The following is a 144179-nucleotide window of genomic DNA, read 5'->3' as shown; positions in this document are numbered from 1 at the left end:
GTATAGAGACATCCCCAGCTTCCTCACTTAGGCAAGGAGAAGTCAATGAAATCAGTAGCTTCTTTTGAGCTACACCTATAAAACCCCCATATGTAACCATAAATGCTACAGAATATTGAGCAAAACAACCTTCTTTCTGTGTTTGTGTGTGATACCAGTACAGTCACAGATTTTGTAACAGGGAGTGCAGCAAGCAAGAGACCCATAATTCAATTAAAGCAGGTATTATACAAAAGATCTGCTATCTAATGGAAAGACAAGATAGCTACTGCTTAGGCACAACCCTGAGCAGAGGTCTAATCTGTGCTGTCACCTCTCCAAATTACAATTCCTTTCATGCTCCATGCTTCCTCCTGGCTCTTGTGCATAGCAATATGGCTCTGGCACTTACCAGCAGCACAGGGCAGCATCCTCCTGAATTGACTCACCTGGGGGTCTCAGGAAGGAGGGACAGGAGCCTCATCAAGCCCTGCTGCTGAGCAGTGTCCCAAGGGAGCTGCATTGCCCACCACCCCCAGACTGCGGAAGGTGGAGGGGTAGCATGAAGTGAGTGGCTTCACCTGGACACAAGTTTGTAATTAAGCTGCATGAAACAAAGAGCAGGCACTGCAAAGAATAGTTAAACTGGTGGTAATTCAATGGGAAAACACAAACCAGATTAAACCTTCTGCAGCTCTGCTCTCTTCTCCAAAATCTGCAAATTTGGCAGACTGAGGAACTCATGAAAAACATCTGAGTAGAATCTTGATTAGAGCAGATGAAAAAGACAAACTGTCTTTCTTCCACTTCTTGTCATAACTCTATTCTCTATAAATTTTCAAGGAATTTCTCAGCAACAGACATGTAACTGAGTTTTCAGAAAGTTTTGTCTGCTTTTAAAAAATTAGAATTTTTTAATCAAAAGCCCTAAAAGTTCTTGTTAGAAAAATATGTTACATTAACACTTCAGTTTGTTTAAAAGGGTGGGTTTGAGGAAAAAAAAAATTAGCTGTCACTCAGCTAACCATTAATATTTATCGGGAGGTAAAAATAATAATAATTTTAAAAAATCTAGCTTGTTGTAAAGTATGATCGCCAGAGGAGGAAGCACCTCGTAACCCTCAACTCCTACAGACTCTATCTGAAGTCTGTTTCAGACACATGGTCCAGAAAATCCAGAGTGAACCTCACAACTGAAGAAACTTACCTATCTCTAGGATTCCAGTCTCTCCTATGTACATGAAGAGATGAGACTATCTGGTCCAAGACTTATGGAGGCTTCAGATTCCTACAGAATTTTCCACCCCAGAATCTTACTGAACTTAAATTTTCAAAAATTAAGCTTACTATGGTCCTATGAGCTCTCCATTTAGCATAGAAAGAAACCATGTGCAACAAACATTAAGAGATGCAGTCTGGAACCTTTCTGTTCCCTTTTGATTCAGCTGGAACTTCAACTGTTCAGTACTTGTTGTTTGGTTTGGTTTTGGTTTGTTTTGGTTTGGTTTTTTTCCATAAATTGTGTTTATTACATACTTTATTCAGAAGCAGCCCCCACTCCCTACTTGCCAGAATCACTAGGCATGAGCTGCTGCAGACATGTTCATGGATAGAAGGGTGTTCATGGGATGTGCAGGACACTGATAGGGATGCAGGTCACATACTGAGCCACACATCAGGGCATTAGTCCTCTGCAAGAGCCACCCAGATGAACATTTCAGTCTTACCCAGCTACATCAAAAGCAGCTGAGACTCATGTCTTCCCACTTCAGCTTATAGGAGTAGTCAGAAGAAATCTGAGGTGAGAGGAAGAAATCTGATATTTGAGGCTGGGAATAGAATATAAAACTTCTGGCCCCCCTGACTCTTCTTGTTCCATTCACTTATGCCTGACGTGGCTGAAGATTCACTACGAGGGCCAGTGTTTACAGAGGCTGGATGTGGTTGCAGATACTGGAAAACACTTAGCAAGCCACAGGAAATTCTTTCCCACTATTAACTCTCTCTGCTGAAGCTTTTAAGCACCATTATCCATCCTGTGCACAGACTGTAGGTACAGCTGACCTTTCATTGAAAAAGGAAATATTCACATCTCAAAGATGTTTGCTGCTTATGAACTGCTCTGAGGACTTAAAAAAATTTTAAGGCACACTCTCATTTCAAAGACATTTACATAGAAACTTTAACACTCTTGTAAATGAAGAATTACATCATCTGTAATTCAGAGAGTCTTACTGAGCACCTATGCAACCCAAGGAGAGCATTAAGGTACCTACTTGATGCTGAGAAAAATCAGATTGTGAACACAACTTGGCTCTCCAGGCACTGCCCTTTATGTTCTTAAATTATTTACATTGACAAATATTTAAAATTTAAGCTAGATTTAATGCAGGAGAGATTGAGGGTTTAAAGAACAGGAATGAAGCCTTAATTCTGGTCACATCAGTGTGAGTTTTGTTCTTTGCTCCACTCCATTGCAGAGGAAAATTAAAAACAATGCCCTCCAAATAGTTTGGTAAGTTTCTAAAAGCTTTTCAGATACAGAAGAGCTATTTGGATCCTATGGACTGCAATAGGGCATAGCTAGGCAACTCATTTCTGAGTATTCGAGTAGGAGATTCGCTACACTGACGGTGCAAATCCCAAACAGATGGTCACACTGCAAATGGAAGCCTTCACACTGCACATTCTCCAGCATAGAGGCCAAGTTTTGCTGTACGCTCGTTATGGTCTCCCTTAATCTCTATGTACCTGTCTTGTATTGCACAAGGAGTGGTTTTCTCCACATTGGGAGACACCAAGATCACCCAACAAAGGCAATACCAGCTCCAAGTGGAGACTCAGGACCAGCAGGTGCTTGGACAAGTGTTTGTTCCCAGGACACACAGCGAGGGAGTTTGCTGAGGGCAGCAGTTTCCTGTCTAACACCTAATGCCCTAGAGAAAGGCAGCTCAGGACTCCAATGGGAGCCAAAGCAGCTCATCACCTTGTGAAAAATCCCCTGATTTGATCTGACTGCTCAGAGCACAGGTCATGGTTTCCTGCTGCTTCCCTTTTGGCTCAGGACACATCAGTGATGGACATAAGAGAATAAATGTACTGGTAACAGGACTTTAGTGAGTCACTCACAGGGGAGGATTTCCACCTTCCTAAGCAAAATCCACAAAAGGGGCAGGTGTACTTTGTTAAAAAACATTCCAACTAATTGACACGGAGTATAATAATTCTCCTCTGTGTTGCACTTTCAGGCAGACAAAAATCTGGGCTGAACTTTCTACTACAAAAAGTTGAAGAAAAAGCAGCTTTTGAAAGAAATGTCCAATTAGCTTCCTTTTCTGATTTTTATTTGTCCTGAAATTAGATTTTATTGGAATTGTATTTACAAAACTTGTGCTGTGGAATATCTTTCCTCCACGGTCTGTCATTGCTAATGAGTAAAGGACATGTAGAAAGTTCTTACGGTTCTTTTTTCCCCTAATGTTCCTCAAGGTGAACTATGATTTCTTTCAAGAGCTTTGCTTGCAGAAAAGTAAGGATTTTGTGAAAGACAGAGGCAAAAATATTAATTGCTTTTTCCCAACTTTACTGACAGTTCCTATAGCAGCAAATGTTATTGCAAAGTAGGAAAAAAACCTCCCACCGTCAACTGCAAGATCACATCAGTCCTGAAGTCAGTTCAACCTTTGCTGTTCCTCCCACCTTCATTCCCCAGTAATGTCTTGGGAGGGTGCTGAGGCATCCTCTCCGGTAGAACAATTATGGAAAAAGTCACAGAACATTACAATCACTAGGCAAATTGAGTGAAATAGTAAAAGCAATTCCTATAGGAGTGGAATCTTTCAGATCCTGGAAGGGAAGGGGGAGGGCAATAATAGAAAACTAGAAATGACATTTTCTCCCCTCACAAGAGATGAACTTTCTTCAAAAATTTATGATTTCAATACAAAGGTTGTGCTGTCAGATGCTGATTTCATGCCTTACAAATAACAGATAAGGCAAAACCACATATTTACCGCAAAGAATAGAATATTTTTTCCCTACTAGCCTGCCAAACAAAGTCCAAGTTAAAGCAGACTCTGTGGCAACTTGAGGTCACCATAATTCTCTTTAGTTCCTCTCCTTGTCAAAAGCTATGATATCAAAGCTGCCCTTTTGTTCCCCTTAATTCTATCAAATGCACTCCCCATCTTCAAGCTTCCTTGCTTTCTCAAGCTAAGATAAGGAATAACTCAGACTTAGAATAACTCAAGAGACTTGGACTCAGACATACCTATAATCACGATCTGAACTGTAAGAGCCAACAAGGTCTCTTTGCACTACTCCAGCCCTACAGACAGCCTGTGTTTTTGTGGGAGATGGAGGGATGTAACATGAATGAGAGTCAGGCTCTGCAGCATAATTGATAACGACAACTAAAAATGTGTCAGATTCCACTGAACTTTTTCACATAGTATAACAATTTTGATGATTTCCTGAACCAGCTCCTGCATAAACCTGTAAATATCAAAGGCCATTGGTAGTTATATGCTTTTGCATTTGCTGTCTCCAGGCACATACCCAGAAAACCCTCAGACTGGAAATGAGCTGAGTAGCTCACACCTTCACTCTGTTTTGAAGGCCTCCACAAAATAAGAGGTGCCCCGGCTCTGTCCCCTGAGGCCCAGGAACTGCCAAGGCTTACTGTGTGCCTGTTCTCTTGGGCTTGGCAAAAAATAGACCTAACAATTCTTCTAGAATATACAGCCAGCTGCAGGGAAAACACTGCCTCCATCACAGACTGTGCAGAATGGCTGAAGTGCATCCCATGGGTACTTCAGCTCCATTCCCTCATTGGTCTGAGAGGGATTTAAAACTTCCCCTCTCCCTCGGGGGTGGATTTTTCTCATTGTTTTGGGGTGAAAGCAGCCTATTTTCCCCATGGTCATCACTCACCTATGTATTCGGGATGTTCTCCTGGGAGAGAAACAGAGCTAAATATCAGTCATTGTTAGAAAAGCACAAGGTAGATGTACAGCTGATAGGTTGGTATTCGTTTGTTTATTTCTGTTTTGTTTTGTCTCTAACTATATAATTTCTACCTAGATTTATGATACATTATTTCCTCATGGGTCATTTCTTTCATTACAGACAGTATAACTATGATGCCAACAGCTACTTCACCCATAATTTAGTTAGGGAGCACCTGTCCATCGTGCTACACGCATCAGGAATTCCTAATATGATGCAAATGAGCATAAAGAGAAAGTGGCAAGTGTCTCAAATGTCACTATAGGCTTTACTAACAGTTTAGAATAAGCTTACGAGGAAAAATTTTTGTCCAGAAAAGCCAGAAGTCACTCTGGTTATTGGGGACTTGTTTCTGGAAGGTATATACAGTACAGAGGGCAGTGGTGAGTCACATTCCCATAAGGATTTCCAGTATAATCATATTATAAAACATACTTTCATTTGTTGCTTTACTGTTCTTTGTCCACCAGTCATGACCATGTTTTTCCCTTCAAATCAGAGCTCCATAAATAGAGACACTGGTCACACCATGGAAGTGACCATTGTGTTTTGTAATCTGGAGAACAGAAACACTGATTTCTTGTAGTTCTTACTGGGAAACTGGTAGCAGAGATTGACCTTGAGATCTTTCTCTGTGGTCTTGGATAAAACAACGAAAGTTTTCAAATCTCTGAAGAAGGAAAAGGAGAATGAAGGCAGCATCTAGAAGCAAGTTTCCTCTAAGGAGCATCAGCACTGTCAGCATGAAGACTGCTATCATTACTAAAGCTTTAATATTCAGAATATTGCCAGGAGTCTGCAAGAGAAAACTTCCTAAAGCGGAGGAAGATAAAACCAAACACTGCTTGGAGTTTAGTTAGTACAGAAAGATCTGAGTATAAACCAGAATCCAGATTTTGACAGCATGCAGTAGTCATGCTTGGATCTGGTATTGGTTTTGGACTTAGAAACAAAAATTTTGATATTTTTAAATAACCTTTAAAGAAATAGCATTTTCATAAGTTACCTTTTCTGACTCTTTCCAGCAAGCTGAATAGAAATTGGCTTGTTTCTTTATTCTCCTCTTGTTAACAATGGCAAGCTGAGATACCCTGTAAAGCGACCGTAGGAATCAGTGCTTTCAGAATAAAACATGAAACATCATGAGCCTTGTCAACAAGGCACTCTGTGTCTTCAGCAAATAACAAATCAGTGGTAGAGCAGAGAATAAAACCCACAAGCCCCAACTCCCACTACTCTTTTGAACATCAGATGAACTGATTCTCAAACACTAAAGTTGCTTGCTTGTGGATGTCATCATCAAAACCCTCTTGAATGACAAGTTCCCAACATTTCAGAAACATTTGACAGTAAGTGGTCCCACAGAAGAACATACAGGTGGAGTCAAACTATCAGGCAATCCAGAGTTTAGCATAAAATTTAATGTTTTTATCACTAAAATGTTAAAAGGCAGCCAGATTTTACAGCAGGAGGAATACCACTGGAGTTGGACGGTTTCAGAGAAGTGACCAGCTGGAAAATAGATGAGGGTTCTGGCTGCTATATCTTTAACAGTTAACCTGTCTGAAAGAACCAACTGATCACTCCCCTCATTCTTGAGGACTCAGGAATGCAGTAAAATCTTGGATCAGGAGTTTTTAAAGAGTGTGGTTTTAACCCTGAACAGCAAACAGATGAAAACATATTCAAGAAAATGTTTTCCTAGCGACTAGTAAAGTGTGAATAAGTGGATCTGGATGATCATTTATAGTAGTTATCAACCTTTTCAGCCTTTTTTAAAAGACTAGAGTGACTTGTGTGTCTTCAGCTATATTGTAATTCAGAAACAATTTAGAAAAATGGCAAGACCCTTCTTCGTTTCAGATCTTAAAATATATAAACACAAATATTTCTTATTCTAAATATATAAAGTGGTTAATTTGTTGCAAGCTATACCATTCAAAGTTCTTTGTTTTCAAAATAAGAGCTTCTGCCCTGCGGAGTTACATAAAGAAGGTGTGTTTTTATTGTCTTAGTATATCTTAACTACATAACTGATTAAATGTTTCATTCTCAATATTTAATGCTCCTTTACCCAGAAAACCATATTTAACCAGAACAAGTGCAAAGTATGCATCAAGAAAAGGCAGGAGCAGGAAAATGTAGTGGCTTAAGAAAAAGAAAGTTAGCAGCCCCCACCTTGACTTGAAAGCATAGACACAATGTTTAGACAGTCGTTAGTATAAAAACTATGTTTCCCAGAGTGGAATTCTATGCCACAACCCCCAAAGTCAGTCACAGCTCTCCTCTGACTGCAGTAGGGCCAGCATTTCATTTCCCATGGCTTTCAGTGAGGAAAGGCTCAGAGCACAGCACAGATAAAACAGATTATTAAAATCGGCTGTTTCTGGTGTCCACCTTCTTAGATCTCCACAAACATTTCTAATCAACCGTGTTGCAATTAATTGCAGAAATATCCCATTAAATACAGACAAATCTTTCCAGATGTATCCATTTAAGAGGAAAATTTAGGAACTGGCATAAATGCACCTCTCTCGACATGCCTTCTCTTTTTTGATTTATTTTTAATCTTGCACTTCTCCATTTTCCAATATCCTTCATCCCTCGTTCCATACTCCTCCCTCTCAGGGAAAATGCAGGGTGACGGTACAGACTGCACAGCAGCAGGAGGAATGAAAGGTTTATTTCAAAGTTGCTCTGTTCTTTTTTCTGTGTGTGGCTTTGTTAAGTACATACCGCATTTTTGAAATCCAGCTAGGAAAACCTAGAAAAGTCTTCCAATTATAATCCTTGATATTTCCCCTGAAGCTAAACCAAAGCCCCTTTGAACTAGAAAAGTGTCTTTCAAAAATGAGAAGGGCAAGACCTGAACTTTTCTACCTGTAGTCTTCTAGTCCAAGATTAGAGTTGTGGGTTCATTTTTTTTCTCCCTTCTCCTCGAGGAAGAAAATACACTGATTTTTAATACAACTATTTTTAGCTAATCCAGCTCTCCTTTTTATCCTCTGTAGCCAATGCCTGCACCAATCATTTGAGCATTTTTTAAGTTATATGTCTACATCAAAAGTAACAGTTTTTCTGATGTATATTTGCTGGCTGTGCAGAGGGGGTAAATAAGATTTTGCAGTGCTTCTTGTCAAAAATCCCATTGTCACACGCATGTTTATTGATTGATTTTCCCAAGTATGTAAGTTATGGATTAGCCTTTGCTCGTGTTAAAAACCAGTTTCCACTAGGAAGTCAGAGCCTCATAAGGTGCAGATGCATTTAGAGTGTGTGTATGCATGTGGTGCTCTCTCAAATGGCTCCATGGTGGGGGTGCAGGGTGATCTCGGGAGAGAGGCCATTCATCATTCTTGCTTAGGTAGTGGCTAATAGGCTTCTCCCTGACACCCTGGGTGTTGCTCATAAGACCACAAAAATTGAGGCCATGTGTATGTTGGTTAGCACAACTACTTTAATGCAGGTGGTTTAGAAAACTTATAGGTCACATAAATGTGAGTCTTCTAGCATGCAGTATCATAACAAGGTGCAGCAAGGGTTTAATGCACAAACAGAAAATGATTTCAGTTTTTCCGATGGGTTTTCATAGCCATATGAAGAAAAGCAGTTCAGCTTCCTATGTCTTTTAAAAACAGCACGCTTCACATAAAAACTATCGCCTTTCTGCTTGATCTATGTTTTTAAACATAATATTATTCACGGAATCTGAACTAAAAAGGTAATAAAGATACTGTCTTCTGGGACCAGGACAGCAATGAAACTTCCATTTTCATAACTCACCAAGCCTGAGTACAGCTTATCAAATTTATTCTCATGGAATGTTTAACAAATAAATCGAGGGAAACACGTTCAAGTGAAATAATGTTCAGTATTTTAACTTGAATCTCTGCGAGGACAAGTAATCATTCATTTTGCTTAATTCCTTACATTTATTCCTTGTTTTCAGTACTCCTCCAGCAAATTAGACTAGAATCTTCAATGTGTTACTGGAGCTGTATCAGTGATCATGTTACCTGCTTTGTATGCTTGCAGCAAAAGTCCAAAAGGTACACAGAAGACAGACTGGACCAGAGTGAGGGGAAAAACTTGTGGAAGGAAATCTCATGGTACATTACCAAAGTTAAGAATGGATATTCCTACCACAGAATCACTCAAAGACCCTAACCAGAGTAAGTTCCTTGCTATATCCAGGAGAGGCTGGATGGTCTCTGGTGAAAGCACAAGTATAAATCTTTATATTTCAATGCCTCAGGCATTGAAGAGCTACAAGGTTACCAGGAAAGCCTTCATCCAACTGCTAAAGTGTTTTGGTATTATTTAAGCCATAATTTTAGCATAAGGACTCCTTGCTGATTGAATGCTTTTCCAGTACACCAGTATTGCTGTGTGAAAGACTGTGAACACCAATTCTTTAGGCATTAAAACCCTGAGTGTCATGGTTTAGACTCTTCTGGTGGAGCTAGCACTTTGCCTCCCAGATGCATTGCAAAGATGCCTACATCCAACACTGAAGGGCAATCAGGTACTGTGGTTTCCAACAGCCACTTGCTGGAAAAGCAAGAAGCTAAAATGGGAGAATTCAAGAGAAGAATGAGAGTATTCATTGGCTGACAGGACACTGCCCGACTCAAAGAATTCTCATATTTCTTCCTTTAAGTCCCAGAAGACAGATCTGGGAGCTGGGTAGAAGCTTTTCAATGAGCACAAGGATGCTGGTGGGTGCTGGGTTTTCTCCTTTGCTCTTTTTGAGAGGTAAGAACCTTTGAATCACAGCCTAGCACTGCTTTTGCAATGGTCACCCCAGAAGATCTGAGGATGACTCATGTTGGCCTAATCGGCATGGAAAAGCCACCAATATGTTCTCTTTTGGATAAAGGATAAAGAGCCACAGTGCAGTAGTCAAAGGCTCTTTTCTAGGCATGGTGAATTTGATGCGGAATAGCTCAAACATTTTAAGGTCACTACCCAAGGGAGACAAGAGTCTCACTCTGGACTTAAATTACTTACATTGCCTTATTAGCTTGGCATTGACAAGCTGGACAATTTCCTCTGCTTAGCAGGTAGCATCTCAGAGAGAGGTAAGCCTGGTGGCAGCTTTCAAGCTGCCTATTGTAAGGTATGCTCTTCAAAAGAATATGTATTTTATCAAATACAAATTAAAAACACAGGCAAAAATATCATACAGAAAACACCACCCCTGTGGCAGTAAAAAAAAAGATGGTTAGCATTCAGAAGCACAGCTCTTTAAGCTGGTATTGATTGACTGATTCATTAGATGTACAGAAGTGTTATTCAGAGGGCAAGGGCTCCTATCCAGAAGGACAGGCACACTCAACACAACTTCACAGTGCTTCTCAAAAGCAACCATACAAATCAAAGACATCTCATCACAAGCAAACCAATCACATCAGCTCTATACCTCTTCAATTGTCATTTCCACACTGTCCCACTAATTTCAGGATCTGCTTTGGGGGAAAAGACTGAATCCATCATGTGCCTTGGCTTCACAATGTGCCCTGACTCAGAGGCTGTTCTGCTCAGACTGAGAAGATAGGAAGCACTTTCAGACGAGCTGTCAAGAGCTTTTGAAATATGTTAATGCTTGGCCCATCTTTCCTCACTCATTTTAATCAAGAAGGCACCAATTCAGATAACCCCTGCTGATCACAGCTCAGACTAACATTGTAAGAAAACCAGGAGAATGTTAGAACTGAGATGTGTATAGGCATACTACTCATATGTGCTAATGTATGCACATCTCCTGAAACAGCCTGAAATTGCTTTGAGTCCATGTTTTTTTGCCAGCCCAGGCAAAGCTTCCACTGAACATTACCAGGAACATTATTTGACTTGAAAGAGCAAGCGTGAATTTTGTACATCCGCCCAGCAATGTGAAATCAACTCCGATAATGCCACCGAGTGTAACTTATCTGAAAATTACTTTCTCGTGCTGTGGTTTTCCCCATGAAACCCTGCAATGCTTGAACTGATAATGCTGGTTTCGAAGTCTCATGACTATTATGCAGTATTACTCTCCAGCTGGGAGACTTGGCAAGGCAACACATTGACATCTTCATGAACTTAGCACTTCACATCAAGGAGAGGATGTGAGCTTGTCAACTTGACACTCGTAGTGCAATCTCTTTCAAATTGGCCCTTAGAAATCTTTACACTATGACTGGAAGCTCTTCACAGTCATATAAATAGGATACATTAGATTCATCTGCTATAAAAAAAAGTCAAAGGGTACTAATCATGTCCTTTCACCCAAATTAATATTGTCACATTTACTTGCTAGTACTTAGAAGATGTTAGTGAAATGTCTCTTCCATCTGTTTTGGTTCATATATACATCATTAGGAGGATTCTTTCATTTTATCTTTGCTGAAGCTGTCCTTCAATTAACATAGAATTTCTTTCTAGCTTGCCAGATATTTTTAAAGTTACAAATATATATATCACATTAGTGTCTAATCCTTAAGAAATGGCTTCACCTCATTAAATGAAGGGAATACACATCTTAGGTTCATTACAATGGCAGGATTAAGAGAAATGATCAGAAGTATTTAAAAAATATTTGACAGGGTTTTAAAGATTAATAGAAATTCTGAGTGCTTCCTCCTATTTACCTAGTCTACATGGCTGTAAAAGTGATTAAACCAAGAACAACAAGAATTTGACACTTAAAAAGCAAAATCCCATTTACAGTCTCATAGTCCTATATATTGAACTCATATATTTTACCTATTGATAAACTACAATTTAGCTCAGGTAGAGGAAAAGAAATTTTATGTTACTCTCATGATACATATCATAGAAAATCTCAGAGAAAATATGAAAATCTAGGCATCAAGAGGATGTGCCCTACAGATAACACAAACTATCCGCCAGATATTCCCTGCACCATCATCTTCTGTTAACACCATGATTTTAATTCCAGTACTTCATAAAAGTGTTGCACGAGGAGATAAACATCTTTTGGTATTTTAGCACTGCTCAGATCCTCTATGATTTTATACCTTCATACCCATGCCAGCAACGTAAGTCAAACTTCTGTTTGCATAACAGGTAGGTTTTCTTACACTTGAGATATGAATGCACAACAGCATATGGACTAACTGCAATTACCAAACTGCACAAGGACCACTTCTGTGTACAATGCAGTAGCAAAAACCTACAGGATCAAAAATGGATCGTGATCTTCATGCAAAATAAAAACTTTGACAGCATCTCTGGCCACCTGAGACAGTTCCCAGGGGTTTCAGGTGTAAAACAGAAAGTTGACATCAAACACCCAACCATCCTTTCATCTAATTAGATGGGAAGCTCTCATTTTATTAGCTCTCTGTTAGCTGAGTTGCATAAGCCATTCTACTGCATGAGGAGGATCTGTAGCCATGGAAATATTTTTTCTCTGAAAGGATACTTGCTCACTTTGTGAAAAATGTATAATCCTCCCTGGCAAAGCAGTGAGGATATTGGATGTTTGAAGTAAGCAGATTGAGCCCTGGGTATAGCTTTTACATTGCAGCCCACAGTGTGGGATGAAAGAAAAAAAAAGCACTTTGGTCCTGGGGGAGTCCTGGTGCAACTCCTGTCTGGAGGCAGCCCTGCCAGCCAGGTCTGCCTGGAGAGAAGTGAGAGCATTCAGCTCCTTCCTCTGTGCATGGCAAGCATTGGGAGCCAAGATAAAGAATGTGGGGTGGTCCCAATGCTGCTTTTCTACCTCTTCTGTTTTGGAGGATCTGGCACCTGAAGGCAGATGAAGAGGAATACCTTGTTTCACTCATCCAAAATCCAAGGAGTGGCATCTCCAGGGGAGTACATGGAAATGGCACCTTCTGTCTTCCTGTGAGGAAGAACCCAGTCCAGGGTCTGTGTCACTTAGTTCTGTGAATTTGAGTACAAGTTTTAGATATCAGTCAATTCTTTTTTCTCTCCATTTTGCTAACAGAAGAAAGAGCTAATAATGCTAACCCTTATTTCAACTATTTTCAAGAAGCAGCAAAACACACACTACATTTGCTAATCTTACTGTTTGTGCTTGTAGATTGACTGGCAGAAGATCCCACAACATGAATTAAATGGCAAAAAAAAATGCAAGGTCCCACGAGACCTAGTTCTGCTCTTGAAATTAGAAGGTATAAGCCTTTTTGTAGCACCTTGGGGAAAAAGAAACAACAGTGACTATTCATCAGAACTCAGCCAAAACAACTGCACGTATCCCAGAGACAATTTTTTTCTTTCCTTATGCAAATCACATTCAACTGCACTTGGCTGCTGATACTGGGAATGGGACACTTATCGCAAAGAAGCAACAACTCTGTGGATCCCAGTTGATCACACAGATTCTAGACAACCAAAACCACTTCTGTTTTGTTTCCATCACTTCAGGTCTCACACAAATTTAGTGAGGAATTTATAGAATGAGGCATCTGTGACTTGTCAAAGTTTACTTTTACATGGCAGGCAACACAGACAAAATTCTTTCTTTGCTATCATGATTGGATTGCAGTGAAGTGCCATGTCAGGTTTAGCTCAGCTAAATTCAAGTGTCCATTGAAAAGATACAGTATTTCACATTCAAGAGCAATTTCTAAATTCTGGGCTTTTTGTAAGCTCTAAGGAAGCAAGTACTGCAGTTGATCGGGAGTCAAACTGGCATCCTGGTTATTAATTATCCTCCAGGGTGACCAGCAGGAACAACTGTCGGTATCCAACCATCTTCATCACACATACCAGTGAGAGAAGAAGGGATGAGTATCTACCTGCTTCCTACATCTGCCCAAATACCTATCTGAGGATAGAAGTGAGGAATTACAAGTATTGATAGCCAGTCTCTATCAACCAAGGGCTGTCAACAGCCACTCCTAAACTGTGAGGAGATCTTCTGGACCTGCAGAGTGCACTACAACTCCCTGCACTTGTGCATAGGCTTTTTCCCCCTTGGGAGTCATTGTGGGGAAGGGATATTGCATAGCCAGGTCTTGCCCCAGCAGGAAGTCAAGCAACATCCGGGGTGGGTGACTGGATTCTGGTTCACATATACCTGACACAGGGTGCAAGCGAGATCCTGTGACTTCCCCAAGGTCCATGACTTCCCCTGGATCAGAGTCCTGCAGTGATGGAGAACTTATCATATACTCATTTAGGGTACAGTGGAAGGGGAAAGGTCTGTGTCCACTTGAATGCTAAGATAACACAATTGCTATTTCAGTTTAGCTGCTCTGAGGGAAAAGCAGGTCATGGCTTCACCTGCACAGGTAAGGGTACCTAGGGAACTAAGGGCATTTGGGGTTCAGACCAGAAATAACCTGTGATTTTGCTCAAAGGCCTCAGGCTAGTGCTAGGGTGGGACTAGACCTTCCTTCTGACAAACAGGAACCAACCATGCTGGGGAACAGAAGAGACAGGACATCAGCTGAGATGTGGGGAGCATATTTTTGTGAACTCTTTTAACTTGTAAATTCCTATCCAAGCAAGTTCACAAGGCTTCTGAGGAAGTTGCTGATGGTGAGCTGTGATTTCTCCTCTACTAGATAAACAAGTATTCAATTAAACATAACTGCAGTCAAAATTGATTGAACACAGGTAAGATCATGTTAAACATATTACCAATATGACACTGGGGTTTTTTTAATCTTTCAAAAGAGCTACAAAAACATTCCAGAGGCAACATGCATTTTCCTTCAGCATAATTTTCTTCCACTATGCCTCAGCCTTTGTCCTGCTAATGTGAATGCCATCACATGGTGCAACAGAGCTCCTTCTTTCCCCTACCTATAACTCCTGAAAGGCTGTAGTTTCTCCTGCAAAGTAACGGTAAGTTTAGATAGGACTTGATAAATCCTCAGTTGAAACAACAAACACTCCTTTGCCACACGCAGAGTTTGTGAAAGTGGTAAGGGCTGATGTCCATTCAAACCCAGCTCTGAATGGCTTGCTTTGCATTCTGCAATCTAGCAAGCGTGCAGAGGATGTTGTGTTTGGGAAGAGCAAAACCTCTCAGCAGTCTTTATCTTTTTAACTACTGAGTTGGCAATTTATTGACTACTGAGCTGGCAATTTACTGCAAAAACCTCACAGGAGCAACAGCGGAGAAGGGAAAAGAGGTGCAAGACAGAACTGAATGTGATGACATGGGTGGTACTTTTCTAAACCACTCCTGCCCCTGCAAGACACTTAGGCTAAGTGTACACTGTTTCTTCCTCAGTAGTATTTTTTCTGTATTCTTTTGTCCTGCTGCATAATATCTAAGTATCTGACTCTCCTGTGATAAGCACTACACGCTTAGTACTAATCATGGTGGATTTTATTCCTGTGTTCTTTCTTCAACATCTCCTAATTTCTCTACTTGTTTCTGATTGGATCAGCTGTAATTGTTATATTGATTTTATATTTTTTCTATCTGCAATTTATCAGCAGTATCTTTTCTATTTGCTACTGCCTTTGACTACAGGAACAGTCTGAATGAATCAGAATTAGGTCTAGTCACAGCTGAGCTGTGGAAGCCTGCTGAGCCATTATAGCTAGAGCCCTGGATCCCAGAAACTGTCATAAATAAAAGCCATTATGAATAGTACCTCATGCCATTTCTGACTGTGAGCATATGGCAGCATACTCTGTATGGCCAGGAAAACAATAACTACTTTATGCACCTATTTGAATGTTAATACGAGGAGCTTTTCTCTGATGTTACACAAAACCATCAGAGTTCCAAGTTATTGAATAGTATGATTTCTAAATTCTGCTTCAAACTGTCAGTGCTTCTCTCTCCTCCTGTCCATGAACTGAAAAGCCAGTGTGAAGGAGAATTTCTTTCCTATTAAAAAAGCAGGCGAAATGGTGAGTACAGCTCTTGCACGTGACTCTACAGGGCTGAGCGAAGTGCAGGAATTTTTGTCCCCTTTCTAAAGCAAGTTTATCTCAGAAAAAAACCAGTCAAATCATGTGCATTGCAGGATAAGCGATGCAAATAAAATAAATAAAATATATTTACGCAGTTCTGGAGATTGGAGCACGCAGAGAGGAAGTGAAAAAACAGGGAGAAGTGGGGGGAATGGGGATTTCCACAGTGAAGCTTGAAGCACAGGAGTGAGAGGGACATCTGCAATCTCCTACCTACAGCCCCACGTTGTACTAGGTAACACGGTTTAATAAACTCTTCGTTAAAACACATCAGTTCCTATCCTAAAAACGAGTTGCAGGAATCATGCTATCTGTACTACAGGAAATCTCTCATAACTGCTTTGCCCCCTTTTTCCATATGAAAATGCTGTTGTGTCAGTGCTACCATTTCTGCTCAAAGAGCTCTTTCCCCTCTTCCTCCCTTCTTTAGAGTCTCCTCCACTGCTAAATCTATAGATGCCCATCATATCCTTCTCAACCTTTGCTTTTTCTCACCTGAAGAAGCCACACTTTTGATTTCCTTTCATAAGATGGGCTGCTAAAAGCATCATACCCTTCTCTCTCATTCCATCTTGAAGTAATTTTTGTGAGATTATACACAGAGATGCAGTATTTCAGATACAGTCATACCAGAGCCTTTTACACAGCACAGAAGTCACTATATCCAAAAAAGAATTTAATAACTTATGACCCCAATGAGCTCTTGAATAGCTACGTTACAGCTGACTAAAACACATGACCTGGTTTCTTCTCTGCTCACAGCTCAAACACTAGTTAGTGCCTGAAATTCTTGTTCATGGTCCCAAAATGCATATTTTTTAATTTTATATTATGACATTCCATCACATTTATATGGTTCCTGATCCCAAGGTCATCTAATTATTTCTATATAACATGGTAATTCACATTTTTATTACTAATTTGTCCCACATTTACACAACCAGAAAAAAAGTCATTAATTCACCCCTACTTTTTGGTATTGAGATTGTTGATGAAAATATTAAATCAGACTATGATCCAAACCAACAACTGGACTTTGACAGACACTTTCTAACAGTTTCCTTTTCAGCATAGCCCTTTGCCAGCTTCCTCTGGACAACCTTTCACAGTCACTTTATAATTTTAATTTACCGATCTCCCTCCTAACTTAATAAAGTTACTATAAGTTTAATTTACATTTTCCCATCTGGCACAACAGTAGATATTTTACAGAAGCCTAGAATACTGCTTACACATGAACTTTTTTTTCCTTCCTCAGCTATTCCATGTTTTAGAAACAGGGAGGACTGAGCAAGGTCCTCAGTAGCCTATAATCCTATAGATTGATGTGTTGGAGCTACACTACAAGGAAGATGCAGGAGCTCAGGGGCAGGAGGATAAGAAGACCGAAACATCGTTGCTCTCTGAGCAACCAGAGCTGCCTCTCAGCAGACTCAGGGCATCAACCAGGTTTGGAATTCAGCCTTCTCAGCATCCTACATCATGAGGCTGTCAGGAAAATCTTGTCCTTTCTTCTCATCCCTGATGGGATGACAACAGACATCACCACAGGAAGATGCCTTTGAATATTTCTTCCCTGAAGTCCATTTGTCCAGTAAGGGCAAGAGATTGAGGAGTTCAGTTGGAACAGGATTTCTTCCCACACATACACATATATGTGTTTTTAAAGCATCTTTGTTATTGTGCACAATAATAATTCCAGAAATATTCCTCTTGAAAATTATTGGTTCAGCACAAATGCACTAAAGAAAGTCCCAAGTGCTACATTTCTGTCAATTCCCTCAATGTTTGCAGCTTTCTTGCAGCCTCCTAAGAAGTCCAAACTCCTTCAGGAGCTATTCAAGATGATAAAGTCATATTAAAGGCCTTTGCAGAATTTTTATTTTCTTTTTTTTTTAAGAAATGTCAGAGCTAATACTTGCTGTTTTCCTTTGGTATTACAGAAATCCTATGGGATTTTCCCATTTGACTTGATGACCAGATACCCTTGGCAATAAAAGGCATATCCATGCGTGACTCAGAAATGTAACTATTGCATTTTTTGACCTTTCTGTCAATGATAGAATTCACACTCATTTAGGTTTTTTTATCAAAATCTGTACTGGGAGCCTGCTGTGGATGTTAAAGGGAAAACAATGTGTTTGGTGTATGCAAGTGCATCAGAATAATCCTCTGTTTTACACTGCAGTGAACTACACAGTTTGTAACTGCTGATTTTGATTTGCCAAAACATTTAAAATTTATGGAGTCTTGTTTTATACTTCTATCATACTCCTATCTATGACTCACCTTACTGATATTCTTTATTGCAGCTAATGTTCTCTTATGTCAGAGCATGAAAAACCTTCAAAAAGATAGCATAAAAAAAAATTACTTTTTTGTTCAAGGTAGACTATCAGGTCCTTTAGAGCCATTTGCAGTTGAGGCTTTGGAGCCTGGTGCCAATCTCACGTTACCTGGAGCTTTGGGGACACCACTGACACTTTGCCAGTAAACATCCCCGTATTCCCCTTTTACCCTTCCTGTCTCAAGTGACTCAAAATAATACAAAGTCCTTGAACACATTCCAGCTATACTTGTTATGCCCCCAGTAAAATTTGATCCAAACTGATAGGATGGGTTTTTAAGTGCCAGGGCTTCAGAGAGTCTGGAAAGTTTCTGAGGTCCTTTATTCCTCTGTTTTATGGCTAATGCAGTTGTTAGCATAAGATAGGCTCTAATACAAGAAGTAACAGAGAAAGCTGAGATGGTGAACTTAATCTCAACATCAATGCCTTTTCATTTCATTCTTTATTAAAAAGGTCAGCTGTAATTAAGGTGCTTACTTATTTAAACACCTATAGATAAGGACTAATGATCTCTCAGAGCAGTGCCATGAATTCTTAGATAAAGATAAACTAGATGTTTTCCAAGTGGCTGGGTCTGATTAAATTTCTCGTAAAATACTTTTGTAGGACTGGCTGAAGAAGTCTCAGATTTCCTAGTGGTTATCTTTGAGAATTTCTGAAAATTAACTGGAGACCCAAAAGACTGAAAAAGGATAAAGGCAATGCTCCTCTACCATAAATTAGAAAAAAGAATATTATAGACCACACAATTTCAGCTCTTGGAGAACTAGTGAAAAAAAAAAAGAAAAAAAAGAAAAAAAAAAGAGTCAAGAAAGTATAAGCAATTAAAAGAAAAATAAAGAAGACTAGAAACAGTCAACAAGCAGTCACTAGGAAAAAAGACCAATCCAGTTTCTTTCCTTGGTAGGGTAAGTGGCTTGCATTTAGTCAGAAACTACAGTAGATACCATATATCTTGACTTTGGTAAGATTCTGACCTTATCTCCTATAACATCCTCATAAGCAACCTAAGAAGCAGTATAAATGAAACTAGAGGATAGAAACCAAAGTGTCCTGTAAAATATTCAGAGAGTCTATACATCCAGAGAGTGCACACTGTCAGAGTGCAATTCCATGCAATACCTCTCTGTGGAGGGATGTATCCTCTCCATGATTCATTTACAACCAGATGATAAAATATAAAACGTGTGTTAAACTGACAGGTCTGCAAACATATTAGGTAAGAGACCAATGCAAAGTTTTACATTAGTAAAGTAATTACATGAAGTAATCCTTCCCTTCTCCTTGGGACTCACAAGGCCCCTGTGGGAACAGGCGTTCAGTTTTGGTCATTATGCTTCTCAGCACATATGGAACACTTGGGGATAAGTAGTGAGTGACAAAAAGATCTGTTTTCTTAAAAAAATGGGCTAGTTTGGTTTGGAAAAATGCTAAGAGGTAGCATATAACAGTGTTCATCTATGCAAAAGAACACTGTAAAAAGCTCTTACCCGTGTCAAAGGAAGATTGTAAAAAGCTAATGAACTTCAACTACAGCAAGAGTAGATATTAGGAAAAGCTTTCAGCAGTAAAGATACTTAATTATCTATGAAATTTTTAGAAATTCCATCTCAAGATCTTTAGTAACAGATTCAGATAAGTAGTCCATTAAAAACTCCAATTTACCCATAGAAGTTAAAAACCACTTTTCTTCTCCTTATACTTTCTTACTTCAGACTCCTTTCCTCAGTGCTCATTAGGTTCCCTATGTCTGCAGTTCCTCTCCCCTGATGGAAGTTCTGCCATGCTTTTATAACATACAGCAATTCCCACCAGCATCCCTTTATTGACCTATTTGTTGTAACCCCTTCATCAGATTTTTAGTACACCACATTTTTCCTTTTGCTATGTTAACCCCCTTGCTTTACCAGAGCTCTACATCTTCTTTCAACTCTATACAAGCTTGTCATCTAGTTGGCAAGGGATGATACAGTCCCTGGGACATGTGTGACTGACTAGAACATGCATTCCTCCTGTCAGTTGCAGCTATGGCACACATAGCTGGATGCATTTTCTCCACATCTCTCTGATGGGAGGGAAGCACATACATATTCCTCTGCAAGCCAAGCAACATGTGGCATCTCTGAATTATCAGCAGTCCTCCAAAATTCTCACACACATTGGGTTGAAAACGTACTCTGAGCCATGGGGGTGTGATTGGACCTGGCTGGTAGGGAGATGGATCACTTGACTTCCTGAGCTTTCACTCACTACTCCATAGAAAGATGGAATCGTTTAGGTTGGGAAAAAAAACTTTAAGATCATCAGGTCCACCTGTAAACCTAACACTGACAAGTCCACCACTAAACCCTGTCCATCAGTGTCTCAGCTACACAAAGATATGGCCCTCTCATGCAGATGAAGTTCTATTCCAACTCCGCTTCAGAATCATAGAATTAACTGGGTTGGAAAAGACCTCCAAGATCATCAATCCAACCCTTGATCCAACATTGCCGTGGTCCTAGACAATGGCACTAAGTGCCACATCCAGTCTCATCTTAAAAACCTCCAGGGGTGGAGAATACACCACCTCCCTGGGCAGCCCGTTCCAATGTCTGATTACTCTCTCCGTAAAAAATTTCTTCCTAATATCCAACCTAAACTTCCTCTGGCAGAGCTTAAGATCATGCCCTCTTGTCCTTTCTTTGCCTACTGACTATGTTTGCAAGAGGAAGAGGTGATGGTGAGGCAGCAGATAAATGAGATCTTAGAGTTAGATCCCAGAAGGTTTCCCTAAGTAAGTCATGGAGAAATGCTTTGAAAAGCTTAGTCCACTGCTATCCATAAAAGGGGTAGCAAAAGCCTTTAACTCCACAGCACTGGATGAAGCTGTTGTGGATCAGCCTGATAAATACAGTCCTCCAGTGAGCAGACAGTCAGACCTACTCATGATACTCAAATGTAGGTTATCCCGTCCTCATTGCTGCAAAGAACAGGACAGACTCCACACACTTCCTTTATCAAGGAAATTTACTCAGGTAATGTGTTGCAGGCCTTTTGTCCAGGTTTTATTGCAGCTAAAACACTACTAGTTGAATAGAGATTACTACATTGGATTTCAGGACCAACATTTCCATACAGAGTTTTCACTCATTGATTTCAGATGCCTGCACTGAGATTTCCAGGCCTGAATGCTTAGAAGCGCTGAATTTTATTAATTAGCAGCTATTTTCAATGAAATCTATCCCAAACATGCCTGAAACATCAGTGCCAAGTCGATCACTTCTGATTTAAGCAAAATATTTTAAATGTGCATGCTTTTCTGTCCATGCTGCCTCACATCCAATACATGTCTCCAATTGCTTACGGATACAAGGCACATCCTGGAAAATCCAGTGAACATTTCACTAAAGCTGCACATTTTGATTAAATAAAATGTGATTGCTGGTTTTTGTTTTTTCTTGTTGTTTGTTTTTTTTTTATGAAACAAATAAGACTTATTTGAACCTCAAAATTACAGGCACAGGTCTTGAACATATCATCATTTACTTTAGTACTTTTGACTGTGGCATATTTCATTTTGACATGTCCATCATTTTTCAAATGGATGTATGCTGCTATCCAAAATCCATAACTTGTGCCATGAATTGAATAACACTCTATTATTTACTTCTGGCATGGTTTAATCAGACACATGCATCTTTGTTGGCTTTGTTACTGGCTTTCACTTTCCAATAAAGGAACTTGAACATATTAGCTTAACATTTTAAAGAATTGGTAACAGCAATGGGTGCTTAGAGTATAGATTGCTTTTGTAAAGTGCTACTGTATTGAGAAGTGCACTGAAGTGTTGTCCAATCTTTACCAAGCAGTTAAGAAAGCGTGATTTATTTTGGACTAGTTTTATTAGGCAGTTATTGATAGCTATATAATGAACGATCAGTATGCAAGGAAAAGCATTCGATTGCTTCTTGCAAACCATTCTTGTCATGTAGCGTAACCAAAATAAACAATCTCCTTTTAGTGATTGCTTAAATCACAGAAATCCCTACCAGCACTCAATGAAGGACCCTTTTTTTCCGCTCTTGAGGCAATTATTGTTCAAGTATATTACAAAATACTGGGTGTTTTTCACTCAAATGTCTGTGACTCAAAATTTTTCTGCACACGTTATGAAGGTGGTAGCATCTCTTCCTCTTTATTCTTTTGAGCGCAACACAATGTAGCAAGACAAAAACCACCCATACACTCTTGATAAAAAGAGTGCAGTGGTTCAAGCTGCGATGAAGCTACACTTTAGTTTCTACCAGTGATAATCCTCCATCACGTTTCTACGCTGTTCAAAGCCATAGTAAAACCAAAAAAAAGTAAAAATAAGCCTCTGATATCTGACTACCTGCTCTCACACCAATAGCTGCTGTCACCAGCTACAAAATTATTAATCGCAGATTTATTCAAATTCATATTTTGAACAACATCTAAGCATGTTTGCGAAATGCATCACCAAGAAGCCATCTGTGCATTTTTAATGATACCATTTATATTTTATAAAACCAAGCAGCTGTTTTGCTGTGATTTTTCTGAGCCTTTAAAATTGGCTTTCAAGACCCAAAGCCATTGAGGTTATAGAACATAAACCACAAAGCATCTATTTCTAAGTGTGCCTGGAAGGGTGATGATGAGAAAAACTTACAAGATGCATAGGGAAATTCTTAGTGCCGAGTTACGTCTTTACAATCTCGATTAGAATGAAAAGTAATCGTCAGGATTATTTCAACCCTCCAGCCTAATTGCCCGAAGCCTCATCTTCTATTAGAAAGGGTTTGATACTAAAGGTGGGAATGCAAACCTGAACTACCGATAAGGAAAGCAATCAGACAATATGTTAAAAGTGATTATTACATGTAATTCCATCAGAGTGAAAAGCTTAAGTTAATACTGAGCCTGTAAAATATGGAAAAAATAATTGGAAGAAATGGCATTTTATCTGCCAAGTACTGCATTTCTAAGCACAGATCAGTTACATTTACTGAAGAACAATTAATATTTATGTTGGAGGCAGAAAATAACAGTGAGTCACTGTTCTTTATCTGAGAATTTGTTCACTGTTTCTACCTGAACCAATGTAGTCATGTTGATTAAAATAGTAACGCATACCTCAGTACAGGCAAGTAAAACATACACTTTAAGTTAAATACTGTATTCTGTGATTAGCCACTTTTCAACTAAGTATGATATATTCTCCTTTGTTATAGAAAAGAAACTCTCCAGTTTCTTTGTTGTTGTTGCTTCACAAGACACCATAGGGATGCGGCTTTAAGAGATTAGATATAGGTAGGAAGATTAGGAGGAATAAAGAGGAATTGTATCTTCTGGTAAAAGTACAAAGTCACAGAATAACTCCAGTTGGAAAAGAGTTGGGAATATCTCTAGCCTAACCTCTTGCTCAAAGCAGGATCAGCACTGAATTCAGAACAAGTTGTCAGTGCTTTGTCCAGTCAGGGCTTGAAAGCCTCCAAGGATGGAGCAACTGTGACCTCTCTGTGCAGCCTCTTGCAGTGTTTGTCCACCTTTACAGGGCAAATGACCCTGCCCCAAACAACTCAGTTGCCTCCCCTAAGCTCTCTCCAGTTCACTGATGCCTTTCTTGTACCAGGGGTCTTCAATCTGGATGCAGTAATCTAGATGGGGTCTAATGAGTGGTACTTCCAACTTCTTTTTCCTTCACATGTCCAAAAATATATTCTGAGAGTATTCATCTGTACAAACAAAGCAGGCCCAATTGACCCGTACTTTTCCTGAGCATCATTCTTTCTGTTTATAAACAAGACTGGTGAGACACAGCTGTCTCCCATAGGATCTTACCAACAGGTTTCCTAAATACATCAAACCCTTCTCCCCCTAGTTCCAGGATCTACACTGCTACTTGTCTTCTTCACTGCTGTCAGCGTCTTGATCTCCACCATTTCATGACCACCACACTCAAGGCTGCCACAGTTTGTCTCATCCTCAACCAAATCTTCCTTGTTTGCAAGTAGATCCAGAAGAACATCACAACTAGTTAACTTATGCAGTGTTTGCATTAAGAAATTACCGTACACACTTCAGACACTCCTTGCCATTTTTGCCTCCCAGTGCGCTTCCAGGCAGGGAAATTAAAGTAGTCTCTTAAGGACCAGGGTCCATGATCTGCAGATTTCCTGACTGACCAAAGAGGACTTCATCCTGCCATCCCAACCTGTATCCTCATTAAATTGCCACCTGGTATCACCCGCCCTCATGTTTTTAGTTTAAAACCCTGCTCACTAGATTGCCAGGCTTGATGGGAAAGATGCCTTTACTCACCTTCTCAGCTAACTACATAATCATTTGTCACCTTGCAGGATGTGTCCACACTTATGCAAACTTCTCCTTCGTCTACTGGATCAAGAAGGGCTAACAAGGTCCTTCACCTTTGCCTCTAAAGCTCTACATTCCTTCTTTATGTGATCCATGCCAACTGCAGAAGCAGCATTGCTGTCCGTGGTCAAATGTGCAATACTAATAGCCCAGGGATCAGGGAATAAAATGAAGGGATACTTGCAGTCTTTAATTTCCAAGCAAAACAAAAGCAGAACACACAGAGTTAAACATGGGTCTATTGACTCTATAGCAAAAGTTGCACTGACTAGAGCAAGGGAAAACTTCACTCTGGCTTTTTGTAATTTTGGATCTAATTCTAGTGGGATTAGACTGTGTCAAGTGTAGCTGGAGGTTATGCTGTTCCCAAAAAAGTCTGAGGCAGAGCCAGCACTGCTGGAAATAGGCAAGCAAGCTGGAGATCCCTAGGGCAGGGCTCAGGGCACTTTTGTCACCAGCCTTCAAAGCTCCCACCACAATCACATTTTGGCAAGGTATATGATTAACCCTGAAGTGAGATAATGCTCAGCTAAAATTTATTAGAAGTACTTTGTAATTTCCTTAGTCTCATACAATGCCTAGAATGGGAGCAATACCCAGGGGCTGTACAATAATATTAAGCAATCGGGTTTATTATCTGCTTGTTTTAATTAAATGCTGCTATTTTTTCCCCAGAGGAAAAAAGTTTTTTATATTAAATACTTTAATTTGAAGTAAATGGGCCTCTAAAAGATATATCATTTACTCTGATTTGATTTACTCTGCACAGAAAATTCCTGTTCATAACTATTAATACGACTTAGCCCAATCAGATATGTTTCATTTGTGTCCTACTTCGAATCTTTAGTTTCTCCCATATGTCAAAAATATTGGGGCTGCTGAATGATAAAGCCTTGTTGCTATGGCAATTAGTTCCATTACCTAGGTGACAGTGCTGGCATGATGTCACCACTAAAGTGATCTAACTCCTGGAATATTTTTAGTGTCTGTTGCAGATGAACGACGGTAAAAACACTATTTATCAATGATCCAAAATACCCACAGGTGATGAAAAGGAAGGTGCAGCTTGACCACCGTCTGTACTACCTGGAGAAGCGCAGGTAGAGAGCAGACTAGACAAGTGGACCACCTCCACTCAGCAATGCTATGAGAGAATATCAAGGAATAACAATAAACCCCATAAAGAATAATAATAAAGAGTATACAGAAAATCTGCAGCTTCCTGGTTTGGTTAACAGCTGAATGAACTGAGCCTCTCTGCTCCCACCACATTGCCCTCTTCTAACTCACTGGGGTAATATGAAGGCATCAGCTGTAGCTGCGTGCATTTGCATATTTTAAACCTTGATATTTATTACTATAAAGTATTTAGTTGCAGTTTGAAACCTCAATCAGGAATCAAAGTCCCATTGTATCAGGAACTGTATAGATAAAAGTGATGCTCGATAACCTCTGCCCTCCCAGAGCTTACAGGCTTGTAGAAGGTTTCAGGTGATGATGAGGTATGAAGCAGTTACTGCCATTTTCCTGGTTACCTAAAATTTATGAAAGCTTTTATCTTTTAGTCACACCAATTCACATAGCCCACAGTACAACTGAAGGCCACAGGTAGCAAATCTGGCAGTGATTAAAAGGACAATGATGGTAGCATCTGTTATGTTTTGGGTTTTTTCTCCTCCCTCAGCTTTGCTCCAGATTTCTGGGGCACACTGAAGTGCGCTGGTACAGGGTGTGCAGTCAGCATCCAATTACACCTGCTTTGACTAGGAAATCTGCATAAGATGTGATGGGATTTTTCTTCTTTCTCAGACTAAAGTCCATGTTTTGGGAAAGAGCCGGGAAACCAGTAGTTACAGGAACACCCATAGCCATGGAGGACTTTGTTAATCTTTAAGCATTCAGACACAATAACAAAAATGTTATTTTCACTATGGCATACACTAGGTTCTTCTCTCCCTTGCCAGGCCAGTGTATAAGCAACTAAATACATCCAACTGAAGAGTATGCAACAAATAACCAACAAGAAGAATTCTCTTCCCTTTTTCTGATGAAGAACTGCTCCCAAAACGAATAAATTATTACTTTATTTATTATTTAGAATTATGAGACTATGCTTAGAGCAAGTCGTCCTTGATCCATAAATCATTGGCACACATTAATTATACAAACTCACCGCTTGCTGACTTGGGTAGTCATATTAATCATGCGGCATCCTGAAAAGGCGAGTGATAGTTTCTAAACATTGCAGTTTCTTGCTTTTATGTCATTTTCCCCACCTGCTCCTCTATTGGACTTTGTCAGGAGCACTGTATCCTGCTTGCATATCAGCAGCCTCTCTTTGTTTATCCTTTCTCTCCAAATATTCATTGATACAAATCACATTTGCAGCAAACATCTGAACTTGCCTAGTTCAAGATGTAGCCCATGGTCTCCCTCGTGCTTTCTGCCTGACCAGCTGCCATTGTGAAGCTGAAAAAATCTGTAGCAATAATGCCATTGTGGGAGACAAAAAGAGGAAAGACCTTCTCTGATGAAGATGCAGAGTGACTTCACAGCTGTAGGGATTGTACTGCCTGTACTCCAAATTGTCAACAAACCAGTAGAGGAATCCTACATGCAGACACACTTCTGACATGGTCAAAGGTCACATCAGTAATTTCCCCCTCACAAGGATTAATATTTCATATTGGTCTTCTGCTGGGACATTCGAGTAAATTAATACTGGTGATGTGCCCTTTATTTGTTGACCTGTGGACTTCATTAGAGCTGGAGAAGAACATTGTTTTCTATCAGAAGTCACAGCAAGCATCTCTTTTACAAATCTGCCCCTGCATTATTTCTTGCATTTGATCCCACAGTGTCACTCAGATCTCTGAACATTCATTACCCTCTTACTTTCTACTCCTCTGTTCCCTGACAATGAACACAGATGGCAGCATCGGAAGCCCACGTGGCTGTGGATCCAGGTCTGCAGCACAGTTCAAGAGGTCAGAGAGGTCCCACACAATGCTAACCCTCTGCATATGTTGAGAGGTTACATAGTTTTGGCTTTCTAGGAATTACGGAGAAATAGAACAAGGAATGTCACTTGCAGTTGATAAAGGGGGAATATTAAAGCTCATTTATGAACAGTCACGGTATCCAGCTGGAGCTATAGCAAACATAAAAGACACTTAGCTAATCTACCTGCTCAGTTGACAATTTTCTTGCAAACACCCTCCAAGACATCTTACTTTCTTGCACTTTGGGAACGTCAGTGCTCACACAGGGAGTGACAGATTTCTTATTCGTGTACCCCAATATGTGTGATCTTCCAATTCATTCTGTGTAAAATGCCCTCTTTTGGACTCATGACAGCCTTTACCAGATTGCATTTTGGCAGACAGAGTCAAATGCTCAGGTTAGAGTTTTATACATCGTGTAGAGAAGGACTTTTGCTTTCTTATCAGCATCTTTCTTCTGTTCCAAGGAGGTATCTTTGGCCTGGGTGCTTTATTATGATACTCAGCTCCAACAGTGCAACCTTGAGATAGATACTGAGTGACTGCATATATGGAAAATAAAGTGAATGTCTCAGGAGGTGGTAAATAAATGCAACTCTTTTTCACTATGAAGTAAAGCACACAGAAACATCCAGTAGGAACTGCTAAGTGAAGAATAAGGGATAAGGCTCTTCTAAGACACACCAAATTACAACCTCTGCTCCTATCCCAGTGCTTAGTCCCAAGGGAGTTGAGCAGCCTTCTCTGCTAACATATCCAGTCAAGAAAGTGCCTGTGTGCTCTGTAAATCAGAAGCTTTCCAAAGAAAATGCTCAGACTCCACCTAAGGACCATTTAACAAATGAATAACATTCAGCTACCCAAGGTGAAGCCAACAGGAGCATGTTATGTTGTGCAGCAGTTTAGTTTATGAACTGAAAATTACAACTGATAATACTGTCTAGCTCCTGTCATGAGAAAGGCATTGAAATGGCTGACCTTCCACAGGAGATAATTCATTCAAAATAGTAACATGCCATAAAGTGACCGCGTGCAGAAGTGGTACCTACGTTACAGAAATAAGTACAACAAGTTTTGTACGCTGTAATTTATACATAATAACCATAATATACCATCTATACAAAAATTCAGCCTGAGTGTGCCAAAATGGGAATGAAGATACTACCCTGTACTGGGGTAAAGACAGTTCTCAATACAAAGCTTTAAAAACATTACTGACTTATTTTCAGCAATTTCTTAGCTTGCCCTTAGAGACATCTTTATTCAAGCTCTGCAGTCATCGTATTAACACAGGTACAAGCATATCAGAAGCTATCAGCTATAATATAAGCTTTCTTTATTTATTTTAAACTTGTGTTAGCACTGGAACGAGACCCTGGGAAATGTGGTGGTATAAATTTCTTATGAGCTGTTCCCAATGTTCAAAGATGCCCAATTAACTACTTAATTCTTCCTTTAAAGAGAGAGTCTCAAAAAGTGAGTGCAAACATTATGTCATCTACTATCAACCTAGAGAAAATGTAAAATGTTTGCAATACCCAGAGAAATGTCTTTAAACCCACACTTCACGTTACCCTTGGTAACCAGTAACAGTCATGCTGTGACATACCACTGTTGTAGGTTCTTCAGAAAACTACAGCTCTGGCTATTCATCAGGACATACACACATGGACACAAACCCATTATCCTAAAAAGTACATTCTTGCAAATAGCACTTACGTTTTCAACTATAGCTATTTTATTTCCTACTTAACTGAGGAAAAAGATTTTCCTTTCGTTAACAGTACTACAGGTCAGTTTATGACAAGCATCTAGAAACAAACAGATATCTTATTTCAGGGACAAACTAAATCTCACAAAAAATCCCATTTTCCACTAGAGAGGGAAGATTATATATTTCTGTTGATAATTATCCCATTCACAAGAACTGGTCAGCTCCACAATGACCATATTTTTAGTCTATGGAAGTTGCTTTCTTAAGGACTAAGCATTACCTTCAACAGTGGCAGGCCTACCAGATGTCTGGGGTTTAACTTGGAGCTGCTGGCTCCAGAGGGGACTCAGAGACCTAGCTCTTTCTTGGACACTGCATCTTTTGGGGGTTTTGTTTGCAAAAATAGATTGTTTCAGCAGGCCAGGAAAAAACCCAGAAAGGGATATGATAGAGGAAAAAATCCTCTTTTTTCTTCTCCTCCCTATGTTGCTGCCCAGAAAGCAATGCACTGATAGAAGTAGGACTACTTTTAAAGGGAAGGAGAGGGCTTTTTTTTTTCCCCTTAACCATGCAGAAAAGCAATGGCTAGCTCTTCCTCCATTTTCTCTTCCCTTTTTTCAATTATAACTCTTCTGCATAGTACAAATTGTTGTATATTTGCTTGTGCTTTCCCACTGCCCCACAGTTACATCAGCCATAAATGGATGGAAAAAAGAGACTGTCTTTTCTTTTCTAGCACTAATCTTCCACAAATCTCAACTATTCCTGCTACTAAGATATGCCTTAGCTTCCTTGAACTTCACTTAATACTATCTGTACACATTCAAGGTCAAAACTGTCCCACTCAAAAGTGGCCTTGTATAGCTCTCATGTTGCTGAGAGAGTTTGGCTGCACAGGAGATTAATTTTCTTGCTGAGGAATATCCTATTTTGACAGCCATATTATTCCTGTCTTTTTAAAAATAGACAAGCAAGAGGCAATGAAGAGATTACTAACTATGCTTAAAAATAACGAAGTGTTGTTTAATGTATTAATACGTATAAGTGAGGACTGCTGCGCAGTACTCATAAGTATTCTCCCTGATTCTCTCACCTGTACCACTTGGAAGAGACTTTAATAATCTAAGACTGAACCTCAGCAACACATATTTTTTTAGAATATTTCTGACAACAATTTGCCTCACTCATATCAGCATCTTTCCACAGTACAAGCAGCCAAAGTGACTTTAGTATAACCACTGAATTTCGCTTTGGCGATACTGTGTTTCCATGAAGCACTACCCAAGAAACTAGGAGTGGCAGAAAGACAAGAGGGTCTCAAGGCTGTGGCTGTTATGGAGAGGTTCTTCAAGTGCTCAGTGTAGCTCTGAGTTTTCCACATATGTACAGAAAAGCTTGACCTTCTTCCGGGAAAAACACAGTATCACAAAAAAGAAAAGGGGACCAATATTTGGGTTTAATCTTGAAGGAGGAGTAGGGCTTGGGTTTAGTTGACTAGTATTCAGTAAGGCTGATTTTCAGAGCAGCAGCTGGAAAACTTCATCCAACAGAAAGGCTTAAAATCTATGAAAGGAAACTTAGACCAGGAAGAAGATAGTGATGTCTGGAGTATAAACAGCACTAAGGAAACAAAAATAAGTCATCCGAAAAGACAACTCTATTTTGCTGCCATGTTCACCTTCACTTTGAGGAGTGGAAAATTAGTGGCCAGAGCTTGTGAAAGTGTGTCAGTAAAATCAGAGTGCTGGTTGCACTCCAAAACAAGTCCAAACATTTCAGCTCCCTGTTTTTGTTCAGTGTAAATACTTTCAACTGACGTCTTTGAGCACCCATTTCCCTCTCTTCTGCCCAGCTGGGATACTTAAAACCAGAGTATAAAAAATTAAAAAAATTAAATATGAGTGAGACTGAGCCTTGCTTATCAACTGATGCTCAAACATCAGAGCAATCAATGGTTTATCAACACATTAAAAATACCTTGACTGTAGTTCTTTTGTTACATTATAGGCCCCTAACATTTTTCCTTCTCCAGAAATACCCTGTTTATGCTGTCCAATTGATCTTCAAACACTTACAAAGGAAAATAGCTTACTAATGCAATTTCACTGTCATTGTTTTCAAAGCTATTGAACTGTAAACCCTGAGTTTTAGGCAATTGATGTGTGAACACTTCATCTGGTAACCTCTCTTTAAGTAAAATATTTAAGTAGGTAAATTTAGTTAAACTGTATATAATTAGAACATGAAAAAGCAACTTATTTTGTGGAGCATATGAGATGCCTGAGAGAATACTGGTATATGGTAAACTCAATTTCTTTTCTATATTGGGTCTTCACATACATATAAACATACACAGAGGAGTACATGTTGACAGTGTTGTGTGTACTTCATGCAAAAACTGAATTTCTCCTTAAATTATAATGTGAATTATTCAGCTCCCACTGCGTTAGATAACCTGATATGCAAAAAAACCCCAAGGACCAAGCCCTGAATCTGAAGGTCTTTTGCATAACTGTGAAGTTCACAAGAATTGCTATTATTTTTACATAACTTGGATCTACTATGATTTTTGAATATCATTGGAATCACTCCTTTCTCACTTATAAGATGTCAATACTTTGCTGTCCTGTACAAAAAGATATGAATTCACACAAATTTCTGCAATCCAGTTAGTATGCACTTTCAGCAACATAAAGTGGTTTTCCTTGTCATTTATTTATATTTCAGTCAGTCTACAAAATTCAGTATGCTTGATATTAAAGAGGAAGACAGATAAAATGGTCGACTCACCACAGCATTGGTATAGTGAAAATTATGGAAAAAAATCTTTACATCAGCATTCTTTGACGTATTAGCTGATCATCAGTATTCAATTATTTCAAAAAGGGTTTGTAATTTTAGTAGTATATGCTAATAGTAGTGACACAGATGACAAAATAGTAAAAAAAAATTCTTCAGAGAGTATAAAATTAAAGGAGAAAATGAGAGTATAGCTAATAGCTACAAAATTCCTTCACACAGAGCACCTGGATTAGTCAGTGACATAGGCTGTTTTAGATCACTTGGTTATCTAAATGTTTGACAGCATTCAGTCTTGAATAAATATTCTAGAATTTACAAATACGTTCAATAAGAAAAAAGCATCCCAAGAAAGTCTTCGTTCAAGAAATTGCCCATATTAACAAAGACAGCCCTCAGCAGGTAGTCAGCACACTGGGTTTTTACTAGTTAATGTGAAACCAGAGAGATTTGTCTTCTTCAGCCTAAACTGTGTCTGCAGTGATGTACGGATAACCTTTAGCTATACCTTACCTCAGATGCACTGCACTCTCCAAACGAGTTCTCAGTTTCCCTAAGTGACAAAACAACACACAAGGAACACAGTAAAACTGGTCTGGAACGTCCCTGATTCCCAAGCCCATTCAATTTACCTCCTTTGCCACATTTTCTTCTTCCTCTACATTCCCCCCCCAAAAATGTTGGTGAATTTCCAACAGACTCTGAACCTCTAATAAATTAGGCAGGTTGTCATGAGAGATGTTGTCATCACTATTCACTTGCACAGAAAGGAGGAGGTTGTAGAAACTCTAGGGAAGACACACGAACTAGTTGTGTTCGTGAAAGGAAGACACGCAAGGAAAGGGCTATGAGAGGTTCAGTAAATCAGCACTTAAAGAACATATATTTTACAATAAAATGCAAGTATAATTTCTCACAACATCCTGCAAGTTGTTTTGTGGAAATGTGACTCTACAAGGAAGACTTCAGAACTGCTATATCTCACTCACTTCAAAGTACAATGCTCAGTTTACAGTATGACACATGGGCTCTTGTGATTCATACTGGAATCTAAGTAGATTGGATACCAAATACTGGAATTAAAACTAAAAAGGCAGTGTGTTGTGGGGTTTTTTTATTTGTTTGACAAGTGCCTATTCTACCACCAGTAGTGAAATCCTTCCTGGCTGATTTTTCTTTCTTTGTAAGAAAAACAGATCAGTTTTTTACTAACCAGCTGCTTCTGGCAGAATGTGTTCTAGCTGGAAAAAAGTACTGGATTATACTACCATACCAAGGACCACTCCACTCCCTTGTGGGCAGTCAGAAGATGGGATTGGAAAGAATCTCTCAGATTACTGAGAGCAAACTTGTATCATTGCAGGCACCACATAATATAAATACTTGAATGAATTAATCATTTGGCTTAGAGATAGTTCAGCTTTTTTTTAACTTTACTACTCCTGCTGCAGGCTGTCCAGTCCAACATGATTTGAGGGCAGAATTTTCCTTAAATTGATCTTTCTTCCACTCATGCTGCTCTCCAGGTCTTGCTTTGCTGTGTGAAACAAGGAAAGAACTTTCACTTGCTATAGGTTCTCCATTCCTTGAAACCCTTCTTATCTTTTCCATACTGAATGCGTTTCTAATGAACACTCTTAACAAGCTTCACATGATACTCCAGATACTTCAGGCTGGAAATCCCTCTCCTGACACATGATCCAGTCACATTTGTCTTTTTTTGCACTTGCTTAGTATTGTTGTTCACTGTTATTTTTTGCACTTGTTCAGTGTATGATCATAATGATCATAAATGATCCTGTGACCACCTAATGGACTCATAATTGATGCACCTCAGATGTGTCCCAGTGATGTCTAAGTACCACAGGTATGCATTTAATTAGATCACTGAACAAACTGCATAAGAGGAGGCTCTTTCTCATCTAGCGAGGTATCAGTGTCTGATGACTGACACAAGAACAATACTCTGCAGAAATGACTTCCAAGTGAAGTTGCTCATCAGTGCAGATGTTGTGAAGGCAAGAAGCCATCAGAACTTGGCAGGAATAACTTTGTCATTAAGAAATTCAGTTTCTAAGGGACAAAATGATTTGTAGATGACGGCATTGCTTTCTCTGCCTTTCCTTCTCACACTCCGATACAGTAGTGTAATTTGGGATATTTTTCCCCTCAGCTATACTTCTTTCAGGTCCCCTTTCATCCTCTAGCAAAGATGGGATTAGGAGGCTTGGATGCCACCTCTTTTCAAATATTATGGAATGCAACAAAAGTGGAGCTGTTAATGAAGGAGTAAAGCACAACACAGAGCAAGGAGAAATGAAAATGTACAGCTCAACTGAAAGTTTGGAGATATCTTAAGGAGACAAGTCATCAAGCAAGAGTGGAGCAAAACCTTATCCTAACCTCATGCTCTTAATAAAGTCTGGTGGCATGGGCATAAAGTATTTTCAAGTCCTAATCTTTCTGTTTGGCCAGACTGCGGATGAAGGTCAATGTGTGAGTTCAGTCACTGCGTCAAAGGCAGACTCTGTAGAAGTTAACAGAGAAGCTATAGATCAATGTCACAAAACTTTCTAAATGAGAACCTCTCCTGAACTAGGTGAAGATATTTCAGGGAAAATGTGGAGGCAAGCACGGGAAAGTGTTCTCCAAATGGTATCTTCTAGTTATTAAACAAAATACAGAATAATCTCTCACCCCTGGAATCCAAGGGTCTCATACAGGCAGATACAGGCCACTGTTCTTGCTTCAAAACGAGCTGCAAATGTGTCTAAGACAATCACCATCCCTTTTGATGTGAGCATCATGCTTGCCATTAGAACTCTATCGCTAACACTTCTGAGCTGACTGATGAACACAGCTATGCTTGCACTGTTCACATACTGACACAAGACAGAGCATCTAATGTTTAGGGAAAGAAATGTTATATTCTGAGCAGCATGTTATTCAGGAAAACGACCAGCCAAAGGACAAAGAGTTATGAGGCACTAGTTCCATGACTCAAAGGGACAACTAAACTGTCGGTGATATCAATATTCCAAAGGTACTATTTGAAAAAAAAACAAAACCAAAAAACCAGTTTTTCCCAATGTGAAGTTAAATGGACACACTAGGCAATACTCTGGTCATACAATTATGCATTATGTATAGTGAGGGATGTTTACATCCACAGCACTCCACCAAGGGACAGTTTCTGCCAACACACAGAACTTCATTGCTGTAACACACTCATTAACCTCGAGTGGCCATTTCTGCTCTTTCTGTGGTTATGATTAATTACTCTGCTTTGGAAAGCAAGCTGCTCTGTGCCAACAAAACTCTGAAGGTGTGCCTTCAACACACAGAGACACAGACAGACCTTCAGTCTTCAGCTGAAGCAGGACTTCTCAAGAGCTCTGACAGCATATTTTGCCATACCCATCTGACAGTGTGAGTTTGTGTGCCAGTACAGACTTGCCTGTTGCTGTTGCCATTACACATACCCTGCCTCCTTCTCTACAGGAAAGGGGCTTCCAACATTATCCTATGGCTCATCCAGCTACAAAAACTCTGGAAATAAATAGAGGCATCAGCAGCCTGATTTTTAAATGTGTTAAAAAATATACAGCTCTCAGAGTTACTGTAGAGAAAAGGCGTGACTCTTTCTTGGTGCCTAGCACCTAAGTATCTAAATATGGATATTTTTTCCTTAATTACCTGCCAAAACTACATAGATTTGCAGTATTATTCTTCTAGATATATTCTTAGAGATCTCTTTCCTATCTTTTAAATGCAGATCTGGGCTCATCTGCATGTGTTGGTCCCTGAAGAGCCATTTATGTATCAGATGATTCATTTTCTGCATATAACTTACAATATAAAGGCAGTCACTAATAAACACCACCACCACCCCCCCCAATTTGCCTTATGTAATTGCTACATTTACGAGTTTTGCACGTGAAAAGCTACTGGTGTTTTTTCAGACAGGCGCAGCCTCGGTTCCTCTGCAGGCACAGGTAAGTATTAACAAAATATTGCTCAGTTTAGCTTTGCTTGGATCCAAATGCTGCTAAGGAACCAGTGTTCCTGTACTAATCGACGGTGTGGGACTTCAGATAGAGGAAGAAAAAACCCCTCTGTAGTCCGTATACAGAAAACACTGAAAAAAATAATTGTCAACGAGTTTAACTGGTGGCTAAAGGTAAACTACAAATGAGTGGAAATTCCAGCATTGCCCATAATAGTTATTTTTGTCATTACAGGGATTTTTACTGTGACCGTAATCTCTTATAAATAAAGTCTTTTACCAGCAACACATGAAAAAGGCATTATCAGAAAAAAAAAAAAATCAGCTGGATAGACTACTTCAGCTATAGCACTGCATGCAACACTACCTCTCTTAAAGGCTCAGATTTATGAGGAAGAAACATTGCTTCAGGCAGTTTTCAAGAATAGGTACAGGAGGCGGAGATTACAAAGACGAGGGTGTTGTGTTGCGGTTAAAGGTTATAAAGCTGCATTTACACTACGCTCTTCAATAGCTACAAAATTAACTTAGATATTTCAAGAAAGGACAAGTACAAAATCTTCAGTGCTGCAGAGACAAGGGGAAAAAAACTTTTTTTTTTTTTCAGTAAAATTCCTGTCAAAATGGAAAACAGGGGATTTATGTAGAGGTATCAGAAACAAAGTTTCATCTGCAGAGTTCAATTTAGAAGCAGACTGTGAGAGAGAGGGAGAGGACAAGGCGTAGGAAATTTAACATGCTTCCCAGGCACATGCTGTGACAGTACGATTCTCACCCCCTAAAGCCCGTGAATCAAAGGTATTGAAGATTCAAGCATTTTTCTCCTGGCAGTGGGTGGCCTAGTCCCAAAATCCAGCTGCCTTTCTGTATAAGACAGCTGAAATCATCTTCACATATACACTAGATTTATGTTATTACGCACATATCAAACATATATGCTCTGTTGAGTTTTCTCACAATATAATTACCTCCTTCTCCAAGCCGAGCACACGTCCCATCACAAAAGACCAAAAAGATGTTTAGGTATACCACAAAAATCAACCAAGTTATTAGATGATCATAAATAGACATTTTCTCTTTCTTTTCACTCCTCCTCCTCTCCAGCTTTCATCTATTTCAGATTTTTTCAGCGCTGACCTGGAGCTCAGCTCTTTTCAGAAGCAGAAGTGGAGGGCTAAGCTGAAGAGACGTCAGACTGAGTACCTATTTGGTTATTTGACAGTCAAGGCCACATAGTGACCACACAAGCTGCCAACATGGCTGGGAGCAGCAGCCCATGCAGTCAGCCACCTTGTCCTCAACACTGACCAAAAGGGGCTCCTTCAGGCAAATATCCTCACAGGCAGTTACACAAGAACATGGGATCTCTTAGAAATCCCTCCATTTAAGCCAAGAGATCCCATGCTAAAAGATTTATATGCCTCTCCTCCATGCTTACAGAATCACAGAACTGCTGTGTACTATCCTATGTCCCCTCATTTTCAACTTTTCAATAAAGAGCCCCAATTATACGTATGAGAGGCTTTCTACAACACTAAATATTCTTGTTGTCTTCCTTGGAAGATTCTCAATTTCTGCTGAAACCCTTCATCACTGACCCCCTTTATTAGCCCAGATTTGAGCACCAGCTGTGCCTTTACCCCAGAAGATGACCTTGTCGTTTCCACAAAAAGGAGAGCATTTCCACCAAAAACCTAGTACACAAGGATTTAGTTTTTCAAATAATTTCTTTACCATTCATCTTGTAGCACAAGAGAATCAGGGCACAGTCTCCCATTGCTTCTCCTCACATCCACCTCTAAGTGCAGCAGTTCTGCAGCAATTTAGTGGAAATAGCTTATTACTTAGTGATAGCTGGTATTACCCATGTTGGCTTTTATGCAATGTTAATCTAAAATGGGTATGTATGAGTGTGATATCTCCACCTTCATCTATATACATGTGATTTAAAGAAGGGTGTCTAAACAAGAATTTAGAGGACTGATTTCAGACACTTACTTTCTAAAATGGCAGCATTAAAAAGCTGCCATTTCATTTTGCAATTAGCACCAGGCTTTTTAGCAATTCTCTGAGCGCAACTTACCATTATGTTTTCAATTCTCTTCAACTTTAAATGAGCCCAGTACCTAAAGATCCCAATTTAGACACTAAGGTGTGTGTGTGTGTATTCTCATTTGGGCATCTAGTCCTTGGGAAGAGCAGCTGGAAGCCAAGTATTTCAAGAGCTTAATTTAGATGCTGAAGTAGGATCTGAGCTCTTCTGAAAATCAGATATTTAGTAGCAGAAATCTATAAGCATTCAGGTCAGTAAGAATTATTGTCTCTGTTGGGAAGGACACATTTGTTTTACTAGATAAAGCAGCAATCATTTAGCTGTTTTTTCTCACAGCAAGAAATCTCATGTTCCATGAATTTATGAAAATGTGTCCAAATCCTGTATGCTTTATCTTCCCCCTGTATTTGCTAGGTGAAGGAAATAGGTAAGGTTTGCAATAGGGGAGAACTAGCTGAAAAGCTAATGTCAAGCTTGCAGATTTCAAATCAAAGAAATATTCAGGAAGGTTCTATTAATTCAGCAAGAGTAACTGAAGACTAAAAATATCAGCCTAAAGATAACCCTATATAAAGTCTGTGCTATTCTGCTAAATTGTTTCTACTCCACTGATGCTATTAGGGTTGTACTTTAAGCACTGCTACTAAGATCTGAAGTGTTGAGCAGTTTCCTTAGTTAGGGAAACTTATTTGACATCTGTGAATGTGCCATTTATATATTACATACATAGTAAAAAAAACTGATTTATTGGTATAGCTGTCTCTTAAGTAGAGTGGATCAACCACATGTATATTGAACTCTGATTTATCTACTCCCCTGTAGGAGGTGTAAGAGGGTATAGCTTGTGCAACTGAAGAAAAGTAGTATTTTCTCCTTACTGATTTTGAAAAAGCTTCCATTCTTTATAACCTCTGCAAATAACAATGAGAATTCACTGCTGAAAATTTCTCATCACACACTAGCAAAAAGCTTTAATCACAGCAAACACAGCATTGACCATACTCTGCCCATGCGTAATACCTGCCAGTCTCGTGTTTGCCAAGATACTGTCTATCCTATTAGGTAACACATTTTTCTTCTTTCGGCTGGTGCATAATCCTCGAGGAACAAAACTGCCAACGCTTACCATTTTATGGAGTTTCATATGCTATTTACTGTTTCCTCTTAAGGCCATAAGCCTGAGAATATTACACACTCACCCACACATACAAACACATCTTTCCTTTTAATTGCATTTCTAGCCCTAGAGATTACAGATCAGCCTGGAACCATAAACTACGTGCATCCCAAAATATCAAAACCAACCCAAGACGTGTATTACCTTTGGATGTTTTCTGCTTATGATTTCTGGGGAGGGGAGAAGACTTCTGATTTGGGAACATTTCTGGTAGGCAAAGTTTACCTCCTTGCAGCTTATGAAACAGCTCTGACTCACTCCCTGCTGCCCATCTGCCGGGATGGCTCCTGCTCCTGGCACAGTGGTGCTCGGCCAGCAGCTGTCTGGTGTGACACAGCTGGGCTGCAGGTGCACCCTGCCTCTTATCACCTCGGGACTGCGTGGTCCGGAGAGGAAAATGCATTGCAGGGGCTCCAAAATTAACCTGGAAGTGCTGTGCACACATGGAAGGCATGAAGGACCTAGAAGCTGCCTAGGAATGGCCAACTCCTTGCAAAGATGGGTCACAGCAAGTCTTTCTGGAGGGTATATACTGAAATATTACCACTGTTTCCTTAACTTCTTCACAAGCAGCATCAGCTCAGACACTGAGAGCTGCAAGGCTGGAAACACAGTCCACTAAAACTATTTGTGGTGACAGGCCAGCTGCAGTGTAGATGTCATTACAGCCAGTGTCTTGGCTTGCTTAAACAGCCATTTATTTCCTAGCATAGTAAAATAGGCCTTTATTTTGCATTTATTGAAAAGTGGTTTGAAAGGTTTACTTTCACACTATTTTTTCTGGCAGCAAAACATATTTTGGAGCCTTGGTTTGTTTTGTGGGCTTTTTTTTGTTGCCTTTTTTTTTTTTTCATTTTTAATTCCTTTTTTTTATAAACCAGGGTCTTTAACAGGTTAGTAATTTTAATGAGGAGTGTCAACTTCTTAAATAAATACAAAAATAAATACCATGAAAGATGAGAAATTATTAAAATTTCTCCCCTCTTGAAAGCTAGAGATAATTTCATATCTGTGGGAGGTTCTGACTGCCCAACTGTTTGCTTAAACATGTTATTTAAAGTATTCTTGAAAATACTGTTCCCTCACAACATTAAGCATCCCCGTTACCCTAACCATCAAAATTATTCTCATAATGAATGCAGGGCAGCACATGCATTCTCTCTCGATTCATGACAAGGAGGAAAAGAGAAAGCAGACAGAAAATCATGAATGATTATGCAGTGTTTCTGTGATGCAGAGCATGAACGACCAGAAAGGCCAAACTAATCATTTCACAGAATCACAGAATATACTGAGTTGGAAGGGACCCACAAGGATTATCGAGTCCAACTTCTGGCCCTGCACAGAACCATTCCCAAGAGTCACACCATGTGCCTGAGAGTATTGTCCAAACACTTGAACTCTGGCAGGCTTGGTGCTATGACCACTTTCCTGGGACCCTTTTCCAACCACCCTCTGGGTCAAGAACCTTTTTCTAATTTTCGACCTAAACCTCCTCTGATACAACTTCAGGCCATTCCCTCGGGTCCTGTCACTGGTCGCCACAAAGATGAGATCAGCTCCTTCTCTTCCCCTCACAAGGAAGTTGTAACTGCAATGAGATCTCCCCTCAGTCTCCTCTTCTCAAGGCTGAACGGACCAAGTGACCTCAGCTGATCCTCATACGGTTTCCCCTCAAAGCCCTTCACCATCTTTGTTGCCCTCCTTTGGACACTCTCCAAGGGCTTAATATCCCTCTTATATTCTGGTGCTCAAAACTGCACACAATATTCAAGGTGAGGTTGCACCAGTGCAGAGCAGAGTGGGACAATCCCCTCCCTCGACTGGCTGGTGATGCTTTGCCTGATGCCCCCCAGGACATGGTTGGCCCTCCTGGCTGCCAGGGCACTGCTGACTCATATTCAACTTGCCATCGACCAGGATCCACAGGTCTTTTTCCACAGCTCTGCTTTCCAGCATCTCATTCCCCAGTCTGTACTTACATCCAGGGTTGCCCCATCCCAGGTGCAGAGTCTAGCATTTTCCTTTGTTGAACTTCATATGGTTGATGATTGCCCAGTCCTCTTATTTGTCCAGGTCTCTCTGCAGGGCCTCCCTTCCTTTGCGAGAGTCAACAACTCCTCCCACTTTGGTCCATCCTACTTAGTTACTGCATGAATCTAAGGTACACTTGGTTCTTAATTTCTTGATCATGCCTGAAAAGTAACCAAGTCTCAGCAGCTTCACCATCTGATTATCAGCCTTCAAGTTCCAAGCTGGGGAAAAAAAAGAAGCTCAAAATATAATAAAGAACGCAGGAGTACAGCTGCTTTTGTAAACAAATCACACTGATGAATAAATGGCATCCATGCTAATACTGCCAGAGGCAAAACTGAGACCTGAGAAAAAACATCAATCTCTTTACGTTGCTCTAGCCTCATTGGGATTGCTATATTTATTAATATCCAGATTTTTCCCATACATCAATTGCTACTACTACTTCATACTTTCTCCCCTGCAAGGTCAAAATGCAGCCCATGGAGGTTTACTATTAAAAATAAAAAAGAAAAAAAAAATTTGTTTCCAGTCAGTTCAAAGTCACCATGAAAGACAGACCGATCTGCACACGTAGCAGCCAGAAAGGAGCTTCAGACTGTTAGAGAAAGGATGCTAATAGAACCACAATGAAAGGTCAGTAAGTTTTGAAATTAAATTAAAAAAACATCAGAACCTGGTCTGCACTTTCTTGGATGTTCATGTCCATGTGAGGAGCACAGCTGTAGCTCAGCGGTGACATCCACACACCTCAACGGGCTCCTTGTGTGCATGATCCTGTGCCGCATGGCTCACCCCAGCCTGGGATGCTGATGCTGGAGGTGTGCAGGGTACCTCAGTACTGCATGTTCTCAGGACTCCATCTATCTATGTATCTATCCCCTCCCTCTGTCACCCTGATAATTCAGCCTCCTCCAAGATTATTTGGCAACCAATTCAGCACTGCTACCTATGAAAGACTGGAGATGACAATGGTCCTCTAGGGACCACATAATGGGAGCTTTCCCAGAGACACCCAGTCCCTAGGGGACAGTCTCGAGCAGGGCTCAGGCTAAGCAAAACCTGGGATGACCATAGCCTATTGTCTCCCCAAAGAAAGCAGGGCAGTCTCAGCCCTCATCCCCTGCCTGGGGCTGTGCCGGGGAAACAGGAATCCCTCCAACTCCACAAAAAGGAAGCATCCTACCCCTCCTCACCACTGTGACCTGCATGGCTACAGGAACAAAGATGGTACAGCCACTACCTTTGGGTGCCAGTCCAAGCCCTGGTAGCAGCATTGTACAACATTCACAGAGGGTGTCAGCCATCCCTAAAACAGCTTTGGTCGCACTCACAGTCCAGCCACCCTTCAACAGACACAACCATTCCTTCTGAACACAGCAAAAAACAGCCCCAGGCAAGGGGCATGACAAATGACTGCCAGAAGATGAGACTACAGCAGCTAATTCATCCTACTGGTTTCAGAAAGCGCTAAGAGAAGATAATCTCTCTGCTGTTTACCTTTGTTCACAGTTTGTTTTCAGGCACAAAGTAGTGAAATTAAGTCACAGCCACGGTATGCAGTGAATAAGAGTTTGTCATTACTGAAGCCATGCAAGTGTCACCATTCTGGTTCACAGGCCTTGCGATAAGCAAGGTTTTATTTCTCATATGCACAAGACTAACTTCTTTTGAGTGTAAATTTGCCTGAGATGCAAAGCAGACTCAAAATCCATCAGGTCTAACAATTTCAGTCAAAGCCATCAACTAAGATTGCCTCAAAACTTTATAGAAAAGACTGAAATTTAGGATTTTAACAGGGTCCAGGCAGGATGAGTTGTGATTGCTTTCAGATGTGACAGTAAAATTTGAATACTCATAGTTATTTGTAAATTTAGGCAAGAGCTATAAATCTTTCTCTCATTTGTCAGTTCAGTTAAGTTCCAATTCTGCTGCTCTAGTCAAATATTTGGCAGGATTATGCTTCTGTGTTTTATTTCCTAATCTGACCATTATGGTAACTAATTTATTTCTATGTAATTTAATTATCTTTAGCTGTTCTGCTTCCTTGGTGCTCTCTGAATACTCCATCTCCAGCTATTTAATTGTCTCTGTTCTCCTGCATTTGAATGATCGTTCTTTACACAGAATACTGGCATGGTAACGTTGCTCAACTTGTAGCATCTGTAGGCAGAGCTGTTATTTTATTTCAGGACATCATCTGGCCAAGGGAATGGACCTCAGTACTTTGATCTTTGGTCCTTAGGGCTTGCATTCAAAAGCCACTATTTTCTTACTGATGTTAAAGTTGCTCTGCTCTTTCCCTCTTTCAGCTCCTGCTCCTGTTCTGCCACCAGGTACTGTTTGCAAAGCAGAGAGTTTCCTTGCTCTTTGCAAGTGTGCCTTTAATTCCTCTATTTCTATTTTAAAGTCCTGCCAGGCTACTGCTGGGACATTCAAGTTGAGGAAGAACTTACTTCCTGTCCTTTTTGGCGTCACTGATCTTAACAAAAGTTTCACAGCCGAACCCTGTGGAGTGCAGATTTTACCTCTCCCTGCAATATAAAAGTATGCCATCTCCAAAGTCCTCACAGAAACCCAGTAGAAGGCTTGAATTCTCTCAGGGTAGCCTTTCCTCTGAGCTCCCTCCAGCTCCCAGGTGCTCCCCTGCCACATATATCCCTCTTCCCAATATGTAGCAACTGCAGAGTACAGGCATCATTTCTCTTGTTTAGCATTCTCCCTGTATCACTTTTCTTACAGCTGTTCTGCCACCGCAATATTTGTAAAAGTGTAATAACCTAAAACGTGGCATTTGGATAACAGAGGCATTTCCCATGAACTTGTCTTCAATTTAGCCATGTGTATTTATGTCTCAGAGGAAAGGGGCATTCCACACACCTTCCTTTTCAACATTTTTCTAAATTAGTAAGTCTTAAAATAGAAGAGTAGCAGATAAATTTACTTATTAGGTAACAGATGTCAAAATTTGCTGCTAACAGATGTAGGCAGGATGCATTTCTCCACAGTAAAGGAGAAAGTCAATCTCCAAAAGATTTCATTTGGCACTAAGGCAAAAGTTCTTTATTCTGAACACATGTTTACAAGGTTTCCCTGTAAGTTTTACCTTTGTGGTATATTAAAAAAAGATAAATTCTCATTTAATGGGCTGTTGTAAAGCCAAACTACAATTGCCAGATGATATCTTAAATAATACAAAACACGCTCCAATTATCTACTGACCTTCGAGAAAGCCTACACACCTCTTCCCACTTTTAAATGCTTTTACTCACTTTTTTCTTCTTGGCTAGTTTCATCCTAGTAGGCTGTGTAGTACCTCTTACCTGTTTTGCTTCAAAACTAGACACTACCCAGTGATGGTCTGAAAAATAAAAGCTAGACACGATCCCAGTATGGGGAAACTGGAATAGTTTATTGAACACGAGAACACTATTTTAAAGGCATCTGGGGTTGGACATGTTAATGAAAGGGATGAGTTATGTTAATTGTGGAATTACACAAGTTTTTACTGCAATTTCTAAATAGTTAATTTTTCTTCTAGTAGGATTACATAGGGGATAGAGGGATTACAGGGGTTTAGTCGTGGTCTGATACAATCATCTCAAAAGTCCTTTCTGATTTCTGCTGGAGCCAGGATTGATCCATAAGGTAGAACTTTAACAGGTCTTGTGAGAAGGGTCCAGCTCCTTCAGACCATGAGGTTTTTGTCAGCCCTTGTTTTCCTTTGCTGAAAGCTGGGTTTGGGTTCCCACACTACCCAATCTCTGAAGTGGGAACTTAGATGCCACTTCCCAATTTCAAGGTATTTCCAGGTTGAGAGAAAGTTGAGTACATAGTGAGATGATGGGATACAAGATTCAAGCTGGGTCTGGTGAGACCCTCTAGAAGCATGAAAGAATACTGTCAGCTACTCTGGCTTGCTCTGAATTTCTTTCTTTTTTAAGGCTTCAGCAGAAACCACACAGTGACTCCTTGGTGTGAGTTTACAGAAAGAACATGCAACCCGCACAAAGAAAACTAAAACGAATATAAATCATCCACTGAGAAATTGCTAGACTTTGAGTGAAAGCTAGAAGCCTGATGGAGTTCAGTAGTGGCAGGGATCTGCCAGCTGTACTGACCCTGCTCCACTTGCACATCACTACTCTGTGCCAACCCTGTTGTGCATGAACAGCCTTCCCTGAGACAAGATTCCAGGTGTGAGCGCAATTTATACTGCAAACACTGCTCCTGCCTGCTGGAGGTGGCAGTGGACCTGATTCACAGCAGGGACAACATTCTGCACATTTTCCTCAGCGGTACCTATACAGATTCGGGAGAGTTAGAAACAGGAGCTAAGCGTCTGCAGGAATATCAGCTGGTAGCAGGAGCAAATTGCAGACAGAAAAAAGAAGAATAAGAAGGAAGGTGAGAGCATAAAATTCTACAGCTGCAGTGCAACAGGAGCCTGAGGTCACAACAGGTACTGTTATTATCTGGCAACAGAAAAACAGTAAATCGATGCTTCATTCGGATCTGATGGTTGGCTGACATCTATGGCATCCTGCCACGGGTGCCTTCTACTTTTGTGGCTCACACGACAGCTTCGTGCAGTAAATCTCCCACTTAGGAACATTACAGGAAGCAGAACAGTTTCCACAAGATGTATTGTGTTTATGATCTCAGAAACTTCTAAAATCTCACAATAAAAAAAATAATTAAAAAACCAAACCAAACCAACAAAAAAACCACCAAAAAAACCAAAAACCAAACCCAACAACACCCCCTCAACCTACAGATAGCCAAGGTCACAGAAGAAAGGAAATTCCAGAACTGGCTTCATCAGTACAATCTTAATTTTACCTCTTTTTGTATACACTCTCTTAACTGCAGGAGAAAACATCAGACACTTTTTACAAAATACCTAGAACTATGAAATGAATCTGTTTTACTAGGTTTGAGCATTTTGTTTTGTTTTTTAAACACACAATGGCATGCAACCTTTCTACCATGTCTACATACTTCAAATTGTGCACCTACGTCCCAGAAGATGCTTATTTGGGAACCTGGTATTTCAACTATATAAACAAACCCATTAATTTAGAGACTGAAAATACATCCCAGAAGGCACACTCCAATTTCCTTGGCACTACTTCGCAATCCAGGCTCTGTAGACAGACCCCCAGCCAACTAACTCAAATATCAACCAAGGAGTAATTCTGCTGTGCTCCAAGTACTTCTTCTGCTTTCTTTGCTGACACCAAAAGGAGCAGGGACAGAAACTACCCCAAGACACAGCCTGTGGGGCCTGAATCTTTTAGTCTGACCTTCAAACAGGAAAGCAGGGATGTGTCAGCAGACCTATGCTTTTGGCAAGGTAAATTGTGAGCAAGCCAACATAAAATCACCAAGTATGAGTTATCTGCTGTTTATGACAAATTTTGTTTTGTTTTTATATTGCAGGCAATATAAGACCAGGGCATTGCACAGCTTCCTCACACACATTCAGTGCAGAGAGGGATTTCTTACAAGCAGATGTGCCTTCAGTATTGTTGCTTCAGTACTGCCTATCTTACCACGGCTCCTTTTACATCTCTGCTCAGAGCCCACCCACAAAACACTGGCTCTTTTACAATTAAAAAGTGGATTTAATTTTTCTTTTTCAGCTCAGTTACTGATAGTGATTTGTGCACATTCACAATTGAAACTTGAGGAAGAGAAGCTCCCACGAACTTTACCTCAAAGACACCCTTCTAAGTAGAGTTCTAGATGTTACAACCCCAGGTTTTGTCAGAAGTTTTCAATTTCCCTGTAAACCCATTTAGGTTTTAACACACCAAATGAACATTCCTAGATATTACACAAAGATTGGAATTTGTTTTGGATAGACCATCCAAGAGAAGTCATGTGGCACCATCATTTGTTTGCCAGGAGTTAGTGGCTGTAAGACACTTCAAGTTTAGTACTTTTCTTAAACTTACAAAAGCAAATTGGCACTAGTCTGTACTCAGGAAGACATTTAAACAGGTAATACTTGCAAGTGCTAATTTTGCATAAGCCCTGGTAATGTTTATTAATGAAAGAAACAATATAGTATCAATTAGGACATGTTCAACTACCTAATAATAGACAAAATAATCTCCTTTGGATCTTCAGCTGTCTTTGCAAATATTAACGATTTAAATATCCAAGTTAGAGCAGCCTAAATAGGTTTTCCCCCTTACATACTTAAATGTTTAGATCATACAGTTCAACAATTGGGACTTACAAAGGTAAAACCTAACTACACTTTCCCTTTCACTTCTGCACTGTCACAACATGTTGTCAGGGACCCCATAACAGCAAAAGCATCTCCAGTTCAGGAGCAGACCAGGATACACAGCCCTCCCTCTACTAGAGATGACATCACTTCTTGATCAGGATCTATACTGCAACTCAGGGCTGCTGCACCACAAGATTGTCACCTGTTCTGATGGCATCTCTCATTATTTCTTGTTCTCTGCTTTACCCATCTACCCTGGTTCTGCACACTCCAGGCCTGGTTAGCACTGTCACTGTCCTAGTTTAGGCCAGAACCCAGAGGTTATTCTATACCATCTCGTGTCATTGTTGGGGGCAGAGGGCCTTTCTGGCTTCTGAGATGGATGTGGCTTATGGTTGTAAAAACATGGTGGCATGGTGGCATTGTCTGCCATCATTTGTTGCCTCAGGGTCTGAAGGGAGAATCTTTGCCTGTGAATCATCCTCTCTTTTGTAAACTTTTGTTATTAATATTGTTGCTGCTACTGTTTGTTTTCTTATCTCATTGGCATTTCCAGTAAATTGTTCTTATCTCAATCTGGGATCTCTGCCTTTTGTGCCTCCCATCAAAGTGGCAGGGGAAAGGGCTTGTGGTCTTTTTAGTGGGAGTACTAAATCTGGGAATACAATTCCTAAACCCCAATAATCTCTTGCACAAACTATGAGGAATTGCAGCTCCAGATGATGCAGGAACCCCAGTGATGCACCCGAGGTCAAACTGGGGCATGTGCAGGAGCAGCAGTTTGGCAAGCAGTGTTTTCCCTGGGCTACCATCATTATTGCCTTCCTAGAAGCTTTTGCAGCAACAGTCTCCATATCAGCTCTCAAGTAGGGAAATGCTGAAGTCACTGCTGGATGTTGCAAGACGCTTGACAGCATTGCTTCAGCTGTCCAGAGGGAAACTTCAGATGGTCACAGGACCTTTAATCAAAACCCTGCACCTCCAGGAGATGCCCTGGGTGTCCTTGTTGCCTCTCACTCAATTTCAGTTCATTATCCAGCTCTTCCACAGCAAGACACTGGAGAATCACCCTTCCTTCAAGGCATATTTAGTTGAAATTTGCTGGCATTTACTCACACCATATTTCACTATGGCTGCTTTCAAAAATTAAGTGAACTACAAGAAATACTTATGAATTAATCTAAAAATAATATATATTATATATACTATATATTATTTATAGTGTAATATAACATAATAAATATAATGAATACTCTTTGGTGACCAGTGACAGGACCTGAAGCTGTGCCAGAGAAGATTTAGGCTGGATATTAGAAAAAGGTTTTTCACCCAGAAGGTGATTGGGCACTGAAACAGGTTAGCCACGGAAGTGGTCACAGCACCAAGCCTGACAGAGTTCAAGATGCATTTATACAACACTCTCAGGCACACAGTGTGATTCTTGGGGCTGTCCTATGCAGGGCCAGCAGTTGGAGTTCCATGATTCCTGTGGGTCCCTTCCAACTCAGGAAATTCTATGATTCTCTGAACTACTGAGATCTATTCTCCTCCCTTTGCCCAAATCCATGCAGCTGAGCTCCTTTATCTTTGGAGTCCTTCCCACAGGTTCACATACTATGGAGAATAGCAGACAATGTAGAACTGTCTGCGAGCATGTTGGCAGGAAACAGTGTCAAATTAACCAAGTTAACATGATAGATTGTGATAAATTGAATGCTTGGGGTGCTATGTGCTTGAACTATATGGTGCTGTGTATCACAGCAAATATATTTCCTAAAAATCCCTAATTGGGCAATTTCATCCATATAAAAATGCTACTAAATATGCTTTTGCTTGTTGTCAGACAGTTTCTTTCCTTTTCAGCAACTATAAAACATATGGTTTACACTGCTAAGAGCCTTTGTAAATCACACTGTAATACCTGTGGGTTATACTTAGCCACAGACATGTCTTCAGCTGATGTCAATTGTTGTAAGTGCCTTGACGTCAGAGCCAAGATTATTTACAGCAGCTGAGCATCTGTGTGTGTTCAGCACTCACCAAGGTAGGCAAATGACAAGTGATTTTGTTTTAGGTTCAGGAGGACTTTTAAGTAGAGCCTGGTCTTGAGAAATTAAAGCCAGAAAGTCACTCAAATCTGGCCCTTGTCTGTTTGATGTTCCAAAGGGTAGATCCCTAGATATAAAACAGTCTTGACTCTCCTGCTCCCCTTTACCTTATGTGGCATAAACCTAAAGAAGCGTCTCTGACAACATGAATACAACACATGTATAAACAAATGTTTAGAGGTGTTTACCATTTGTCTCACCCTCTTTTTCCCTCACCAGAGGAAGACAACTACCTTTCATAGGAGCAGCTAGGACAGAGCTGAATCATCTCGATTCCCTGTGCAGGCAGGAAAGAGAGCACCTGAAGAGGCACCGCCACACTATAATTCACTCCACCCAAGAAGAGAAACTGCAGCTCCCACCTGCCAAGGACAGACAGGAATGTCTCCTGGATTGTAACCACAGTGGGACTCCAGGCCTCCCCGTGTCCTCCTGAAATCTTTCCTTATTATTCCTAAAGACCAATTAATAAGTAATTGCCAAAACGTATAATACAGATTCAACATTTTTTCCACAGGTTTAAGTCCATTAATTAATAACAGAAGAGTAGTTCTGACTCTCAAAAATGCTGCTTTTATAGTTTAAGTTTTTCTTATAAGGTTGATAAATTTCAGCTGAGCTGGTTTGCCTAGCCGCTTCTTAAGCAAAGTTCCAGGCAGCCCTCACAATATTATAAGCTTTACATTGCTGCACTGCATATAAACCTCACAATAGAGGTTTTTGCAACTTCCACACTATAGTTTCATAATAATGCAATGCAATAAAAAGTCAGGCAAAAAAAGAAGTAGAGCACATGATTACTGTCTGTTATGAAAATAGTTTCAACCTTCCCTACCTGCAGGAAGAAGTAGGCATCACAGGGTTAAAAATTATTTTTCAGTCAATCTCATTATGCATCCCACACACTAAAACTTATCTGACATGAAAGGGAATAGAGGGATATAAATATAGTACATGAAGTACAGCATTAACTTAGCACAGACAAATTACGTTAAAGACTGTCAACATTTAGTCTGGCACAACTGCTATACAGCTACAACAGTGGGGGGGGGGGCAAAAAAAAAAAGGAGAGGGAGTCAGATGGTCTCATTTGTCTCCTGCAAATGGGTCGTTCAAAATTAAATCCTGTGTTAACCCACCCTAGGCTTTGAGGAGCCTTAGTCGAAAGACGTTATTTCTGAGCTTGCTTATGCAACATTTTACAGTGACTTTGTGGATTCTGCGTCAGGAAGAGGCACAGCTTTGTGAAGCTCCTTGTGGGAGTGTAAGGGCTTGTCTGGGAGATGCCTATACAGTGGCATCTGCGAAGGACAGCATCTCCTCCTCATGTAATGGTGCTTTCAGGAGGTATTCACAGTGTAGAGGCTTCTTAGAATTGTTAAAACAGAAAGAAAACTAAGAGCTTAACAATTTCTTTCATTTAAAGGATGAAAATCAAAAAGAGCCAGAAAACCCAACTTCCTATTTATTTTTAGTGCCACTTAATGTGTATCCTGCTAAGCCAACAATCATCCCAGTGTGAGCTGACTAGAAGCAGCAGCAAGTAGCTGCCCAGCTAGCTAGCAGGGATCAGAGTGGATGAAAGAAATAAAACTAGATTTATCATGTAGAATAAACCCTACCAGGGGATTTTATTTTTCCCCCCAACCACATTATAAAGATCTTCATTTTTGTATAGCGGGGCACCTTAGCTCGAGATATAAAACCCCAGGGGACCCCTGGGAGGGGAAAAAACCCAAACCTCCCTCCTGGGCTCTGCCAGGAAGATTGCACAAGACCAAATAACTGCTGCAAAACCACCTCTGGTGCCAGGACCTGCCTTCTTCATCTCTGCTTGTTGCAGGCTCATTTCAGTATCACCTGAGGGGAGGAGCAGGAGCAGCTTATCCCAGAGAGGAAGTGAGATTTTGTACCCCACAGAGATGCTTCGAGATTTGACTCACATCTGCCTGCTGACTTGCCAACAGCTGCTCACTAATGTGCAGGGCAAAGGCTTGGATTTCGTACCCATTGGTCAAACACTGCCATAAAACTTTTTCTTTTACAGATACTTGCCCAAGGGAAAAAAAGTGTACTCTATTAGCTGCACGTACATACATCAGGTTTGAAACTCCAAGGTCAGGTCTCTTTTTAAAGATAGGCATAAACATGCATAGAAAAGCACCAGGGAAAAAAATTACTCAAAGGCAACATTTATTTTTACAACAGCATTTTCAAGTTTACTTAAAAAAGGAAATATTACATTATTATAAGATTTGTCTACTGTGGAAAGGCTTGCTAGGAAAACTATACTGACTAGCCTTTGTGGAATAACTGAGAATCAAACCAGGTACCTGCCAGCCAAAATAATGCACGTGCAAATGCCTTACTACCCAAATCAAATTAGAGAGCTGTGTTTTAGATCTAGGACTTTGGAGAAATAGAGATTTAAAATTTCACCCTCTATTTTGCCTCCAGTCTTTCAGCAAGAAATCCTGCAGTAGTTGTGTCCGAGGAAATTCTCTCATTAATATCTTTTAAGGCCAAATTTACTGTTCTATTTTACTTCACTCACCTAATAAAGACATTTTGTGAATTTTGTAATAAATGGCAAACAAGAAACAGAAGGTCAGAAAAAAAAATTTGTGGCTGAGGGTATAATTTCTTTCATAAAACATATAGTTAGAGCTATGTAAGCACAGCTCTATCTGCAAATTAGTGAATCTTTTAAGAATTGGTTTTGAACAAAGGAAGGCAAAATCATACTATACAGAGACCAGATGAAACTGGCATTAACCTTTACTTGAAACTCCTACTCTATAAGGTATACACCTTAATATTAAATTATGCGGACCCTAAATAATACCAGTTTCTTCCTTTCATTAGGAAAGCAGAGTTATTTGTTAGAAAAATAAAATTAAATGCCAGTGACCAACTATGCAAATTCTTTGTGTTCAGCTGGACTCCTGAAGTTCTTCTGGGGGGTTATATCAGGCCATAATGTTATTGTAGTCAACTTTTCCATGCTGTAAACAATACAATATTTAACTGTAGGACAAATATTACATGTACGTTACTGCAGCTGCAATATCTGGGCTGTTTTCTGGTTAAAAAACCCAACCAAACAAACCCTCAACCAAACACTAAACCCAGTGTGGAGAGTCACTACTCGATATATTACTTCCACCTTGATAGGTCACCCATGGTGTAGCCCTAGCAGCAAAGACAATTTAAGACATCCCTTCTCTTCTTCTCCCTCCCCTCTGGCTTTTACCATTCCTTCAGCTGTGTCACTGCAGCAGCTCAGAGAGCCCTGCTGTCAGGCCTGCAAGGCACCATGGACTCAAGGAAACAAGAAAAGCCCACAAAATAAAAACTTAATCATTTTTTAATCCAGAACAGTGATGCTATTCCCGGGACAAGCCCACTCCCTGCTAACTTGCGTTAGGACAGAGGAGCACAGATGCAGGGACTAAGGAGAAAGGGAGGATCCCCACCTTCTGCCAGGAAAAACCATCACACAGCAGTATTCTTTTTCCATATCTGGCCTGCCACTCTCTCTGCCATACATTCATCACAGATTGTTAACAAGTTGTTTTTTCAAACATGGTGCAATAGTCCATTCACAAGAAAAGTGCATATTTGGTCTAATTTTTATCATTGTGGGAGAAGATGAGTACTTTAGCTGGGGCTTCGGGGCACACAGCTGAGGCTCTATACAGATAGTCTTTAAAAGGACCACAGTTTCCCCACAAATTTTATGGTCTTTACTATACAATCACTTATCACAGGCACAAAACAAGTGCAATAGGGAAGGTAAAGCATGAAAAGATGCTGGGACAAGGGCAGCGTTATCTCACAAATCTGAGCTCCTTAAGGTTGGACCAGCAGAAAGTTACAGCCATGCATTTTTGTTACAGCAAGTGCATAGTCTCCAGACACAATTAAATCTTTTCACTGAAAACTAGCCCCCAGGGACCAAACCCAACAAAAGAAATCATACTTTGAAAGTGAACTTACAAATCAGGGTACCTTCTACAGTAACACACAGCAGGCTTGTGGTCTGCAAATCAACTTGCTGGAGAGCAAGTCCTGGGGCACCAGAGAAGCACTCTGCATTTTGGTGATAGGAGAATTAGTCATAACTTTGCACCTGTCTCAGAGGAGGCAGGCAACAGAAGGAAATGGGTGAGGGGGAGGTGGAAGAGCAGAAGACTTGTGTTTTTTTATCCTCGGGACCAGCCCCTCTTGTAAGGAATTTAAAGAACCCAGAGGTTCTTCCTGGGAAAGCCATCAGGCAGGTGCAAGCAATCAATGATATCTCCAGTTCTACTAACATTTTGCTTAATGGGATGAGGTTCATTAAAACCACTGCTCTGGATGGTTTGATATCCCTCTCCCTGTGGGAAAGCTACAGCCTACTCTGCCAGGAGTTATGCATGGCACTGCAGTTATCCAGGGAGGATTTCCAGCCCTTGGTGACAGGATCACTCACCTCTCAGCGCATTGGAAGAAGACAGTGAAAGGCAGATGCAAGAAATAATTTCAAATCATTTGCTTTTTATCTTGTCAACAGAATAACACCCAGAACTTATACTGAGAGCAAATACAGGGGAAGGATAATCCGACAAACCCTTTTGCCTCTATATCTCAATTTAGTGTTAAGATTAGGTGACACAGAGTTAAATCCCCTGTCTCTCTCTTCCTCCTCTTGGGAGGAAGAGTTTGCCCTCAGAAACCTCAGATTAACCCCTCAATTCACCAGGGAGCTGAATAATAGCACCAATGGTTCTACCCATGCATTCTGCAAATCTGGTGACAGGATTATCAAGAGCGAGAGGACAGTTCTCAGCACCAAGGCCCACGCTAGGAAATGGCACACAACCCAGCAAACCGACAGCAAGATTCACTGAGGCTGTCAGACAACGGTAGCAGGACCTATTTTGCACAGCTCCACTCACAGCATGACACCTAATGTCAAAAAGCATCTGAAACTCTTTGTCAGTCACTGGAGTCAGCCCGACTTAGAGGCATGTGCCAAGTTATAGGCAAGAAAAAGAACGGATGGAAAGCTGAGCCTGCTGGGATGCTCAAGAAGATGAGATGAGAAAGGCAGAGTGCATCCCGGGATATCAGGTTCAGCATTGGCTTGGTGGAAGCCATAGATACTTTATATTTTAATTGGCTTGCTTGTGAGATGAAATAAATACATCACGATCACGGATATGTTGTTGGTCTGAATCCAGTCACAGACCAGGTACCTCTTTGAAACAGTGAGAGTGAGCACATGCTGTTCAAGGTCTGTACAGCAGCACTGGATGAAAGGCACCAGCACATACTGCTTATAAAATAGCCCATTCATGGTGGCAAGTCCTGGCTGCCAGCAGGAAAAACCCAGAGCCCTGTCGTTTGCTGAGCACAGTGCTCAGAGATGTGAACAAAAGCCTTGCACAGAGCCAGCATTATACAGAGCATTTGTGAGCAAGGAAAATAATCTGTGCCCCTTGAAGACCAAAGCATTTCCTTCCTGGAGATCACAATGGTGGACAAGGGAAGCACAGGGTGCTTCACTGGCCTGGTCAGGGGGGTAGGTATGATAGTACCCATAGCTTTCTGCTGAGCCCATGCAGAGTATTGCTCCTAGAAGATGGCTTACCCCATGCAAGGGCAACAACAGAGGGCAATAGTTGTTCTCTCTTTTCTGGGTTGCTGCAGTGGGTCAAACACCCATTTGATAGACATGCACTACTGTCTGCAGGCCAGCACAAATTGGACTCCAAAATGCACCACACGGCTTTGTTCGAGGCAGGTTGCAAGGGCAACCCATTAGAGAGAAAAAACACAACACAACTAAAATGTTCTGTTAGTTTTAATTAAGCTCATCACACTGGCAAACCTGCTGAATCTAGGGAAACATTTGTTGTTGGGATTCGTGTCTTCTTTGTTTTGCTTTTAAGGTTAAAAACACCCACACTGCAAACCAGCAAGTGGCTAAGTGATCCTCGTGAGCTTCCCCTCAAGTTCCCGCAGTTTGCAGTAAGCTCAGCAAGAGACCATCTCAGCACTGAATATTGAATATTGTTTCCAGTTGGTCATGGAGGGCAACAAGACAAAAATTACCAGGACAGGAGCCCTACCTTTCAGTGCAATCTCTAGTGAAGGTCTGCCTTTCACAAAAGGGGTGTGCAAATTGCAAACAAGGGACACGAAGACTGTGAGACAACAACTCTAGACAGGATTTGTTTTGTACTGACTAGCTACAAGTTTAGCCCTTTTAAATCCAGTTTCTGTCTCTTTATATATCATGCTGCTACAGGAATTACAAAGATAAGGAACATTTTTTTCTCGCACGCATTCACAACACAAAACAAAGAGGAAGCACCAGGTACAAAAACTTAACAGAAGATGTAGGTCACGTTCAAAAATATTACCAGGAATACGCAGACTGTATTGTACCTCTACAATAAGCTTTGCTTTCATAAAAATTAATTAGACTCAGATATCCAGTATTGCTTTTCATTAATGTTGTCTCAGCTCTTTGGTGGAATATCTGAGAAGAGTTTGGCCCTGGTATTCATAAGCACTGATTCCCTCCAGCATGACCACGACAATCAGGAACTGCCCACTGAAATGAAGCTTTTGGCATCTCAAAGCAGTGCCTGAAAACTATGGTAGCCAAATCGAGCTGCTGCTGCTGAAAATTTAACTCCTCTAGAAATTTAGTTTCTCTGTCAAAAAAATGCAGTTCATCTGTTTTACAATTAGCAAAGTGTTTGGGCAGTTAAAGGTGGCAGAAAGCCATGTTCCTCCTCTACTACCTTCCTCAAGATGGATACAATTAGTCAGTAGCACAACTGAGAGCGGTCTTTGGGTTACATTGGGTGAAGTGCAGTGAAATGACTTGTTGGGACATGACAGCCCACACGGGATCAGTGCTGGGCTAGTGGGAAGCATGTACCAGCAGTGCTGCACCCAGAGACTTGTCTTCACCCAGTCAGTTCCTGTGCTCTATCCCTGGCAGTTTTGGTTGGGGTTGGCTAGCTGGCACCTGGTCTGTGGGAGAGACTGCCCCCAGATAGGTGTGGAAAGCCCTCATTAAGAGGGGAGAATGTGCAAGTGCATGGCCATATTCTGCCTTTTGTCTGCAGGATGAGAAAAGAGGTGACTACTGCAGATACCTGTAATCTCCAATGAAAATGCCAGCAGAGACACAACGATAATTTTCCATTGGTGGTAGCAGTGAAAGGCGATCACAGAAAGAGTCTAGGAAAACCACTGCAAACAGATCTTTTTTTTTTTAATTTACATGCTAAGTGGGATTTGACATAAGGAAACAATTTCACACATTAGTTTCAGAGTAAAAGTTTCATTTTATCCCCTGAAGTAGAATACTGATTGCTCAAACCACGTATTTTCCAATACACGGCGCAGCTACAGATCAGCGAAATGTTCACAGGCATCACTCCAATGTCTCTCAATTTTCTTTCTCACATCTCTCACTCTCTCCTATTTTTGCCTTCAGGAATCTCAATAACTGTAATTTTGCTTCTAGATTTTATCATCTATATTCGAAGATGTATTTGTACAACGAAGGAGCATGTTTAGAACAAGGAATTCTCAGGAGTTTATTATGGGAGACAGGGTCACAGCAGATATGAAAGTCAATTCACAATATATTTTATGTTCATCTCATTCCTATGAATGAAAATTGTGAAGGGAAGATGAACCTCTTTTGATTCCACCTTTTATGTATTCTTTAGGCCAAGAGCTAGGGAAGATTACAGTGAATGGGCATCAAAGTATCACTGGAAAAGTAGTTTTCCAGGAGACCAGAATGGAAGTAGGATATTTTGGGTTAAAAAATGTGGGGCCAGTCATCTGTCACGGACAAACAGTAGGGGATGCGGACACAAAGTTCCTACAGTCCTATATCAGTACCTCTAAAAGTCTCATGTTGGAGCTACCTTACTACTTCAGCCACCTAGAATCTCATCTAAATCCTACTGTCTTCTATTTAATGAATATGGGAAATCTGACACCTCCCACGTCTGTGTTTATGCTGTGCAAACTCGTGACTACGCAGGTAAGTAATTCATGGCCCTGAGGAAATCAAATCATAGATTTGCTAGTCATCAGTTTTTTCAGCTCTCAGAGAACAAACAGGGATTGAAACAAGCCTCTGAGCATGGTGTCCAGGGAACCTCAGTTTATGTGCTATACATACAGAAAGGGAGTCCATCATAAAATAGTATTTTTCTTTCTCCAATATTTTCTCTAAAAACATTGGGTATACAATCATAAATGAAGTCTTGCTATACCTCACTATGCCAAGTGAGACAAAAGCCCCAAAGCTCTCATAAAAATTAAACCAAGACAAACTGTGCTCCAAATCCCCAGAAAACAAGAAAAACATTGCAACAGAGAAACAATATCCAGTTGGCTCCTTTGTTGCTGCAGCACCAGGTATTTATGTTCTGATGAAAACTGATGGTTTGTAATATCAGCATGTGATAGATAACAACTCAGCAGCCTGAATGGTAGCCCAGAGCAACTGTATCACTGTGTGTTACTACATGATATTTACTGAATTTCTGCATGTTGATGCACCTGAAAGTTTAGCAAGTAAGGACTTGAGTGCAGGGGATCCACTTTAAATTAATATATCATTTCAAAACTTGGAACTATACCTTTGACTTGGTTTTACTTCACAAGACTTAAAAATGCAAATGTGGTTTTAAGGAGCTAACTTCTAAATGATCAGCTGAAATTGTTCTGAACAGAGACACAGCTTTTTGATGGGGCTGTACTAAGATGTAAACACAGCCTCATAATGTGTAAGCATCATTTCAAAGCACTCTTGACATATCTCCTATATGTGGCTGCTCTATGCTATAAGAAGAAATATTTCCTGTTATTTCTTCTTGCTTTTCCTACAAAGAGATACAGTAAGGTTTGGAGATAGATACAGTTATTGTTTCTGGAACAGAACATGAAAAACTGTAGCATGTAAGTTACCTCAAACAATTGATAACAGGCCATTGATCATACTGCCCTACCATGTACAAATGGAAGTGCATGTTCTGTAAGCTTGTGGATATTTTATATCTGACTCCTTTGCCCCTTCGGAGCTATTTCAGCAAACTAAAATTAAAGACATTTCGCAGTAAAAAGATTACACGGGTAAAGACACAGATAATGATACAGCTGCTCAGCTGTTAGTGCTATAGCAGTAGTCATAGCTCAGCTTTAGTTGACATATTAAAATAATTCACTGTTAATTACTTAGGCATTAAGATCAGTTTAACAACTCTACATTATCTAGCATGAAACCCATTGGCAGCTGGGCACTTCCTGTTACTGTTTTACAGTTATGGTATGGCATTTATTAAGAAGCTTCTTAATGCTTGTTGCAATTCATATTGCTCCTTTTAATTTTTTTTTCCTTTTTAGCCAACTAATGGCTAATTTCACCTTAGTTGTATCTTTCATACAGAGGTCCTTGGACCTCATTTCTTTCCCTCCCACAGCGCACTTGACGAAAGATTGCAAGCAGAAAGTTTCCAAGGATGGTACTTGGTGTGAACAAAGCCGGGGACTTGCATGTGGGATAACATCCCTGACTGTTAACAAATCCTTGCACTTGACACAGAATCAGAGGGGAAAGACCTTGAGATAATGGTGTGTTTTAAAGAGGTTCCCTGCTCTGAATGTGGCAGTGAACAAACCCAGCTGGATGGCACGATATCGACCAGAGGTGAGCGATGAATGTGTCCTAACCAGAGAACTTTAACATCATAGATCTTAACACACCTGGAGGTGGACAGCCACTACTATTCATATTATAAGAGATGATCAAAAGCAGAGAGAGATTTCACTGCTTGTCTAAAGTCAACCTGGGAGGCTCTTGGCAAAGCAGGGAACAGCATCCAGGCCTCTCAGCCACGGGCAGAGCAGTGTCTCTCTGCCAGATGGGTGTCAGTGGCACCTTGCACTCAGGTTTTGTTCACAGCTGCCTTAGACACCATACTGAAATGCCTCATTGCATATTTACGTCACTAAGTTGTATAGCCACTGTGGCAGGCAGCCACACATACAGTCACCAAAGCAGCTATTAGGTACAGATATTATGTCCTGAATAATGAAATTATTACTGCTTCTTTGGATTTTGATTTATCACATTTATTGTTGTGAAAAATTCTGTCATTAGCCTCATAAACACTGTTACTCTGTTTTTTATGAGATTGCATATATGACAAAACACTTACCCGAGTGGACAAGAAATGTAGGAAATTAAAACAGAAGAGCTTTTATTTGCCAATGCAAATATTTTTTTTTCCCCTTAAGAAAATCCCCCATGGAAATTCATGACAATAAGGTTTCTGGCAATCCTAAGAAGGTATGTAAATAAACTCGTAAATGAAAAAAATCAAATTGAAAAGTCTATGCTTCCCAGTTGCTCAAAGAAATGCAACTCTCATGATCCTTACACACCAGATTATAGTAGACATCCCTTCCTAGCAGATAGTGTTTTTATTTAACATGGCTCCCATATAAAGTGCTGGGGGGTGGGGGGATACTTTTCCCTATGGATTTCAGTTACAATTTACCTAAAAAAAACCCCCAGGCAGCAATGCTTTGCAGAGTGCAGCACAAAAGCAACACCAATGTCCTGAAATTAAATAATCTGAATGAGGGCTGAAATCTCGATTCTGGTCCTTCACACTCTCCCTTCCCTCATGGCAAGGGGATCTTGGGCAAGCTGCAGTCCCTCTCTGTAAAGCAGGAGTAGTTATATTTACTTTGCATGAGGAACTGGATGACACCCAAGATGCACCATGCTATGCAAGAAGAAATGTTTGTGAAAGCTAATCAGAGTGGGAGGTGGGAGCAGACCTCTGTTCTGGGGCCCTGTCACTTGCTCTTCCCTTTAACCGTGGCTGTGAGCAGAAAGCACCACACCTTTGTCTGATGACTTCCCAGCTTCAGTGGTGCTTGTTTGATCCACCCTTATGAATAACAAAAAAGTAACAGGAGTTCAAGTCTTTTACCAGCTGGAAAAGATTGAGTAAGCTGCAGCTTAGTTAAAAACCCTCAGGGCTTTAACACCCAGCATCTTGAATGGCAAATACCAGACTAGCCTGCTGGGAAAGAAAAGATCCTACATCAGGGAACCCAACAGCATGGATGCTTGTTTTCTTGGGTAAAGCGTCCCCTTAGGAGCTGCTAGCAAGGAAACAGAAATACTTCTTGCAATTTCAAATAAATTTATAGAATCTCACAAAAGCCCAGATATTTTAAGCCATTGAGTCAAGCACCTCATTCTCCTGTGTATATGTGGAGGGAAAAACCTGGGAAAAGATGTGCTGTTTTAGCATGACAAGCAGTTTATTTCAAAATTGCACCACTTTTACTTCTATTTGTAAATCTTTGTAAGATTTATGAAACAAGACAGTTTAAATGACTCAGCTCACCCATTTTTATGTTACTACAAGAATAAGCAACAACGTGCTGTGTTTTGGGGTGAATATATGTCACTGAAGCACACACAATTCAAAGATCATTTTACTTCCAGCTTCCAAAAGCTCTGCCTATGGACTGAGTCCAAGCATGCAAAGTTTCAGCCTGCATGTATTTGCCGAAATTGTAAGCACCTAAATAATAAGGGCTTAGTTGTGATAATGATGCAACACGCACCTATCTGTGCTATAAACAGTAAGTAAACTGAGTTAGGACTAGTCACAAATTCTTCTCTTGTAAATGTATTTTGACAAAATGAAGACAATTATAACCTCAGGCTGAAAATAGAATGTGGAATTGGCACTCTTTGATTTAATAGACCTGGCTGATGATAACCAGCCATTTGCAGACCCGTGACCCAAATCTATCCAAGGTGCAAGCCACATCTTTACATTTGGTTTGCTGTTGGATGCTTACAAGTTGCTCCTTATGCAACGAATCAGCAGGTCCTAGTTCATTTCCAAAAGCACAATGATGCCCACCAGAGAGGTGGCAGTGCCAGCACCGAGGGCTCTGCAGAGTAACTCTTGAATACCCTCTACAGTGCTGTCATGCACACTCACTGCTTTTGTCCCCAAATCCCTCCAAACTGCTTGGGGATGCACAGCAGGTCCCTGGCGAGACAGAACTGTGTGCAGTGAGAGCACAGTGGAAGGTAGGCAGCAGACACTGCCCCTCCTGGCTTTCTTCCTTGCCTTTCAGTCTTGCAGCAGTTGACCTTTCGTGCTGCCCTCCCCCATCACACCCTCATGCCTTGCCCTCCAGCAACACAAGGTCTCAGTCACCAGACTGTGAAATAGCTCTTTTTTTCATTTTTCTCCCCTTGATGAGCTGTGATGCAGGTGAAGAGAAGGAGAAAAGCAGCTGTGCCAATGTTGGTGAGAGCTGTGCTTGCTCTCCTGTACGTTCTGATGGAAATGTTTCCCAGCAGCAATGCAGAGCAGCAGAAGGGGCAGGCCATGCCCAATCCCACTCAAACCTCAGAGTAACACAAGGACCCAGAAAGGAGAAAACCAAGAGCTGCATGCAGATGCCACTGGGTTCAGACACCTTTCTGTGGTGTTCTGAATGCTGCTGTCTGGAGGCAGGAGTACCATGGACCTGGTGAGGACAGTGCTTCACACATGGAGTCACCTCTCCTGCTCTGTTCTCATCCCATTTACTTTGCCCGCTCAGGCAGCTTAGGGCAGGGGAACGGTATCATGCACCAGTGCTCACTTTGTGTTCTCCCCTTCCCTTGGGAGAGGAGATTCCTGGCCATATGCCCCAACATGCTGGACACAACTATTTCTAGGCAGTGCCTTACCCATCAGAATGATGCCACCTTCAGAACCAGGGAGGTGGAAGAAGAGTGCTGTCCTTAGCTACTCGCCATTTCCCACTCATGGAGTTGCCCTCTCTCTGGCTCCCAGTCTGGATTACATGGCCAGGGAGTGCAGGCAACCCTGGCTCCATATGAACAGCTATTACGAGAAGGAAGATGCTGGTATCCTGGGTGGGAAAGTGCAGCTGTCTGCAGTCAGCAGAAGACAGAATTAACGACCTTTTTTTACCTCATTAGTTGAACTGTTAAGCATCTGGTTTTGACAGGAGAGAAAAAAACTGGAAGTTGCTGTTGAGTATCTGATGCTGAACAGGGGCCTTATGTCTGCAGGGATTTTAGTCTAGCACTTTTGATGAGCCCTACATTCACCCCCAATAAATATATTTCTGTGCTCTTGTAGAAACCATTCTAAAAGGAACTTTGAGTAAACCTTTGATAACTCTTCCCTTACTTAAAAACATCCCCTTTGTTTGACAGGGTGATATCAAGACTTCAAATTGGAGCTGGTGAAATGTTCAGATCAGAAAGGATGAATTTATCTTAACAGTAATCTATAGCTGCTATGTCAGACACTGTGCTGCAGTGTGTCCTGCTGTGTGCAGTATGCCACTTATAAAGCAACAATAAACCTTTCAAGATAGTGCCTCACACAAAGTATTTACCAGAATATAAATTGTTGTGAGATATAGTAAAAAGTTGCTGAGAAATAAGAGATCGTGGAGGCTGACCATTTGTGAGGAGGACAGTGATTTTCGGTTGGGCCTTGGTTTTCCCTTTTTTTTTTTCTTTTTTTTTTGCCAGCAGCATCTAAGTGCAATAAAATATCAGAGTGAGAAAGGATTGCTATAGCAACAAAGTATGTTCTCCTAATGGAGGCTGTCTGTAACAGCCAACTGCCACTAGAACTTCAAGGGGAAGGAATAAAATCCATCACAAAAGCAGAAAAAGGAAAAGCATTAAAAATTAAGATTTTATTGTTCCATGATTTATGTTTACTTACATCACATTTCCAGACGATATAGAGTACTTTCAGTAGTTCCCTGCTATTTACTGCTTTACACAAAAATTTTCAAGAACTCAGAAAAACAACGGTGTGAATGATCTATTAGTAGTAATATAGTGATACAGTTTTGCATTCAAGGGTAGTATGATCACTATAAATATGACAAATTATGAGATTATATGAGCACTGGGAGACCACAGGTGAAACAGCAGTTAAGACTGACATGATGCCAATACACAGCAAGAGGTCATCCTTCCTGTCAAGACTCACAATGATAAAAATACAGAGAGCAAGGGGGAAACTGCCCCAGAGAAACAAAGAAACAAGTTCAAGGTTACTCAGCAAGCTAGTGGCAATGTCAGAACCTTGTCCTCTCGCTGTCCATCAGCTATTAAGTTGTCTAGAAAGCTAATTGTGACATTCTTGTGCGGTATGGTTGCCACAAACCTTAGGGTAGACTGTGTATACAGAGAAGCCGGTTTGTGTCAGAGTTCAATGTGATTGTTAAACCGTCCTAGGTAACTACAGTACCCACGCCCCATTGCTGAGCCCGAACCAGCCTTCACCCTTAGTGGGGCACTAAGACCATCTTTCCTTTCTCTCCTTTCTTCTCTGTGGGTCAGACTGTCACAGTCACCAAACCAGTCACAGCAGAGAAAAGAAGGACTACAAAACAGAGGCAGGCTTCTGACTCCCACGGTCATTACACAGGATATCTGGAGAAAGACATTGGTTAAGGAATCTAACTTCAAGTCACAACTAGTTTTCTCCTCTGCTTCTGAAATGATGAAGCTTCAAACGCCTTATGCTGATGGAGACAGCCTTTGTCCTGTGTAACAATGCTATCTCATGATGTCTTTGAACAGATCCTCAAATTATAATCCAGGCTGAGAGAAATTCCTTCTTCTGTATGTGAGCAAACTGAAATGCTGCATTAAGGTCGGTGGCAAAGCTGGGAAAAGAAGCAGCAGGTCCAGAAGAGTTAAGTCCTACCACCCTGGTTGAGTCTTTGCGTACTCAGGTCTGGGAAATGCAGAAGTAGGTACCAAAGCAGGAAAATCAAAAGGCTCTTTTTGAAGATTCTCTCCCCACAGAGGAAATATTGTCTGGCATATCTTTGCAATGAACCTCGTTATATGTTGGCCTATTTATAATTCACAAGTCTCCATAACAAGGAAGCTTCTCAGAGATAGAAAAGTGAGTGTGATTTGAATAGAGCTGTGTATCACAGTTTAATGTTCCCACTCTGGCTATGATTTATAACAAAAGTGTAGCAGCATGGATCAATCAGTGAGGGACATTCTGCAGCAAGGAAAACCAAATAAGCTAAAGTTTCCTTATTTGGATGAAAGGTGTTTTCTTTTAAACTGAAAGAGAAAAGTGTTTTAGGCTCCCATCCAACTAAACTAAGCAGGAAGTTGCCTTCATTTTAAAATACAGTTTCTGCTAGTTAGTTCCTCCTCTAACATTCTTAAACAAGGCACTGTATCAGGTAATAGTGAGAAAAAGAAAATATGACTGACTTACAACCAAGGATACAAGTTATTTCAAAAGTTGTATAATGAAACACTTAAGATATTTACCATCTGTGACCAATAAACAAACAAAAGCAAGATTGGAATTAGACAGCAGAGGTCATCTGAGGTTAAAGTGATGCCAAGGAGAATCAGCCCAGGCAGACCTGACAGCAAGACCCTTTCTTTGTGGGGGAAAGGGCAGAGAGAAGGCAGATATCCACTCTTTCCATGACTAGTCTCCTAATACAAACTGCTGCATCATTTTTTTATGAACTGAGAGGAAACCAGCAACATTCTAATTTGGAAATCTCAGACAATTCAAACCCAGTAGGTGACGGTGTCTTCATGTACACTGAAGTCAGATTTACAGGCTACAGCAAAATAGTGAAATATCCAAATTATAATGGAGCATAATTTCTTCATCAACATAAATGGACAAACAAGGGAGAGAACAAGGTTCAGAAAATCAAGGGCTACCATCTCCTACTTGTAATTGTGAATAGCAGTGCCTAGTGTTAAGTCACGCTCTGTTTTCAGCTTTCTCTGGTCCCATGTAACTTTTATTGCTTTTTCATCTGTTGCCCAGCTATTATCACCTCCTGCTCTTCTGGGTAATCATCTTCTTAAAATGATAATTGTGCTGCTTTTGTAAATGCTGAATTTTTGTAAATGCTGATTCTCTGGGAGGGTATTCAAGGGCCCGGACTAGACACAGGGCTTCCCCAGAGCCCTGCTGCAGGTACTGATGGGACTTGTGATGCTCTCCCACTTTCCTGCTGGTCCCCAGGAGTCTCACTGTTTTGGACATCATGTTGAAACACCTATTCTTCTTTAATGTAGAAGGTCAAATGTGGCTAGTGAGCTGTAGTTTGGGGGCCAGACAAATAACAGGAGGCAGTCCAGCAACAACTTTTTGTGTTCAAGCTACCACACAACAAAAAGAGTTTTGGAAGAGTCTCTTGCTTGTATCTATTTACCCCAAAATGATGAAACTAGCTTTGTTAAGAAACTGAGCACATGCTACATTTCCTCTTGAAGGCTTAGCAAGTTTCTACCCAGCTGGGAATTGTTTCCCAGTCCCAGAAGACCTAGCTTGCATAAATGTTTACAAATGAGATTACTTACATTCTGGGTAGGGGAAAAGGGGAATCATTAAGGGACTTAGAGAAGTGAGGAAGTGACTCTACATGACTTCCATCAGCTTTTTCCAGTTGTCACTGCCTACCGAGCTGCTGTCTAGCTGCCACCAGGACCTGGGGAACACAGAAAGGGCTCTAATAGTCCAATAGCTCATTACAGATTTTCCCCATTCCCAGAAGAAGCTAACTGACCCTTGTCCCATCTTTCAGTGGAGTATAGCTTACGTACATCACATTCTGGCATAGTCCTTTTCCAGGTATGCATGGTTTTAACAAATTGCTTCTCTATCCACCAAACAATACACAGTAGGCTAAGCATGGGTTAATACATCAGCTCTCTCCAATTTAAACATTTCTCTCACTGGGGAACATACTGATGATAAGGTCCAGCTCTTTATCCAGCTCTTTACAAGAGATGTTATTCAAGTGGTGTAAAGGTGTCCAGACTTCCTGGGAAGAACTTTTGTTGTACTACTACAACAAAAAATTAAACAAACTGCAGGGACTTCTCATTCTATCAATGACAGAATTCCTCCACAGACATTAACTGGGCTTATACTATCCTTTAGTGTTTTCCTACTTAAAAAACCTCCTGTTTTAATTGAAGAGTTATAATATACTGTGTCTGATTTAACATGAAGGTGTATGAGAAAAAATGAAATTGAAGAATAGCTCTTCAAGCAGAACAGTTGTAAAACAAAGCCATAGAAAGTGCCTCTTCCATTTTCTTTGTTTGCAGATTTGTATTGCGGGCACAGATTTACCCTGTTGAAATCAAATTTCTATGAATAGAAAAAAACTGTAACTGTGATAAACACCCACAATTATAGCACTTGATTTTCTCTTCCATAATTTAGCACTGCTTTAGCTATCTTTTCTTGGCGAAGGAAATCGTAAACCCTGAATTTTTGCACAGTAGTTTGCAGGGTATATGGCATCTCCTCCAACTCGTGTGTTGTCCAACAGTGTGTAAAGCAGACACTACCAGTCATAGAATCATAGAATAGTTTGGGTTTGGATCTTTTAAACGGCATCTAGTGCACTGGAATGCACTGTGTCATTGATGAAGAGACCGAACAGCACTGGTCCTGGTATGGAGCCCTGAGAAACACCAGTTTTCACTGATCCTCAACTGGATGATTGACTGCTATCCTCTGGATACAACTATCCAATCAATTACTCATCCACCAAAGAGTCCATGCATCAAAGCCGCAACTCCCCAGTTTAGAGAGGAGGATGCTTTAGAGGACTGTGTCAAAGGCTTTAGGGAAGTCCAGAGATGACATCCATAGCCCTTCCTTTCTCTACTGACGTAGTTGCTTCATCATAGAAGGTCACTGGGTTGATCAGGCAGGTCTTGCCCTTGGTGGCTGTCTAAAATCACCTTCCTGTCCTCCAGGAGCCTTAGCAAAGTTTCTAGGAGGATCTGTTCCATGATCTTCCCAGACACAGAGGTGAGACTGACCAGTGGGAGTTCCCAGGGTCTTCCTTTCTACCCTTTATTAAAAATGGGTGCAAGGTTTCCATTTTTCCAGTCACCGGGAACTTCACCTGACTGCCATGACTTTTCAAATATCATGGAGACTGTCTTTGCAACTCCATCAGCCAATTACCTCAGGACTCTGGGATGCACCTTGTCACGTTCCATAGGCTTAAATATGCTCATGTTCCTCAGGTGGTATATTCTATCTTGACTGCTACAATGCATGTTTTAGGAGTTATGAAGATAAATCATCCATACCCCTTCTTCCACCCCCTTCCTTAATTAAACAAATTAAACAAAGAAAAATTAAACAAGAAACTATTTGTCGCGCAGCTGGTTCCCTGTGCTATGAGAAGTTTTCTTCCCTCTCAAACACTCACTGGTACCTCCTCTGTAGGAAAGGTCTTTCCTAGGAGAAACTGTCCTTTTCTAGGACAAGAGCTGTTAAGAGAAATGGATGCACATGGCACAGTCTATTCCAGGATAGCCACAGTTGTTCAAAGCTTTCTGTGTCCTGGATGGTTGATTTCCAGGACGAACTCCTGAGCCCACTGGCACTGAGGTTCCTGACAGCTGTATTTCTGGGAGGTGATCCCTGATCCCCCCCCCCAGGCCCAGCAACACAGTCAGTCCTGCTGGGCTGCGTTTGAGCAGCTGCTCCCAATGGGCTCAGGGTAAAGTCTGTGCCTGCATCCCTGCCCTTTTCTTATTCCTTTAGGGGTCTGCTCATGATCACAAGCTGTTTGCCCAGACGTGTCCGTGAGGACTGCAGACAGAGTCTTCTTGGTGCACACCAGCCAAGCCGTGGCAATGTGTCTGGCTCGCCTGCTGTGCCAGCTTTCAATCCCCAAGGTGCTGGAATTAAGGCAGGTCCTAGAGGACAAAGAGCTTTTGATGTTGTGTGTCTGCTTTAGTTGCTGATCCTGAGCAATGCTGTGACTAAAGGAGAAGTGGTAAAGAGTTCAAAACCTACCCATTTTAGGAAAAACGCAGGAAACCAGAGATGTCCGCAAAAGTCTCCTTTGGCTCTTTTACACTCCAGCAAGAAACAGGGTGGGTCTTGTTGCTGGTACTCTCAAGGAAATTCAGTGCCTTGGGAAAAGGGCTGTGAAGCCCATCTTGGGCACTGTCTCACCCACTGGGCCAGACTGGGATTAGAGAGCGTGGGAGGCCCTCTGGGGTTCCAGCTTTCCTCCAGTGCCAACTGTTGTGGCTGTGGCCTGGAGTGTCCTGCTGTGCCGACAGCACCCACCTGCTGGGGCTGTCCTTGGCAAGGGCTCCGGAGCTGAGCAAGGTCCTGGCAGAGAGGAGGGGAGAAGGTCTTCTCCAGCCATGGACCAGGGGCTCTCCACAGCATCTTTCCCAGCCCTAAGACAAGGGAAGGTGCCCGTTGGTCTGATGGATAAGGCCCCGCAGGGATCCTACCAGGCTCCTTTCACCTGCCCATCCTGCAGCTGCCACTCCAGGGGCTGGGGGTCTCCTGTCAGAGCCCTGACATAGCTCTCTGGCCCAGACAAGGTCTTGTGCCTCAGTGTGTGCTTGCAGGGCATGTTTCTTTCCCACTGGCCAGGACTGAATTTCAATCAAAGGCCCTGCTTCTTCCTTGGCCTTCCCCAGCCTGATGATCTCCACCGTCAAATTCTACCTGTCCTGTGGCCTCATGGCTCTTACTACAGTGACGTGGCACTAAAGAAAACACCCAAATTCAGATCCCTGCTAAAGAGGAACGACGGAGGAAAAGAAAGGTCCTATTTGGAAAGAAATCTTTTTTAAGTCCTAGAGTTAGAACTGTCCTGGGCAACTTGTCCTAGATGAGCCTGCTCAAGCAGGGTAGTTGGAGCACAGTACCTCCCCAGATCCCTCCCAACCTCAGCCTTTTTGGGGGATTCAGTGCTTTGGTCTGAATTCCAAAGCACCTGAGCTCAGACCTGATGCCTGCTACAAGGCTTCTGGGGCAAGGGATGATCCCAAACTCCTCCCATAGGATTCATTCCCAAGCAACATCTCCCCACTCCATAACATCATATGTCAGACATAGTGAGAACAAACAAAAGCTAACTGTACTACAAGCACAACTTCAGGGGTAGGGGAGAAGTCAGGCCCACGAGTCCCAGGGCTTCAGCTGGCAAGAGGAAAGCGGCACCTGCAATGACAGAGTCAGAAGGTCAGAAAGTGAATCCACAAAGGCAGGAATTGGTGTGGCTTGGTTCCCCTGTCTTTGGGGAATGCAACTGACAAGGAGCTGTTTGCGGCCCAGTAGAGAGAGCTCTTGCTGGCAGTGGTGATGGGCTGGTTCTGGGGCCTTTACCCCATGGGGGATGGATGCCCTTCGAGCTCTGGAAGCATGGAGTGGTGCCCAGTGCCCCTGTGGCACACAGCAGGACCGGGTGGAGATCCCCTGGGGAGCTACCAGGAAGCTCTTGCCAAGCCCTGCTCAGAAGCATCCCTTGCCTGCCCTTGCCAGGGAGTTGGGCTGACTTAGGGCAGTGTTGAGAGTTGGGGAAGATGGACAGCAGAGCCTGGGACACACTTGGGCTTCTTGAGCTGCCAGACCTTCCTGCGCTTCTCTTGTCGTCTTCTTCCTGTCTTCCCCTTCTTCCTTTCTTCTTGGCCTTCCATCTCTCCAAGCCAGGCCTCCCATCTTCATCTTTTCCTTCTCTTTTCCTTTTCCTGGGAGTGGGTTGCAAAGCTTTGCCCCAAAAATTGGGTTAGATAGGCAAAGCCACGATCTCCAGGAATCAGTTCTTGTTTGAGCCAACGCCAGCTCACTCTACCAGGTGCCAGCGCAGGCAGGCTCTGGCTGCAGCAGGGTGCTCTTCAGGCAGCCTCTGGTAGCTCTCTGTGGGGAGGACGGCATGCCTTACCCTGCAGGTAAGGCAGCCTGCACAGGGGTCCCCATCCCTCCCTTCTTCCAGCTGCTCCAGAGCCAGTGTCCCCAGGGGCTGTGGGCATGGGGGACTGGGCTCTTCCCTCAAGGCTCAGGCATCTAGACTCAGACACTTGGCGAGAGAAAAGAATCAGTGTGGGGCAGAGCTCTGGCCCCGGTCACTGCTTTTGGAAGGCAGCTCCTTAGACAAGTCCCTGCCCTCCTGCCTCTCCTGTGGTGGCTCTGTTGTGCAGCTTCGCAGGTACTCTCAGCCAGTGCTCGAGGCTCTGCACTTGAGGAAGGAAGCACATAGTTGCATCCCAGCTTGCGATTTCACCCAAGCCCATGCCAGGGAAGGCTCTCTGTCCATTCCCCCAAGGCTCTCTGACCCCAACCCAGCAACAGTGAGCTGCCAGAAAAAACAGCATTTTAAGGAGACTTCCCCATTCAGACAAGTCCCAGCCTTTTCCCAGTCCCTGCTCAGGAGGCAGGCTGCTGCCCATGCTTACCCTTTCAGCTGGCAGATCTTTTCCTCCCTGCTGGCCATCTGTATCGCTGCTGTCCAGTCCTCAGAGAGCTCTGTGATGAGAAGCTTGGAGGGGACGCTTCAGAGGAAGTCCTTCAATGCCAAGGGCTCCCGGTGAGCCTTTGAAGATTCCAGCCTAGCCAGGAGCTCTTGCAGCTGCAGGTCAGAAGCGTTCACCTTCGGGAGGAGAACCAGTGGTAGTGCAGGCTGGATTCCCATGGTGACCTCTGTGCTGTGGTCCAGGGCCTCCTGCAGCTCCTGATGGGCTCTGGCACTGGAACATCTCCTGAATATGCCCTCTGTGGTCGGTCCTTACTGGTGCAGGACTACTAGCATCTCCTGCAGGAGAGGGAGGAGGGCATGGACTTGTCTAAGGAGCTACCTTCCAACAGCAGTTGAGAGCCCACCTGCCCTGGTGCCTGGGCAGCAGCAGAGGGGTTCCTCTGCAGAGCAAGGCACCAGGGTAGCCACCTCCTCCTGCTGTTGCTGCTTCTGCTGGTCCCTCCTGCTGCAAAGGAAAAGAGAGCAAAAGCCTATCAGTGAAGACCACAGGCCAGCACTCCCACAGCCTACCCTGCCCTGCTTTCAGCTCCGTGCTGAGGGATGCAGCAGGACAGGCAAGGAGCCAGCAGCTGCAACTGTGGCTCCAGCTCGCAGCCTCCTGAGAGCTGGCGTGTCACCAGCACAGCCTGTCCCAAACCTTGCCCTGCCCTTCTCCAAGCTGTGGGCAGCAGCACAGGTTCTCTGTCCCTGCAGAGCTGCGTCCAGTGGCTGCTGCCCAGTGGGTGTCCTTGCTCGTCCAGGTGACGTCCTCCCTCCAGATGTCACACCTGGATGGTGACACTGAGGGGACAAGTGAGCACAGCTCAGCCTGAGCACGGGGTTGCCTTTCCTTCCAAAACTCACCTGGTGAGTGAACAGGTCTTCCTCCATTGCCAGACAGGGCCATGGCAGGCCCTTGCTTGGGATCAGCCTGCAAGAAGCAGGCCATGCCTGCAGAGCAGCCCTGCAGCACAAAGGGCCACCGGCAGCTGCCCCCCAGCCCCAGCAGCCTGAGCGTGGGACAGCTGGGACCCTCTGTCCTGCCAGTGTCTCTACCCTGCGCAAGATCCTTCTTTCCAGTACTGCCAGCAAGGACATGGCAACATTCCTGGGAATTCCCCAATCCTTCTGCTTGCCAAGTGGCACCACACACCCTCCCTCCCTCCCTTCTGCACAAGTTCCCTCCACTAGCTGCACATTCTTGGTACCCCAGGAGAGCCAGAGGTGGGGGGAAAGGCAACCATTCTCACCTTTGCCAGATCCTCAACCAGCCTCTCAGACTCCTGGCACTTAATATCCTCTTGTGGGCAAGAGAGGAGTGGCAGAAGGTGAGCACTGATGCCTCTGTTGCTCAGCTCGGGGAGCAGCGCTCAGGGACAGAGCTCAGAGTAGAGAGACACTCATGGCATGGTAGAGGCTCAGCTCCTTCTCCAGAGGTCTGGTGCTGGGCAAACAGGTCACTTGGGCTCCTTGTGTCCTGGGCAGTGGGAAAGGACAGCGAGAGAGCTGCGTGAGCCCCAAGTCACCTCCCAGCTGCTGTGTCAGGCAGCTCTGCCCGAGAGCTGCCTGCAGCCACAGGGCACCTCTCCCCAGCTAAGGAGCTGCTTCCCTGTCTGGCTGCTCCTGGAGCATTCCCCCAGTTTACCCCTCTAGTGTGCCCAGCCACAGTTCCTTCTGTGCCAGGGAGCTGCAGAAAGAGAGGAGAGCCACTGTCAGGCCTCATTGCCCCCCAGCCTGTGCATGCACAGCCTGGCGCTGTGGGGAAGGACTCGGGCAGGATGAAGCCCAACCAAGGGTATGGCTGGGATGTGGGTTGTAAGGGCTGGCTTGGTACCTCTTGGCCAGAACCTGCCTTGTCCCAGCATTGATGTGTGCTAGGACAGCTCCCCGCTGCTGCTTCTGCTGGACATTGGCTCCAACTGACCAACAGTCTGAGCCCAATGGATGTTGGAGCAGGCCCTGGGGCATGGAATGGGGGCAGGATTTGTGTCCAGGTTGGCCAATGTCCACTTCGAGCTGGGAAGCCTAGAGCTGGGCACCCGTGAGGGCAAGGGTTATCTCCCTCCACCTACTGCCTACAGCAGCCTTGCATGCACTCTGCTACCTTTGCCCCAGGGGCACTTTGTGGGCTCCAAATTGGCCAGCCTGGCATCCCCTGGGACCCCAGGTGTCTGCACGTCTGCTTTACAGCTGCCTCTTCCCCATCATCTCCTGCTGCAAGGGCTTGCTCCTGCCTGGCTGCATGACTTGACTCTTGCCCTGCTTGACCTGCAGCAGGTTCTCGTCAGCCCCTTTCTCCAGCCCCTCAAGGTCCCTCTGCTTGGCAGCAGCACCACCCTCCGGTGCATGAGCCTCTCCCCTGACTTGTGTGCCATCTGCCAGCTGTCTTAAGGGGACATCAGCCCCATCAGCCACATCCCTGAATAGGAACAGGACCCGCAGAGGACAGTAGAGCGGGGACAGACAGGTGCCTTGATACTTGGGAACCTCTCCCAAAAGGGCCAGAAAGTCAGGGGGAAATCCACCTCATTTTTGGGATTACAGACATGGTGTTTCCCCTTGTTCTTCCTGCAAGCTATTAAAAGGTGCTCAACCTGTCCCATTTTTTCATTTGAATGTCACAGCTCTTCAGAGTGCCGATGGGATGTGTCCATGAGATGGGGTTGTACTCCCACCTACATAGCTAGAGAGCACGTAGCCTACCTTGTGAGATAGCAGATTCTCTGCATTCACGTGCTGCCATCAGTGGCAGGAGGCTGTCCCTGGTGGCTTGGCAACTCCATCAACCAATTCCCTTGGGACTCTGGGATGCACCTTGTCACGTTCCATAGACTTAGGCCTGTTCAGGTTCCTCAGATTGGCATATTCTATCTTGAGTGCTACAATGCATGTTTCAGGAGTTATGGGTATAAATCATCCGTGCTGTGGAGGACCAGGCATAAGCCTGATTTATTTCAAACCTTGTGACTGCTGCATCAGGAAAGTTGGGAATTAGAAGAGAGGGTGCTGCAGAGGTGGGGTAGGCTGTGCTGAGCCAAATTCCTGCTCTGACTCCAGCATTAATGTGTGCCAGGACAGGTCCCTGCTGCTGCTTCTGGTGAATACTGATTACAACCAGGCATTTCAATTGATTGCCATGACTTTTTAAATACATGGATGTAGCGGTAAACCTGCATTATATGGGAAATCTGTTGTTTAAACATGTCTTAAAATGGCTTTTGGTGGTCTCTGCAAACACATGCTTCTTCTTCCCAACACCCCCCACGGTAATGTTATCTCAGGAATGTCCTGGGAAGGTGTCCTGAGGTGTTTCCCATTGGCCTTTGTTAACCCCTTCCTGTGACTGGGTGTTCCTGTAAGCCCCTTGAGTCTTCTAATTGGTTACTCTGTGAGTCCTTCTAACCCTATAAAATGTAACATCCCCAACAATAAACTCTCTCTTGCCTCCTCTCCACGCCCGGTGTGCTGTCTCTGTGCCTGCCATGGAGCCACGTGCGTGGGGGGAGGGGAGGGCACCTCTCCCCTCCAGCCTCAGGGACAGAAGAAACCCCTGAGAAAACCCCTGGAGTTCCCTTTCCCCGTCCTTCAAGATGTCGGAATGGTTCTTCAGATGGAAATGGAACTAGAACTGGGCCGCCCCACGTCGTCGGTGGGGAAAGGGATCCAGACATGGAGGCTGGCTTGGCAACTACATCAGTCAACTTCCTCAGGACTCTGGGATGCCTGTCACCAAGTCCCACAGCCTGAGATATGTTCATGTTCCTCACATAGTCACAAAACTGGTGCATCCACTGCACTCCTGATCTTCTCTTACAGTCCTTGCCTCATGGTCCATCCATTCAAGAGATGTGTGAAGAGAGACTACTTGAGGCCAAATGTTGTTGAGTACTTCAGCCTTCTCTTCATTTATTGTTATCAGTGTTGCTCATTGGAGTGGTTGGGTTTTTTTTTTGGCATTCCTTTTCTGGTTTACATATCTGTAGAAGCCTTTCTTGTTATCCTTTGCATGCCTTGCCAAGTTCAGCTCCATCCACACTCTGGCCTTCCTGACCCCACCCCTACACAATCGGACAGTGTCTCTATACTCTTCTCAGGTCACCTGTCCCTCTTTCCACTGCATGCACATTTTCTTCTTGCCCTTAAGCCTGACCAGCAGGTCTGAACTCAGCCATACGGGTCTCTTGCCTTCCTTTCCTGATTTCTTACACCTGGGGATCAAGAGCTTTTGCACTTTATGGAAAGCGCTCTTAAAAATCTGCCAGCTCTACACTGCACCCTTGTCCCTGACAGCAGTTTCCTGTGAAAACACAGAGTTGAATACACAAAACAGTTACCCTTTGCCTCCTTGATATTCCGTGTAACTTAATGTTTGCAGGTGAGAGATAGTGGTAGAAGACAAAACCTGCAGGTAGCCCTCTGAAAGCTTTCTCCTCCTCAGAGGACCTCAGCCAACTGCTTGCTGAGGACACAAGTGCTCACTGCATCAGCCCTGTTATGGTGTGCTCAGCGCAGGCTCAGCTCCTGGTGGTGTCTGAGAGATGTGTTATGGACACAAGGGGAGCCATTTTGCTTCTCTGACAGAAGAAAGAGAAAGCACAGGAGCAAAATTAAGAAAAGCAAGCAGGAAGATGTAGAAGAGAGCTGGAAAGGATGAAAACTGAAAATGAGTGAGCAATGGTCACAACAGCAGAAAGCAAAAGCCATTAGCAATGAGCAAGCCCCGTGAATATCAGCAGTCCAGAGAAAAAGCTTTAACAGCCCCACCATGGGGTATGAGTGTATTAGGAGTGTAATTTTCTAGCATTTCTCTAAAAGCAGTGGGAGCACCTAGGGAAATCAAGATGTCATCTATATGATACAGTACATAAAACTTCATAAGGATGAGATGTAGATTTGTGAAGGTTGTAATATAATGGAATAAATGCACACTAAAATGTGGAACACCTTCACAACAATTCTCATTTTCATGATAAGCCATACACTAGGATTCTGGCCCTTATCATTTTGTTTTGGAGGCAAGTCTGCACATATTAATTAAAATTCTGAAGCCAGATTTAGAATCCTGGCTGGGGCTACACTCTTATGAAAATTGTCTGTGGTCACTCAGTACACAGCAGGATTTTTGTTTTCTATTTGTAATCTGGATAAGTGAATTGAAATAATTTGCATTTTTCCTAATAGTCAGGGATTTTAATAATGAAATGTGATCATGAATATTTTAATTGAAGAATAAAATTATGTTAAAATAGTCTTCAGATTTCTCTTATGCTTTGTTAAAAAATACCAATACTATAATTGTACTGTAATTTTTAGAAATGTGTTATAGATTCAAATACTATTCATAAAGCTTATTGATGCCTTTTTTCAAAGGTGCTTTATAATGGATTTAGAAACCCCTTTTATCTTTGAAAACGCTGTATTTTGTGATTAAATATATCCACAACATAACTATAAAGATATGCTTCTGCATCATAGAATCAGAATATAGCACTAGATCAGTGTGAAGTTTTTTCTTAAATTGACAATATCTATTGTTGCTAATGTTTTGTGCAATATCCTTCAGATGACCACACCACCTAATAAGTTTCTTACAGATTCAGACTAAGAGTTCTTAAGAGTGGCACACTTCACAGCAGCCACAGGTGATGCTGGAGTCTACCTTGCACCAAAATTATGTAATTTAAGGGTGTCTTTGCTCTTTTCATCAAAAACTTTGCAAGCTTGCCAAAAGACCATACAACTCAGAATCAAATGCATTTGCCTTAGCGGAAGATCTGAGTATCAACTCAAACTTATACTTTCATTTTTGTTTCTGTTACCTGTTTTAATATTCAAGGTGCCTAAGTATTAGAACAACGTATGACTGTGGCTTATTGGTGGTGGCACAGAGTCTAAAATAATGATCCATAGACTTTAAAATTCTATATATTTATAAATATACACTCCTTCAAAGGAGTGCCATTATGCTTCTATGGACTAAGATCCTGCAATGACTAAAGGAAGCTTCAAGACTTCCTGCATTGTTTTCAAGCTGCTTGCTTTTAGCATTGCTTAACACTATATAATCAGTTTTAATTCTTCAAAAACAAACCTAATACTCAAAAAATGGAATTACAGAGCAGTTGGCTTTGTTCTTGAAATGTGTATTTTTTCCCCAATATTATACTACTAAAAAAACCTTCTTATTTTGATCATTTATTATTGTAGTCTAATTAGATCTTTATGTTTCCGTTCCCTAGTTATCTGAGAACGTCCAAAGATGCACTCTCTTCTGTCCATGAGATACAGAGACCAGAGCAGGAAGTCTAGTCAGCAGAGCAGTTTCCACAACACATTGATGAAAAATATATGCCATTTAGGAATCACGTACATGAATGTACCTTCTCTACACATTTCTCTGATTGCCAGACGTACAGGCCCAATGAGTGCAGATCCCTTTAAATCCTAAATAATTATATTTGCAGAGAACTGGGGCACTGATATGTTATAACTTTTAAAAATACAGCAGGATATCTACAAATAACACTTCTCAAAACCTATCCCTGCAGAAGAAATACCAGTCTCAGAAGGAGTTATGTCTACCCTAACTGGGAGGTAAATCCTAGTTTACCTTTAAATGCAACAACCAGGGACTGCTTCCTTTTTGGTCAGGACTGCAGCATCTTGAGGGAAGCTTGGGTGAATGGCAGCACAGCCCGACCCTTGCTGCTGTACAGAGCAGCCCTGGGCTCACACTGCTCCTTGTGCCTGCACCTGTTCACCCATGGTACCTGATGCTGGGGAGCAACTGCAAGACAGCAGCTAGTACTGCACTCCTTGAAGGTATAAAGGACATAAATGCATGAAGGACATTGAGGCACGGGCCCTGCTTTATCTGAAAAATGACTTAATATCTGATGCTAAGTGGCCATCAATTAATTTAATCTTTGGGTTGCTCACACAGTACTGTTCGAAAGGTCTGGTATATGGTGTCCCTAAAAGCAGACTACTTGCAAGCAAGCAGTATAATTATATGTCAATGGGGCACATGGGCTTTTTTTGGAAATGAAGAAGAGCTTTTTATCTGAAAGGATAAACAGGCAACACAGGAGGGATTTTTGAGAATAAGCTTTCACCTTCCCACAATTACCAAAAAAGCTTCTCCCAACAGAATAATCATATCTAAATTCCTAGTTATCCAAAAAGGTATTGCTCCTTATCATCTTTAGTAGAGTCCCAGTTTGCCCTGTTCTTCACCTCAATAAAGAAAACCACTCAGCTTTTAATCAGTTTGCAAACACAAGGATTCACTTGAGAAGCAGGTGCTTGTGCTCATCTTGCTTTATTTGTACCTGCTACCTGCTGCCCCATTCCCTTGCCTCAATTCCCCTCTCCTTGCTCAGCATCCTCCACGATGCAACCTTATCTTCACAAACCAGACAAACAGCTCCCTCCAGATGCCATGCCAATGCCACTGCTGCGGCAATAAACTGGCAAGTGGGGAAGGATTAAAGGTGCAGTTACTGAATGAAGAAATAAATGCTTCTTCCAGAGACTGAATACATCACCTCCACCACCCTAAGGTCAGTAAATAGCAAGTTATTTCTGAACTTCCCTCCATCTGGAAGTGCAATTATGCTAGTTAATCTTAAAATGCCTTTGGCAGCTGTCATCTCTTTTTTTTATATTATCCTTAAAACTTTTCTAATGGTAAGTATACATGCAGTGAGGAATAATAGCCCTTTGTGTAACAAGCAATACACATGCTTTGTCCAATTCATTTTTACAGTGTTTTTCTCCATTTCTGAGGTTATTATCACAGAAGAGATTGAAAGGTGAGCCATCATACCACAGCTTATATGCAGCGGTGAAATGTTTCCTCTTTTTCTCTCCCTCCCTCCCCCCCGCCTTTTTTTACTTTTCAAACCAAAAATATGCAGGATGTTAATGGCGACCAAAGTATTAATATTTCTAAAGAAACCCAGTCTAATTCCATCCTAACTGGCTGCTCTGCTCTCAGGTCTGCGTGGCCCTTTCAGGCTTCAACCAGCCCCCAAAACAATGCTCATCCCCTGCCATGGATTTCTGCTGATGCCACAGGTTAATTAACACAGGGAAGGAGTCAGACCCTGCATAAACAAGAAGTAAGACAGTGTCTGCCATTCATTTTTGATGGCAGGTTGAGTGCTGTGGGTCTAAGACAAGCAAAAAGCCTGCAGACTGAGACAGCTGGAAGCATTGGAAAGAGAGGCTCATTTTGAGACAACACAATTGATGTGCAGACTGTTCATCCTCAACAATTTCTACTTGGTTAAATTAGGAGCAGGCAGGGACAGACTGTATATGGCAGGGAAGAGGGATCCTTGAGATCTTAGTTTCAGCATTTATCTCTGACTTACTATGAAATCCCAGCTGACACCAGAACTCTCACTGTGATGCATTTTCCTGGAAGTGCCCAACCTGGGGTGTTATAGTAAAAGTAATTAAAAAAAAAAAGGAAAAAAAAACAAAACCCATTGAGAAGCTGTTTTTAGTTCCAACATTCTCCAGAGTGAACCCCCAGTGTTCAGGATGGGAAATGCTTGAGGCTAACTGAACACAGACTCAATCCCCATACAAAGACTGTGAAAAACAACATTGAATTCAAAATGTGTCACAGATATCAGCTCTAAATTCAGGGAGTGCCTGATCCATGCATAGTGGTCGTCTCATTTGTCATTACTTTTTTCTCCTTTTTTTTCCTTAAACTTTGTTTATAATGCCTTATTGATGAAAAATAGTAACAAAATCATGAGAAAACAACTGCCTCAGGTATGATCCTGGCTTAACTCTCAGAATCTGTTGCCTTTTCTACAACCTGCCCTGGCAGCAAAGGTTGGTACCTATCTTCTTCTGCCTGAATGTCCTTCCTCCCTGGGAAAATGCAATCTGCTTCCTGGCAGAAATGTTATTTCAAATTCAGCAAGTAGTGTTTAAAGCAAAGGTCACCATTAGTTCTGGATGTGCTAATGCATTGTACTTATAATAGTTCTATGTCAACATTATATTTCAGAAGATGAGGCCATTATACTTATCCCACCTAGGATTCTTAGGAGGCATTTAAAGCATTTTTTCATTAACCTGTAGTAGCCTCTATGCATTTTAACAAAACACTCAAAATATTTCATCTTGGAGTTTTCAAAACAGGAGGTTTTATGGTTTTACCTTCAGCCTATATATATTATTTGAAATTTAAAATTTTGAGTCCCATCAGTATATTTGTTTCAGTGACTGAAAGAAATTAAAAATATAAGTCCCAGCACATCCTGTTGTAAATCGAAGGTTAGATAAGATTTGGGCAGCCAGAGCTACCAAATGACTAAAGAGTGGTAGGTAACATAGCACCAGTCTGTGGCATGTGACTGTATGCTGGAGCTTGAACAACAGAAATCTCTCTGCAGTGCACAAAGGAAAGTAACTACTTGTCATATATTAAGGTTAGGTTAATGTAGGATATGTGTGTATACTCACTTGCAGTTGACTGACAGTCACATTACACAATTTATCAGCTGGGAATTTTTGTAGTAATTTTAAAACAGTGAAGTAGTTTATAAGGTATTCCTTTTACTCAATATGTTCTCATCAGAAAAGTAGATAACAGAATAACTTGCAACAGAAATCTAGTCTAGGGTTTCAAAGCCCTGGAGACCCTGATTAGACCATTGCTCTGTCTGTAGATAATCTCTTACTAAACTAAATGTAAAGCGATGGGCAGGGCACGTCTCAAGGATGAAGGACCACCGCCTCCCTAAGATCCTGCTCTATGGTGAACTTGCCACTGGCTGCCGCATGAGAGGAGCCCCGAAGAAAGGATACAAGGACTCCCTGAAACAACATCTCAGCCTTGGCCATATTGATCACCATAACTGGTCTACTCTGGCCTCCAATCGGGAGGCCTGGAGACACACCATCTATAACGCAGCTGTCTCCTTCGAGAACACACGCAGGATCATTCTCGAGGAAAAAAGGCAACGCAGAAAGAACCGTGTCTTGCAGATTACACCACCTAAGGAGTCTTTCTGCTGCGCCTTTTGCAACTGGATATGTCTGTCACGTATTGGCCTCATAAGCCACCAGCGTGCCTGTAGCAAATGTGGATAGTGCCTTCCCAAATCTTCGTTCGCGAAGCCCAGCCATGATGATGAAACTAAATGTGTGGTGCTTTGTCCACATAAAAATAGCACTAAGACTTTGTATCTGGAAAAAGCAAGACTCTGAGCTCCCTGATGTGCATAAAAGAAAAAATAATAATAGAAAATCTTATTTAAATAACAAAAGAATGAGATAGAGATGAAAAATGTGAATGCTAAAGCAGTCTAAAAATTTATTGGCACAAAATTTTTACTCTAGTTGTAGATACCCTAAGTAGATTGCACTCTCTGGCCAGATGACTAATTACATGCTTCTCACTCTGGAGTCTTTGGGCCAAATGCAGCTCTCAGTTACCCAAATATAAATCTCAAGTAAATCTATTGATGTTACCGTAGAGTTATGCCAGCTTCACTGAGAGCAGAATATGATGCCTTGTTTACAAAATTAAGCTCTGAAAGGTACATCTGTGGGTGCATTTTGATTTGCCAATAAAATAATTTTATGGAGCTAAATTTATGCAAATACTTAGAATTTAAATCTGAAGGAGACCTTTATTCTTGTATTCATTAAAGATTATGCACCATCTTACAAGAAGGTACTCAAAAATACAATATGGAATACGATTAAGAGGAATAAATTCACAGAGGTTTCATATTTTACCAAGTATTTGTGCCCTGCATGCGTATAACCGACTAGTCCCCTAGGAGAAAAGAATATATATGTGCCCCAGTCATTGCATTTGTCTATCTTACAAATATCAATGAATTTCTTCTCACAATAGCTGAGGGAAGAAGAGAGGCGGCATTACTGCTCTAAGTCTAATCAAGAACAGAGCCAGGAGAAATCATGAGACTGGCCAAAGACCAGAGAGGGAGTGTGACACATAGACAGGGAGAGAAAAGCAGGTCTCCTGCACTAGTCCATTAGTAGCACTTGATCCCTTCATAGGGGGATTGGGAAAAGGTGTTTGTGCTAACTCCCAGATCAACACACAAAAAAATGAAGTCAGAGGAAATGTTGTCTTAAGCATGTAGGCATTTGTTTACATTTTTAGGTACACCATACTTGAGTGTATGGAGATTCTTGTAGTTTATTTCAAATCACTAAAGGCAGAACAATTTATAAAGGACTGCTGCTCATTTTTCCCTGCATGGAAAAACTCAGCACTGCAGGTGAGGTATTTGGGGAGTGCATTCCAGAATATAAAAATCACATAAGTCTTTCAATATGAGGATCACCTGCAGGCTTTCACACAATTTTTTATGCTTACAACAACTCTGTTTAAAAGAAAACTTAAGAGATGTCTGGCAATGAAGCAATTAATTTTTAAACTAGGCATTTGGAAAAAGCAGTGAAGGAAGAAACACCATTCGTTTTTCTCAAAGAAACAAGACATCAATTCCACAATGAATATATCTATAAATTATCATTTATTACCTTTAAAGAAAAGTTTTTCTAACCTGCTTTGGCAACCCTATAGTAATTCTCCTGCTGACTGCATAATCACGTTCTTACTAATGGAAGAAGCTACCCAGTTCTCAAGAAGCCTGCTTTGCTAACGTGTTTGGATAATGAAGGTATAACACAAACTACGTGTATTTGCTGGTGGTGTCAACACTCATGCTACTGAGCTCTGAAGAATCTCTGCTTGGTTTAAATTAAAGAGCCTGCTGGAGTCTGGCATAGCGGATGAGTCTACTGATGCACACACAGCTCTTACAGCTTCAACGATACTGGCCAGTGCAAGGAGACAATTGCCAAGATCATTTCAAACCAGCCAGCAGAGAGCCTACATGAACTAGAGCAAGCCTCAAAAGAAGCACTACTAGCCAAACTGATTTTGATAGGGCAGAATACAGTAACAGTTTAGGCTGACTGCAGGCAGTGAGCAAGCCATAAATTCACCAGCAGCACCATGCAGAGATCAGTAAGTGAAACAGCAGTACCCAGAGCGTGGCTTGTCGGGACAGACAACTTTTCACTGCACCATCAAAGGCACAACCGTGCTCCCCTATCAGATGAAAGCTGGACCCATCATTTGAAAAGATATCCATTTTTCTGAGACATTTGTCAACCTTCCTTCAAAAACACTGAGAGAGCCTAAAAAACCCCACAGATCTGAATGCTGCTGCCCATGGTGTAGTCTGTCACTATCTCCTCACACTCAGCTTTCAACTAGCTTTAGAGATTGACATTTGTGCACCTGAGGGATGTGTGAGCTGACATTGTGTACTTTTTCAGGTGGTTCCATGTCCTCCTGGTTTAATAACAAAAACCTTTCCAAGCTGCACTGTCCACAGAGCCCATCAATGTAGATCACAACAGTAATTCTTTAATTTTATGTACCAAACATCCATATGACTGGGTGTCTGCTACACTGAACAATATTTTTTGTTCATTTAAAGGATGAACTTTCATAGAGAAATGCATAATGTGATCAGAATTTTTCTAATACAATGAACAGCAGTCAGACTGGAAGCTGCTCTTCATATACTGAATAACAAACACATCCTTCTGTACCTCCTTGCAATGTTTCCCCAATTCCCACTCAACATCTTTCCTCACAACACCATTCTGCACTGAATACTCCTAAGTGGAACACATGTAAGGGAAGCCAGTATTTTGTGTTTGCTTGACAAAAGATGAACCCATGAGCTATGGATATAAAAGAAAGAATGAGCAGATGCCTACTTAAACTGAAAGACATATGGAAAACAGTCACACTCAGAGCAGTGGATCCCTGATCTCTCCATTTCAACAATGAAAATCATCTCCACTATGTATTCGTGCAATGATACAACAAGCAGTGCTTCTATAATGGTAGGCTGTCAGCATTCCAGGGAAATTCTTCAGCAAGACTTTTTACATCAGGATTGGAAAGGGAAAATCTGTAAGAATGACAAAAGCACCCCAACCCCCCCCAAAAGAAAAACCATGTCCTAGGGCACTACTATTTTCCTTCAGAAGGGAGTAAAAACCCTTTCTAATTCTGAACATGTCTGAATTTTTCATTTTCAAATTATTATGCAAGAAGTAATTAAGTCATCTTTACAGAATGCTTTTGAAGAAAAACGATATAAATAGTTTCTCAATCCTGCTTCTCAGATGAAGAATCACACAGTGTATTCAGGCAAAGGAAGGTTTTCAGGCTTCAGTTCAGTGCTTCTCCCTCAGCACAGTGCTGTCTTTACAGAGAATTGATCAGCTGAAAACAAATGCAGTTCAATACCCTTGATATTTATAAAATACAAAAGGTGAAAACCTCTGATCCTCAGACTGTGAAACTTGCTTCGTGCAGACACCTCAGAGCAGAAGATACTTTCACCACGTCACTGCACCGTGAAACAACCTGACGTATTTGTGGAAAACAGTTTATATGGATATCAGGTTCCCAGGTGCTTCATAGTATTTTTATAGCTTACATCATCACCAAGCTGTAGCACGGCAAACTTGCTTCATTGGACTTCAGTGGCTGCCCTGCTCAGCTTCCTGTGCTGTTGTATTAGGAGTCAGCTAGATGGTGCTCATGGGGTGGCAGCCGACGTGCAAAGTTAGCACTGGGATTTCGCTCCGGGCCTCTTCCCCCACCTCCGGCATCCCACACAATCTAAGCACGTTGTCACAAATGAAAAACCAGGACCCGGAGAAAAGGGATGAAGGAGGGAGGTGAAAGTAAACTGCGTCTCAGATGCTGTATGAGCACAGCTACTTACACAACTGCGCTGGCTTTCGAGGGCTGGGATGCAAGTATGAAACGGGGTAATTCTGAGCATATGAGCCAGCTCATTTGCTCCTACCTGGCAGCCTGAAAAGAGCACAGTTTTGACAATGTAGGAAGAAACCCTGTTGTTGGAGAGACGTGACAATTTGGAAGTTGTTTTTGCTCTGACAAATAACAATCCTAGCTGTAAGATTCATCGTGGTCAGATGTAGCATGTCTTTATGGATGTTTGAAGTTAGAATTAATTAGTAGCTTTTAGCAGTCTGTGAAGTTGCCTAGTTTTGTTGGATTAATTGCATTGCAGATCGTACTGTGTAAAGACATGCTGTGCTAACTCTCAGTAAATATGAAAAACTCAAAGTGCACAGGGATGGTTTGGTGTGGACATACTGCTCAGAGAACCGTTGAGTGGCAGAATACTTATAAATTGTTAAATCTGAAGATCCCACTTGGTCCCTTGGGCTGAAAGTTTGTATGAAAATTTCATTTCAAAATGACAAGCCTATATATGCACAGGAATAGTTTTCTAAATAAAACCCTAGATCATTTCTTATTCATCTTATGTCTAAAATGCCCAGAGGTATAGCTCCATAAAATTTTTAAACTTTAAACAAAAGATCCTTTTGAGTTGCAGGAAGTCAAAACATTCTGAAAGCAACAGTTTATATTATTTATTGTGATGTTTACTTAGCAAGAGAAGCTGATGTGTCAATTCTCAGTGGAAGTGCTGAATTACTTTAGGAACAGAAGCCTAATTAATTAAGGATCATTTCTTATTGATTTCACTGTCCAGACTCAGCATACCTGCTATACTCCTATACAAGGTACACATCATAAATAATAATATATTTAGATCAGTTACTGCTGTCCTGATGACCTGTAATTCTCACTGGGGAAACACTTCTAAGACTTTGATATGAACACAATAAAAGCCAGAAAGTCTCTTGAAAGAAAGAGATCAGGAAAAACACAGAAGAGGCACTGTGCATGCTCCAGATCAAAGGCAATAGCCAAATGGAGAGACAGGTTTAAAAAGTAGACAAAAGTGGAAATAAATACATTTGTATAGGAAATATCAATAGGAAAATGCCAAATTTAATGCCTAAAGCTGGGAAGTTTTTAATTTATAAAGCACAAAACCTAAGTACATTTGGAACATACACTATGGCTAGACTTCAAGCCCAGATTCACCTCACAAGTCCGTAATGAGCACAAAAATCAAGCCCTGGAAATTTCCTCCCTATGGTCAGCTGGGCTGCATGGCCGAGAAGAATCAAGGCATAGTTTTTCTCTCTAGGTGTGTGTCCTGGTTCCAGCCAGGACAGGGTTAACTTTTGCAGCAGCCAGGAAGGGTGGGGACAGGATCCTGGGGTTATTCCCACCTCATGCCATGTGCAGGGGGGATGGAGAGTGCTGGCATTTGTCCAGTTTTCCAGGGTGTGAGGTCTGGTAGCACCTTGTTCCATGTGGGGAGCAATCACATGTCAATCATTCACCTGTCATACACTCTGATATTAGTATTGTTGCTGTTACTCTTCATTTTCTTATCTCACTGCTGTCCAGTAAATTATTCTTGTCTCAACCCATATTGTCACCTTTTTGTGCTTCTAATTCTCCTCTCCATCCCACCACAGCGGAAGGTGGGGGGAAGGGAGGATGTGAGCGAGCCGTGCATGGTCTGGGGTGTTTCACTGGGAACACTAAATTTGGGAATACCATTCCTAAACCACAGCAGTGTGCTTATCCATCCTGGAGACCAGCTGGAGACCCATGTGGCCCCACTATCAACAGCCTTTCACACAAAGCCTGTTCTCCAGGCTCTTATAACATAACAAATCTTAAGATCAAGCTTTGGCTCAGCTCACAGGCAAGTTGCACCACAAGATTACTGCAGAAAGACAGATGTGTTGGACTCAGTCTGGAAAATTTAGCAACTATTACATGCATTGCTAGAATGCTCTATGAAGAAATTTAGAAAGTTCAGCATTCCTTTGGTACAACTGTGTATATTTGTAGACAGTGTACACAAAATGGTGTTGTCTGAGAGATAATTACAGAAGCAAGTTGTCTGACTACAGTTTTCAGATTTACCTTTACTGAGTCCAGCACCTGGAGGTATGCTCCTTCTGCTGCCTCTCACAGCTAAGCTTTATCTCAGTCTGCTGCATCTCTCTAATTCCTGACTGCTTTCTGCCCCAAAGCCCACACAGCAGCATCAAACCTGTGACCTAACTTTTGTGTTTATACCAAGTCACTAAAAAGACCACTGGGCCATAAGATTCAATTTTTGCTAAATGTTGCCAGGCTAACTACTAATTACTGTCTTGTGCAGCAGCTTCTCTTTCAGCTCCCACTGCTTGCACTGCCTTACATCTTATTTTCACTCAGCCTAAAGAAATTAGAGAAAGCACACCCATGAAGTTCAGCCATATTCACACCTCCTGGTGTCCACCAATATTTCACAGAACAGCAACAATATAGAAAATAAAATACTCATCTTTACTGGGTCTGTAAGACTGAGAAGGTGATTTGAGCTGAGGCCTGACAGCTATGAAAAATAATGCATAAAGATGCAAACTTTTAAAAGATCTCTAAGTACCTTTATTAGCTAAAGGAGAAGGTGAAATCCAATCTTGTAGTTATGGCAAGGAGAAAAGGAATCTGGGAGCAGTGCTTGATATGTCTGGAGCCAGCAGGCACCCAGGGCAGGAGGAGTGTAGAATGGCTAAAACCAGTTCACTGACTCACCAGGAGAGCGTCCTCCAAGGCCTGAGGTCAGGCTCCTCAAGAAGCAGCAGATGAATTAGCAAAGCTCCTAGATCTTCACAGCCAGGTATCACTACTCCCAGGCAGGGCTGCAGGGAGCGGGTCTGGCAGAAACAATCTTTGAAAGCCTGCAGGAAGGTGAAAAAGAAGAGGAGAAAAAGGAAGCTCTTGGAACCTTGACTTCTGCCCATTAAGCTCAGCCTCTTTAAGTTTAGACTCAGCAGGAGGATGAGTTAACTGCAGAAAATGGCCTTTACATTCCTTCTCCTGGTTACATTCCAGCTTTGCTTAGACAGGGAACCATGAGGATAGATTTGACCGAGTGAGGCCATTCTTTGGCCTCAGGAACAAAAGGACTCAAGGAAGTGATCAAATCCAATAAAAAAAAAAGAGCATTTTAAATGCTCACCAATTACTTAAAATTAGACATTATGTAAAAATAATTATTCCAGATCTGAGAGCACTGAAAGAATGAGAGGTTAATGACTACACTGGAGCAAGGCCTGCTATAAGTGGATGCAAAGAAAAACATTATTCACTGTGGAGCTGGTCCACCACTGAAGCAAATGCCCTGAGAGGTTGGAGGATCTCTGTCCTTGGAGACTTTCAAAAAGCTTAACATTTACTACAATGTGAGTCTCATAAGTCAAAATAAAAACTCAAATTGAAGTGGAAACAATTTATGGAAGAAAGCTGTAGATGTGTCCTGTCTCTGCTGCCACCGACTTATTTGTCCCCTGTTCTTCCCTGCTGTTTTTTACCATACTTGAGGGTGCCATGGGTACATAAATGCAATTGCAAATGCAGATACTTCTCAACCCAGTTACCTGCATTAAATGTTTTGCATGTTTTAGCCTACTTTTGGCCTTCCATGTATGCTTAAAGGGCAAAGCTGGGCAAAGTACATTTCTAGTGCCCTGGTTAAGAGAGTGTAGGGTACCTGACCTCTGGGGCATAAACACAGTTCTAGGACCAACTAGATTCAGGGAGACAGACTGATGCAGTTTTGGGGGTTTTTTTGCTGTTGCTCTTTCCTAGCAATAAATAAAAATCCCAAAAGGTATCATTTTGGATAGACACAGCAGGAGCTCACTTCACTGAAAGCAAGACTGGAACATTACCCACTGACATGCAATTATTTAACTCACTCCTTTCTTCAGTCTTTGCAAACAAAAACATCATGGGGATAAAGTCCAGGTCAGGAATGCAAGTAAAAGCGGGAGAAGGAAAAAAAAGATAAAGTTAGCTTCTGCACAGTGTAAACTCATAGTGATAATTATTTTTATTATTATTATCTTATGAACTGTGTTAATAAACAATGTAAACACAATAATCACAACAGTCTATAAATTCAATGCATAAATAGCAGTTACTCAAGGTTGCTTAATCATTCATTTTACTCAGTTTCAGTGTAACTTCCAAAAGAAATAAATAACAAAAGACCGTGAAAAAACCCCAAACCCCAGAACACCACTAAGTGTGCTGTGAACTCCTGTTCCTGTGGAGTCTTTAATGTTTTGGAACATGATATACAGCAGACAGAGTAATTTAAGAGGTTTTCCATACTTTTACTTTCTTTTACATGTGTTCCTGTCCAACTGAATTTTTGTCAAAACAAGTCTCAAGTTTTCGTGATGAAAAATGCTCTTGGTAGCAAACAAGGACAATGTGACTGCGGAGAAGTTGGCATGTGCAGGATACACCGCACCCAGGACACATCCAGGCTGCTGGGCATGCTGCCTTCTGAGACTGGGGACTGAAATGGGGGCTTCAAACCCTGGGCATAGGAAACCTCTCTGCAAACTCCAGCTGCACTTAATCAACCTACGGACAAACCCAGCTCATTCACCCCAGAGCTTGTTCACCTCAGACCTCATTTGTGATGCCACCGATTGCACAAATGCCCTCAGCTTCAATATTTCTTTTTCTTTTCAAAATTGTACAATTGTCCATGTCCTGGAAAATAAGGTAAGGACACGAATAAGGAAAGTCCGATGTGTTTTTTTCTTAAATACTCACCACAACCACCCCCTTAACCTCACAGCAAATCACATTACAGTCAGAGTTTGCCATTTTCAATGAAAAAAGATGCAAATTTTCAATAATTTGAAATTGTTTCAACTTTTCCAACAGTACCTTCTAAGTGTAAAGTAGGTGTACAACATCACATAATTTATGTGATAGTGTATGATATCCAGCAGTGCTCATTTGGAACAAGCATAGATTACTACCCAAAGACAAGGTGAAATAAATAAGAAACGAAAGGAAAATTAATAATAGTGTGAGGTGTTGGTTCTCTTACTCCTTAGAGTTCAATTTAGGCACAGTGGTTATTGATTTAATTTCACAGCACAGGCTCAAATTGATAAAAGATAGTACAGGATAATATACACATAACAAGGGAAATAATGATAAAATAAGAAAGTAGTTTTCTTAAACTAATTTTATTTTCTTACTATATTGTTGCTCACATTGATCCTGTTTACTTATTAACAAACAGTAGAGCAAATTTTTGTAAGATGGAGGAAAAGAAAAATTTGGAAATTTTTACACTGTGGGTGGTTGAAAAGTTTCTTTTGAAACTTCACAAGAAACTATTGAACTAACTCTTTCACAAGTTTTTGCTTTCTGTGGAAGAGAGTGGATTTTATTCTAAACTGAAAAAAATATAAAGGTAGGAAGACAAAAAAAGATTAAGCAAAAAAAATACCCAAAAAGGATTTTTGAAACATAAGTTATTGCAGCACCTTATAAAAGTTGTATTTCAGATAGTTCCTATTTCTTTTCCATCTATGCCCATCCACTGAGCTTCCCAGTTGGCCATTATATCCCATCGCACATGGGAGTCTGTGGTAGCTCCCTGGGCTGCAAGAACTCCAGTCAGAGTCCCGTGGTTCAGGGGAAAATAACAAGCCACACATCAGAACTATCACACTTTAAAGTACTATGGAAAACTTTCAAGGCTTGAATTTTACTCAAATCTACTTCATTTTTTTTCTTAAATAAAGAGACCAATTGCAAAAAGAAGCATTTTCTAACCATAGCAGGCCTACTGAACCTGAGTCAGTCCTGGTCATTTTTTTTCTGCTTGTTGGGTAGTGTGGAGCCCTGCACCAACAAGTGGGGAGATAGGATCCACACCTGGAAAAGACACAAAAGTTTACAAACTGAAAACCTGCCGCAGACTAGTCCCCCATTCAGTCTGTTATGGTTCAGCAGTTTGTTTACCTGTCTGCTCAGCAGCAACTTCCACATACGATCCCAGGAGGAAGATGAACCACTGAGGTAGGTGAAGCATTATGGCAGCAGGATTGCCTTCCTGGTACCTACACAGACACTTGGCTTTGGCTTGGATCCTAAGGTTTTACATCAACATCAATTCCCAGGTTTTGAAAGACATGCTCTTTCAAGAACAGGTGTAAAAGAAGACATTTTAAAAATTCACTGCCATCCCTCAATGTAGAATATTTTACAAGGTAACAAGTTTAATTTAGGGTATGTTCCATGTTTTACAGCTTTTATTTAAATTGTCCATAAACCCTCTCCCTAGAAAAGAAGGACCAATGGTATTTTCTACAAACCATTTAAAGCATGATTTGGCAACTGTCAAAACTCTAGAACTCAGTGTAAACACTGCCATATATTTGGAATTTTTTCCATTCAAATTCAGTACTACAATATGAACTTGCCTCAAATAACAACAACACAGAGCAGCTCCCCCAGGGTGTAGATAATACACGTAATCACCACAGTCTCTGCCTATTCAAGTTAACACTTCTTAACAACAGATGTAATCTTCAGTGAGACCAAGCTTTACAAATTGCTGCTAATATGAATCACGCTTAACTTGTCCAAGTATCTCTTCTAAAGAGCTTATGTTTTCCCTAGAGGTATTTAAATTAGGAATCCTTAACTGCTAATTGAATATGAACTTGGACAGCTGAGCAGGTCATCTCTGTGTCTGAAAGAGGATGAAGTGTCCAGGCTAAGTGAGGCGAACATTTCTGATTTACGTCGCATAAAAACTTCATGATGCAGTAGAGGTTTGAGAGACAGTGTTTCAACAGGTCTTAGGGTGAGGAGTATCCAGTGATGCTTTCAGACCTCCCACAACAGCTCAAGGTGACTGCCACATGATGAGTTCAGTCGCTGCATACATTTTCATTGCTCCAGCATGTGGCAAATTAGGAAGGACTTCAGTTCAAGAGTGTTTTTTAAATGCACTAAGTATATGCTACATTCAAACAACATTAAGACAGGAAAACAACCTGACAAAAGACAGGGATTTATATATTGCCTGTTGCACAAGCTTTCAGAACAGAGAAAAGCAGGCTTATTGTTTTTAGTTCACCAGATCACTGTCACATGTCAGTGCAGGTATTGGATTTGGTCTAATATTTTAGAAGTCTTGCAAAGCAACAGGCCTTTTCATCTTCTAAGGATTTTGCAGACAGTTCAAAACTCTACTTCAGTGTTTTTGTACAATGATAATGGTTCAAAAAGTCATTTTGCACTGTTAATTGCATTCTATTTTGGCGTAGTAAATTTAGAAATATACATATTTAACCTGACAAAATGCTGTCAGAAAACTACTTAATCAGCCTTTGAACATACATTGAAACAAAAGCTGTGAGTACACTTGTCCAGTTGGTTATGAATATTGTCGTAATGGCTCAAACACAGGGTGGGGTATATGGGGCAGCAAGGAAGAGAAATCATACAAACCATCACTAATCCCATAAATGCAGAAAAAGGAAAGATAACAAGCACAATATTAACATAAAACTTATAATGTTCTATTTTTGTGTTTGTGTTAAATGATAGCTTTGCTACAAAAGGCAAGTTTCTCTTCATTGAATGCAGAGATAAGTGCGAATGCACACTGGGGAATACTGAGGGTACACTTCCAGCTAGAGATAGACTTTCAGCACAGTATTCATCCAGTTTCCATGCAATTCAAACTAAAACTCATCCTCTTCCCCCCATCACCGCCAGTTTTTCCTTAATAGAGAAACTTGATTTTTTTTCAGATATATCAATACGTTTCAGTTTTATCTTTCTGTAACACAGTATGTGATGTACACTTACATGGCAATTGTAGAATTTCTGGATATCTTTTTAGGTTCCACCTTGTCTTGTAGCAAGGCACAACAATCAAGAGTAGTAAATATGGGATTTGCTCATGTATTTAAGACAAGGGGAAGACTGCACACAAGCTATACATGTGGTCATTTCACAAACCCTCACCGAAAGATGACCTTCTGGCACCTGTGATGGGAAAGGGCAGGTTTGGCAGAGGGACAATTACTGGGATTCAAAGATACAGAAGGGAGAGAAATAGGCAAGCAGTGCTTGGTTTTTCAACTCCAGCACCTCAACAGCAGCCAGAGCACAGACTCTTGCAAAGATAAGCTCTTGCAGGTGGAAATGAGGCACCTTTTGATGAGGGCTTGAATGCCCTGTGACAGTGGTTTTCCGAGGCGCACTCTGTTCAACCAGCTTTATTACAAGACAGGCAAAAAGGATTCGCCTTGCAAGAGGTAAAGTAAAAAGCAAAACATAAAAAGAGATCAGTTCCCAGAAGGACTATCTTTGCTTTTAAAGCTTTGTTCTCTTTTGAGATTTTGTAAAGCAAAACCTAAAAAATGCAAATACTTCCAGTACTGCTTGCTCCAAGGGATGGTGTTTAGGCAACAGAAGGTTTGTTGCAATGCCCTGGCTTTTCAGGACTGCCCCTGCCTCAGGATCCCACTGGGCTTGTCCCTTAAGCCTCCTGGTTCAGTCAGCAACCAGAACTGGGCAGTGCAGGGAGAAAATGGCTTTGGGAAACTGAAGAAAGCTTAAAGGAGGGGACAAGTGAAAGCTGTGAGCTCCCAGTGCCAAAGTCTTCGGTCTGGTGAGGGGCTCTCCCAAGGCCTAGACCCAATCAGTCCATGAGGGACAGGACAGACAGCTACAGGGAACAAGTCAGGATTTCTGTCTCGCAGACAAGAGGCAAAATGAAAATATGTTTTATAAACCCATAGAATACCAGGTTGGAAGAAACCTTAACGAATGACAAGATGGCCTAGCACCCTATCCAGCCACTTATATGTTCAACATTGGGGAACTCACCACTTTCCTGGGGAGATTGTTCTAACAGCTGATAGTTGTCATTGTGAAAAGTTTTCCTCACACTTCCAGTCAGAATCTCCTCAGGAGTAACTTGTACTCATTACCCCTTATCTTTTCCATGTGACTCCCTGTAAAAAGGTAGCCTCCCCTTTCTCTGTAGCCACAATGTAAATACTGGAACATGTTGATACTGGAACATTCAGCCTCTACGAACTTCTCGATCAAAAAAAATCAGCCTCTTGTTAGAAAGTGTCTTCTCTGTGTTCCAGAATTCAGTGTGAAATACACAAATTCAAGAATAGATGCATGCATAACACATGTACCCATCCCCAGAGGAAGACAGTCATGAAGGGCAGCACACATGCAACAGCTTGGTAAAAGTGGAAGAACAGGAAGGGAAAAAACTTATAAAAATTTATTTCCACAATTTCCTCACAGGAGTCACTTTCTTGTATCTCCCCAGTGGCTAGTTAAAAAAGCCAGACTACCTTTTTTTCCCTGATACAGAAAATACAGATTCTCATGATGTAGATTTTCCTCACCTTCACAGAAGAGTTTTTTCTTCATAGACTTATCATTTAACCAGAAGATGATGAGACACTGTGACAACATTTTTTTTAAATCCCAATGTACCTGTAACAAAAAAATATTTTGTATTACTGATTTCCTCCTCATTAACAGTTAAAAATCATGAAGTTTCCAGAAACTGGGGAAATCTGCAACCTTCATGTCACCTGTAACAACAGAGCATAATCCTTCCACATTTGATAACTTTGCAGACATGGAGAACTGTACAAGGTAGCAATTTTTTGCTGAGCAGAAAATTTTCTGACTCTGCATAACCCACAGTCATACATATTCTTGAACGCTTTTTCCAGCCACTCTATTAATAAATTATTTAATGCAGGCATGACTGTTAATTCTGCATAATACTAAGGTTGCCCAACACTTTCCATTTTGGATGTGTTTTCAGCTGCCAATGGCTTTGCCAAACCTGTGTTCTGTGCCACTGTCTGCCTCAAGTTAATTAGCTCTGAAGAACATATAATAAAAATACAACAAAAATACAACACATCATGCACCTACAGAGCTTTGCCCAGATCAGAAGAAATTGTAAATGATGAATTGAAAAAATTTCAGTTATCCATGTCATGCTTTGATGAGGGGATCTGAAATACAGCAGGAGGTAGTCTTTGTGTTAAAAATGCACTTGCTGTTGTTGCAAAATTCTGTACCACATCAACCACCTTAAAAGATTTTGTATATTTTTCCTTACCCTCCCTATCAACATGCTTATTCTTAGGAAAAGCTACTTACAGTTTATCGCCTCAAGTCCCAGAGATGAGATATTGCATCTTAGCCTGTGGGCATGAAATTGGCAGGGGAGATTTCATCTTGAGCTCTTCTGTTCAGATTTCTGCTGGACTGGAGCAGTGGAGAGGAGGACAACAGGGAGAACTCAATGCCAGCTCTGACAAAACAGATGGGCAGGGGCTGACATTGAGGACACAGGAAACAGTTTGGGAAGTAGAACCTTTCAACTGTCAACTGGGAAGAGAGGGGAACTAGGAGAGTGGAGGAGAGGTGTGACAAGTTGTTCAGTGGCCATCAAGAGACAGATTGGGAAAGAAATGGAAAACAGGAAAAAGCATAGCTGGAAGCAAACGACTGGTGGATAAATTGAAATGAGGAAGGAGATGGAGCCCAGGAGAGAGTGCTCTGTTGGTAGGGTTGAGAACAAAGGCATCGGCACATTTGAAGTATGTTCTGCATGGACCTCCACAGCAAAGAGATCCTCTAGTGAGCGGCGTGCAAGTTGTGAACTGAGAGACAGAAGTAGAGAAAACCCCAGGATTTAATTGCGCACTGCAATTATAGCACAGCTGTTAGTGACCCTGATAAGGTGGTACAGCCAGGAGGCTGGAGTCCATGTGAAATGCACACAGTTTCTTGGTGGTAGCTGCTTCCAGGCCCTAGTGTTTGATCTCGGGGACAGAAGCTTGCTTCTGCCATCCAGCTCTCCTACATCTTCCCTCTCTGCCCAGACGCCTATCTTAGATGGATTCCTGTGGAAATCACTTGCATTTTGGAAGCTTTTATGTTGCTCAGATGCTGGAGGTGGATTATAAAGAGGGAGGGACTGGTTAAAGTGTTTTGAGGTGTGGGAAGAAGGAAGTTGCTAAGAGAAAAGACTAATTTGGGCTCCTAAATGTCTCATTACTTGCTCATGCATATTCCTAGTCCAAGGTTGCAAAAGAAATCACTGCATATCCAGCCCTGACAGCAACTTAAAACCTGGATTCTACATTATTTCTTTCTTTCTCAGTGAGGAGGCAGCAGACCTTAGGCTGTGACTTCACTTATGCATGCACGTGTTGGGAAAGATTCTTCTACATGTGCTCACATTTCTGGTTATGGATGCACAGGAATAAACAGGTTCTTCTTATGTTCTTTATCCTCTCAGGACAAATGAGCACAGCTAAAAACTGTCAGAGCCTTGAGTGAAATCATTTAGTATTTAGACAGCATATCTAAAAGAATATGATAAATAGGGAAGGAGAAAAGATATAGCTTGCTCCAAAGAAATAACATTCTTCCTTTCCTTCCCACCCCCTCCCCTCAGTCATCCACTTCATGGAGCAAGTGAGTAAAAAATCATGATCCAGAGAGCCACGGCTGGCTAAGAGAGGATCCCAGGTCCACTGCAGGCATGCTATGGTTCGAACCATAGCTCTTGCTCAGTGCTGACAGCTGAAACCTCATCTTTGTAATCTATGTCCTGGCTGTGGAGTTCTCTGCTCTAATTATTCTGCACGTGTCTTTCCTTGCAGCCTGGAACAGGCTTCCTAAGGGCTGAGACCACTGGAATGGGGAAGATTTATGGAGTCAGTCAACGCTGGTTGCATTCTGCAGAATTTTGAATAAGAAATAAAAGACTATTTGAATCTTAGGAGGGATGTTTCCCTCTGCATCAAGTGTTACTCGCTTCCCGGTGCACTGAGGTTGAAGGATTAAGTAACTTTTCCCAAATATAGAATGTATCACACCCAATCACACACACACACACTGCTGCCTTCTTTAAGTGAAGCATCTGAGGAGGAAAATGAGATTACAAATTTAGGAGTATAATGAGATCAAGTTAAATTCATACCATTTACCCGCCTAGGCACAATCTATGTCATTAGAAAAGATTAATTTTTTTGTTGCAATTTCTAATCTTATTATACCTTTTGTCACAAGAACGATTTATCAGAATTTCAATACTTAATGCTATACATTTTGTATATTCACTTGACTTCTCCAGTATTTTATATTTTCATTAGCTGGTATCCACTCACTCATTCTATACCACTCAGCACAGCTATAAATAGAGAGATCAACTAACCAAATCACACAATATTGAAAAGGTCAAAGTAGTATATTACGTTATTATAACTTAGAGAACACTAATCACAAAGTGTTGAAACTTTGACTCCTTATTTATGTGACAACAAAAGTAAAAAAAAATAGAAGGCACTGTAAAATTATCATGTTATTACTAGACATCCCTAGGAAACTGAGCAATTGCAAACCCCTCAACATTATTATCTTTACAGCCTAACATAAATTCATGTTATTCTTTAGGTTCTGCATCTCTTATGCTAAGTTTCTGCATCTCTCACCAGAAAAACACTGGTCTGTTCACTACTTCTTTTGATGTTTTTAAATATAATAATTAAGAAGCTCTTAAGGAATACTTAGAAGCAATTTTTTTAATCACAGCCCTCTTTTAGCTAACTTGTAAAGAAATTTAGACAGGAAACAAAAATTTGTGGAAATCAAGCTAAGGATTATTATTATGGACTCCTCCTCTCCACCAAGAGAATAAGAGAATTATGGCTTTACTCTCAAAGTCTATGGAAAGAACCTGTTTGAGCTCAGTGGCTGTGTCACCATACCTAGTCATGCAAAAGTACTTTTAGAGTGACTGTGAGCACAGGTTGTTCTGCAATACATCCACCATCCTGTTACCCCTAAAGACATCCATGTCCACACGGCAAAATGTCTGAGCCCTGCCAACTGTATCCCCCCTCTTTCCCCACAGCCCACGATTCCTAAGAGATCAGGTACATAGTGCAGAAACACCTGCAAATCAGCAGTTACCTCCCCAGGCCCAGGTTCAGTCAGGTGCCTGCTGTGCTCCTTGCATCACTGCCCCTGTACCCAATGCTGTTTGATGCTGAAAAATTCTCTGACTTACATGGAAGTTAGACTCTGTGCTAAACCATCTCCAGGCATGCAATTTGATCCAAAGAACATGAGTACAGCTGGAAGCTTTAAGACTAGAAGAGCTGTCCCAGAGATAGCAGTCATGGCCCACACTAGAAAATACTCACAGCTCTGAAGATTCGCAGAGTAAAAGTGTATGTTTTTAAAATAGGGAAAAAAAAAATAGGGAATGAACCATGATAAAGGGACAAAGAGGGAGGGTATCAGGTGGGTTTTTTGAGATAACTGCAGGAGAACTGCGCTTGGTACTTAGCCCATAGTGCACTCTTAATATGTTCAAAGCCACCCTGAACCTCTGGGCAAGTTTAGCTGTCCACAATCCAACATGATATAGAAGATGTACTGGAAACTGCCCTGCTTTCTCCCAGTATAGACAGGAGGCAATACAGAGCAATCTGTATCTAGCCAACATATGTTGGATTAGATCCGGGCATTATAGAGTACTGTAGGTTTAAGGAATCAATAATAATTCCATTAAAGGGGACTTAATTAATGGAATTGTAATTAACAGATAACTGAGAAGTAAGCTCAGCTGATATTAAAACAACAGCAATCAGTGACCTAATTTCTATTTTATGAGTCTCAATGTCTGTCATGAGAGAATGCACAATTCCCAGTGAGTAAGGGGGGATGCCATGATAACTCTTTGAGGACTATTCGTGATTTCCAGTTTGAAATGCCACAGTCGCAATAAAGCGCTGCAAGATTTTCTGATGCTGAGTTGGAGCTGATTTGACATCTCCTTCTTTCTCCCACTGAGTCCCTGTTAAGAGATCAGAGAGACTGGAGTACAGCAAAGCTGCAGTGTCTGCAGGCAGTACAGCTGAATAGCCACATTTACCTGCTGATGCTAGTTAGGTGCTTATATGGCAAAATGAGCCTGCAGCTTCTATTTTTCATACACGAGTCTTGAAAGTTGGGTTTGTCTTGTTGCGTTTTTTTTCTGGAGAGGGGGTGCTTTAGGGGCCTTTTGGTGGGGTCGGTTTTGGTGGGTTGTTTTTTAGTTTGATGCCATTTGTGGTTTGTGTGGTTTTTTTTTTTTTGGGAGGTTTTTTTCGTTTTTTGGTTTTTTTCTGTTTTTTTAAGAAAAGTACTCAGTAAGACTTTGCTTAAAGCCTTGTCTACATAAAAATAGAATCTAAGTAAAAGTGATGAAGCCTCCTCCCCTGACAGTCACATCTCCAATACAGATGCTATTATTCCAATAGCAAGGTTGTGCACACTGCTAAACAGCTTACTGAGGAAGTAATTATACTCTACCTGTGTTACACGATTTTCAGATTAGCTAGAAAACTAGGGTTATACTCTTACAACTGACTACATGTATATAGGTAAGATGAGCAAGTAATTTACCAGGAAGGAGACTTAAAATAACCCCCAAGAAAACAAAACCCACCAACCCCCAAAAAATAACACCAGGCTTTATCTTTGTCGGCAAAGGTTACTCAGGAGAGAGCAAGTGAGGGAAAAGTGAAGTAGCTCATCTCCTGGCTGATCTGTGCCTCCTGCAGACTCCTACCCCGAGCTGGTGCCTTGGCACTGTTCTGGCAAGGCTCTGGGCTCTCTGGCAGAGCAGGTGGCTGTGGGTGGCGTGCTCCACTGTCCTCCTACTCCCAACAGATTTGCTGGGGCTGGGGGCGTAGAAAGTGAGCTCCACCTGAACAAACTGAGCCCCTCCACTTTTGGGATGATGGCTGGAGGGATGGAGAGAACGCCTTATGGAATTTTTGATTTGAATTCTTTAACATATGGAAATTGGTCTGCAAGAAAAATGAGAAATATTTAGAAACAGTTGGAAAGGCTGTCATTGAAATTTATCCTGGCTATGTCTAAACATGGAAAAGGACAACAGAAACCAACATTAACTTAAGAAAAATGTAAAGAGGACTGACTATGCAACAAGCAGAAGGGTTATTTCTTTTTAAGTATAAACAATCTGGTGAGGAGGAAGAAAGGCAGAACTATAAAAATAAGATAAGGCGAGTAAAAAATAATGAGGGTAAAAAATAATAATACTCTGCATCAGTTTGCAGAGATTTTTTTTCTTATACAGCAGTCTCCAAATATATCTTTAAGGGAGAAACCAGACAAAATACTTCTGTACCAAACTGTCACAGTAGAAAATGGTTTAAAAGAAAGGTGTACTGGGGGAAGGGGGTAACCTTCAGCTATGGACAAGTTTTTTAGGCACCTTTAGACACACCTTCCTTGGGAGACTAATCTTTCTAGACTCCTTACACAGTCAATGGAAAGAGACACCAGCCTCCATAGGACAATTCAATACCCCTAAATGCAGGGACACTTTATTTACAGTAATGATAAAGACTATAGCAAATCACAAAGCATGGATCCTTTTCTACAAGCTTTGACTGTTTGGAGGCCTGAACTGAATTACAGATGGAACAAACATTGCTGCCTTCAGAAGAAGCTAATAAAATGTGTGTGAAGACACAGAACCCTTGTTTGACCCTTCTTTCATTTTTCTGTCCATTAAGTGCAGCTTTGGGCATTAAAACCCTGGCTTCCCACTTGTTCTCTTTGTTTTGTTTTGTTGGGTTTTTTTCTTCCCTTCAGCTCTGTAATCTTTCTTTTCACTTCAGTGCCATGGGCAGTCACAGGCAAAGGAAGCTTCCAGGCTGCAAGCCTGCAGAAGTGCAGAGCATCCCCTGCTTAATCCAGATTTCTTTTCCCACTGAGTTTTTTTACTGATGGAGAGGTCCTAGCCACAGGAAGCAATCTTTTATCTAGAAAAATAACACTTGCAACACAGTGTCCCTTGTGCAGCATCTCTAGTTTGAAGGCAGAAATTTTGTTCCCACAGAACTTGTAAAAAAAAAAGTATTACAAATACAGTGGAAAACCTGGTGTTGAGGCAGCCTAACAAAACTTTTGAAATACTCAGATTTGCAGTGACTGTAATCAAAGCTAAGAACTGAAGTAGAGAATGCAATTACTTCTAATATGAACACCATAGCATTTACCACTTTTCATAAATGCCAAATAGGCAAGACTAAATTTTCAAATGAGTTGGGCAATTGGCTGAGTGGATTGACAGAAAAAGCAATATAAGATGTTGAACTTATAGCTTACTTAGTATAGAAACACCATGAGAGATAATGCTGTGATTACTTTATGTTGAATCTAACAGTATAAAATCAATGCAAAGCCTGACTTTCTTTTCCACAACTTTGGAGAGTCAGAGTACCTAAATTACCCAATATTTCTTTAAGAAAGAAAGTTCATTTGAAAAGAATGCACATATATAAATTCTTCTGTTTTCCTTTCTTCTTACACTATATCTGAGAACACCAACTTTTTCCTTCATTTGTTTCACTTTTCCTTGTAGGTCTCCAACAGAGCTGCAGTTTGGCTTAGGAAACCAACCCATTGCATTTACTTATTCTAAGCCTATTATCTAATAACTTTTCATTGTGCAACTACTTAGAAAGAACTAAAAAGAAAAATCAGTCTTTTTATGCTCATATTTGCAGAAGTGTATAAGCAATCCTTTACTTACCATACGTCTATGATTTTCCTCTGATAATATATTTTCTATCCTAACTTTCCAATTCACTGATTACTCATAATCCTTTCTGACAGAAGACAGGAACCACATCACATGCTGTGTTTTACCACCTGCTGCAATACACAATTTCTGGACAAACCACAGTTTATTTTTGGTAAAAATTTCTCAATAAAACTTCCGTTGCTTAAACATTCCTGTAAAAATAAATTGAAGAATTTGAATTAATGATATATTGACTTGCTGATAATATTTGGCAAGGCTTAGGAATTCCTGGGGAAAAATGAAAAAGAAAAGCAGAAATATTGATTGAATAATGCATGCTTTGTAGTGTATTACATCAATTTCTCAAATCTCCCTGATTCATAATAAAGCAAGTACACCCAGTGCTGAAGAAATGTGGTATTGCCTGGCTTTCATTGCACACATGCTGAAGTGCCATCCTAAGTTAAGGTATTCCATGACATACAAGAAAAAAATACACCTGACATAGCAGGAAGACACCAAATTTGGACTGATAATGGAGCACATCTGTATAGCAGGACATGAGCAAAACTATGTCATGCTAGAGCTGACAGAAGAGAAAACTGAAAAGATATGGAACCTACTTAAAATACAAATGAAATGCTTCATGGCTGAGGGAAAAGCAACCAATAGTAACTAGTACAATTTTTCAACCTGTTCATACAGGGAACATTTAAATAATTTCATGGTGTTTCCCTCCCATCCTTCTCATCACTTCCTTCCTCCATTTGCTCGCTTTGTCACATCGTACCTTTTATTCATTAAGGTCAGTTTGAGACATCTTCCTACATGCATGAATAAGACCACACTGAATACTCTGCACTAAAAGATGAATAATGTCTTTCCTACAAATATCTCAACCAGCTAGCACCAGGAAAGCAAGGGAGAGCTCTTCTACTTTGCAAGTAAGGGTTCCTGGCAAGGTGACATATTTTTCTGTTTCTTCAGGTAAAATATACTTGTTATTTATATTAAATCCATCTGACACAACATCCTACATGCCCAATAGGACCTTCCAGTTAAAATACATCAAAAACACATTAACATGTCTTTCCATACTGTGACATGCTTATAGAGCAAAAAAGCTATTAGGACCGGGCTGTCAGGCACACACAATAATGAATTGCTGGGTCAGCATGAGCATACAGTGCACCACAATCCATAAAAAATATCATTAACATATAGCAATACAAGTAGACATGAAAAAAAGGAGATCAACATTTAAGTGCAGTTTTCAGCCCTTCCCATATTTTTTAGCCTTTCAGCAAATATGTTCTTTGGAGCTAGCAACAGCAAGCTAGGCTAAAAAAAAAAAAAATCCACCTGTGAATTAGTGGCCCATTTTTTTCAAGTGCCTGAAAGGGATACAGAACCATCTACAGGAGCAGACATATTCAATGCAGAAGCAAAACCTGGTTTTGCCTGAAAAACTAGGTAGTTGCCAAAGTTAGCTTCTCATCTACTTGAGCACATATGTAGAAGCACATAGTGCATGATTGGTATAGATATTGAAGGAAATATAGAATTATTTCAATGTCTTTAATATTCAGAAGCAAGAATAAAAATGTTTTAAAAATTCTGTACCTACCCGCTCCACTCAAACAAATCTTCCATTTATTTTGTGTTATTTGGCCTTTATTCCAGCAAGAATAATGTTCAGGGAAAGAGAATGACACCGTTCATGTAGAAGGAGGAAAATGAAAAGCACTGTTAGGAGCTTGGTAGTCAGAGATATATTTCCTTTTAATTTCCTTTTAATGACATATCAGATCTACTGGTCATACATGCTTATCTCAGTAGTTATGGCTATATTTTCCCCTTGACTTTGCTATCAAAGTGTTTCTTAGCCACAGTTATATGTCCCTCAAAAAAAACCACAGAGAAGTGAAAGGTCTTTTTGATTGGATGAGAACCTCCTTTGCAAGTTATTTTGTCCATTTGTCTAAAAGCCATATAAAAATTGGCTCTGCATGTTCCTGATTCTCTTTCATACTTGTTCTGCATGTTCCTGAATCTCTTTCATACTTGTTTTGCTGAATTCCTGTTACTTCATGTTTAACTGCACACTAGCTGTTGTCACTTGCACACCTTCCACACTGCAGAGTGCTGCAGGACATATTGTGCTTGCTGACATGCTTTTTGTGAAGGAAATCCTTACAATCAGCTCTCCAACATATGGGCTCCATTTGACCACAGGGCATAGAATGAGAGAACTGCTCTTATGACAAAGGAAATCAAAACAGTTCCTCCATACAGTTCTGTGAAGAAAGAAGGGGAGGGGGAAAGAAGCACCGAACCCTACATCTCTAAGAACATAATGAAAAGAAAAATAAATTCTTTTTAAAGGCCTGAGGTTAAAAAGCACCGAGTTCCAAAATTTCAAAGGCCAATGGAAGTTGAAAGCATTTGCCATCCATTTGGACTGGTCCTATTGCTTCAGTACACTATTCAAATTAGCATTGCTCTCTTGCTGTTGTCAGCATATATTTTCTAGAACCCAGAAGAAATTAGTGTTAATTGCAACAGTAGTATTTTGGGGATAGCAGTAGTAACCACTACTAACTGCTAAACACAAATTAGAGACAAACTTCAGAGTCTGTTTAGCACACCATTTCCACATGCAGCTTGATTAAGACAGAAATTACTCAGTCTGTTGCAACACACTTCACAAGAACTACAGAAGAGAATTGAAGACAGTAACAAGTAAATAGATGATTCAGCAAAAAGAAGAATTTAAACATACGATACTGAGGCAAGAGTTCAGATTTCGAGCTCACACTCTGGCTCTGCTGATCAACCAGGCTTGGTCTTCTGCTGTGAAAGGGGAACATCACTGAAGCCAACAGCCATATCATCCGCAAAGAAAAAGTCAGGGTTACAATTCCAAATCAAGCCCCAGTCCAAAATGTTTTGTGTGTTTCAAAGTAGGCTGGGGCTCATCTACAGTGAATTTTAGTAGGGGCAGAACACCTGCTCCCTTGGCAGCAAACACTAACAATACATACTACAAAAATAGTAGTGGTTCACAAATAATTTAGTAATACTTAATTAAAGTATTTATATAAAAGAAAATAACATCTCTGTGCTTTGTAAAGTATGAAAGCACTTAAAGAAATCCCTCTTTCAGAAGACATGGGTGATCTATTAGCAGGCTTTTTTTGTGGTTTCATCCAGCAGTCACAATGCAAGTCATATCCAACCACCTAATTCCAAAATTCTATTAGGAACCTTCCCTCTAAGCTTTGTGGAAATGTGCCCAGGACTCCCCATTCACAACTTAAGGGCTTTTTTTAGGCACTGTCATACTCTTCAATGTGTAGGATTTACATATCCAGTCATAACAATATCCTATTGTCTTGTGTGTCCACTCTGAAAACTTCTGGAAGTTCCACATTTGTCGAATCATCAGCAAGCTTTATGTGAGGTTCACAAAGAAAACAGTAATCAGTCCAGGAACAAGAGTGTGCATGCAATATTTCTCATTGTATGACAATGTTTTACGAGTTCATTTTCAAAAAACTACCAAAAAAAAAGTCTGAAGACTATAGTCAGGAAGATGCTACTCCATTTGGGCAACAGAAATACTAGAGAAAGAGCCTTGCATGTTACACATGGTGTCACTGTGTGCAATCACAGGGAATTCACAGCAGGAGAAAAGGTAGTGGCAATTATTTTTTAAATGGTCTTTCCATCTAGGTTAGAGGAAAATGCAGATTTAAAGCAGTTCCTGCACCCACAAGAACAGGGAGGGAGTATCTCTACAAACTCCCCAACCTGTGCTGTTGTGGGCAAGCTGTGGCCACAGCAAGAGTCTTTGGAAGAGTGAAGAGGGATTAATTATTGTTGCACACAGCTGTAATAATGCAAATGTATTAAATCACTGTGTGAATCTTTCTCATCCATTGTTTGGAACATGTTTGTATGCACAGAACCTCTCTAATCTCTAAGTGTTTTAATTAAGATGCCTCTTCATGAAAATAACAAGATGTTCACTTTTCTGAGTGGAGGACAGTTAATAAAATCAAGGAGCTGGACCTCTGAGTTGGTGCCTAGTTAACAAATGAATAACAGATTTTGTGCTGCTCTAGGGCAACTGAGAAGAATCTCTGCTAATCTTCACAGAGCAATTGCAACTGGTAGGAAAGCAGCCTAAGCTGAAAAAGCACCACCCATTGACTGAGCCATTCCAGGTTTGGGCAGACAACTGAACAGTGATGAGAAGGCATGAAAAAATTCAAGATGCTCCTATTTCTAGTGTTACTACTACTATTAGTGCTATGTTTTAAAGCTTTCCTTATTTGTACACTTTCTGTGCTTTTGACAGGCTCCTTCGGCTGAGCTACAACACTGCTGAAAAGTCCTCCTCAAATCCCAGCCCCAACCTGTGCCTGCCATGGCAGCTCTCAGTTCTCCTTTACTGCTGACTACAGAATTATTCTCCCAGTATTGCTACTCCTCACAGATGTCTTTGTTTAACTTGAATATTCCTTAGCATCTGTCAGCATTTTCCTCTAAATTCCTGCGAAACGCACTTTACTTCTCTAAGCCTCATCAGCTATTGCTCCAAATGCATCCCTTCAAGAGAAAAAAAAAATCTCCACCTGTCTTTAATATGTGTATCAATAAAAGTAGGATTAGAAATCTTCACTCCTAGACTCTGTTAAACAAACTCCCTTCTGCCTCCACTTACTCAGGCATAAAATGGCTATAATATTTACTACGATATCTCAAAGAATAGTTAAAAAGCTTAGTGCTATTAATTCAATGCTAGTTATTCAGGCTTGCTACAGGGAATATATAAACATCTACATGCCAGGTCGATACATATTTCTGAGATTTATAGTTTATGGTTCGTAGTCATTAGTATAACATAATTTGCAAGGTTAATACCCCAGTCCTATGGAGCAGAAAGTAGTATCTCTATTATAGTCAAGATTATATTCTTATTTTCTAGCTATTCCTTATAAGTAAGTCTGTAACATATATTTTCACCTATAGGGTAGTATTATTTTTAATAAATATATACTGCCAGTAAGCTTTAATTTATTTAGAAGACCATTGTTTTAAAGAACTTCCCTGGAACAAAATTAATCCCTTTTTTTTATATAATGCGTAGTACAGAATCTTTTCCTTACAACTGCTTTAGCAATGTTTTTCCCTTAGGTCTGTATATTATAGGAATATTTTCAAAGGAAAGTAAAAAAAAACAAAAACAACAAAACAAAGCAAAGAATCAGTAACCTGCAGAAGTACACAGAATGCTTTTGTAACATAAAGCCAAGAAATACTATTTCTAAAATTATAGACTTGAAGTTGTTCCTTAAAAAAAATTATAACTAACTTCCAAGTTTGATTATGCAGTCTATATTTATTGTCACATTACCAAGTGAGACTCTCTGCTGTCTCTCTAAAGGGAAGAGGGTTGCATTTAGCTGTGCTAATCTTCTGTAGGAATTATTCAGCTCTGTACATGGCGTGACTGTCAGCCATTTCCAGCACTAATTGGACTCAAGTATGGTACGACCTAATTTTTCAGCATATACCACAGAGTTTTGAGACTCCTAAATGCTTCAGCCTTTTGAGAGTTTTGTTGTTTTCTATTAGTTACAACTTTGCTGTATCCAACTGCCAGCAGAGGGAGGAAATGCAGTATGAAGCACAGAACGTAATACAACACACCATCCCTCATCTGCACTACTGAAATAAATATGATGCGGTTTCAACCATTTCTTTTCTAGGACAGGGTACACTCATTCTAAGTTCCCCAGTATAAAAGCAATCTGATTAATTCTGGGGTTTTTTCCTCTCCCTCCCATCTTTTTTTTTGGCTGTCTCCCCTTTTTCTTTTCATTCCATGCAGGCAGAATCTTTATGAGATGTATAAATAGTCAAAGAATTATGCAGAGAGCTTTATTATGAAACTAGAAATCATTTCGTAGACATTAGTGGGAAAGTCTGTCTTTTGGAGAGTTCCACATTTCTAGAAGCCATTTCCTGTTCTCAAGGTCCCTTAATGCAGTGAACCAGGGCAAGATGGGAATTGCTTTACCTCTCTTACGCTTCAAAGACATGTGTACACAAGATGGGCAGCCGAGGGGCTGCAATTTTTTTAAATACGAGTGGTTAGTCTTCTATATAGACTGGCTTCTGTTTTAGTTAAGAATTACCTAAGCTCATTGGCACACAAGCAGTTATTTTCATCAGATGTGAAAATAACTTCCCCCTAAGGCTGCCCTCCCCACATATGGGCAGGCACATACAGACACAAGGCTATATAATACACTATTTAAATACAGTGCTTTCTTATTCCTTCCTTAGGCATAAAACCTGTTAGCTGTAACAGAGACAAAAGGTAGACAGCTCTTGCTGATGCCTCATTGCCTCCTAGCTTCTGGCACTGAGAGGCTTGACTGGTTAGGTCAGGTGCTCAGTCCTGGATCCTCATGCTGAAGGTGAGGACACAATTGTGACTGACAATTCACATGCTCTCTGCTCAGGGTCCCCATTCCCACCTACCGCCTGGAGCGTGTACCACCTGCTTTAAATAAGGTGCTGGGGATGCACTGGTACAGCCAAAGGGTAGAGGTCCCAGGCATAAATCACTTTCTTATTGCTCTCATATTCCCAAAGTCTGCCCTTTAGGTCACTCTGCTCTTTCCAGCTGTAGCGTGTTACACACACAGATGATCATGGACCTAATAGCAAGTGATGGCAGTGCTAAATCATTTGACACTTCTAGCTGACTACAGATGTCCGTGAATCATGTGGTGTTTGGAGAATTTCTGTTCCATGGCTAGATTAAAGCAAGCTATGAGGGGTGACTGACGACCAAAAAACATCAGATGCTCACTGTATCAACACCCTCATCAATAACAACCTCATTAGAAAAGGGATAAACCCCAAGTGAGATCCTTGCTCTACTTCCAGTTAGAGGTGTTTGGCTCTGAGACTCCTGTAAAAAGACCTCAGTTTCTGTTCCTGCTAGATTGGATTCTTTGAAACAGAAACTGGGACAAACCCCTTTCTTCCTACTTATGTCTCGCTGGGTTAAAAGGGACACCAGAAACTTAAAGGACAGCAGTTTAAGAGGGCAAAGGTGGTCTTGAACGGGGTCTCAAAGAGGAAACAAGAGGCAGAGGTTCAAATAATAATAATATAGCAGAGGGGAGAAAAGCTCTACAGTACACAGAGACATAGGGGAGTCCAAGACTTAAAGTTTGTATCATGTGAGGGGTAATATAATAAATAAAGCTTGCTGCCATCAAAGGCCATTGGAATGGTGCAGACACCACTTTCACAGGGATAGTGACAGAGGAAAAGGTTATCCATAACATCAGAGGAGGGCTGTTCCTGAGGCGTAGCAACTGCAGCAACAAACTGAACACTCAGTCAAGGGGAAATGGGCCATAATAGATTTAGGATGGAACAAGAAGCTTGCTGACAAGGCCGCAGAGGAGAGACGCCAGCTGGCTCATGTCCTGTTAAATGAGAAGTGGGTATGAAAAATGTCCTAAGTGTCTGTCCTGTCTAGCCTGGCAGAGCTGAACACCACAAGGCTTGGGGCTATTCTGCACCTCCTCCACAAAGTGCTAGAACTGAAAAGACAACTAAAGCACAGTCTTCTGAGCAAGGTCTGTTTTGGGGTGTGGTTTGTGTGTTGTAGGACACTTGCAGTCAGTTACCTTTCCTGCACAGAGCTAAGGATATAGGTTATATGTGACACCAGGACCTAACAGTCAAAATATCTTCATCCATGGGACATGTGGTAATCCATTTGGGATGCACCCCAGTAGTATATTTAGGCCAACAGTTAGACTAATACAAATCTGAGCTTATGCAAACCTATGCAGAATCACAAGGTGATATGTGAACAATACGGAGGATCAATAATAGTTCAATCAGCATATATGTGTATTGCCTCTTCCAAAAAAGCTGTGAAAAGAAAAATTACCACCTATCTTTGGAGCAGGGATGCAGGAGCTTCACTGTTTTAAAAGTACATTAATCTGACAATTGGAACTCGACACACAGCAGTAGGCAATAAACTTCAAGGACCAGGTTGGTGCTGCTAGGAAAATGGTGCAGCTGGCTAAGCAATTTTTATCTGCATGTAAATTCTGCTGATTTAACCACAGCTTTCTCTAGGGATTTCTATAGGATCTAGATTTTTCTTATGTCAGAAGAACTTACCTACATTTCATATACAGATTACTTAAGAAACTCTTTGCTTCCTGGTTGTTCCTGCAATGTGTACACAGCTTCTGTGCGTCAAACACTTGCTATGCAGGCAAGTCTGGTGAATATTTATTATCTCCTAGAAAGGTTATTCTTTCCAGAAACTTAATCCCACCACCAAAGCTAGTACCTAAACGAGTAGGTTTGTACTGTACCATTGTGTATGATCACTCATAACAACTTTGGTATCCATAACAGCTGTGGTACCCATAAAGGCAGGCAGCCTATAAAGGAGTGGCTTGGATTTATCAGTGTGTACTCCATAATCACACTTGTACAACTCACTGGTCATGGCACCAGTGAACCTCACACCACTGCATACTACCCAGTGACAGAACATAAGGAAGTTTTATACTGCCACAATGATAGAGTTTTTAGGCATGACTGTTCACTGACAGCTACTGGGCATGCTCTGGTCTCCAAACTGCTCCCAAATCAAAGCTGGCAGGCAGCTAGCAGACAGTGCTAGCAGGTAGACTTGGAGATTTGTGTTTTACAAAACCAGGCCCATAGACTTGAACAAAATCATTGCAGCACAGCAAAGGAAAAATCAGGCCCATAATGTGCTACAAATAGCTTGTGCAGGACTGCAAGTGTATTTAATTCAGCATGGGAAGGACTATTTACCCAGACTATTCACTGTTCCTTTTTCATAAGGCAGTGGCTTGTTTTCTCTCAAAAAGTCCTGTTTCTTACTCTCATTTGTAACTTGCCAGAGGCAAGTAAAGCACAGCAAATACACAGAAAGCAAAGGACTAGCAGAATAGTTCATTTTTGACTTAGACTGCTAGTGGCTTTGCAGGCATAGGGAAATGGGTTCCAAGTGGTAAGTCATATGGTATATTTAGAAAGTACTGATACACTTAGAGAAGTATGCAGTCAGTGAATAAAAGCATTATATATTGGAACCAGCACATTTCATAGCATTCACATGCTGCAGAGAAGACGGTAGTCAGTGCTGTCAGGCTTACTGTTATCCATTCTCATCACTGGGAAGAAAGCACAGCGTAATTAAAAGATTGATCTCCTGGAAACAATGCTTAATAAAAAGAAAAAACTTTAAAGTAATTCCACATTTTCAAATATCATTCTCTACCTAATTTTTCACAATTTGTTTGTAGCCAGCTACAAATATCTAAAAATCAAGCTCAACTCCATGGACTTGATTCTGTTTCCATTCAGTCCAGTACAAGTCCAGAGTAAATAAACCAAAGTTAATTTAGAAACAAAGCAAAAAATCTATGAATTAATTAGACCTGGTCTACAGAAGGGTTAAAGAAAAAAATAATCCAGTTTCAATTTGCTGGTTCAGCCAAGTCAAGGCAAGAACAGTAGTGGCAGAAACAGTATATAGAAGTCATTAAACTTAAAGTTCTGTGTGGAAATTTATTTTTTTAAGGAGTCCTGGCAGAGTACTTGAATTTGTTGTTTTAGGGGGAACACAGTTATGATCCTATAACACTCGCTGCTTGGGGATTTTAGTTTTTTCAATACCATGTTAGATATCATATGCTGCAGACCAAATTCTCAACTAATTTAAGTGGATGTAACACCTTTAACTCCAATGCAACTTCATTAGTTCATGGTACTGCTCAGCACTGACATTTTCATGAAATGTGTTAGTACTAGCCAATGCAATTTAACAACACAAGCACAGCAGTGCTTGGTGTGGGCTGAACTAGATATATTTGTTAATGCTAAGACCTGAAAAGACCATTACATTGTATAGTCTGATCTGCTGAAAAGCACAGTCCATTCACCGACCCAAAAACTCTCATTAAAATAGATTAGAGTTTGGTCCTGGACATGCACCAGAAATACCATCATTCTTAGGAAGGTAAGAATTATGAAACAAGAATGGACTGAGCTGCACCCATCCATAGGCATCCACATTTGGGGTTCTGGTCTCTTTCCAGCTCTGATTACCTCTCTCTAGTTGTGCACTTAAGAAGAGAAAAAAAAAAATTAAAAACTGAAAAAATTTAAACCCACACTCTTTAAGGCCTGTAGAAAATTGACTGAAGTAGAAGATACGGTAACTAGCAGACCACAAAACCAAAACACACTGAGACCGAAGCAGAAGACTTTTTCTTCTTCAATAATCTACACAGTCAGTACAGACTAAAATTCTTTGTGGAATGAATTTGAAAGACTTTTTGTGTCCACTCATCAGGTAAACTATTTCAGCATTTAATTATCCTGTTCCTGTGATGTGCCTTCTTTGCTCCTTCTCCTTCCTTGTGCCTAGAAAGCTCCCTCTTAGGCTGAAATTGAATTAGTTCAACTTCACCTTCCAGCTACTGAACTGTGATATACCTTGTAACAGTTGCTGTCATAGCACTTTCCATGTTTAAGACTGATTTTCAGCCATGAAGTCCCCTTCTAATGTTGTCATTGAAGAGACTTGTGCATGCAAATTGTTCGATAATCTGTTATAAACTACAAAAGGCTCAATTCCAGTTTCACTGCATCATATTACACAAGCCTCTTAAAAGGCTAACAAATAGTTAAGTCTCTGCACATGCTAAATGAGCATGTACGGAACATTTCCTTTTATCATTGTTGAATCTGTCCATTGATTTCACTCCAGAAGTTTCACATCCTCTTTCAATCTCTCTTGGACATTATTCGCTCTATTACCAGTCCTCTTTCCTGAGAAAGTCTGCAAATCACAAGATGATATCACTGTCTAGCATGTCAATAGAAACACTAAAGAGCATCAGGCTCCAGTTTTCAGGGGAAGCTACTAGCAACCATGTCTCTTGCACTCCTGTGCCTTTCTCTGTGTTATCTGTAGACAAGGTAGATATTAATTTAACTAACATGTTTGACACATCTCACATAAGGCAAATTTGCTTAGTTTTAAATCAGAACATAATTTTAGTGTTAAATCAGAATAAATTCAAGGATCATATGCCAAACAAGCTTCTAATATCTATAGAACCCCTGCCAACACCCTGTCCTTCCACCCCTCTTCCCCCCCAAAAAAGAACAGCCTCCCATCACCATTAATGTTTCTGTTAAATAACACCTGTCTAAAACATAATTCCTGAACATTTGTACATCCTAGCTTATGGTGGTGGCTGAAGTTTATGAAGGAACCACAAAGGAAAAAAGGGAGCAAACAGTCATTTGTCTGCATGGATAGCTATGACCATCCTCTCTACTGCAGGGATCAGCTCCCCTTTCCCCATTGGACTGAACCATCTCTCCCTCTGTCATGTGGGGTAGGTTCATCCCCTGGGTGTGCTCTGGTAGCAAGCCACACCTGGCTACTGCTGCCCCAGCTAGATCTCTTTTTATGTTTTTAGCACTCACATCTATCAGTCACCCAATTGCCCTTCAGCATTTCCCTGATTTCACTGGCCTCCCACAAGGGATCGGCGCACAGTTCACATGCTTATGGGCACAGAGAGTCACTTTCAGAGACTTCACACCAAATGCAAACAGACATTTTCACATCATCCAAGCCAAGTTCTTCAAAATGGTAAATAATAACCGTTTGCTCCACTCTTCACCAGAAGCGTATGATTTATAGCTAGAAAAATAGAATGATATGGTCTAAAAGTTTCTCTCTTCTGCTGGAAGATTGACAGTTCTCTCTGATGGTAGCTTTGGATGTAGAAAGCTCTCAGGAAAGCAGAAGCATTAAAAATAAATGCAAGATGCTTCATGCACGTTATAACATACTGAACCTTCAGAATAAATTATTTATACCAAAGGTTGGATGTGCCATAATAGCATCCACCCAGCAGCTAAAAAATGTATAGGAAATAGGAAAGCAAACCACAGAGACCAACAGAGAGAAGACTGCCAGCTACGGCTGCATGCCTTGTAGGAAAAATAACATAATGCTTAACTAACAGTATTCAAAAAGAGAAAACGGATCATCAATTCATCTGGATTTTGTTTTTTTTCTCTCCTGATAGTCTACAACAAGAACACAAGACTTTTGAGTATTAGAAATCTGGTATATTTGTTTATGCTATGTGTCTATATTTCTATGCAAATAAAAAGAGCCCTAGTTGCCAAGCCTGCACTTTTTAAAAAGAGGTACAATTTGAGATTTACCATGCAATAATAATATACACTCTTTTAATCAATTATCTCAGTTCTTACATTGCTTTTAGCATTATATTAACTAGCACATTCCAGCAGTAACCCAAGATTAGCCTTGGCCAGGATGCTTTCTGAAGGTAGTTGCAACCTTGCTGCAATCAAATCACCTCTTCCAGGATGGGGTTACATGACAGAGAAAAATCCATTGTATAAGGCAACAGATAGAGCACAAAATACACACTCCTCAGCTCAGCATAGCACTGTATTTTATCTCCATCTCCTTGCTGTTAACATATGAGATAGAAGTGTTGGAACAAAAATCCATATGCTGATCTGCGGATACAGATCTTCTCACACCATGGCATAGAAGCAGAAGATGGGAGCTAGCGAGGTAAAATACTAAGAGGAACTTATCCAAGTCACTTTAGTAAATTCTTACTTCCACATTCTTTAATCTCTCTTTTACACCACTGGCACTCCGCTCTCTCCATACCAAGCATTTTGAATTAAGAGTTCAAAAAGATGGTGCAAAGTAATCACTGTATCATATGATTTTTAAAGTTACCTTTATATTCTGAGAGCTCCCTCCACCACCAGAGAACAGTTAGGTCAGAACACAACCACACACACCCTGACAAGGAAAACCTTTCAGTGGGAAGCTGTTCCTGTAAGAAGGCAGTCAGAATATTACACGAGCAGTATATGGTATTTCTGTGAAACATTTTCACCTGATACCATACTGACAGTGTCAGAGGTTAGGGGTTCATGTTAATATAGCTCTCTCTTCCTTCATGGGGGCTTCCTAAGCAGGGGAAGCCTACTAACCATGCACAGTAGTATATAACCAATTTGAGAGTGCAATATTCAAGAGTGTAAAGCTCTTCCATAAAGCAAGGCAACATATTACGAAACACAACCAAAGTTTTACTCACAGAAAGGCCCATCAGATCCTAAAATTCCATAACCTCTTTGCTTCAGAGATCATCACGATGAGGCTGCAGAGGACACACACTGCACTACCCTGACAGTGGTCCATGCTGCATCTTAGGAACGTCATATTTCCTATGAAGACCAATTGCACGGCTCCACAGCTGTATGTGACACAGGTGTGATGAGCACAGCCAGGTACATCCTTACAGTTGTGTTTCAGTCATAAACTGCTGTACAGAAGGGAATTGTCCATGCACCATCTCCAGGGCCGTCTATAGGCCATACAACACACTTGGTGAAAGCCCCTGAATTCAGTAACACACAGTTTACTGTCCAAGACTGTCACCTAAACATAACAGAGCAAAAACTAATCATTTTTACTGCTGTCACGAGGCTGAGTGTGGGAGAGTAGGATGAAGCTGAGGGGCATGCTGACTTTCAATAAAGAACCTGAGACAATATTTCGGAGTGTTTTTCAGAATGGGCAACAGAGAGGCTGCTCTTGAACTGTGGGTTGCTTTGTAGGCTTCAAAGGCACAAGTGTTTACTTCGGACTTTTTTATAGACTACCTTGGAAATGCACATGTTCCCCAGACAATGGGGCAGTACCCCTCATTTCAATATTTTGTGAAAATACAAAACTAAGCAAACACTGTCCTTTCCCTCTGTATCTAGTAACTGCTAGTAGTTTCAGCTGAAGTCTGAAGCACATTTAACAAAGCATGAAACATAGAAACAGATTTATGAAGATAATTCTACAGCAAACAAACTGTTCAAACTTACTCCACACTTCTCAGCAAATATATTTGTATACAAAAGTTGGTAGGGGAATTTGTCATTGGAAAGAAAATCTCTTCATGCTATCCTTAGATGCAATTCTCTTATTAGACCCACTGCGAGTTCTGAGTAATTCCACTGACATCAAAACTACAATGGGTTAAAAATATTGAAAAATGTCAGGACAATTTTATCCAACATCAAAACCAGAATAAAAGGATGGATAATGAACAAATTGAGGCAGAGCTTTAGCTGGTATAAAGCAAATTACAGATTTCAGTGTGGCAAGGTTAATTTGCATCCACTGTGGATGTTGGTCCATGGTCAGCAAATCCTGTTTTCTCACACTTACATTAACAAATCTGTTAGGAACATGGGAACAAATGCAAAAGTAAGTGTAATGATTAATTTGATGAAACTCTGAATTAATCTACTCATTTAAAGCAATATAGTATACCCTATAAATGGACAACATTTAAGTTTTTTAAAAAGCCATTAAAATCACAGTAACTACTGAGCAAATTAAGGGCTCTGGCAATTATTCATCATTTCATTACAATTAAAAACTAATTGAAAGCCTAAGTAAATAACATCAGGAGTTTTATTCATGATAGCTGGAAAAAAAAAAAGTTGAACAGCTGATGTTACAGAGAGACTCTTGTCCTTTCACTAATGGGGAGGATTACACTACACAATAATTTTTACCATCACCAGCATTTATGCTGCAGCACTAAACACAAAGATCAAAATGATCAGTTGCAGCAAAGAAATCGGAGCAACAGCATTAATAAAACCACTGAGGCCAGCCATCTTGTGCACCACAGGGAAATCCAGTTCTGCACAGTTGGTGTTTTGAGGCACATATGTGACACAATTAGTATAGCAAAATAAGTTTCTCCTCGCTGAAGCATTTACTGCAAATTGAGTCATTAATCTCATTTATAAAACAGGCACGATGGCTAGCATACCGTGATTGGCCGAGGTGATTTCTTCTCATTAGTGTGTGAATAGTTCAGTCGTGTTCACTTAAAATGTGGGTCATTTTAACTAAATATAAATACTTCAGCCGTGAGATCCTGCAAGAACTGTTACTGTATTTATATGAGCAATTTGGAGTTCCAGTGATGATGTGTGCTAGCACCTGCCCGCACTACACTACAGCCACGGCAGCAGGCATATTGTAGTCATCACTTTAAAGATGAGTCAAAGCTCAGAGGGATTCAGGACTAAGTCCATTGTAAGGTTTCATCTTCTAAAAGAGGACACAAGTACACTGAGGCTTCTAAATTCAAAGAGTGATTCAAAAAATCCGTGTTGAACTGCTGCCAAAATCTAAACCAATGCTCCTAAGATGTCCACCTACTCAACTGTTTGCAGTGTTTGTACCTGCCTGAAACTGCTTGTTCTGAGTACCTGAAACTGCTTGTTCTGAGTTATTTAGCTTATGCTTCCTGCCTCTCCTGACCATATTTCAGAGAATAGATCTTTTTTCTGCAGAAGTTCTCTATGGCGTTGTATCCAGCCTCTTGCCCCATATGCAATCTTGTACAAGTTTTGCAGGGTCAAGGCCAGTCCCTGACAAGTAAAGGACTTCTTTCAGTCCTGAAGAAATGGTCTCCACTTTCTGACAGCAAATACAACTCAGTCTCTACATGTGTGGGCAGGTTTCAGTCTTCTGCCTGGATAGGTAACCTAACTCAGCTCTAAAGACACTTTCCCCTCCTTCTTTAGGAACTTCCTTATTTTGCAGACCACATATTGCAGGAATGGAGAGTTCCTAAACCCATAACTTCAAGTCATGAAGGAGATGGCAAATCCCTTAGCTGACTTCTAGCAAAATTCCTTTTCCCTGGTAAGGGCTTCTCAACATAAAGAAAAGCAGTGTAAGAAATCACCTATATTCCTTGTAGGTCTTTCCTCACAGATTTAATTTTAAAGCCTTCCTCCTCTGCATATATAACCACTTGGATGACTCATACCACATTTACTTCAATTATATCACCTAATGTAATAAAGTGCCACTCATTCTACCAGATGTAGAGAACAGCCCATCAGATCAGCACTAAGAAAATCTACAGCTCATACAGGGAGGAGGGGAACGAGTACACCCCCAGCACCAGCTGTTTTGATTGCTTTTGGTTTAAAACACACCCTCATGACACTTCTTAGGCATTTCAGTCCCCATCCAAGAGCTGCCACATCAGCGGAGTCACTCCAGGCTAAGGTATGGATTTGGTAAAATATAGGACCCCTTTCACTTCAAGAATGCAACAAACTCCAACATGCCACGGCTTCTTTGAGATTCAATAGCCCTTTACTTCCAAAGGGAATCTGCATCATTTAAATAGAGTAATCAAGTGCCTAGCAGGAGAGAGTTCAAAGTCAGGCCTTCATGTTATCAAAGATAACTCTTTTTTTTTTGTCCGTTTGTTTGTTTTTTTTTTCAGAAAAACTTTTCAAGCCAACCACAAAATCAGTTGGCTGATAGGATCATCAGGCTCCAAAACTTCACATTTCAACCAAACCACCAGGTTTTCAGAGAGGCCTAAAAACCTTCTGCAAATAAAAGCATAAGGACATCCTTCCTGAACGAGCTGCGCTTACGTGTAACAGCTCCACGAAATTAAGTTACTTACTTACCCAGCTAAAAAGGCAGAGGTAAATCCAGACTGTGTAAGCTTCCTGTGAATATGCATACAGATGTATAAAAATCGATATATAGAACTTCTGGTGCCTTGTCCTAGATTGATTTGTTAGTATTTATAAATGAAAATAAATGTTTAGGGCATTTTTTCACATCAAAGACTTGTGCTCTGCTCAAAAAGGGCTCTTCCTGAAACAAGGGCTCACAGTAGCAGCTGTAAGTGAGGGAACCTGCTTCTCATATGAAGCTCTTTTGGATAAATTGCAAGAGTTTGAGGCACAGATGGTCAGATACAAAGTGCTTTCTACATTCCAGCTTAATGGGGTCCTCTGCCTGTGTGAAGCCTCTAGACACTTCTTTGTTTAGTTAATCACAGTACACAATTAGTCAAATGGAGGATGTTTCTTCTGAGAGTTTAAAAACTTTAACATTTTGAATACTATTATTACAAATTTTCATCTGCCACTGAACTTCGTTGATCACACTAAAATTGAAAATGCTGCTACTTTTCTCACTACTTCTACCCTAAGATGAGGTCAAAAAGGTGATGAATCTCAGAAAAAAGGATCATATCTCACGTTTGCAGATCAGTAAGACCCAGAAGATTTGGCTGAAGTCTGAATTTGGGACTTCTGAAAATAGTCCTACAACATTATGAGCAACTGTGGTATCTGAGAGTGGGATTATATTTCCTTACAATGGTCTTATTTTTTGTGACTGAAAGCAGGGCTTTCTCATCTACTCTTTCACCTGGCAATACTTCACTCTGTTTTGGCAATCCTCCTGCAATCTTGGGGAAAGAGGGGGCTAACAACCTTAATCCACTGCTGAATATACTGGCAAGAGTTAAGGTGCAGCACCCATTGGAGACCATGAATATTTAGAATTGTAATCCACCATGGCAAGTGTTTTCAGCTTGCGCTTTCATTGTATTTCTAGGCAACACACATTTTTCTGTTGCTCAGAGTAAATACAGGGACTCCAAACTATTAACAATCAGAACACTTGCTGTTGTTTGTGAAATATTATCTGACCTACTTCACTGCAGTTTTAATTAGGTATTACTCCCATGCTGTTCTAGTCCCTGTGGGGATTCTACATTTGGCACTGATATAAGTGTTCCTACAGTATGGCAATTCACCAGGAGAGAGGCTGTTCAGAAATACATCATTCAAGGTGGAGGAGCACAACAGTGTGCTGTAGTCTTACCTCATCCATGCCAACCTCCCTGTTCCCATATCAAGAATTAACAGCACAGGACTGCAGGTGTCCAAAAAGGAGAACATCTGGAATCAATCTTGAATTCCCTCTGACTACAGCCTAAGCCCAAGAAAAATCCTGCTGTACCAAAAGTACTAAAAGCCTGGGACTGCGCCCAGGGATTCATTACCTGCAACCTTAGGTGTACTGTATTGACAATCCACAGGTCATTTTAACTGTTTAATTTCCAAAAATAGGTCTCTCTGCTTCATACCTCAATAACTGAGATCATTCCAAATGAATTATTTTTAGTTTAAAAGAAGTTTGATGAGGAACAGCAAGGCAGAGCTCTTAGATTATTTTCTTCTTTTACCCATCAGTAGAACCATGATAGCACAGTTATTTTGTTGTTTCACTATGGCAGTTCAGTTGCATGCTTCTAACTGCAAAGATGTATTCCCTAGGTAGTTTTACAGATTTCTTTTTATTTTTTCTTTTTGGCAAGATAACTCTGTATGCAAAACTTCACTGCTCTATGTCCAAAAATAAGTAGCAATATATTGAAGCAAGAATATGATTCCACGACACACGAAATAGATAGTTTTACACACATCAAAGTAATTTCAAAAGCAATTAAGGATGAAACACAAATCAGGGGAGCCTGTACTCCCATTGAAGTATCCCAGGGGAGAACCAACCCCTTAACTGCCACTCTCCTCTAATTACACATAATACAACTGTATAGGATGCAAAGAAATTGATAGCTATGGCTGCCTGCTGGCATTTGGAAACAAAAGCATAAGTTAAAATCTTCCACAGCAGTGAGGTTTTGAACTTCAGAAACATAAAGCATATTTTTGTTAGCTTGTTTCCTTTTTCTGGTCAAAGGGACAGCTTTTGGGGCAGTCTTAAGCTGTGACCTGGATCATGGACCTCACTGGCCCATAGCTGAAACTCCTTTCCCCTCTGTTTATGAATTTTAAGGATTACTAAAATCAGACTAAATCTGCCTTTCCTGTTACTAATGCAGGTTAAGGGGGCCACAGCCAAATCCACTTACAAACTGATGGCACAGTCTGACCTTTCATCCCAGCCATGGACAGGGACACCTTTCACTGGAACAGGTTGCTCAGAGCTCCATCCAGCTTGGCCTTGAACACTTCCAGGGATGGGGTATCCACAACAGCTCTGGGCAACTTTTGCCAGTGCCTCATCACTCTCACAGTAAAAGATTTTTTCCTAATATATAATCTAAACCTATCCTCTTTGAGTTTGAATCCATTCTCCCTTGTCTTGTCACTACAAGCCCTTGTCAGAAGTCCCTCTCCGTGTTTCTTGTAGGTTCACTTCATGTACTTGGAAAGCCACAATTAGGTCTTTTTCATTAAAGAAATTGAGTTTCTCAATTACACGTGAGTGGTTAAACTTCCAATGCTTCCAAAGTCAGGCTTGGATTAGAGGAAGCATCATTTCCGTTTGGGAGGCTTTGCACCTCCTCTTCCCTTTGTTTCTCTTCTCTTGTTGCAAAAGGGGATACATCAAGATTTGGTAGAATTTCCTTTCTACTTTTTACACAAGACACTAAGCAACAGAAAATGATGGTCTGGGGAAAGAATAAATAATCTGCGAAATAGCAGACAAAATGAGCAGACAAAAATTTTTTACTTAGTAGCCGGATGATTACACACAATTATGGGTGATAGGAAGGAGTTTATCTAACAGTCCCTTTTGGAAACACCTCAGATCTATAAGGGAAAAAGTTTTCCTCATGTCATCATCCACACTCTGCATATGTGGTACCTCTAACATGTACATCCCTTACCAACCCCACCTCAGGCCCATTCCACCTCTCTTGCCAACGAGTACGTTTTTCCCTCTCATTCCATTACTGGATGTGCACCTCAAGCAAGGCTAGACTACCTCTACGTTGATTACCCGGACAAAACTGGATCTGAACTGCTGTATAGAGAATTGTAGCATTTCTTGCACAAAGGTATGGTCTGTTGGAAGACCAGTCCTTTTTAATAGTCTGTCTTCAGACCAGCTGAGGAATGGAAGAAGTGAAAAAGAGAGAGGTTGCAATGTCACAACAAGTACATGCGCATCCAAGCCAGGACAGCTTGCGTGACGCTCACTCTCCTCTCACACTGCAGTCCATTCTGCTGTGGGGCAGCTCAACCTGATCTCCACAGCAGTCTGGGGAGGGAAAACAAGTAGAGAGCAATTCCAGCTTGCTTTCAGTGCCACCCGAGCAGAGCAGGTACAGACAGTCTAGCAGAATGCAGCCCACTCTGACAGCAGATGAGATGTGGATATTACTGTTCGAGTGCAGTGTTGGTTCTAAGGAAATGGAAAAAAAAATGTCATTTTAACCTGGGAAACAGGGACCGAGCACTCCTAACTGTTTAAGCTGGACAGCTATAATAATGAGTTACCCTGGTTTGGGACATACCTGTAATACTTTCATTCACTCATTAGGCTTTGATTTGTCACAGCAGTGTTGTGACAGCTCTGCTTGTGCTGTAACACTTCACAAAGGTTGTGTTACTTTATGAAGCAGTCTTTCTCACATTATCTGTAAACACCCAGTTAAACCACAACAGACTTCATGAAGGTGACATAAAATTAGTAAATTTTGAAGCCTTTGCAGGAGGATTTAGTCACATAACTTTGCAATGACATTTATAGGATTCATGTGGCAGGAATCTTACTGAGTTACGTGAAACATAGCACAGTAACACCATGCAGTCCCATGCTTCCCTATTACCCTCCAGAAGAGGGTTTTGGGCAGCCTAAATTTGTCATGACCCAGGTGACTTACAGGTCTTTCATCTACCTGAAAGATGGGCTCCTTTGAAATCAGTAGAAACTCAATATTCTTCTCCCAGATTCCACCAAAGGTTTCTGGGCTGAGCCCACATACATAGATGTGGGACAGTAGTGCTTCTAAAAGTTTTGGTCAGGCAGGATGCTCCACCTGGGTTATGGATCCACTTTAGAGACCTCAGAGATGTCACCAGCTCTGTCATTACTTTTCCCCATTCCTTTTAACATCTTTACAATGTAGGACTGACCACTGGAACTGCACAGATGGGACTGGAGGCAAAAAAAAAAAAAGAAAAGTGGAATCAAGGAACAATTTTTAGTAAGCAAGTAAGGTGATAATGTTGTATTTGTACCATCTGTAGCTTGCACAAGGAGCTCCAAATTCTGTTCTATATATCTATATGCAAAAAGCTTTACAGTGAACCTCAGTTCTATCTGAAAGATGTGGAATTTTATATCATAAACATACAAGCTTCAGTGGAAAATACTCATTCAGTAAAATTCCCTTTTTTGCTGTGTTCTTCACTTTTTTTTTTTTTTAATGCCAATTGGAGACGCCAAGAGGTGAAGTACTGACTTGTGGAAAGTGATTTCAATGAACATATTGCCTTCTAAAATCATGAGAGCTGGCTTAAGCCCAATTAATACAGGGTTTGAATGGGTGAGGCAGATCTCTCAGAATTAAAGTTGTCGCAGCTTGATTCTGTTTCAAAAGGTTGGTACTCATCTACTGCATATGCAAATAATCTAGGCATTAAGTTGTGTAGCTGTCAAGCCACTTTAGAAAGGGTTAAATTTAATCTCTGTGACTCCTGATAATCCTGACTTCTTAAACATAATGACAACAGTGCTTCTCTTATCTACCTGTAACACACCATGCCATAGCAGTCAGTCTTACACTGATGGAAGTGATTGAGTATAACAAATACGAGTCATGAAACAGAAGTAGGAAAAAAATTGAAATACTACGTTTTCTGTACTTTTTTTTTTTCATATCTAAGATTAAAAAATCACCTTCTACAAATTTAATCACTGTCTGTTATTTCTGAAATATAAAATATGAGCCATGTCTTGGAGGAAATGGAGGAGAAAGAAAGCAGAGATTCTTAAAGAAATGCCACCCACTAAAGACATCAGAAAATTTACTGTAAATTTTCTTCTAGATCCTAATCTGCATGCAGGGCAATAACAGGCTGCTCTGTGGTTACTCCTGTTTCCATGGTTCATGACAGTCATGTTATATTCTCTGTGTGTGGTGAGTTATCACTTTTGAATGAATATGCAACACACCCTAATGCTAGGGCTGACTCCTTCTACTACGAGCATATTTATCCTTACATTTCAATTTTATTGGCATTTCTGATGTCACTGTCGCACGTACTGGAATACTGACCCAGCTGAACATGTAACAAAAGACAGTCATGCAACATTTTGGTCAGGCTTTGAAAAAAAACTCCATGAAAACATGCCTTCAGGGAGTCAGCAGCAAGCTACTGAGAGCATAACATGCTTGTAAAGGTGGGCTAAGCACTTAGCAAGGCCTAAGCAGGGACACTCTTATATGGTCAGAAAAAAATATGTCTGTAATGAGTGAAAGATGATTATGTTTTGCTTTTGTGGAAATATGTTTAGTGAATCACACAAGAGGGCAGTTAATTTCATATCTATGTCTGTTGTGCCTTAAGTTATAAATTTCTAGGCAACATTCAGAGAAGAGAGTCATTTATAAATTGACTCATTTCTGTTCGTATTCTGTATTAATACTTACATTACTTTTCAAGCTACAAACAAATAACCAAAGATGAGAGTCAAGAAACAGAATCTGGGTTGCAGCTGTAAGGGGTGGGTAGAGTATGCAGCTGCATGTCTTCATGCAGTGGAACTCTCCATGTGAGGAGACTTACTTATTTGCATTAACATTTCAGAAGGAAGTCCTTGGGGGATATTATACATTTTGCCTTATGGATATACACAAGATTATTTTATCTTTCATTCTGTCCAAACCACACTGAAATCAATCCATGCCTTACTTTGACTTCACTGAGGTTGGAATCAAACTCACAACTGTAATTATGAAGGGCAAGGAGTGATCATAATGGTTTGTGATCTTATTGGTGTCTTCTAAACTAAAATGTTCATCTACCGTGTTCATAGCCCATTTCCTTTTTCTTTGTGTAGATTGGAATTGATTCACACACACATCAGTGGAAAATGAATTTGATACTCCTTTTTTTTTTTTTTTCCCAGTAAATTTGTCCAGAGCAAACAGCTATTTCCTTACCAGAGGCCACCAGCATCTGCCATCAGCATTTGTGCCAGGTCGGGACACTAAACTGATCATGATGCCTTTTTTACAACTGTCACTAACAGTTGCCTAGAACTTGAGGGCACGTCTTCATGGGGAATTCCATGATGTTACAGCATATGCTACCTGGCACCACACAGAGAACTGGGTGAGAAGAGGGATGGTCACATTCACAATCTTGCCAGCTGCTCAATCTTACACATAGCAGTAACTTGAAGTGATGCTAACCACCACAGGTTTGACTGTGCTGAGTGCTCTGCCAAGCTTTTTGTAGTTCTGGTTAATACTTTTTATTACATTTTCAAATACAGGAAAGTCCGTAAAGTTCCCTTTCATCTGGTTCCTTGCCACCATCCTGTTGATGCTGCTCCTAAAAAGTGCCCCTAACTAATAGGAACAATTACAAATATGCCAAGAGTTAATTAGCCTAACACAAGGACAGGTTTTTTGGCAAGTTTCCCAGGTCCTTGACTGACATCTTGGCATGAGCTCATCACAAGTGCTTCTCTGGTTTGTGACTATACATGCATATTGCAACCAGGGTAAGGGAAGGAGAAGACAGAGATGTTCCCCCAGGTGCTATGAGGAATAGCGACAGACAACCAAAAACTAGGTTTCATTCTACCAATACCTCTACCATTCTATATATGAGATTTAATTATGAATTAGTGCATGAACACAAGACACAAAGCTACCAGTGTGGCTGTGGAGAACATGGTGAACACCCCAGAGATTCTTGGGTGTTCCTTGCAATATTTCTTAAATTGTAAGTGAGGGCCATTCGTATAGAAATACAATTTTGTTCAGAACCACTGAGGTGTGGAAATACATGAACGTTACCTTGCTAAGAAGCAGCGTTCTAAACATTTTTGTGTGTTGACATGGATCCATCTCTATTCTGTTCATGCCTATATTTTAATATTACCTATCCACAACCATTTAAATACAGAGAATAGCCTTAAAAGATTTAGCCTGTTTCTGGATTTTCTGATATTGTTTTAAAATGTCTGCATATATGTCCTTTCACTGCAGGTATCCAAGAAAGAAGATCAGACCTCTTCTTTGTTTATTTGTAAATGACAGAGATTAGAGAGTTTGTATTCAGAAAACTCTTTGATGGTATATGGTATTCCAATGGATTAAATGGCAGATTCTTATCTCATTATAGGCAAAAGAATGACTTCTACCAGTTTTAATGTCTTTGCAAAGCTCTTCAGACTTGCTTTATAATATTATAACAAATGTAGTAGCAACTAAGTGAAAAACATAATCTTTGAGAACAGAAAGGGATGGCTCCAGTCTCCCTAGGTACCTTCTCTAATAGAACAAGCCGACAAAATAAGGAAAACATTAGTCACGATGCCTGGTGTCCGAGAACTCAGAGACAACATCACTGTTTAAAAAGCAAACAAACTAGTAGAGAAAAAATACCAGCATTCCCAGAGAATCCATGATCAGTACAATTTTTATGGCCTTTCTCTATAAACACTGTAAAAAAAGGATTTGGGAAATGTAGTGGCTTTGAACAGTTGTTCCTTTATTGAGAAAGACAATGGACTGCAAATGCCCCTTCCAGCCTTATGAGAAAGTTTTACAGTACATGCTTAGGAGGAATGGGTTTCTTTTCCCATATACAAATAAAAAGACTCAGGATTGAGCTATGAGTCCTACTATAGGTTCTGTCTTTAGCCATACTGGGACCTGCATTATGAGTAAGTACTGGAGTAAACCTGAATCCTTGTTTTGCTCAGTTACGATGCCAAGTCTCCCTCCAAACACATAAGTGTCTAGATTGGTGCTCCAATGTGGCTAATTATATAAAAAAAGCAAACTTACTCTCTGGGAAGTAGCATTTTTATAGCACATATATATCCATGTAGTCCAGCATGAAGATTTGAAGGAAATGAGTAAGGACTTTGAAGCTGTTTCTCCATCATTTTTCCCAAATATTCAAACACCTTCTGATTCTACATTTGCATTTCCCCCAGTGTCATTTCCAAGGCCACCATGTCATTCCGTTAGCTGAGCCAGAAGCATTTCCAGGTTCAGTTTACTCACAATTCTGTTGTGACTTTGTCTCCCAAAAATGTGTGTTCCTGGTTTTTGAAGACTGAGTGCCTAAGGGAGAATAAAAAACCAGTGCATGATGATGTGCTGGCAGTGATGGCAGAGGATGAGGAATTGCTGAACTCCATGGATGTGACTTGTTCCACAGTTCTTTACTCTGTAATCTGTTTCATGATGGTTGGTGCTATTGGTACCAATATTGGTACCAATAGTCGACACTACTACCAGTCCTTTCCTAGCCTCAGTGTCCCACATCTTAATTTTCTAAACAAATTATGCCTACCAGAGAAGAGTTCCTGTGCTGTTCTGTGAATCACAGTTGGACAACCACATACACAGAAAAGCCAAGCACATTGTAGGAACCGGTGACAAAATAATTGCTTTCCCATCTCAGTTTAAAACCTCCCTTAATTATACTTTGTAATATAACATAATCTACACACTTTTTGATTACATTTTGAAAGTAAGCCATGGCCCTATGTTGTCCAAGGATTTATGTGGGATTCAGGGAAACAAATAAGTACGATTCAAGCTCTTTACAGTCTTTGCACTCGTTTTGAATATATTCGCTGTTATGGCCTAAATATATTAGTGGGCATCAGCCCACTCCAGCTGAGGAGATGGTAAGAAGTGTTGTGTTGATGCAGGTCATTTTACTGTGAATGAACTAACCCTCTTATCCATCATTTGTGCATCTTAAAGACTAGTCCTAAGCTTATTTGAGTTTGCAATAAGCATTCCCACTTCCTTTTCTCCATGGTAGCATGCATCATGGTAGTACCCTAATTTCTGTTGTATTAAAATATTTATTTCTAAAGGTTGACAACTCCATTACTAGACAAACTATCAAGCAAAGCTGCATTTCTTTCAAGCTCTTTTCAGAGCTCAAAATTTAGGAATTGCTGATCCGTGGGTTTAATCCCACAGGTACTGAATGATCCAGTTCTAGTCAAGAAAATCACAGAAGGCTATGAGGTTAGGACAAGAGATTTTTTTTTCCCAGTCTTCAGTAAAAATTACCTGCATACTTGAAGCTGAACATCTGCCTGAGTGCTCTGTTGGATTGAAACCAAAATGCTTAGCACTTCACCAGGCTGGGCTCTGACAGTCTCAAGGCCAATGATTTTTATAGCAGACAGGCAAGCTATCAAAGGATTAAACAATACGGAAAGAATGCTGAAAATACAAACTTAGTGCCTTGCTTCCTCAAGGAGATGACAATGTGTACCCTTATCACAAATTAAAAATAAAAAAAAAAGGTTGTAACCATAGCAGCTGTGAAAGTCAGGCACTCTGGGTACAGGACTTATTATGCCTCTACTTCATCACAGGCTGCATTCATTTACAAAGAAGTCCTTAACATCAAGAACAAAAGAAACAAAATTTCTGTGAATGCTCTGAGTGTGCTGACTGCCTAATGCTTTGAGTGCCACTTCAGAAGCTGAGCTGACAGGAAATAATAATATAATTAGGCAACAATGACCTTCAGCTTTGGCACTTCCCGGCAGTTAACCCACTCTTTAACCTGGTGGCTCCACTGCTCTTGGAAAGTGCCCGATCCTGAGGCTTTCATGGCTATGACAACCATGGGAGTTCTTAAAACAAATAAATAACCATTTTTGTGCGTTGAAAAGTTAAATACTGAACTGAACATTGCCATGGAGACAGTGCACTATTTAGAACACAGAGATTTTCCAAGTAGAGAGGGTCCAGTTTAATATCCGAGAGGAAAGAATGCTTCAGTCTTTATGGTTTTTATAGGTTTATAATCAGTGTACTTTGCCTGTATGATGCACGGAGATGTTAATTGATTCTCTGAAGTCATTTGTGCATTCTGGAGACAAATCTTATCACATTGGAACTGTGTATTCTGCTCTGGTCTGCTCCAGTTTTTACACCACGTGCTTTCTGTGATATCTCAATGTGTTGCCAAAACCATCAGAAAGAACAATTTAAGGCATTGCTTGAACATTAGTCAATGTAAATACTGTAATAAACTGCTTTGACTTTGCATGCTCTATATAATGCATTGGGTGTCCCAAATTACTGGTGTCGCAACATGGCTTAAATTCTCTTTTTTTTAATATATTTTTGGGGAATAGAAATGTTCCACAAGTTTGTTGGTAGTCACAACTGGAGTTACACTATCTGAATGTCAGATATTTGTAAAAATACCATGTCCCAAAGCATTAATGCATTTTACAAAGAAATCTTATTGACTGAAAAAGTCACTGACACTTTAAATTCCTTAATACTTTATTTTAAATGTTTTTGTCATCTTGACAAGGACTAGAAAACAACATATGAATGAGCTTTTGTTGCAAATATTGATCTTCAAGAAATCTGTCAGATAGAGACTCTGTAGGTAATAAATGCATGAGAACTGAAATAATGTGTGGGTTTAGCTTGCAATTATCACATACAAATGGTTTGGCCAGTGCTTCAGTTTTGTATTACTGGATATACACTCTGCTTGGCAGAACTTTTTTGGGTTGGTTTGTTGTTGTTTTTTTTTTAAATAACTTTTTAAAATACACGGTGACTTGTGAGGTGGTTTACAAATGATTCAGTGAGACAGAGCATGATTCAGCCATTGTCAGGATGCCTCCAAGTGACATGTGCTTTCTTGGAGGACACTTGCAGAAAAGTCAAAATACAGTTACCAAGCATTCCTGCTGAATATCTAAACATGGATCTGAAAGGGGGAAGGGATGTAGGGTATGAACATTCTGATTTATACACAAGTTGTAGAGGAAAGCATACATAAGGCCACATGCAGAAACTTATTGTAAACAGTGCAATATAGGCTATACCAATAGAAAATGGATCAGTATTCATTTTATCAAAAATATAGTAGACTAGAGATGAGATGCTTGGATTTCATTTGCTGCTCTGCCAAAATTCTTACAAGGCCTTCTAGATCCTTTTCTGTAATGCCTAATCTTTCTCAACCCCACAAGTGTCTGATTTATTTAAATAAACTCATGAACTAGGTATAGGCCTCTTATTTTTTTTTCCCTTTAAGTGTGAAACAATAAGGTGCTATACAATAACATATGACAACAGTCAGATCTCAGGTGAATTTATTATATAGTGCATGAGAAGGCATTACCTATTAGCTACTTATTGATATTCTCTTAAAAATTTCTATATAAAATAGGCTATAAAATTAGCACTGCATTGCCCTGGATATGAACAAATAATATTTTTTCAGCACTGCTATAAACCATTAAAAATATCTACCAAAACTTATATGATAAATCATTATCAGCAATGAGTCAAACTGAGAAAATCAGAAATTGCCGTCAAAGTGCATTGAGCAACTTCTCTATTTGACAGTGTTGGTCTCAGCTCAAGAGCACCTTGGGCTAAGGCTGTCCTCTGACTGAGGAGAAAGATCTCTTTTCAGAAGGCACTAACACTTGGGAACTGGTAGCACACACGTATCTCAGGTTGGAAATGAGAGAAGACAAGTGGGGAGATGATCCAAAGTCACTCCCTCCCCACATGGGTAACTCTGTCATGCTTGAAGGATCTGACTCTGAGCGCTTAAGGTTATGCCTGTGCAGCAGGTGGCTTTATTTGCTCTGTACTTCACAACAAGCTAAGACCTTTTAGCCACAGTTCATACAGCACGAGCCTGAGCTAATAAACTCTTTTCCTACAGTAGCAGATTAATATGTTGCCTTGGAGCGCCGGTAGAATGAGCTCATGTCTGCCCACAAAAGCCCTTTAAAGTATATCTAATATTGGTATCCGAACACAAGCACAATCACAATTAGCAATACCAATTCTTTATTAGAAGAGGTTGCCAGTCCAGACTATGAAAAATCATCACATAACTGCCAGATAAATATGAAGCTCGGGTTGAACACAGCCCCAGAACAAGATACCTTGCTTGGGACTCTGCCAACTTTTGTTTTATCAGCATTCAGACCTGTTGTCTTTCTCGAAAGGAAACAAACACCACTGAAACAGAAAAGAGATAAAATGAGAACAGTGATAAGCACTTCCCTAATTACTCATATTCTAAACTTGAACTCTAATGGTGCATTTCAGACTCACCTTAGGGCAAGTAACTGACCAGACTTGAAAGTATCTCAAAAGAAGCAGGAGCAATTCTGCATATCTTTCAGAAATATGCTGTCATTTACCTGCCCTTTACATTATCTTTATTTGCTTCCATCACATCAGTAAGCAATTGCTCTCTTTCTCACACACAAGTGATCTCTGTCCTTGCAGAGCAGGAGAGCGTGCAAGACCACAACAGAAAGATCACAGTTATCTTCTTATATTTTAGTAGAGGAAAAGGAATTTCCAAACACATTAGCTCTCCAGAGAAAATGGTACACGGCATTCAGTAGTTATTCTCGAACTCAAGGGAACTGCGAGTCCATGCTCTGGGAATGGCACCCGATTATTCTAAATGGAATCTAGCAACAAGTTCATTTGTAGTAAGGCTGCTGCAAGAACAAACACCTTTCTTTTCCCCTCAACTGAAAGGGAAGGTGATGACAAAGCAAGTCAAGGGGAAATCACCAGTAAAAAGATTACTGTTTCATCAACAAGACATGAACAAAATCGCTCCCCAGACATTATAGTGGAAATAGCAGTAGCAACACGTTGACTGAGGAATGGGAAAGATTTGGCACCGGCAGAGATTGTGAGTGCTTTTTGCCAACTGTAAAACATTCTCTGGTTCTACCTGCCCTCATATTTTACTCACAAAGTGATGCTGCCACTGCTTTGGCTTAAAACTTTTTCTCCATCTGTCTGAGCAGAAGATGAAAGCTCTGAAAGAGTGTCTTAAGGAAAACTATTCTAGTTATAATGGCATGTTTTTCCATCTTGAATGTTTACAGGATCCTATATACCTTCCTAGTCAGGTCATAGATTCCATTAAGAGAAAAAGACACTTCAGTTTACCTGAAGCTTGCTCTTGAAATTTGCTCAAAGATAAAATGTTTTATTTTTTCGCTATCAAACATTCATAGTACAAAGAGTATCAGTGATTGCAACCTGGGTCTTGTATCTGGTTCAGAATTTTACAGTAACCATTAAGACTTTGGCTATATAGTTCACTGCAGAAGGAAACAAGACAAATATTACTGATCTATTTTTTTCCTGACTGAAGCTTTGAAAAATCAGCAACTGTAAAGCCAAATGTTGTTTTCATTCATTTCACTTAAGACATGGTTCAGCAAATTTTGAGCCTAATTTTATGTGTCTAAGTAGATTGACTGATCTTAATAGGGCTACTCAGGTATATAAACTAGACACATAAATATTTGCAGAATCATAAATATCCCTCAAATTGACAAAGGTATAAATGCTATCAATTTTAGTGGCAGGCTCCTGTGGTTTGAGAATGATAGTTAGTGTTCCCCCTGAAACACTCCAAACCATGTGCCTCTCACTCACATTCCTCTCCTTCTCCCCCTGCAGAGGGATGGAGTGGAGAATTGGAGGCACAAAGGGTGAAGACCACTGGTTGATATAACAACAATTTACTGGAAACAGCAATGAAATAAGGAACAGTATCAATACAGGAACAATATCAAGAACAGAGGGAATCAGCACTACCTGACCACTCTCTCTGCTGGAAGGGGCCCCTTCCCCCTTCTCAGGAAATGATTGTGAGGTGATATAAAAAAACCTCCAGGTCGTGGCCGTGTCCCCTCCTGGCTACTACAAAAATTAAGCCTGTTCTGTAGAACCAGGACACATGCTCTCAGGTTATACTAGACTGGAAGGACAACTCGTCCCACCAGAACCAACATCTGGCTCCTGGGTAAGTGTCCAAGGTAAATATAGGAGACAAAACTCTCTGCAATACACAGCAAAATCTTCACTAGGAGGCTGAGAAAGTTGATTTTTTCCCCCTATTTTAGCTTGCCTTTGGAAGCATCTTCCTTTTCTTCTCCAGAGGTAGGGATCATCTGTGCTACAGATTTGTGCAGATTTGACCTCCCACTCCATCATTCCACGATTTTCTTCTTTATATTATAAAATTCCTAGTGATACCCATTACTGCAAGACCCTTGCACTGCTAATAAACAGCAGGATACCACTCTGCGTGTAGTTGCTTAAGGACACTTGAAATGACACCAGCTGTATCTCCCAGGGTAATGGGGAGACACAATAATCCAGAAGCAGGATGAAATTTAGCCCCCCCACATATCAGTGTGTTTTTTTTAGAGTCATCAAATCTCCATGTCTCAGCAACAACAAAACTAAATCATATTCCTGGCGTACCGAAGGAATATGAAGGAACATACCGAAGGTTGGTCAATGGAGACAACTGAATTCCAATGTATTCAGGCAAAAGGAAGTCTGGTTTCAAAACTGCTTTTCAAGCTTCAGCTCTTAAGTAATGAAAACAAGAAGAAAAGAGGGAAAAGGACCGGAAGATGAAGAGATTTTAGGAAGAGGTACCTGGGTTTGCATTCATTTATGACTGGTCCCATCTGTCACATCATATGGTGACATGAAGCACAAACTGATTTCTAAGAAAAAGGATCTGTCTGCTAGTAGTATATGATCCATTTGGGACTTTTCAGAAAAAAAAGAAAAACAAACCTTGAAATGCCAGAATTCAGAGGACCAAGGGTTCCTTTTCTATTATTTCAATAAAACTCACTAAATTACCTGAAAAATACTGTATTTGCATTCTGGCATTTTCAGCTTTTTAAAGGTATGTGTAATCAATAAAAAATTCATTGCCCAAGGAGTGATAATTTCCTAATTCTTGGTTAAATCAGTTACCACTCTTTTAAAACTTGTGATCCAGATCAACTCTTTCCCGTGTCGGATTTGTAACTCAGATCAACTCTTTCACATGATCAGTTGAGGTAAAAAGCACAAGACAGAGAAACATCAGGTTCCCTTAGTGAGTCCTTAAAACTCTTTAGTTCTATTATCTTCTTTCTAATATTTTATCCACTGTTTGTGATAGCTTGGGAGACCACAGAAGGAAAATTCTCACTTCAGAGAATATGTGAAAAAAATGTCAAAGCTAATGGGGTGATTCTTGCCCATTGAAAAAAAAAAAGAAAAGAAACATCTTAGTATATGTCCTTAGGCCAAGTAAATGATATTTAGTGTTAGTTCTTAATCTTCAGCAGTGAAAATCTATTGTATGTACCCCAGGGCTAAAATGAATCAATCAGACATGTAAAATATTGTTGACAGTGACAAACTCAACCTGCAAAGAATCAAGAAACAGATTATCTTCCTTTTAAGATTTTCACATTATGTCCTAAAAAGTGCAAATGATTTCCAAGTCTGGAGAGTATTCTGGGTCTGTAAACCCACCCCAAATAATCCTACCTCCTACTCACTGAGTTGGCTGGTTTAAAAAGGAACCCATTTCCTAAGGCTCATCATACGTGCTCAGAGAGCTCCAGTGACTGCACACTGCAGCTTTCCTCTAATTGCACCTCCTGCTCCCAGGCCTAATTCACTTGCCTTTTTTCCTCAAGAAGAAAAAGCTTGGCAGCCCCAAAGGTTAACACAGCATTTTAGAAAATCTTTTACTTATTAACAGATGACTCCTACTAGTTTGTGGGAAATATTAGATAATATGACCACTAATGTTCAGGCTTTAGATGTCAATACTTCCAGAAGCCTGATAGAAAAATCTCACCACCTTGCTTGACCTCTTCAGTTTTTCATCCTGTAACATCCTGGTGTGATACCACAGCCAGTAAATTTTTCTCTTTGTGCTTGGCAAGCCTCCAGATGGTTTTTAAGTCACTTGTTCAGGCAAAAGAAGAATGGTACATTTGGGATGAAATTATCCTGGAGGGCATTGTTGCAATTAGAGAGATGAACGGCCTTCGGCTTTAATTAGAACATTAGGTACACTTTTCATATGCTTATTCAGAGGAATTCAGCTCAGTCAGCGAGGCAATGTAGTGCTACTAAGTCAATACCTGTGGAACTTCAAACACTACTTCTAGAGAAGGGGTTGTTTCAACTCTATATTTACTTAAAAACAAAACACAGCTTAGTAGGAAGACAACATCCCAATTATCATAAATATTCCTGCCTCATTCCTTTCAGCATGTTAGAGCTGCTTTTAAATTCACAGTAGAATAGTATGCTAGAGAATGCTGCACAGGCATGAAAAGCGAGATTAGGACGTTTATAGTACAGTTATAAGTATACCAATGCCAGATAACATGCAATTACATATCTCAAATCTCATTCTAATAGAGAAATTGTTTTTGTGCTACTTGAATAGAACAGATATCTCTTCTTTAAACACTGTTACTCTCCTGTGCTTTTCAAGCTTCATGAGATAACATTTTGTGTTACATATCTACAGCTTCACAAACACAAAAATAATAAAAGAACTGTATTAAGGTCATAAAGACAAACTCTCTTAGGGGAGGAAAGGAAAAAAATAAGGTTGCTAGAGCTGCCCCAGTTCAGATTCTCTTTTCTGTGTGAATTATGATATACCCTTTGATGTTACAAGCGTATTTTTCCACAGTATTTTTCCTGCCTCCTTTTGTGCGTAGAATGGACTCTGCTCACTAGACAAGCAGCAATTCAATATTTTGGTTTCTGCTTGCTGTTCAATGTATTGCCCTAGGCCTTATTTAACTGCACATTTACAAATGTGGTTCTGAAGACAGAATTATTAATTTCCTCCTGGGTGTTTCTGTGGTGCTCATCATTAGTGTATGTGAGTGCTTCACAAACATTATGCTACTTATCTTCCCAACATTTTTCAGAGGTGAGGAGACAGAACCATCCCTGGTCTACAACTTTCAGTTCACAGCTTTCAGACTTTATTCTCCTCTTCTTCCTCCACCACCTCTACACTTCTGTCTTTTTCCCTCTTTTCATGTTGACACCATATGCCTGCTTCTTCAGCAAATTCCAGTTCTCATTCCTGTGATGGGGTCATATTTCTGGTATCGGTGCCCAGCAGGGACTTTTCTTAGAAAGAGGAAATATAATTCTTCCTTTTTGTTGCTAGCACTGACATTACGTGTAACTACCAGACAGGTTGTTTCAGTCCTGTATTAAACCATGCCCTATCCAAGCAGAAGCTTTGGAAAACTTAGTGGTCAAAATGATGAACTTCGTTGAACTCCAGCAAACTAGATATTTTCAGAGGCTTATATGCTTCTTTAATTAGACATTATAAGAGCATTCCTAACAGAAATTCCACATTCCACTAAAATTTCAAAGTCTCACTCTGAAAGTGTAAGTAGTAGAATCTTTTGATGACTCATTCATTGTTTTTTTTTAATAAAAAGAAAACTGTTTTGTCATATTTCAGTTGTAAAACAACCAAACATTCTTGTTAAAACTTAAATATATAAATAAAATTTGGATGGTCCTGTTATAGAAGACCCTGGCCCCAAACTAATGCTTTGAAGAGCTATAACACCTATTTTCAGTTTCTTGTAACAGGAAGTGCTTGAAAACTTTGATTATAGAAACTGTTATCAGCCCTAGCTCTAACACATGAATGTACACATATAAACTTCTTGTGTCTATGTGTCCATTCCCATAAAAAGGGAAAAAAAGGAAAGAACCTAAAAAATAGACTTGTACACTCACAGAAACATGAGCGTATGTATACAAATGCCTTTAAGCTTTCATTTGGTTAAATAAAAACACCCAGGGGAATTCTGTAAGGGAAAATATATAAAGCAGAAACCCCCCTAATTTTCCAGGCAATTTATTGCATCCTTTCTCAAATGCATATTCCAAACATTGAGTCCTCTCACAGCTCTTGAAAAAAACGAGCTAGCTCTTGTTAGTGGTGGACAAACTCAGCACTACAGTAGAGCTGAATTTCTAAATGCGTGCATTACTAAGAGGGTTAGCTGCTGGTATTCTCATGGTAATTACAATATGCATCTTAAAATCTGTCTGCACCCTCTGTGTTCACTGTAATTGTGCCCCCAAATCCCCCACCCCATCTATTAATAGTAATAGGCTAACAATATTTAACAATAATATAGCATTTAACTTTGTGTCAGTATTGTGAAAGACCCAGGTGGTGGTGATCACATGTAGGGAGCTGCAGGACGCTGTCACTAACACACAGGGCAACACAGCACAGAGCCTGTAGCCAAGTGGTTGGTTTGTTTGTTTATTTGTTTGAAGGGTTGGGTTTTGGTTTTTTTGTTGTTTTAGTCTTTTTTACACAGATGAGATCAAACCCAATATCTATCAGTGTCAGACTCCCGCAGGACCCTCAGGCTTCTGACATTATTATCTTTCTATACAGCAGATACTTACTTGGACAAGAGCTGTACCATTGGACAGTTCTTCCATTCGGCCCCCGCATCCCAAGTGGTCCTATGGCCTGGAGCTGTCTCTGCTTGGCCACCTCGGAGAAATTTAGGAGAATTACTGTGGGAACAAAGCAAAGCAAAGCAAAAGAACAAAAAATCCAACGAATCAACCAGAAAAAAAAACAAACCAAAAACCCAACCAACCAAACCCCACCACAAAGCCCAAAAAACCCAACCAAACAAAAAAAACCCCAAACCCAAAACAAAACAAAAACACCCACAAACAAACCAATCAAAACCAAACCAAAAAAACCCCCCAAAACAAACTAGAATCTTGATAACTGTAAAGATCTCTGTCTAATAGAAATGGGATATTTTGATGCTAATAAGCTTGAAACCCCTCAGAACTAAAGTCAGATTAAAATTACTTCAAATGCAAGTATTAATTTACAAAAGTACAAAGCATACAAAGACATGTGTACTTTGTCTGGAAAAGAAAATAGATCTCTTATATTCTCAACTTTTCAGGTTACTAGACATTCTCAGAATTCTAGCAGAGCCTCCAGCTTCCTTAGCTACATTCCCTAGACCAAGAAAAGACTCTTGGTCTAGGGAAATAGACTGGGTTTTGCCCTTCTAGAAGAGAGCTTCCTTGAGGATTCATTGAGTTTCTGAGTTTTGGTTTCATCTCCCTATCCTTCTTCATAGTATTATTTTTTATCAGACTATTAACTACTCTTACCTCTTTGGAAACATCCATATGCCTGACAGGTTGCACACAGCCATCTTTTGAGCTTGAGTGAGTCAATTGTTAACTTCTTGAGCACTAAAACAGCCCTCTGACCAAGGAGACACTATGTATCTCTTAACATGAAGTATTTCAATGTATTAAAAATGCATAAAACTTATCAACAGATTATTATACAAAAATGAGTTAAAATATAGATGGATAAAATACACATGGCACAGTAATGGTCATGTGACTGAAATTAGATTACAAAAAAACCCAAAACAGTCCCAGTGGATTTAATGGGTTCCTAATGAGCTTGGAGACATGAGTGCCCACAGCTGCCTGATGCCATGCAGAAGGATGAACAGGAGGTGGAAATACTGTGTGCAGAAGCTACAGGCCAGGACCTGAATAAGTGAGTCGGGATGAGCATTTCTGTCCCTGGGTGCTGGTCCAAATTGGGCCAAAGGGGCTGGACCCCTGACTGGCAAGAGTGTGTCCTGTACAAGGGTCTTTGAACAGAAATCGTACTATAAAAATTGTTATCCACTTTCCAGGCCCAACTCACTTGGTAAATATATTTCAGACTATGTCACTAAATGAGCCAATTATATCTTTGTGTCTGCTTTATCCCAAATTTCACCATGACAATATGCCAAGCCCCATCAACCTTTCATAGCCGAACAGAGCATGGCTCCTTTGTACATAACTTTTCTAAAAAACTGTTTTTCAAAAGCCAAGGATATATTACCTAACCACTGATTAACTTAGGTTAAACTACATCCCTGCAACCTTAGACTTGAACAGTACCAAGGTACGTTGGAGTGCCCACTAATAGACTTCTAAGTGCACTATTCTGAAGGCTGAAAATTACACAGCACAGCAACACAGTTGGCTTACAAGGGATTTCTGTAGGAGTTAGATGCCAAAAATTTATTGCTTTTGACCCCTCAAACAGTTTAGCACAGGGTCTCAATACTCCTAAGTATAGTTTTGCAAAAGGGAGAGAGTGTTGAGGTGCTGGTAGTGCAGGTATTCCAGCAGCTGGAGGACATTACCCAAATGTATTCTCAAGGACACTGCAGCCATACTCCTTCACTTTGCCTTGACCTTTTCCTGTGGGCAAAGGATAAGCCACAGGAGTTTCTCCCACGGCACAGGTATTGATCTAACTTCTCTCTATATGAAAAAAAGTTGGAAGTAGTTCCTTCCATTGCTCCCATCAGAACTACTGTCAACCAAAGAGAACTTTATATCTTTCTCACCCATATGTGCAGCAGAGGGAGTTTCACTATGTGATGTACTCTTCTCTAGTAGGAATCAGGCCCTCGATCAAGCCCACAACTGCCTTTGAGGCTAATACAGCACACTTGTTGCTGTATCCACAAATTGGCCAGAAGCAAATAACAGAAAATATTTTTTTCTGCAGACTTTTTCAATACAAGCAACACGCTGTAGTATTTTATTGATTTTATTGTTGGTTTCTGTGGAAACAGATGTGAAGTTAATTAAGATCAAGGGTTAGAGCTGATAAAAATTGGTATTTTCAATGCAGTTCATCTATCATGCACATTCAAATTACTTTCCCCAACAAAATATCTATTGTAGAGAAATGGTAACAGCTGAATCATTTAAGAGAAGTAAATTAAACTTGTTAGAATGAACTTAGAGCTGCTAAAATTGTTTTTGTTTATCCTGCTCAAAATGTTTTCCTTTGATAAATAAATAAAAATGATTTTTAAACTTTGCAGATTTTGGATTTAATCACCAAAAGATCTTTGTGATCAAAAGCAATTCTCATTAGAATCTGCTTGCCAATGTTCATTTCCATTAATTCACTTTCCCAAGGAATGTGTTTTGCACAGCTGCTAAAACATTTGTTTAGGTAAAAGAAACCGCTTCTTTGCCTCAGACGTTATTAGTGTGAACTCACTCTACCGCAGGTAGCAAATGAGCTGACTGCCCTCAGACGTTCCTTGTGAGGTGGTGTGCACATGCCAAACCTTCAGGTAACTTCAGCTCTTAGCAGAAGACAAATGTGTCCTCACTTTTTACAACTAGTGTCATGAGGAGACAGTTCCCAAGTCCAGATTACGGTAACAGGCTGCCTGTGTTTTGACAAAGTTGTCCGAAAACCACAGTTAAAATGCTCATGGTTCTGAGTTTCCCTGGTGGCTCCACATCCAAATACCAGTGCATTTAACCACTTGTGTCTCATATGTGACTCAACAGATTCTTAGTGCCATGTGTTTGGAAAGATGAGCCTTCTTTACAACTCCATCAAAAAGCAGAGGGGGAAATGGACTCCTTGACCTTCCCACTGTACGCTAGCTACAACTTAATCATCTTGTCAGCTCACAGTGTGCCATATTTTCTGAAATGGAATGGGAAAACAAAATGGAAAATCATGGATAACACAGTACATTACCCTTGAATCATGTTTTCACATTTCAGCTTCACGGGGAAGATCCTTTCCAAATAAGCTTGCAATCAATAAAATGAATTAAATTACTGTGATATTTCTGACCCTTCAAAATGGCATCAAATCCACAGGCAGAGACTGGTTTGTATCATATACAGTAGGAGATGTAAGCTAGATCTGAATTCAGTGTTTCTTTGCATTTCCCCAGAACGCCTTCAGAAATGTGCCAGCCTCAGCTGAATCTCCCAAAGGGCTGGAGTAGCACATGTGCCACTGGGAAGAGATGCTTCGTCTCAAAGCTGGTTTATTCAGTCTCTTTCTTCTCCCCAGTGTCACCTCTCAGTTCCACCTGTGCATCTGTTCATCTGAGTACTCTGTGAACCAGGAAGATGAACTGACATTCAAAATACAAGCAGCCACTTCAGACTGGCTTTGACATGAAGGTTCAGCTCCAGAAGCAAGCACAGGAAAGTCTAACAGAGGAAGACCTGGGAGGAGAGAAAATGCTAATCCATCTTGTTTGTCAGTCTGTTCGTGTATTTCTAACCACTGCCTGTTTATATTATGGGCGTCACTATAACATGCCAGCTACACTGTTTGTTGCATCTACAAATCCTACTAAGAAGTTAAATATGACAGAACAGTTGCTCCTTATTTCCACTGAAATTGGTTCACCTCTGGTATTTTTACTAGATAGGATTTACCAGATGCTGACATGCCACACAGCTGTTCATAACAAGCGCGACACGCACTCACGGTGTAAGCTGTAACTTACCCAGCAGAAACTCCAGAGGGAACACAAGTAGCCAGAATGTAATTACCTAAGCTGGAATTTAGCCAGGACAATGGGGTTAAATTTCCTATTTGTTTGGATTAATTTAATTGCTAAATATATTGTTCCACTAGTTGCCGTAGAAATAACCTTTTTGTATTAGCCAGCAGGTTAAATAGCACTTTTATTGCAGTGCTTACTGGCTTCTGTTCCTGCCAGTCACTTCTGCTTTTTATTTGACTTCCAGCTCTTTCACATTATCCTTGTCAGCCTTGGAGCTGCATCTCCTAAGAATAGATGCAAAAAGCTATGATAGTAGGAAAAAAATTTGGGCTAGAAAACCAGTAATAATTCATCAAGCACATACTACTTCAGTCAAAGAAAGTTGGCAATGAATGTGAAAATATCTTTGTAGTGGCTATATTTTTTTCCTTAAAAATATCATGGGAAATGGTCACAAATCCTTCAGCAGTCGAAAAAAAATTAGCTTTTATTACAGTCTAAAAAAGTAAATATCACAGAGTACAAACACAATGTACCCAGAGACATATACTGGCTTTCCTCTCTATTGCATTTTAACATTGCTACTACTTCAGAGAGGCCTAACCCTGACAAACTGCAAGTACTAAGGGATCCCTTCACCCCATCCTGCCCATGCATGGTATGGTACTTAATGCTACAACAGCAGTATAGGCTCTACTCAAAGTAGCCTCAGATATTCACAGAATCACAGAATATGCTGAATTGGAGGGGAATCACAAGGATCACTGAGTCCAACTCCTATTCCCAACAAGGTTTTCTGTCCTGTATGTACCTTACATTCTCCCCAAAATTAATTTGGAAAATAGAGCAGTACAGAGAGAAGGGTCTACATACTTTAAAAAAAAAAAAAAAAAAAAAGAAAGAAAAGAATAAGAGCAACAGTTTCTTCTTTTCTCTCCCTTTTGATTCATAGATCTGTACCACATTTGGACGAGCTAAGTACAAGACCAGGACCTGTTTTAAGAGGAGGCCCAGATCTGAAGAAACACCACTCAGCAGTGCCTGCAGTACTGGATGGCAACAACAAAGGCAGAAAAGGCTCCACTTCCTCTTATATTAAATATGAACACAGCTGTGTAACTAAAACCTTATTCAAACCCACTCTCTTCTTGCTTTCTTAGTTTCCCCTCAGTGATGTGTTATCTGGAAAGGCTTTGCTTATTCTGTGAGATATAATAACCATATCAACCCTCAGTAATGCATGTGACTATGAATGAAGCCAAGACAATCCTGTGGTAAGGTTTTGATAGAGAAAAACCTGTCATTTCTAGAGGTACATTTTGTAGTGTACCTAAAGAAAACACCAAAAATATTTTTACTTCAACCTCTCTACCATCACATATTTTGTGGAGGAGACATATTGACATTCAAAAAAAATCCACACAATTTGTTGGTGGAATTTAAAGAGAATTTAAAAACTACATTGAAGCTCTTTCATATTTCTTACTGCCTGCAAAAGCAGGTGTGTAATTACCAGCTACGGAGAGCTCAGACGGAACCATAGAAAACCATTAAAACTGGCACAAACCCCCTCTTTTATACATAAAGATATCAGAAATGTGAAGCTTTAAGTCCTTCCAGGGTTTAAAGGAAATTCTGTCTCACTGAGAAACTAGATCTCAGCCTGGAAAGCACATGCTTTTGGTTGTGAGGAATCCCATCACTCCCCGGCTGAGAGTTTATCTTGAGCTGCAGAAGCAGTAAAAGCCACGGGGACAGGACTAATTCCTACGCAACTCTGGCATAGGTGGGTGATATGCACACTGAGCAGCTCCCCTTATGCTGGACAAAAGCAACAATAGGACAGAAAAACTGTCAGAAGAGGAGAGTGCTGGAATAATGGGTTTAATGCAATGGAAGAAGGCTCAAAAATCAGAAGCGCCCAGTAAAGATAAGCACCCTCCAAAGAAGTATTTCTCTAGAATCTCTAACAAAAAGATCCTGAGATTTACAGAAACAGAGGACAATTCTTGAGACTCATTCCCCTGGCACATCATCTTGCTGTATAATCCTTTTCATAAATTTCCATATATTGTCCCTTAAAAGTAGGTAAGTTTGGGGAAATAGCAGACTGGTAGAAAATCTCACTTCTCTAAATATTACAAACTTCTAACATCTATTCTAAACTTACCTGTGGTTGTAATATCCAGATAAGTTTCTTTACACATCTTGTATGCAGTAGAATGAAAAGAGAAACACAGATTTTTGGAGACTTTCAACTGCCTATGGCTATTCTGAAGTAGAGATCAAGAGCATCTGCTAATTAACTCATGTTATAAATATTATAAATACAGCTTTATAAGATGTCATGAAAACAGATAGTCAGAGAGCAGCAGGAGCAGGCTGCTTCACGAGAGAGGACAAGTGGGGAACCAAAGAGACCCCAGCACAGAACAGGACCCACATCAGTCTGGGTACCATCCCATAGCACCCAGCCTGGCAACTGGTTCCCGCATTGTCCCAGCAACACGTTGTAGAGCCGTGAGTGGGCTCCCCTGGGGACTGGGCTCAGATGGGGTTCCTGGTCCATGGGCAGTGGGTGTGTACATGGGGGTACCTGCTGGGCAAAACAAATGAGACCTATGAGTACCCTCAGGGCACTGGCGCAAAGACATCTGACCCTCTCCTAATAGAGGGGACGGTAGATGGTTTCTCCAGTAGAAACCAGGCCCACCCCTGAAACATGTACTGCTAGAGGTGCCACCTTTGAACATAACACAGTGAGCAAAGTGTCCTCATCAAAGCTGTGGACCCCAGAAGCTCCAATAGAGTGTGTGATTTCTGGAGGTCAGGCCTCATGTATTCTTGTCGCTCCAAAGATGGGGACTTTCACAAAAGAACAAACCGTTCACAGAATCACAGAATGGCTAAGATTTGAAGGGACAACTGGAAGTCATCTAGTCCAGCCTCCCTGCTCAAGCAGTATCCCCTAGAGTAGGTAATTCAGGGTTGTGTCCAGATGGATTTTGAACATCTCCAGAGAAGGAGACTCCACAGCCACTCTGGGCAATCTGTTCCAGTGCTCAGTCACTCTCACAGTAAAAAAGTTCTTCCTCATGTTCACGTTCTTCCCAAGTATCTTGAATGGCCAGTCTGTATGTACAGTGTCTATGACACTGCCTTTCTCTAATAAGTGGTACAATTCCTGACTGTTTTGCCTAAGCAACACTTCTCCGTCTGTACTTCCCACTTCATACTGCTGTTAAAACTTGATAAAGTAGATTAGAC

The 144179-nt window shown here is 40.8% G+C and overlaps 1 long non-coding RNA gene across 1 annotated transcript; it reads left to right on the top strand.

Moving 5' to 3' along the window:
* The first annotated feature begins 114981 nt into the window (after positions 1-114981).
* LOC116785241 lies at positions 114982-118348 on the top strand. Its single transcript, XR_004356445.1, has 3 exons — positions 114982-115080; positions 117432-117533; positions 118129-118348. It is a non-coding gene; the product is annotated as an uncharacterized LOC116785241 (long non-coding RNA).
* The last annotated feature ends 25831 nt before the right edge of the window (positions 118349-144179 follow it).

The sequence above is a fragment of the Chiroxiphia lanceolata genome, chromosome 3 (genome assembly GCF_009829145.1).
Source record: "Chiroxiphia lanceolata isolate bChiLan1 chromosome 3, bChiLan1.pri, whole genome shotgun sequence".
NCBI classification, from domain to species: domain Eukaryota; kingdom Metazoa; phylum Chordata; class Aves; order Passeriformes; family Pipridae; genus Chiroxiphia; species Chiroxiphia lanceolata.
Note: the sequence above shows the minus strand (reverse complement) of the source record. Positions and strands in the feature narration are given on the sequence as shown.